Source organism: Rana temporaria, chromosome 2 (assembly GCF_905171775.1).
Source record: "Rana temporaria chromosome 2, aRanTem1.1, whole genome shotgun sequence".
In the NCBI taxonomy this organism is placed as follows: Eukaryota; Metazoa; Chordata; class Amphibia; order Anura; family Ranidae; genus Rana; species Rana temporaria.
Genome location: NC_053490.1, coordinates 466,042,439 through 466,186,617, shown reverse-complemented (window position 1 = coordinate 466,186,617; position 144,179 = coordinate 466,042,439). Strand labels below are relative to the sequence as shown.

Sequence of the window (144,179 nt, the reverse complement as noted above, 5' to 3'; positions counted from 1 at the left end):
GATGCAGTCTTCTTGATATTTTCATGATCTCTTTCGGAGAAAATCAGAGATAGAGAAAAATCTGAAGATTGGAGTGGAGAAAAGAAGAAGACATCTGGTGGCTAATATCAGGCATGAAATGGCTGAATCAGTTATCTGGGTCTCATTATCAAATTGAGTTTGACTGTGTGAAGGTAGATGGATTGATTGGATGACACATTTACTTTGAACTGAGAATATTTAAGTTCAATCATTTGAAAAGTCACTATAGTATGAACATTGAGACTATCAAACAATTGTAGGAAGGTTATCTGTTATTTTAGTGACGGTACGTATACTTGATTTATGTACTATCCACAGGCTTATGAGTCAGGGGACCCATAGCTGCAGCTCTCCCATCGATTTCTTTATTCATGTATGTCTTTATCACACTTTTGACACTGGGATTTTATGTTGGGATTTATGTTATGATGCCTCGTACACACGGTTATCCCGGCAGGAAAACTGCCATGAGAGCTTTTGGCCAGGAATTCCGGCCGTGTGTATGCTCCATCGCAGTTTTCCTGACACTGCAGGGGAAAAAAAGAGAACATGTTTTCTTTTTTCCCACCGGGATTCCCGGCAGACTTTTTCCTGTTGGGAAAACTGGTCATGTGTATGCTTTTCCGAGCGGGGAAAAAACATGCATTCTCAGAATCAAGTATGAGACGGGAGCGCTCATTCTGGTAAAACTAGCATTCGGAATGGAGATAGCATATTTGTCACGCTGTAACGGTCTGAAAAGCATGAAGACTGGAACGCGTGAATCGTCTCTCACCAAACTTTTACCTACACGAGGATCAACTAAAGCGGCCCAAAGGGTTGCGCTGTTTCAATGGAACTTCCCCTTTATAGTCCCGTCACTGGTGTACGTCACTGTGCTTTGGACAGGCGGTATTTGGCCTGAACGTGTGTATGCAAGGCAGGCTTGAGAGGAATCCCATCTGGAAAAACAGTGTTTTTTTTCCTGACGAGAAAAACGGTCGTGTGTACGAGGCATGACTCTGCATACAATGATGTGTTTGGTTAGTGGCCAATTCACCTACCAGCATGCTTTGGAACTGCAAATAAACTTTTAGAAATGTCATGCTGATACCAGATTTCTACAGTGCTAACTGCTTGGCCACCATGCCAAAAATGTCTGTTACATTTAATTATTATTATCTGTAGGTAGCACAGTGGCTAAGTGGTTTGCACTTCCACCTAGAAGCACTAGGGTCATTGGTTTGAATCCAAACCATGTCACTACCTGCTTGGATTTTTCATGTCCTTCTTGTGCCTTTTTCCACAATGTAGCACTTAATGTCTGACCTGACAAATGTACTGTCACATGGAGGCAGGGGTGAGTGGTTTGCCCTGTATAAGCACCCATTCATACCAGTCCTGGAACTTTAACATGAAGTGTGATGGTGCTGGACCGACAGAAGTGAAAGTTGGTTCCAATGGATCTACCATAAAGTGATTTTTCCTCCAAAGAAGCAGATCTGTGGTTGAAAAAAAAATAGGTGGGCCTTGTTCTGGTCCCAGAAAGCTAACTTTCTGATAGCAACAAAGGAAGCATTTGCCAGATGTTACATTTTTTAGTGTACAGTATACTGAGAAGTGCTTGATGCAAAAAACATCTCACTTGAAGGACTCTTTGGACATTTAATGATTAAAAGCATCAAATACAGCCAACCCGTAATAGAGCAAAAAAGCCTCCACCTTCTTCAGGGCTTGAGCAGTTGATGTTAATAAAATCACAACAGAATGCAGTAGCGGACCTGTGTTAAGGCTTAGTGAAACCTGAAAAAATCAAGTCTTCCCTAAAAATGCGTTGATTGTATTTGATGCTTTTAACTATTAAATGTTCCAGAAGAGTAATTTAAGTGAGATGAAATTAACTAATACTTGCTTCACCCAGAAAAAGGTTACAAATAAAATGTAAATCAATCTAAAAAAGCGTTTTATGGTTTGTGTATATATTTTACCACAAAACAAAATAATATATGTATCCCGTGCTTACCACAACTAGCTGCTCTTCCTAAGTGCATAATACAGTGCCTTGAAAAAGCATTTTTAAACAGGGTTAGGTTATAAAAAAAATATCCCAAGCTTTGAACATCTCACAGAGCACTGTTCAATCCATCATCTAAAAATGGAAAGAGTATGGCACAACTGCAATCATACCAAGACATGACCGTCCACCAAAACTGACAGGCCAGACAAGGAGAACATTGTTTAGAGAAGCAGCCAAGAGTCCCATGGCAACTCTGGAGGAGCTGCAGAGATCCACAGCTTGGGTGGGAGAATCTGTCCACAAGACAACTATTAGTCCTGTGGACAGATTAACTCCTCTGCAAACAGTTGGCTATGTTCACTTTAGAATTCCCTCTATTTGAATGGCAGCGATTAAATTTAAACCTCTAAAAGTACGTACTCTTAAAAGGTACCTCTTACTATGGACAATAGGCAAAGTTCCTGTGAAGAAGCTATCTGAGTGACCAGTCTTTAGCCCTAGTTTTTCAGCTGGTTAGCATTGGGGTCCAGTCTATACGGTGGTGCACGTCTACACTCCCAGTAAAGTCTGCATGCAGTAAATAATAAAGTATGCAGAAGTACTGATCACTGGCCCCCCTATTTAAGTACTGCCCTGCGCTTAGGATGAAACTGAAGGTCCAAGAAATAAAATCTGTCCAAATAAAACACCATATAAACAATAAAAGCAGCTGCTTAAATAAAATAGTCCATATATAAAAGCAGAAAAATAAAAACCGCTCGTACAGAGCTGATATAAAATCCTGCAGCAGCGCTGCAAACCACTGGTTTGATGTGTATGCTGTGTATGCTGACTCGATCAAAGAAAACAATAATATGTGCTCCAGTCACCAATCACGATTTCACCACGTGGGGGGATAAAGGGTCCCCTTTGGGGAAAGAACTCACCAGATGGCTACTTTAAAACCGCATATGATATAATGTATCGCTGTCAGATGGTAGATTGGAACAGCATACCCCTTTCCTCGATCACCGCATAGATTTCCACTCTCCAAGTAATAGCAGTTTATGTAAGGGAAGAAAATATCCACATAGCGCAATATAGTTTTGATGATGTTTAATGTAACCCAAAACATACATGCGTATCCCCTTTAAAAAACATGCGTACCAGATCAGTGAAATAGTCAGGCAAAATGTATAACAGGTATGGGTGTTTGTGTCACTCTCACTGTTTCTCGGGACCCCTGAAGACCGCTTGGAAGTCTTTCCTGTGGCTTGCTTCCTGGTTCCCTTCCACGAGTGGAGCGCACAACGTCACTTCCGGTTTAGGATGCTGGATAGCAGCTCTGACGTTTCGTCCGTTCGGACTTCCTCTTAGAGCGTGCCTATCACAGTCATCCACCGGACTTAAGTAGTATTGCTCCGCCCCCCGACCAATGACAGAGCTCCGGCCGGTGTAGACACATCCTCCGTGTGTCATTGGTACAGTCCTCTCCTCCGGGCGCCGTCTTAGCCACGCCCCCGAAGGGGAGGAGCCATGCGGGACATAGCTTTGTACTGCGCTCCAGTTTCACTCACTGTTCTCCCCATAGAGCGAATTTGTGAGTGAAGATAGAGAGGTAGCAGTAAATACTACTACATACAGGGGCTAGCACTGAACAAGGAACTTCAGCGCCTAGCATTTTAATACAGTGAGGAGATATCTGCATCTGTATAAACGCTTATGTCAAATAGTGTGTGACCTGAGAGCAATTAACCCTGGGTGTCACACATAACCTCGGCAGTATTACTGTGAAGTTTTGTACTCATCTATGTGATACACTGTAGACACATAGTAAACATAAATGTTAACATACATTAAGCTGGATTCAATCAATATTCAATCATTAAATATTAAATACATAAAGAAACTTAAATGATATATCCATAAATATATATATGTACATATACATATAAAATAAATTATATATATATACAGTTAAAAATATGGTACATATATATAAAGATATTAATAAAAGATTGTTTAAAAAAAATATATAGACCATGATTTTATGAAATCTTATAAAAGATATAAAAATGCAGCATTATTATATATATTAAAAATATATTAAAAAAAGTAGACCAAATTAGAAATCTAAAAAATAGAAATCTAAAAAAATATATTAATTTTATATAGATAGAAACCTAAAAAAATATATATATATACATATAAAAAAATATATATATATAATAAACTGTAAAATAAATTACGTAGAAACACAACATTGTCACACATATAAAATGGAGGATGTATATGTATATATAAATATACGTACATAAGTATATCCATTAGACATATTGGAATCTAAGTCTAACCTTATGTGAAACTATATATCCATATTGGACCAGCAGACCTTTTAGGGTATATAGCATTATACAAATAGTCCATTCTAATCATTATAATGTGCAACACTGTATATTTAATATGCATGGGATATGTTCATTGGAATTTATATGCGAAAAGATGTGTAGTGGAACTTAAATGAAGGATGTCTATCAGGTGAGCCAAAATGTCTGAGGTAATGGTGAGCTTATTAGAACCCCCTTTGTTATCCTATATATTTTGGCTACCCCTTTGATCGTGCTTAAAAGGACTCTTACTCTTGCATGTCATGACTATATTTGTCTATTTCCATTTACGTGTCACTGATAAAGCAATTAATGTCCAGCTCAACGTTTAATCCTTTGGGCATTAATACATCCGTCAAAAAAATCCAGTTCGTTTCTCTTTTTGAAAGTTCTCGTACTCTATGGGAGCCTCTCCAGTGGGTTTCCACATGTTCGATCCCCCAAAATTCCAAACCGGATGGATCTTGGTTATGTTTTATTTTGAAATGAAGAGACACATTATGATCAGTGTATCCTATTTTGATATTCTTAATGTGTTCTCCGATTCTGATTCTAAGCCGTCTCTTTGTGCGTCCGATATACAGTAGGCCGCATGGGCATCTAAGTGCATATACGACATGAGTAGTATTACAGGTAATGAACTGCTTTATTTTGAATTCCTGGTGATTTGTTGGTGATGTGAAGCTATCCAAACCTCTCTTCAGTACTCTAACTTCTTTGCACGGTTTGCATCTTCTACAGGAAAAGAAGCCATTTTTATCCCAAAAACTTTGGGGTTTAGCCGGTAGGTCCAAGATTTTTTTTCACAATCGTATCACCGTAGGTAGGTGCTTTCCTGTAGATGAATTGTGGATACTGAGGTAATATGGGGCCTAATTTCTTGTCCAACAGCAGAATGTGCCAATGTTCATTAAAAATGGACTCTACTTCTTTATATTGGCTGTGAAATTGTGATATGAACCCCCATTCTGCCGGATTTGATTCCTGGGCTGTATCTATCACTTTCTCTTCTAAACATTTGTTTCTAGGGATTTTTTCTACTTCTTCCACAATTTTTTCCAAAAACTGTGGATTATATCCTTTCGCCTTGAACCTGTCTGTCAGGATTTTAGATTGGCTGAGAAAGTCATTATTTGTAGAACAGTTTCGCTTGACTCTCATAATCTGACCCTTCGGAATGTTTTTAAGCCATTTTGGGTGATGTCCACTTGTAACCGGTAAATAACTATTTCTATCTGTTTGTTTAAAATACACCTTTGTTTCTAATTTGTTGTTTCTTCGAAAAATAGTCACATCCAAGAAATTGATGGTGTCATTGTTCCATTCGGAAGTCAATCTGATGTTATTGTTATTATTATTTAAAACGTTTAAAAACACATTCAATGACTCCTCTGTTCCCTCCCAGATAAAAAACAGATCGTCGATAAAACGTTTATAAAAAATCAGTTCAGCTTTCCTTTCTTTAAAAATTGACTTGTCCTCCCACTCGGCCATGAATAAATTGGCAATACTTGGGGCAAATTTAGCCCCCATCGCCACGCCTCGTTTTTGCGTATAAAACTTATTACCATACCAAAAATAGTTATGTGATAAACAGAAGTTTAAAACATGGCCAATAAAAACTTTTTGATTGTGGGGTATATCATCCCTTTGGCTAAGAGCCCAATTCAGGGCTAGTGAGGCATCGTCGTGCTGGATGATTGAGTATAGTGAGGACACATCTGCTGTGACTAGTAAGACTTGCTGGTTTTCTGTAAAAGTGACATTGTGCAAACAGTTTAAGAGATCCTTTGTGTCCTTTAGATAGGACCTGGTCATTCTAACACTCTTTTGCAGGAACTTGTCGAGGTATTGGCCCATTCTTGCAGTTATTGAGTCTATGCTGTTGACAATCGGACGGGCTGGAGGGTTAATGGGATCCTTATGAATTTTAGGCAGTGTATAGATGGTTGGGATCTTACTGCTTGTTGGTGTTAGGTACATTTTTTCTTTCTGAGAGAGTACACCAAGGGAAGAGCCTATTCGTACCAATATTTCCAATTGGTCCCTGTAGATATGTGTTGGATCTTGGTCCAATAGGCCGTATGTGGCTTTATCCGATAACATTTCTGAGATTTGGCCTTGGTAATATTCCTTCGATAGTATCACTACACCCCCTCCTTTGTCAGCTGGTCTGACTATTATGTCTTTACGTTTTTCCAGTAATTTAATACCATCTTGAATATGATGTGAACCTACATTCTTTTTTACTTTTAGTTGATTTAAATCACGCAAGATCAGTCCTTTAAAAACTTCAACTTGATGGTTGGGGTTATTAGGTGGATTAAACAAGGATTTGTTTTTTAAGCCACTGTTAATTACCCCTTGATGATTGTTAATCGATGCTGTTTGTGTGTTTAAACCAACAAAGTATTTTTTGATGTTTAATTTTCTGATGTATTTGTGTACATCGATATATACATCAAATTTATTTATTGTTTTTTTTTCTTCCACATTTCAGCCCCATATTCAGGATATTCAATTCTTTGTGTGTCAGTTCTGCTTTGCTGAGATTAAAGATACCATCTGTTACTGGTGACGACTTCTTTTCCTGGACCCTCCTTCCAGCCCTGCATCCTCTGGAGCTTGGTTTCTTGTTTGGGGGTACTGTGTTTGTTCCCGGGTCCAGTAATTCTGTGGTTGTTGTTGGGGTCTCCAATCTTGTTCCCTGTATTCCTGTGACGGGTGTTGCTGAGGTCTGCCCCTTGGGTGTGGGTAGCCTCTCCCCCTTCTCGGTGCACCTCCTCCTCTCCCTAAAAAAGGACGTGGTGGGGGTGCAACACTATGTTGTTGCGTATTAGTCGGTTGATAGTAATTGTACGTTGGGGTTGGGTAAGGTGCTGGTTGCTGGTTTTGGCTTGATCCTCTACCTCTACCTCCTCTAGATTTTCCTCTACCCCGTCTAATGGGTGTAGAGAATTGTGCTGGAGAGTCAATTACTATTTCCTCTTCACTTGTATTTTCAAGTCTTCTTTCATTTTGAGGATACGGTGTGTCATTTGTATTGATAACCGTTTCGTCCTCTGATGATTTGATGATTACATTTAATTTATCCGGTAGTGTTGACTGCCATGCATATAGGTTATTTGTATTATAATCACCCGTATCTCTGTGATATTTTTTAATTTTCTTTTTTTGTGTTTCTTTGTCTACTTTCTCTAACCTCTTGTTGGTTCTAATGTTAAAATCAATCCAGGGTTGTGTCTCCTTAATTGGATCCAATTGTGTTTGTAGTTCATTTATTTTATTTTCTAACATAATCATTTTGCGCTTCTTTCGTAGGAGTATCAAATCTTGTAATTTAAATGATACTCCGTTGAAAAAATCGAACCACTCACGGATGGAACTTGGATCATCCAGTCCATCTTGGGGTGTAATTTCCCATCTCAGACTTCTGATGGTGATTTTATCCTTTATGTATTGTTCTAAAGTGCATATGTCCCACCAGGTCCTCACTTGTCGCTCTAATGTGTTGCCTAGTGCCGACATAGCCACCCAAAATGGCTTAAAAACATTCCGAAGGGTCAGATTATGAGAGTCAAGCGAAACTGTTCTACAAATAATGACTTTCTCAGCCAATCTAAAATCCTGACAGACAGGTTCAAGGCGAAAGGATATAATCCACAGTTTTTGGAAAAAATTGTGGAAGAAGTAGAAAAAATCCCTAGAAACAAATGTTTAGAAGAGAAAGTGATAGATACAGCCCAGGAATCAAATCCGGCAGAATGGGGGTTCATATCACAATTTCACAGCCAATATAAAGAAGTAGAGTCCATTTTTAATGAACATTGGCACATTCTGCTGTTGGACAAGAAATTAGGCCCCATATTACCTCAGTATCCACAATTCATCTACAGGAAAGCACCTACCTACGGTGATACGATTGTGAAAAAAATCTTGGACCTACCGGCTAAACCCCAAAGTTTTTGGGATAAAAATGGCTTCTTTTCCTGTAGAAGATGCAAACCGTGCAAAGAAGTTAGAGTACTGAAGAGAGGTTTGGATAGCTTCACATCACCAACAAATCACCAGGAATTCAAAATAAAGCAGTTCATTACCTGTAATACTACTCATGTCGTATATGCACTTAGATGCCCATGCGGCCTACTGTATATCGGACGCACAAAGAGACGGCTTAGAATCAGAATTGGAGAACACATTAAGAATATCAAAATAGGATACACTGATCATAATGTGTCTCTTCATTTCAAAATAAAACATAACCAAGATCCATCCGGTTTGGAATTTTGGGGGATCGAACATGTGGAAACCCACTGGAGAGGCTCCCATAGAGTACGAGAACTTTCAAAAAGAGAAACGAACTGGATTTTTTTGACGGATGTATTAATGCCCAAAGGATTAAACGTTGAGCTGGACATTAATTGCTTTATCAGTGACACGTAAATGGAAATAGACAAATATAGTCATGACATGCAAGAGTAAGAGTCCTTTTAAGCACGATCAAAGGGGTAGCCAAAATATATAGGATAACAAAGGGGGTTCTAATAAGCTCACCATTACCTCAGACATTTTGGCTCACCTGATAGACATCCTTCATTTAAGTTCCACTACACATCTTTTCGCATATAAATTCCAATGAACATATCCCATGCATATTAAATATACAGTGTTGCACATTATAATGATTAGAATGGACTATTTGTATAATGCTATATACCCTAAAAGGTCTGCTGGTCCAATATGGATATATAGTTTCACATAAGGTTAGACTTAGATTCCAATATGTCTAATGGATATACTTATGTACGTATATTTATATATACATATACATCCTCCATTTTATATGTGTGACAATGTTGTGTTTCTACGTAATTTATTTTACAGTTTATTATATATATATATTTTTTTATATGTATATATATATATTTTTTTAGGTTTCTATCTATATAAAATTAATATATTTTTTTAGATTTCTATTTTTTAGATTTCTAATTTGGTCTACTTTTTTTAATATATTTTTAATATATATAATAATGCTGCATTTTTATATCTTTTATAAGATTTCATAAAATCATGGTCTATATATTTTTTTTAAACAATCTTTTATTAATATCTTTATATATATGTACCATATTTTTAACTGTATATATATATATAATTTATTTTATATGTATATGTACATATATATATTTATGGATATATCATTTAAGTTTCTTTATGTATTTAATATTTAATGATTGAATATTGATTGAATCCAGCTTAATGTATGTTAACATTTATGTTTACTATGTGTCTACAGTGTATCACATAGATGAGTACAAAACTTCACAGTAATACTGCCGAGGTTATGTGTGACACCCAGGGTTAATTGCTCTCAGGTCACACACTATTTGACATAAGCGTTTATACAGATGCAGATATCTCCTCACTGTATTAAAATGCTAGGCGCTGAAGTTCCTTGTTCAGTGCTAGCCCCTGTATGTAGTAGTATTTACTGCTACCTCTCTATCTTCACTCACAAATTCGCTCTATGGGGAGAACAGTGAGTGAAACTGGAGCGCAGTACAAAGCTATGTCCCGCATGGCTCCTCCCCTTCGGGGGCGTGGCTAAGACGGCGCCCGGAGGAGAGGACTGTACCAATGACACACGGAGGATGTGTCTACACCGGCCGGAGCTCTGTCATTGGTCGGGGGGCGGAGCAATACTACTTAAGTCCGGTGGATGACTGTGATAGGCACGCTCTAAGAGGAAGTCCGAACGGACGAAACGTCAGAGCTGCTATCCAGCATCCTAAACCGGAAGTGACGTTGTGCGCTCCACTCGTGGAAGGGAACCAGGAAGCAAGCCACAGGAAAGACTTCCAAGCGGTCTTCAGGGGTCCCGAGAAACAGTGAGAGTGACACAAACACCCAGGGCCGCTGATAGGGCAGTACAGCCAGCCCTGGTGTACGGGGCCCGGCCCTATCAGCTGCATAGAGGGGCCCGGCCAGCATTACAGCTCATTGCTGCATTAAATAAAAACAAAAAAATAAAGCTTGGTAAACTTCACCCCCGCTCCTCCTTGTGTTATGGAGCGGGGTTATACCATTTTCCTGGGCAATGTCAGGTCAACAGAGGGGCCCAGGTGCTCACAGAGAAGGGACTATTTCTTCATTTTCGGGAGCGGATGTATATGCAGCAGTTCACTACTCACTGAATTAGTTCCGGCCGGCGGAGTGATACTATGATTCAGGTGCTGAGATGCAAGGAGGCTGACATGAAGGAGAGCCTGGCTGCAGTGGACACAGTGAGTAAAGAATAAAGCATAGAATCCTCACTGTGTCCTTAGAATAGAACTCAGCAGGTTAGCATTACAATAGTCTTCACAGGCAGCACAGTTATGTAAGTAGGGGCTCTATCATGGCTCTGTCTCATGGCTGCTGACTTTGTTATGGCTGTGCTGTGTTACAGTCTGTTATATACAGTACAGCCATAAGTTAACAAAGTCAGCAAACAGCCATGTCACATCCAGCCATGATAGAGCCCCTGCTTACTGTGCTGCCTGTGATGATGATTGTAATGCTACTTCAGTTGGGGGGAGCAGTAAACATGTGCAGTGGAGCTGCATTTTACCCCCATCACTGCAGCAATGATCAGACATAATTTTTTTAGCCCCAGTGATTCGGCCAAAAGTAAAAAAGAGGACCTGTCATGGCTCTGCTATCACGAGGGATGTTATTAATTTCTTGTGAATGCAAAAAAACAAAAACAAATGAAACCTACAATGTAATTTTATTAACAAAATGCTTACGCGCAATTGCGAACGCACATGTTGGCCCCCGCACGCACGTGTAAACAGCAACAAACCTGCCTTTTGTTTTATAACGGGGTTAGGGGTGGGGTCAAAGGTGTGGTCGAAGGGGGCCCCGTCAGGTAGGCTGTACGGGGCCCCATAATTTCTAACAGCGGCCCTGCAAACACCCATACCTGTTATACATTTTGCCTGACTATTTCACTGATCTGGTACGCATGTTTTTTAAAGGGGATACGCATGTATGTTTTGGGTTACATTAAACATCATCAAAACTATATTGCGCTATGTGGATATTTTCTTCCCTTACATAAACTGCTATTACTTGGAGAGTGGAAATCTATGCGGTGATCGAGGAAAGGGGTATGCTGTTCCAATCTACCATCTGACAGCGATACATTATATCATATGCGGTTTTAAAGTAGCCATCTGGTGAGTTCTTTCCCCAAAGGGGACCCTTTATCCCCCCACGTGGTGAAATCGTGATTGGTGACTGGAGCACATATTATTGTTTTCTTTGATCGAGTCAGCATACACAGCATACACATCAAACCAGTGGTTTGCAGCGCTGCTGCAGGATTTTATATCAGCTCTGTACGAGCGGTTTTTATTTTTCTGCTTTTATATATGCAGTAAATAATGCTGCAAGTTAGGCCGGGTTCACATATGTGCGGCCGCAAATGCCAGCATGGGGTCCAGTCTGTTCCTGTTCACCGGTTCAGATACGAATCAGGTCTGAATTTTTGCCTGAATTCGCACCTGAACCAGACCCAAACACGCACAGGACCTTTTTGGAATACAGACCCTGGCTGCCATGTACATGTGTGAACCGGCTCCATTGAGAGCTGGTTACACTTGCATGTAATGCGTATTGGATGCAGGGAAACCGTCATCCAATTCACACATATGTGAACCCAGCCTTAAAAGGATCAGTGTCCTCTCATCGGTCCCAGCGATACAGTAACATGGGTCCTGCTTTTCAGATGTCCGATCCCTTCTAGATCTGCCCGAGGTGACTTCAGTTCTCAGCACATGGCCACAGGCTTGTACCAGGTTGATGTGCACACAGGAGTAGTGATGTGCACACCTTGGTCTCCTCACAGCAAAAAGAAAATACCTCAGTATTTAGCCTGTGAAAATACAGCTGTCTCTCTCTATTTATACCCAGCTTGCATGGAAAATTGCAGTCCAATAGCCCATTAACTATCATAGTAGGCTTGGCTACTGAATCACTGAATCGAATCAGTGAATCAACTCACTACAGAGTTTGAATGAATCAAATCATGAAAGTGAATCTGATTCAATTCATTGTCAAAGATCCTCCCCTTTCAGGATGTGTAGGGAGCTGAAAAAACAGCAGCCTCAGCTCATGATTTGTAAAATTATCTATAACATGATTATGTGAGCCATCAAGACTTCAAGTTTCTGAATAAATCACAGAGCACACAAGGTTCTCTTTTGTATGTCTGTGTGTGAAGCAGGCAGCAGCAGCTAGTCAAGTCAAGTCCAGTCTGTGATGACACTCAGGAAGAGAGCACACAAGTATCAACGTTATGTTTTGTAACATGAGCTGTGTGTGAGTTAGCAGAGCAGTATAACTCCTGATCCATGAGTGACTCGTCTGAGTACAATAGGTTCATGAGCTGTGTGTGAGTTAGAAGAGCAGTATAACTCCTGATCCATGAGTGACTCGTCTGAGTACAATAGGTTCATGAGCTGTGTGTGAGTTAGAAGAGCAGTATAACTCCTGATCCATGAGTGACTCGTCTGAGTACAATAGGTTCATGAGTTGTATGTGAGTTAGCAGAGCAGTATAACTCCTGATCCATGAGTGACTCGTCTGAGTACAATAGGTTCATGAGTTGTATGTGAGTTAGAAGAGCAGTATAACTCCTGATCCATGAGTGACTCGTCTGAGTACAATAGGTTCATGAGTTGTATGTGAGTTAGAAGAGCAGTATAACTCCTGATCCATGAGTGACTCGTCTAAGCACATTAGATTTATGAGCTGTGTGTGAGCCAGGAGAGCAGAATAACTTGTGAATCTATGAGTGACTCATCAGGTCAAATGCATAAGCTGCTGTGAGAATTCTTTGAATGAGGCTCAGTTCACATTGGTGTGATCATGTGGGAAACCCTGCAATTTTTTTTAATTATCAGGTCAGGATCCATTTAAACTTTATTTTTTCATGTTTTTGGTGTGCCAGAATAAACTATAATTTGTATTTTTGGTTAAGTTAATATTTTTGCATAATTCAAGGTATCTTTTTTTTTTTTTGTTTTGCTGTATTGCAGAGTTTATAGAATAGTTATTGCAGCAAAGTTACTTAACATCTAATATGCTTACTGTTCTGACTGAGTGTATCACAGGACTGCAGTTATGATCCTTAATCTTAGCTTTGAACAAATGAGTCGTGAGTCGATTCAGTGATTCGAATCATTTCACTGAACTGATCCAAATGATTTGACTCACTAAAATGAATCACTCTGCCCAAGTCTATATCATAGTAAAGTTTCTTTCTGGAACTTCGCCTCCCATGAGCTCCTTCTGCTTGTCAGCCCCCTCTAGTGGATTGTGGCAAGGTATTGCGTTATACAACTGAGACATTGCTTGCAGTATAGTTTTACCTTACAGAAATGTATTGAATAAGGTGATCATATATGGTTAAAGGGTGTGAGAAAAAGTCTGGTAATAAACATAATATAGACTATATGGGCCCAGACCTCTGTGGTTAGGAATTGCTTTAATGTCTCTGAGCTTTAGCTTTAGCTTTATTTTTAACAATTTCACAACCATTCTTACCATATTTTATTGGGATAAGCCACATTTATGTTGAATTTTTTGAGTGACCCACTTCTTTATGTACTAAACAACAAAGCATGCCTGGAAGGTAATCATCCAGATATAAAATGCATTTTTTTTTGTGTCTGTGGTCCAATTGGAGATTTATCAGAGACAAAGCAAAAAGTGAGAAAAAAAATCTCTGTAAAATAAGGAAAATCCTATCTTAGAGAATAGTCATCTAAACAACAGTGACGGAATACCAAATCGTCAGAGTTGTCACCAGCCGATGGTCCCTACACTGTTTAAGGGCCCAGCAACAGATAAAAATAATATTGTTTGAGCTTGAAAGAAAATTACAATGACACTTTCTAAAATTGTTTACAAAAGATAGAAAAAAATTAATCAACTAAATTAAAAAACACTTTACATTAAAGACTGTATAGAGAAAATACAGTAAAACCTTGGTTTACGAGCATAATTTATTCCAGAAACATGCTTGTAATTCAAAGCACTTGTATATCAAAGCATTTTTTACAGGGTATAAAAGAGAAGAGAGGCACCTCTAAGTGTAGCAATAAGTTGCTAAATGTTGTACCTTCATTAAATGTAACCATATTGCTACACTTAGAGTCTCTTCTTTTTTTATACTCAGTTGTGTCATGACGCTACTCTTATATCAAGACATCGCTTGTATATCAAGGCAAAATGTATTAAAACATCTTGCTAGTCTTGCAAAACGCTCTCAAACCAAGTTACTCTCAAACCAAGGTTTTACTGTACTGTATGAATATTATGTACTCAATAACAACTTAATGTACATAAATCACAGACACCAGGTTCTCATTAAAGTTTTTCTCTTAAAGGCTCATCTTCTTTCAGCTGTCAGTTTTTAAAAAATGTTGGTGTAACCTACATGCAGTATGTGTAATGTACAGCAGTGATGGTCATCTCTATGCACACTACTTCGTTCAATGTTATCCCAATAGAGCGCACACACAACAAACCTGCAAGGGGGATCTCAAGGTTTTGACTGCTTAGGGGCCTCCATAGAGCATTTCTAAACAAGATTTATCATCTGTTTCTGTTTGGTAACATCTCAAATTTTTAGATATTCCCTTACTTTTAATCCCAGTTGCCACTAAATCAGCTAGAGAGGGTAAATCTCTACAGTGTAAGATTCTATCCAATTTAAAAAAAAAATGTATTTTACAAAAAAATCAGCAACAGGGACAGTAGAAACATTTAATGAGACGTGTCCCTTGTGCTGCTGCTGGCTGTCCTAATTGAAACCTGAAGTCCTCTGTTTTCCCCAAACTCTTGATGAGTGTCTGTGACAGGCCCAGAGCTTGTATTAACCTCCGCAGCCCTGGAAGATTGTGACTGCAGGGGTTAATATGAGTGCTGGACTTCTAACAGACACTCAAGAGTTATGAATGGGGGACAGGTGGATAAATGAAAGATCTGCCTCCTGCATTCATACAGCACCTTTTTCCATATGTAAGCAATAGTACTGCTTATCTGAATGGAGGAAGAGGTGGAAAAGGTGGACATGGTCAGCATTGTCTGTGATGGACCCCTTGGCTCTAATAACCCCTGCACAACTGAAAGATTACAGCTGCGGGCATACCTCCCACCTGTCCCTCATTTGGAGGGACTGCCCCTTTTTTGGAACCAAAGCCCTCTGTCCCTCTTTCCTTCTCCGTTGTCCTTAATTTTTGCCTCTATAATAGATGCAATACTTAACTACCATAATTGTTACATTACATAAAACCTTTCACACAGACCCTTTTATTATCACATTATTGTTTTAAAAAGCCAGTACAAGGCTCTCTTGGATAAGCCAGATCCACACAGTCAAGATGACAATCCTGTCAAAGTTCTCTATTTCTTTCGGACCCTGCCTATATACGTCCCATCTTTTTATCTCCATCTTTTACAGGACAGAGTCCTTCAATTCATCTGGGCTCAAAAATGCCCCAGAGTTCCCAGATCGATGCTCTATACCCATAGATTGCAGGGTGGTCTGGGAGCCCTTAATTTGGCTAAATATTATTTGGCAGCCCAGATTTCTCAAGTCTCTATGTTACATGCCGCTTCTGACATTCCATTGTGGGTGCTCTTGAAACTACCTAACTGTTCCCTAATTTCTTTACAAGCATTGCTGTGGCTTCCTCATAAATTACGCCCCCTGGTGCTAAGCCCTCTTATGCTTCATGGCTTGAAGCTGTGGGATTCGATAATCAGGAACAACCTTGTTCCTTTTCTTGGTGGACCTCCAATGGCTTACCTATGCATTATTTTTTAACAATGCACTTGTTTCCATCATAGAAGGGCCCTCTGCGAAACACATGGGATCTCTGGGCACGAACATTTTCATTATTTGCAATTGCGCAACTTGATTCTATCTCTCTGTCACACTGCCTCCTTTCCTTTTCGTAAGACATCTTTTGAGCATACTTGTTTACACTTCCCGGGGCCCCGGTCTTATCTCATTGCTTTATGCCTCCCTTATCCTGGTAGCAGTGACAGATGTTTTCGGAATTGTGGTCAGCATGGGGATGTCTTACATACATGGTGGTCATGCCCACATCTGATCGATTTCTGGTCCAGGGTCTTTGGCCTACTGTAAACCTTATTTCATGTAACAATACATAAAGATGCCCGACTGGCTTTTTACATTGCCCAATAGCAGGTCTTTTCGCACCCCAGTGGAGATTGGCCTCATACCTTTTTAGATCTGCCAAGCGGACTATAGACCAGGCCTGGAAGACTCTGTCTGTTTCTTTTCAGGGAGTGAAAACCAGGATGACTGCCCTGATGGTTGATGAGCAGATGTCCAATTATTTTGAAGGATTCATATGCAAAAAAATGTAAAAGTCTGGGACCCTTGTATAAATTATTCCTGCCCATCCCTGCCCCCGACTAGCTATGGTCGACTGAAAAACCTCCCTTGTGCATGTCCCACGTCCGTGGTACTTGCCCTCTTCTGGGGCCTCTCTCTCTCTTTTCTTTCTTTCTCTTTTTCCTTTCTCTTAGGGGACAGTACAGTATAGCTTGTGATACTTACCTTACCTCTACCATGGTCCTCTTTGGTCCTGGTAACAGTTTACAGTTATGGTAATTATCATACATACATACAGTATGCTGTTTTTTGTATGTGCCTGTTCAATATTGTCCCTGCGTGGGCAAGCCATGGCTTGTCATACCCTTTTGAAACTTAATAAAAATATTGAAACAGAAAAAGCCAGTACAAGGAAAACATGGTAATGATAAACGCCACTTTGGGTTTAGCCAATTATTTCTTGCTTATAAATGAATGGGCCACCTAACCATGGACATGGTGGAGAATGTGTTCTTTGCCTGCACCCTTTGTGCTTAAAGTGGATGTAAACCCAATTTTATCCTTTCTAAACTACTGCTGATCTATAAGGATATAGATGCCTCCTGCATGTATCCTTACCTGTCAAATGTCTCCCCTCTGTCTGTTATAAGATCTGAAAACTGCAGATTCTGTGGGTGGATCTGTTGTCTGGAGCTCGGTGGGTGGAGTCGTGATGTCAGTAGACTGCCCCGCCCTCCTCTACACTCCCCTTGTCAACATGCATTTTCTCTTGGGTACTTCTTACACTAAATTCTTCTATGATCACTAACATCCAGTCAAAATCCAGAAAAGTAACCACATGACTTCAGAAAAGGAGTGGGGGTGGGAATTAAAAAATAATGCCCGTCTCCAAGCTTGTGCATGAGATATGTAAATAACCTGTCACTCGCAGCAAGGGGGCGGAACGGACTAAGGTTTTTCTCTGTTAGTTCGTTTTATCTCACTGAACAATAAAAGAGGATTGCTCAGAGCTGGATTAACTGTGTGGCAAGACTGGGCACAGATGATAGGAAATATTTTACTCTACATTGTGACAGCAAAAAAAAAATCGGGTTTACATCCACTTTAAGGCTGGATTCACACCTATGCATTTTTGGTGATTTTTGTATTTTGCAGATTTGGACTACAGAACGTGTTGCATAGGAAACCATGTTAAATGGACTGTAGTGCAAATCTGCAAAATGCAAAAAGCACTAAAAATTCATAGGTATGAATCCAGCCTAAGGGAGTCCCACTTTACCATCTCAGAAATTTGGGAGGTATGGCTGCAGAGTATGCGGTGTAGAGGGTATCTGATTTCAACTAGGACAGCCAGCATCGGCAAAAGGGACACTAAGTTTTAAGGGCCAGATTCAGGTACATTTGCGGCAGTCTTACGTATCCCATTTACGTTACACCGCAGCAAGTTTTAAGCGCAAGTGCTTGATTCACAAAGCACTTGCCTGTAAACTTGCGGCGGCGTAGCATAAATGCGTCCGGCGCAAGCCCGCCTAATTCAAATTTGGCATGTATCAAATAAATTAGGCGCGTTCCCGCGCCAAACGTACTGCGCATGCTCCGTTTTGAAATTTCCCGCACCGATGTAATCTTTTGAACAGCGACGTGCGTTACGTCCATTCCTATTCACGGACGACTTACGCAAAAAAAATAAAAAATAAAAAATTCGATGCGGGAACGACGGCCAATCCTTTAACATGGGCAGTCTAAATATAAGCCATGAAATAGCAGCCGTAACTTTATGGCGGGAAAAGCCGACTAGCGACGACGTAAGAGAATGCGACGAAAGCACGTACCTTCGTGGATCGCCGTAAACAGCTAATTAGCATACACGACGCGGAAAACGACGCGAACTCCGCGCAGCGGGCACCGAAGTATTACACCTACGATCCGAAGGCGTACGAAGCCGTACGCATGTCGGATCGAAGCCTAAAGCTGTCGTATCTTGGTTTGAGAATTCAAACTAAAGATACGACGCGGAAAATTTGAAAATACGCCGGAGTATCAGTAGATACGCCGGCGTATTTCTACTGTGAATCTGGCCCCAAATGTCCCTTGTGCTGATTTTATTAAAAATTTTAAATGAATCACATACAGTATTGAAAATACAGCACAACAGAAAGCCTTTAAAAATATACTATTTCCTTTGTGCTGCACAACAAACAAAGAGCCAACAATTACTACACAAAGCTTTCCAAACACCATCTTCCTCCACACATTTGATCAGATCACATTCTGTAAATGAAGGTTCTGTTCTGTATACTAACATGACTTTGCCTGCGAACAGCCCTTTTCACCCCAACCCAGGCAAACATGCAATTACCCTTTAGTTCTTTTGCTGCTCATCCATTGTGAGCTTTCCAGGTGATGTGGCTTTCCTGCTGTCAATACATGTTAGTGTGAATTCTGTCTTTGGGTTTAAAGCCTCCTTCTCATTACAAATCAACTGCCACATTAAGTGTACACATCAATAAAGATCAACTAGTTTTCTTTTTAGTCTCTGGTTCCTAATGATTATTTCCATGTGATGTCGATAAAAAGGATGGAATAAAGTCAATTCGCAGTTATCGCGTCATGTTTTAGTGCAAGGATTACACCTGACAAGAATTTTATTTTGTGTTTTTAATGAAAGAATCATTACATTTCTTACTGATTTAGCAGATAAAGAGGGCATTAGGCATTATTTCTTTGCTAGCATGATAAATCAGATAATTAGCACATCTATGTTAATATCGACCTGAAAATGCTCATTACTTATATATCTCTGGGAAAAACAATCTTTATATTGTCTGCAAGTAGCAAGCAAACCATTGAACGGTAATTTGTTCCTGAACGATGTAGTGATCCAATAGTGCCATCTGGTGCTTGTAAATGATATTACTACATACTAAAGGTCCTTCACCTTTTCTGAGAAGTCTACACTAATGTCCTAGCCGCATCTAAGCGCAAGTGTTACTGGAAATGTGGGAAAGTAATAAAAGCTTATAGCTTCCACACTAAATTGCAGCGCACAGATGTGAACCAGCCACATAGGATAGAATGGCATTTTAATTAAAATGCCTTTTCATGCAGTAAAATTCATGCATGTTTTTTTAAGGCTTGATTTACACCTATGCAGGTTGCAGTTTGCATATTCCAGATGAATTTTGCATTTTTCAATACACATTTTTGATCCATTGAAGTCTATGGAACCAAAAACCAGAAAAAAAGTCCCTGGTCCTTTTCATAAAATGCACAGATGTGAACTACATCCATAAGAAACCATGATAAATGAACTGTAGTTTCTTTCTGAAAAACTGAAAAAGCACTAAAAAATGTATAGGTGTGAACCAGGCCTTATGCCGCGTACACACCATCACTTTATGTGATGAAAAAAAATGACGTTTTTAAAAACGTCACTTTAATTGACTGTGTGTGGGGGAAAACGTCGTTTTATGTCTTGTAAAAAACGACCAAAAAAAATTGAAGCATGCTTCAATTTTATGTGTCGTTTTTCAAAAGTGCACTTTTTACTTCACAGAAATTGACCGTGTGTAGCAAAAAACGTCGTTTTCTAAGACGTTTTTTCATCCACGCATGCCCAGAAGCAAGCTTCAATGGTAAAACGTGGTGGAACGTAACCTCACTTTGCAAGATCATTGTGAGAAAAACGATGGTGTGTAGGCAACTTCGTCTTTGAAAATTGAAGTTTCAAAAACGTCGTTTTTTACTTCACAGAAAGTGTCATTTTTTTTCATCACATAAAGTGATGGTGTGTACGCGGCATTAGGGCCCCTTCAGACCCAAGTGTGCACTACAAAACGTGTTCCATAGGAAACCATGTTAAATGGACTGTAGTGCAAATCTGCAGAATGCATAAAGCACTAAAAATGCATAGGTGTGAATCCAGCCTAAAGCGGTAGTAAACCACACTTTTTTTTTTTTAAACCCTGCAAGACAATTGCATAATGTGCTAGGATGCATACTAGCACATTTTGAAATACTGCATGCCGTCCCTTCAGAGCGCATGCAACCGGTGACATCACCGGTTGCATGCAGTGTGAATTTCCCCTAAACTTTGCAGGTTTAGGAGATATTTACTGTACCTACAGATAAGCTTTATTATTTTTTCAATGGGACCTTGTTAAAGTTTAGTTTGGCATTTTTGGCCAATAAATCAGACCACTATCATGCAGGATTCACAGCTATGCATTGTTGTGTGTAGAAGGGTCAGATGCATTGTTTACTCTGTCAATATACATTGGAGGCCTTTAGACCTAATTAACCACTTGCTGACAAGCCACAGTACATATAATGCGGCAGGTCGGTTCTATTGTGCAAAACGATGTACCTGTACGTCGCTTCATGTAATCGATACTGTGGGCGCGCGAGCGCGGGTCCGGCAGACATGATGTTCACTGCCTGACCACAATCATGGTACAGAGAAGCAGAACGGGGATCTGCCTATGTAAACAAGTTGGATCCCCGTTCTGACAGGGAACAGTACTGACATCTGATGTTCTTAGTGATCAGGAACAGTGATCTGTGTTGAGCCCACCCCCCACACAGTTAGAACACACCCAGGGAACACAATAAACCCCTAGATCGCCCCCTAGTGTTGGGCCCTTTCCTGCCAGTGTCATTTATACATTGATCAGTGCATTTTTTTAGCACTGATCACTGTAATAATGTCACTGGTCCCCAAAAAGTGTCACTTGGTGTCGGCTGCAATGTCACAGTCCAGCTAAAAATTACAGATTCCAGCCATTATCAGTAAAAATGCAGTCCTTGTTGTGTGTTAGACAGCCTTAATGGAAAACGCCTTAAAGCGGTATTAAACCCAAGACCAAAAATGTAATATTTTAAAAAAATTACATTTTACAGCTTAACCAATCCTTAGAGGTAGTGGCTGCATTTGTTTACTTCCCCTCTGTTTTCACCTGGTAATCTGGTTAGTAGCACACCTTCTTTATTAGGCCCCGTACACACGAGAGGATCGATCGGCTGAAATTGATCCGCGGATCGGTTTCAGCGGATAGATCCGCTGGTGTGTACGATCCAGCGGATATTTATCCGCGGATATATTTCGGGCCGACCGATTTCCAGCGGATAAAAATTTCTTAGCATGCTAAGAAATCTATCCGCTGGAATCGGCTCCAGCGGATCGATCCGGTGGTCTGTACAGACTCACCGGATCGATCCGTCCGAACCCATCCCTCGCATGCGTCGTAATGATTCGACGCATGCGTGGAATTCCTTATATGACAGCGTCGCTCACGTCGCCGTGTCATCATCGCGGCGACGGCGCGACACGTCATCGCGATGGGAATTCGGCGCGGATTTCGATCCGATGGTATGTACACTCCATCGGATCAAAATCCTCAGAGGATTTATCCGCGGAAACGGTCCGGAGGACCGTATCCGCGGATAAATCCTCTCGTGTGTACCCGGCATTAGAGTGCCCCCACTCTGGATGAACAGCATGTCACAGCACATCCCGGATCTCCAGAACAGGCCCAAAGCTTAATTTAGTAAACACGTCATTATAATTGAAGCAATGTTTCGGAGCCCCACAGGACCCCTTCATCAGGCATGTGACAGAGTGAGATACAAAGATCAAACTGTTTAACAACCCCCCCCCCCCCCACCAATCAGTGAGCAAAGAAGCAGCCCAGCACCACTCCCTGACATCATAATGATGTCATACTCCTGCCATAGTCACATCCCATAAAATGACATAACAGCTATCACCATTTAATGTTATGTCATTTTTTAAATTAGGGGATCCAAGAATAGGTCCAATCTTGGGTGGGCTGGTGACATTATCCTGCTTTGATTAACTTTGGTTTCAGTTGGCTATCGCTACACCACCCCTCAAAACATCTGCTTTTCAGGAACATGTGTTTGCCTTTTTGGAAATAGTGTGTTTGAACCACTTTGGATGAAGGAGCACAAGGGGCACCTTTGGACAGCTGCATTGTCAGTCTGGGGGGAAGTGAGCGTTAGATGTACTAGTAGATTTAAATATACTAACAATTTGAAGCTAATATGTAGGCAGGTACAGTCTACTTTTTCCACTGCAGTTGGGGAAGAAGTCAAGAGGAGCATCGGTATGGTTTCCTAGGTCACTGGGGAAGCTATCCTATTGAAAGTGGCCACCCCATGTGTGTCCTGCAGCCATCTTGGGTTAGGCAGAACCTTTTTAAGGCTCTGTCTGACCCAAGTTTGGCATACATTTGCAAGTTAGTGGACAGACAGACAAGCATTCGTTGTTTTGTTTGTGGGTTTCTGCTGTTTCCAGCTTTATAAGAGGAATTATAGTCTGCAAATATTCACCCCTCCTGCAACAATGCGATATTCCCGAGCTCCCTTACTGGTGCCAAAATCTTTTCTCCGGTTTCATTTGGGTGCAGGGTTTTTGGCCGTCTTGATTGGCCTGCACGGGCTAATGAAAGGCCTGCATGTGCACCCAGGAGTTCATTCATCCCAGCACTAAGATGGAAAATAATGTACAATGAGCTGCATTTATCCATATTGGTTTACGTTCTATTAGGAGATTGTGAACAGGCAACTAAATGTGTTTTATTGCAGAAGAGACATAGCATATATTTTCTGCAATAAAGAGCCTGCCTGCTTGCACTGTTGTTCTTTTTAACTTTATTTTCACTTTAAAAGTAGTAAAAGATTCACTTTGACATTAACTCTATATAAATTAAACTACATGTCTTGTTTGCCTACTCTAGGATTCGCTAAAAGATACCAGCACCAGCATCTACCATTTAGAGCAGCCTTTCTCAACCTCTTTAAATACTTCAGATCTGCGATATAGCCGAAAGACGGCTACAGCGCAGACCTAATTTGCTGGGAGGCGTCCATGGACGTCCTCCGATGCTCGAGCAGCGCGCTCTGTGATCAGCATCTATGAGACTCGGCTGATCACAGATCGGAGTAAGGGGTCGATCCCACCCCTGATCAGCTGTCAGTCAATGACAGCTGATAATGTGATGTAAACAATTTTTTCTCCTCACGCTGATAGCATGAGAAGAAAAAAGCCAATCATCGGCGGCTGTCAGAGGGGCATTGGTCCCGAACAGTTCCACTTACCAGTGCACAACACTGCTGCCTACCAGTGCCCACAATGCCACCTACCAGTGCCCACAATACCACCCATCAGTGCCCACAGTGCCATCTATCAGAGTCCACAGTGCCACCTGTCAGTGTCACCAATCAGTGTCACCTACCAGTGCCCATCTGTGTCAACTACCAGTGCCCATCAGTGTCACCTACCAGTGCCCATCAATGCCACCTATCATTGCCACCCATCAGTGCCATCTTATCAGTGGCCATCAAAGCTGCCTTATCTTTCCCCATCAGTGCCGCCTTATCTGTGCCTATCAGTGTCAACTTATCTGTGCCTATCAGTGCCCATCAGTGTAGCCTATCAGTGTCCACCAGTGCAGCCTATCAGTGCCCACCAGTGCCATCAGCGCATATCAATGAAGGAGAAAAATTACATATTTTCAAAACTTAATAACAAACTATGAAACATGATTTTTTTCCCCAAATGTTCAATTTTTTTTGTTTGTTTAGCAAAAAATAAAAAACCCAGTGGTGATTAAATACCACCAAAAGAAAGCTCTATTTGTGTGAAAAAAATGATAACAATTTAATTTGGGTACATCGTTGTATGACCGCGTGATTGTCATTCAAAATGCGTCAGGGCTGAAAGCTGAAAATTGGTCTGGACAGGAGGGGGGTTTAAGTGCCGAGTAAGGAAGTGGTTAATACAGTGGAACCCTTAAAAACATTTTCAGGTCCTGAGGAACCCCTGCTAAATTATTACATCTCAATACACATTTGCATAGTAGGTAAGTTCTGAATATAGTAATACATAAAATAATAAATAATGTAGTGTATCTGGTATATTTGACACCCAGAACAGTTTTATTTAACACTCCCCTATTCTATAGGAAAATAGTAAACATAATGAAATGGAAGAAAATAATTATTGCCATAAAAGAAACACCAACAGGGAAAATTGTAGTGCCTATTTCATTGGTGGTCAGTGGAAAAGTGCCTTCTTATACTGATGGTCAAAGTAGTGAACCCATACATTGGTGGCCAGTGGGAAAGGACCCCTTATATTAATGGTCAGTGGGAAAAGAATACTACTTACATTGTTAACTAGCGGGAAAACTGCACCTCTTACATGCAGCTAAATAGATAAGTGATGTCAGAGGTTACTGATAGTTAGAAACTCTTCCTTGCTCAAGGAATCCCTAGCAACCTCTGAAGGAACCCCGGGGGTTACACAGAACCTTGGTTGAGGAACCCTGATTTAGAAAATGACCTTATCAGTGGATCCTGTCTGATTTTTTGCAGAAGACAGGGGACTGACTTCATATATACTAAATACTAGCAGCTTTTGCGATATTTTGATCATTTTACATAAAAGGTTTCAGTATGTAAATTTACAATTTTGTCATGGCGAAACAGCAATACTTTACAATGAAACATTTCATATTGAACTACAAAATGAAAACAATGGATGAAATTTTGTTTTTTTAATCATGGCTGTAGGTTACTAACATTATTTTAATAATGTATTCAGTTGCTCTCTGTTATGCAGCATAGTTTTTATTAGTTAGTGAAAAAAAATCCAGGATTATTTAATTAAACAATCTTGGGATTTGTCCAGACCTGTACTAGAGTGAAATGAAAGGCGTACTGAAAGGACAACTTTCTCAAACCAAAACGTACTAAATCATACTGGGCTGGTTTTCACATACCAAACGTTCAAGCTTGGTTCAGCACCTCACCTCTTCATTTATGTGCCTTGCAGGTCTCTGTGTTCATTGCTAAGAGCATTTTAAAAGCGACACAATACACAAGAGAGTTTCTGCAATAAGTAACAAATTACAAAGTTTTTTTTTTTTTTTCGCCCCAACATATGTACTTCCACTATACTGTGCATTACAAGTGATTTCCTCATTAAAGCGGAAGTAAAGCTTCTTAAGAAAAAAAGTATTACCCTGCAAGGTAATATCACCGTTGACAGTGCTTCTATCTTCACCAGGTCTTCCAGATTCACAGGCTCCGGTCATCTGATTTGCTGAGACGCGATGACGGAACTCTGAAGGAACGGCACAGGTATGCCATTCCTTCGGAACGCATGCACTGGTGACGTCACCGGCTGCTGCTCGCTGGATTATCTCCTAAATGGTGAACAATTAGGAGATATTTATTTTACCTACAGGTAAGATTTATTATAAGCTTACCTGTAAGTAAGAATTAGCAAAACAAATTTACTACCACTTTAAAGTGTGGAAGTGGAACATTGTGCCAGGGTGTACGGGAAGGCTTGGCACTGACAAAAGGTGGGGCTCAGTGGTTGTCTAAGCCTAGTCTTCAGGGTCCTCCTAATATAAGCAGGAAATTATTTGAATATAAGGCTACTTTCACACTGGCCGAAATCCATCGCTACGGAGTCCGCCAGCTCCCACCAGCTCAGCGGGAGATCTGTCCGCTGATCTCCACTGAGCCGGCGGATGACAAGCCCCTCTCTGCTCACTGAGCGGGGAGGGACTTGTGCAGCGGCGCTGTCTCCTATGGAGCGATCAGATCTTACCCAATCCGATCTGCCATGGACAGATGGGGATGTATCGCCATATGTCTGATTTTGGCGGATCAGTTTGGGTCAGGTGTCGGCGGACATGTCTCAGCTGACATCCGACACTCCATAGGACTGTATGGAGCGGCCATTCAGGTCCGCCGTCAAAACTGACAGGCGGACCTGAACGGTCCGATCGTGTGAAAGGGGCCTTAGATTGCAGAAAGGGTTCTTTATTGCTATAGCAGTAAAAGTATGGAACTCCCTCACTCAAGACGTGGTAGTAGCTGAGAGTGTCGACAACTTAAAAAAAACTTATTAATGTCTTCCTTAGGAAGCAGTATATACAGGGCTATGGGAATTGTTAGAGAATAAAAATCACACATAAATACGCACACAGGAGTTGAACTGAATAGTGTTGTATCCATTTTCAACAATACAAACTGTGGGCCAGATTCACGCAGATGAGCGGTGGCGTAACGTATCGTAGATACGTTACACCGCCGCAATTTTTCATCGCAAGTGCCTGATTCACCAAGCACTTGCGATGAAAACCTACGCCGGCAGCCTCCGGCGCAAGGCGGGCAAATTCAAATGGGCGTGTGCCATTTAAATTAGGCACGCTCCCGCGCCGGACCTACCGCGCATGCTCCGTTTCCGAACTCCCGCCGTGCTTTGCGCGAAGTGACGTCATTTTTTCGAACGGCGACGCGCGTAGCGTAATTCCGTATTCCCGGACGGCTTACGCAAACGATGTTATCTTTTAAATTTCGACGCAGGAACGACAGCCATACTTTATACAGCAATACGATTGCTGTGTAAAGTTAAGGCACCAAAAAACAACGACTAACTTTGCGACGGGAAACTAGACTAGCGGCGACGTAGCGAACGCGAAAAACCGTTGTGGATCGCCGTAACTCCTAATTTGCATACCCGACGCTGGTTTACGACGCAAACTCCCCCCAGCGGCGGCCGCGGTATTGCATCTTAAGATCCGACAGTGTAAAACAATTACACCTGTCGGATCTTATGGCTATCTATGCGTAACTGATTCTATGAATCAGTCGCATAGATAGAACAACAGATACGACGGCGTATCAGGAGATACGCCGTCGTATCTGCTCTGTGAATCTGGCCCTGTGTAACTATAATAAACACAGGTACCAAAAAGCATCAGCACTCTCGAGTATTGATAGTTTACATACTTTGTTGGACCCTGGTTCAAAACTGAAGAATATGAGGATAATGATGTTCTTTAAAGGTTTAGTTCACCTTTAAACAAAAAAATGAAAAGGTGAATTAACTCACTAAACCCTCCCCACACCCTGCTGCACTTACCGTATTTATCGGCGTATACCGCGCACTATTTTGCCCTGAAAATCAGGCCAAAATCGTGGGTGCGCGATATACGCCGATACCCGCTTTCCCGCCACGAGTTTGAATACTGCGCCCGCATATAGCGAGCGCAGTACACTCGTGAATCTTCGGCCAGTCTCGGCGCCTCTCGTACTGACGTCCTGACGTCCTGAGCGTACAGGACGTCAATGCGAGAGGCGCCCGAGCCTGCCCGAAGATTCACGAGTGTACTGCGCTCGCTATATGCGGGCGCAGTATTCAAAGTCGTGGCGGGAAACGAGCGGGAGGACGCCGCCGAAGATGGACACCGGTCCCGCCGAAGATGGACGCCCGACCCGCCGAAGATGGACGCCCGACCCGCCGAAGATGGACGCCCGACCCGCCGAAGAGGACATCCGAAGCCCCAGAAGGACGCCGGACCCGACGAGGCCGCAGATGGACGCCGCGCAAGACACCAAACTGTAAGTACAAAAAAACAAAAAATCTTTTTTTCCCACAGGATTGGGGGCCACTTTGGGGGTGCGCGGTATACGCCAGAGCGCGTTATACCGCGATAAATACGGTATTTCATTACTTGATTATCTTCTCATGCCAATGCTGGCATGAGCTTTATTTGGAAGAAGTCAGGTGATTGGGGTTCTTTTCACTAGGCCTGAAGCCTGGGGCCTCACCACACGTCTAGAGGCTTAGCCCGAGGGGAGCCTGATCGTTGCCGGAGGTAAAGGAGAACAGTTGTTAGAGAGACGACCACTCCTGTTGCTGGAGGAAACTTTATAAGGGATGGAGTTCTGAAGGAGCACCAGAGCAGATGCTTCACTAGTCGGGGACAGTGAAGTAAGTCAGAAAGCTTCAGTAGAGACTCATCCAGGAATACAGTGGGTAGCTGTGAATAAAGCTTGAAGGAGTACAGCGGGTAGCTGTTTTATGTAGCACACTATCTTCGATCTCTTCTTTGTTCCAGCTGGATTTTCAGTTAGACTGAGGCAGTGATAGCAAACCTTGGCACCCCAGATGTTTTGAAACTATATTTCCCATGATGCTCAACTACACTGCAGAGTGCATGAGCGTCATGGGAAACATAGGGCCAGATTCAGAGACATTTAAGTTGCTCCCCTGCGGCGTAACGTATCTGATTTACGTTACACCGCTGCAGGTTTACAGCGTAAGTGCCTGCTTCACAAAGCTCTTACCTGTAAACTTACGGCGGTGTAACGTAAATGCGCTCGGCAGAAGCCCGCCTAATTCAAATGGGGCGGGCACCATTTAAATTAGGCGCGTTCCAACGCCGAACGTTCTACGCATGCTCCGTGTTTAAATTTCCTGACATGCTTTGCGCAAAATTACGGCGCCCCAAAGTTTTTTTTGAACGGCGATGTGAGTTACGGCGTTTCGTATTCCCGGACGTCTTACACAAAAAAAAATTCAAAATTCGACGCGGGAACGACGGCCATACTTTAACATGGCTGATCTAAAGATAAGCCATGTTAAAGCAGGTGTAACTTTGTGACGGGTAAAAACGACTAGCAACGACGTACGGCATTGCGACGAACGCGCGGATCTTCGTGGATCGCCGTAACTAGTCATTTGCATATTCTACGCCGACCGCAATGGAATCGCCACCTAGCGGCCGGCCTAGAATTGCATCCTAAGATCCGACGGTGTAAGTCAATTACACCTGTCGGATCTTATGGCTATCTATGCGTAACTGATTCTATGAATCAGCCGCATAGTTAGGACGGGCGGATCACAGAGATACGACGGCGTATGAGGAGATACGCCGTCGTATCTCTTCTGTGAATCTGGCCCATAGTTCCAAAACATTTGGAGTACCAAGCTTCACCCTCACTGGTCTGGTGCATGGCTTTCCCTTTAGAAATCCAAGAATGTTCTGCTCAAACAGTGTCAAATGTTTTATAGAAACAACAAATCATGATATAAAATGTGTAAACCAGGTACCAATGTAACTTTCCTTCAAAGTTCTTACACATTTAATATACTGTACTTGTAATTTATGGAACTCGATTGAGCCTACAAGATATGTGTTCTCGTATGAAAAAAAAAAAATAATTCAACAAATATTTAAAAAAATCAGCAGGTTTACTAAAATTGTTCAAGTCAGTTCCAGTTCATAGTTTACCAATATGATATATACACATACACACTATACACTAAAAAAATATATAAATATAGGTAATTTATCTGTGTAAAAGGAATTGCTTTAGTGTCTCTGGAAGGAGAAGATGACATATTTTATGATGCTGCTTTTGTCCAAAGCACTTTCTAATACATAGCCGACAAATCTGCTTCAAAGTCAGCGGCCCTGGGAAAAGAATTCCACAGATGTTTAGAGAATAAAAACACCAAACAAATCAAGAAACACAAAATAACACACAATAATCTCTTACGTAATATGTGTTACAGCACAGTCTACATGAATTGACAATAGCAAGACACAGCAATGAAACGTTTTTATTAAACATATAGAAGTATGAATTGCATGAATTCACAGGATCACAGAGAGTGAACATCCTAGACAGAGATAGTTGTTTTACTTGGAGCCAAAGTACCCATTATTTACACAACTCTTATGCCGCGTACACATGCTCGGAATTTCCGACAACAAATGTACGATGGGAGCTTTTGGTTGGTGTCATGGATCTTGAGATATTAAAGTGTTTCTACTTGACATCTGTTACACAGGAGAGGGACATTACAAGCTGTTGGCTTATTCAATGCAAGGACACCTGCTTTTAAGATGCTAAGTAAGCTGAATTGTGAAAGACATTTTCATTGTCCATTATGTGATAAGCCTGTTTAAAGCCTTTTTGATTATCAGGTGTAAATATCTTCTGTTAGTAGAGACAGACCGTCTGTCTAAAGATGTGGAATGACATACCATGTTCTATTGTGTGATGCCAATACTGTGTTGTAACTGATTAAGTCAAAAGGGTCTCTGCCCTGTCTTAAGGCTAACTCACTCTCCAGACGGTCCCATTGTTCTGTGGCTGGCTATTGTGTACATTGATTGCCCCCTGGGGCTTCTGTCTCAATACACATAATAGTCTTTCTATCCAAGCTATTGGACCAATCCCTGTTGACTATTTCAAGTCCTCATTTGCATGATTAAGGAGGACCTGAGTGAGGACTGCATATACTTTACAATTGACCAATAGGAAAGCGGTTGTTAGGGGTGGGATGTTCCAAATTCTGTATAAAAGTGTGCTGTGTACTTGAAAATAAAGAGTCCTGCTTGAACATACATACAGCCTGCCTGGTGTGTGTTCTTAATGGGTCCGAATGGCACATAGCTGTAATTCGGATCCCGGAACCTTGGATGACTGGACCATCAGACGTTGCAATCTGCAAGCTGATCCAATAAAAGCAGAGGAGTGTCGGGAGAGCAGAACCGGGCGAGCAAAGGATCTCGTCACAGTTGGAAATTCCGACCGTGTATAGGCCCCATCAGACATTTTCTGTCACAATTTTCGACAACAAAAATTTGAGAGCTGGTTCTCAAATTTTCCGACAACAAAATCTTCTCTCGTAAATTCCGATCGTGTGTGGACAATTCCGACTCACAAAATTCCACGAAAGTTCTGAATCAACTACGAGACGGAATCGCTCGGTCTGGTAAAACTAGCGTTCATAATGGAGATGGCACATTAGTCACGCTGTAACGGACTGAAAAGCACAAGGCTGACAAGCGCGAATTATCTCTCACCAAACTTCTACTAACACGACTGTTATTGAACTTCCCATTAATAGTGCCGTCGTATGTGTTGTACGTGACCGTGTTCTTTGCGATCGGAATTCCCGACAACATTTGTGCGACCATGTGTATGCAAGACAAGTTTGAGCCAACATCCTTCGGAAAAAAATTCACGGTTTTATTGTTGAAATGTCCGATCGTCTGTACATGGGATTAGATTTAAAAAGTGGAGTTTTGCTATGTTGTAGGGAAAAATCTACACTTAATTGTGCGTAAGCAGTGACTAACCGCAGAAGACCTGGCAGATATTCCAATTCTCAACATGGCAATGCTACTTTGTGTAAGAATGTGCTTAGGCGCTTGCCGCACTGGCGCAACTGCGTGTGTGTAAACCGGAAGATTTTCACCCTTAATGGCCAGGTCATTTTTTGCGATACGGCACTGAGTCAGTTTAACTGACAATTGCACAGCCGTGCTATGCTGAACCCAAACAAAATGTATATCCTTTTTTTTCCCCACAAATAGAGCTCTCTTTTGGTGGTATTTGATCATCTCTGTGGTTTTAATTTTTTGCACAATAAACAAAAAAAGACAGTCAATTTTGAAAAAAAAAACAATATCTTTTACTTTTTGCTATAATAAATATCCCATATTTAAAAAAACAAAAACAAATTTCTTCATTAGTTTAGGCCGATATGTATTCTTCTACATACCTTTGGGAGAAAAACAAGATCGTAATAAGCGTATAATGATTGGTTTGGGCAAAAGTTATAGCGTCTACAAAATATGGGATAGATTTATAATATTTTTATTATTTATATGCGCATTAGTGCCTGATATAGCTCTTTAACCACTTAACGACCGCCGCATGTATATATACGTCCACAGAATGGCACGTACAGGCAGATGGGCGTATATATACGTCCCTGCCTTTCCGCAGGTCGGGGGTCCGATCGGGACCCCCCCGGTACATGCGGCGGTCGGAAATCGTGTGGGAGCGATCCGGGATGAGGGCGCGGCTATTTGTTTCTAGCCGCCCCCTCGCGATCGCTCCCCGGAGCTGAAGAACGGGGAGAGCCGTATGTAAACATGGCTTCCCCGTGCTTCACTGTGGCGGCTGCATCGATCATGTCATCCCTTTTATAGGGAGACACAATCGATGACATCACACCTACAGCCACACCCCCCTACAGTTGTAAACACACACTAGGTGAAACATAACTCCTTCAGCGCCCCCTGTGGTTAACTCCCAAACTGCAACTGTCATTTTCACAATAAACAATGCAATTTAAATGCATTTTTTGCTGTGAAAATGACAATGGTCCCAAAAATGTGTCAAAATTGTCCGAAGAGTCCGCCATAATGTCGAAGTGACGAAAAAAATCGCTGATCGCCGCCATTAGTAGTAAAAAAAATAAAAATAATAAAAATGCAATAAAACTATCCCCTATTTTGTAAACGCTATAAATTTTGCTCAAACCAACCGATAAACGCTTATTGCGATTTTTTTTTACCAAAAATATGTAGAAGAATACGTATCGGCCTAAACTGAGGAAAAAAAATGTTTTTTTATAATTTTTTGGGGGATATTTATTATAGAAAAAAGTAAAAAATATTGCATTTTTTTTCAAAACTGTCGCTCTATTTTTGTTTATAGCGCAAAAAATAAAAACCGCAGAGGTGATGAAATACCACCAAAAGAAAGCTCTATTTGTGGGGAAAAAAGGACGCCAATTTTGTTTGGGAGCCACGTCGCACGGCCGCGGAATTGTCTGTTATAGCGACGCAGTGCCGAATCGCAAAACCTGGCCTGGGCATTTAGCTGCATTTTGGTCCGGGGCTTAAGTGGTTAAAGAGCCGACATACATCTACGGCGATTTGTGGGAACGAGCCGACCTGCCTCAGTGTAATGATGGTGGCTGGTCGGCAAGTGGTTCATTTTCTTTTTTAGGCATTATTCCTTCTATTTTCACCTGGTGAAAGCCAGTAGGTCCGTTTTTAAAAATAATAAGTTCTCTTCCAAATTTACAGGAATGAGCCAAACAATTTAACCCTGAAAATTGGTGAAAAACCTCTATTGGGGGATTTTTTAGGCAACCAGAAAAAGGAATATTTTAGAAATGTATTTATTATACAACTCTATGAATTTTCTATGAATTTTTGTATAATACATTAATTTCTAAAATATTCCTTTTTCTGGTTGGCTAAAAAATCCCCCAATAGAATTTTTTTTTTTTTTATTTAAATAGTTTTTTTTTAACAATTTTCACATTTAAGGGATGATGGCAACTACAAGCCCAATAACATGAGTTGTTTTGATTCTTCAACCATTTAACACTTGCAGGTGTACTTACAAACATCATCTGTTATTATTTATTCATGTAAAACCTTTTTCCTAAAAGGAAAAAAAAACAAAACTGTTTATTGTAAGGGATTATAGCATGTGAGCTGGAGTTTGAATTCAATGTGTTAGTGTATTTAAATCTGCTAACACGTTTAACACTACCCCCCCCCCCTTTCAGACTGACAAGGCTGCTGTCTGCTGTGCCTCCTGTTCTCATTCATCCAGAGTGTGGGCACTCTAATACAGGTGGTGTGTTGCTGGCCAGATCAGTAGGTGAAAAGAGAGGGAAAGGAGCCTTAAAAAGAAAACGAAGGCAGCAACCACATCTAATGATTGGTACGCTGCAAGATATTATATTTTTGGGTTTAATACCGCTTTAACCTCCTATAGCGAAGATTTTCCTCTGGAAAAGTTTTTAATTATTATTGCTACAGGTCCTTATGAACTTTGGATTAAAGTCTACCTTCTCTTTTTAAAAAGATCTCCTTCAATGAGCTATGTGGAGGGATGAGCTCTGAGGGTTGTTTTCCATCCGTGTTTCTGCTCTGTGTGCTTCCTCCATAGTCAATAAGTAGGTTCACCAAATCGGCATTGCCATTTCTTGAGGCAGCATGTAGTGGGGTGTCCAGGTCTTTACCAATATTTGCACTTGCTCCTAGTGGATAAAACAAATTAGATTTGAAATAATTGAAATGTCAGAAGAAAAGAGAGAAGTTTGTAGTCATGATCAGAATGATTCCATACCCAGCTCGAGAAGTCTTTTAGCAGTGTCCACTTTTTGATTCTCACAGGCCACATAGAGCAGAGAGCCCAGGTGCTTTATGTAATGCTGTATACTAACTCCAGAGTTCGCCAGAGACTCCATACATTCTGTATGGCCTGAAACACAACAGAGGGGGACATTTCAGTGAATACCCGCATTATACACCATGATATCGAAGCTCCCATTTACTGATCTTAAAAGGAATGCTTATGTAGATTGCCCCATGCCTAACACCATTTAATAGCAACCAAAGTTGTGTTCCATGACTGGAAGAAAATCCTCTGCCAATCAAGAGAAAGGGTGTTAAGCCTCGTACACACAACCGAGGAACTCGACGGGCGAAACACATTGTTTTCCTCGTCGAGTTCCTTGTTAGGCTGTCGAGAAACTTGACAAGGCAAGTTTCTCCATTCCCGTCGAGGAAATAGAGAACTTGCTCTCTTTTTGGCTCGTCGAGTTTCTCGACAGTTTCCTCTACGAAAATGTACACACGACCGGTTTCCTCGGCAAAAAAATATCTCCCAGTTTCTTGCTGGTTTTTGCCGAGAAACACGGTCGTGTGTACGAGGCTTTAGTTGCTGAGATCCAGCATGTAGTGAAAAGTGTGTTTCCCTTGTCTACGGTGGTGCTATCAAAGAATCTGTGCTGTGGGAAGGGAAGTAGAGGACCAGCTGGAGGATAGAAGTTAGGGCAATGTTTCAGTGTAGAATCTTCTCCCCTGAACAAGTAGACATGTGCATTCCTTTTAGTCCGAATACATTTTCATCCGAATTTATGGGATTTTCATGCTCGTTTTAACAAACGATAACGAATGTGCAGAGTCCGAAATCCGAAAGATCCAACATAAAAAATGCTTTATTTTCGTTTTGTTGCGACAACAGTTCGATATACATAGAAGATTCGACATGACGGTGACAATAGTGCTCTGTGTCTATCGAATCTGCAGTTGAATGTGCCTATCCTTTACTCTATTAGTCGAAGATTATTCGACATAGAGAGAAAAGAGTCGACATAGAGAGAAAAGAGTCGACATAGAGAGAAAAGAGTCGACATAGAGAGAAGAGAGTCGACATAGAGAGAAAAGAGTCGACATAGAGAGAAAAGAGTCGACATAGAGAGAAGAGAGTCGACATAGAGAGAAAAGAGTCGACATAGAGAGAAGAGAGTCGACATAGAGAGAAGAGAGTCGACATAGAGAGAAGAGAGTCGACATAGAGAGAAGAGAGTCGACATAGAGAGAAGAGAGTCGACATAGAGAGAAGGGAGTCGACATAGAGAGAAGAGAGTCGACATAGAGAGAAGAGAGTCGACATAGAGAGAAGAGAGTCGACATAGAGAGAAGAGAGTCGACATAGAGAGAAGGGAGTCGACATAGAGAGAAGGGAGTCGACATAGAGAGAAGAGAGTCGACATAGAGAGAAGAGAGTCGACATAGAGAGAAGAGAGTCGACATAGAGAGAAGAGAGTCGACATAGAGAGAAGGGAGTCGACATAGAGAGAAGAGAGTCGACATAGAGAGAAGAGAGTCGACATAGAGAGAAGAGAGTCGACATAGAGAGAAAAGATTTGACATAGAAAGAAAAGATTCGACATTATAGAGATATTAAGATTATAAAAACATACAATCGCGGCGAGCAGACATTTATGGTCAAATGCTCCGCCCATAGGCTATAGAAAAATTCTAATGTTGGCTGACTAGTAATAATAATTAATAAATATAATTATTACTAGTCAGACAACATTAGAATTCTACTATAGCTTGTGGGCGGAGCATTCGACCAGAAATGTACGATTGCGGCGTCGTACAGTTTAGCTGCTTCGTCAAATCTTCTTAGAACATTCAACAGACACCATAAGCCTTCGATGACAGATTCGACCTTAATTAATTTGGATTTTCGGACGAATGCATTTTTTAACGAAACAAAATAAATAAAAATGAATTTGGGAAGTAAAATAAATTTTATTTTTCGGACGAAAATGAAATTCCGAAACAAAATATTTCAGTGTGCACATGTCTATGAACAAGTCCTTTGGCATACAGCCTATAAGCGGACCCTGGCACCTCAACCACGGTGGCCAGGCTCTGCCCTAAAGTGCCAGTGCAGGTGTTGCTTGGCATTCGATCACTGGGTCACCACACTGGTTGCTGAGTTCCCTGTGTTTCCTAGTGACTTCCTAAACATGTCGCAAGTGATCCGCTGTGACCCCAGCATGTTTGCAGTATCCCTAGTTTTCCTGACTCCAGCGATCCTCTGTGACTCTTTATATTCCAATCAGTACCTGTGTGATTCCCTGTGTGCTCCAGCCAGCAACTCATTACGAGTATCTGTGTGATTCTCTGAGCACCCCTGATTGTATCTAGTTTCCCTTCACTTGTGTGTCTCCTGTACTCTCCAAACTTTCCCTCTGTAGTCAAAATCCCAGTGCTTCAGGAGACTTCTAGTGATCCCATCACCCCAATGCTGCATGACTATGGTATTAACTACGGCTTATGTTATTAACCATTAGTGTTGCTCACGAATATTCGTATTGCGAATATTCGGCTCGAATATGGCATATTCGAGTATTCGCGATATATTTCGAATTTCGCGGTGAATATTCGCAATTCCGAATATTCGCATTTTTTCAATTTTATTTTTAAAACAGATCACATCCTATCGACGTCTAAAAGCATTGCTGGTATGATTAGAGACCCTGGGCCGAGTAGCTAAGCTGAGGCGATCCTTTTATGTTGCCGAATATAAAAAAAAAAAAATTGCGAATTTTCGCTAATGCGAATGCGAAAATGATTGCGAATTTTCGATAACTGTGGTAGGAGAACTCTGATTGTCTCTGATGCAAAAGGGGGGGGGCTTTGTGTATGTTTCTGTTATGAATAATTGTATGTTTGATATAATTTTTTTTTGTAAGAAGGAAAAAATTGCGCATACCTTAAAAAAAGGGGAGAATACAGCAGCAACTCAAAAATGTTATACAACATAAATTAATACAAGACAGAAAATGGAGTCGCTCTACAAGAATAAAAAATATGTCTAGTGACAAGACATGTGGGCAAATTATAAAATAAGCAAGCGCAAATAACTTGTGAAATACACAGTGAAACAAATATATAAAGAAATATAGTCCCAATAATAGAAAAATAATCTTTCATAAAAATGTCTTTGATATGTGAAGTGAAAAAAAGTCCAAAGCATGCAGCATGAACGTGTTCAATCTTCAAGGTGTTTGATTGACAAACGGCTGTGACAGATGGATAGAGTAAAGAATCACCACCAATGCAAAACACTTTTTATTTTCTATTGTAAAATATCACGAATATTCTGAGCCAATCAGAGTGCTCCTTCCGCATTTGCCAAATATTCGCAATTATTTTGTATTGTAAAATATCAAGAATATTCTGAGCCAATCAGAGTGCTCCTTCCGCATTTGCCGAATATTCGCAATTATTTTGTATTGTAAAATATCAAGAATATTCTGAGCCAATCAGAGTGCTCCTAGCGCTGTTGTCGAAATTTTGCCATCAATATCGCATTCGCATTTTGCGAAATTTCGATAAAATATCACGAATATTCTGAGCCAATCAGAGTGCTCCTACCGCAGTTATCGAAAATTCGCAATTATTTTCGCATTCGCAATAGCGAAAATTCGCAATCATTTCATTTCGATAAAATATCACGAATATTCGAATTTAGCGAATATATCTCGAATATTCGACTATATATTCGAGATATATCGCGAAATCGAATATGGCGTATTCTGCTCAACACTATTAACCATGACACCATCCTATCCCCTAATAACCACACAAGACTTGAATGGGGTAAATTGGCCAAAGCGGCCATTTTATTAACCAAATATATATATATATATATATATATATATATATATATATATATATATAACACGCAATTAATTAAACATAATAACACATTAACCTTTTATTTATAAACTTCCACTTCCAGTATTTTCACCACTCTGGGGCACAAGGTCCAATCGGCATAACCCATCACTGTACCTGCTAGTCACTTCTAGGCCTCCAGCCGCTAAAAACCTCAGACTCAGAGACAACTAGCAGGTACCCATCTACCAACTGGGAGTCGTACCTCAGACCGGTCCATTACCATGCCTTCTAGGTGCCCATCTGACCTAGAAAGGAGCAATGCACCCCGCCAACACAGCACTCTGGTGAAGATCAGGTGGCTCCTTAGACAATGCACTTCAGCTCTTCAAAAGGCTCTCGCCTTCATTGAACAAGCAAGAATGCGGATCCCATTCCCTTCAGTGTCACCAGGTATCCAGTCTCCACAGTATCTGTTACCTCCTCGTAGCTACACAAGGCTCTTTTTCTCCCTGTGGCCTACACCACCACTTTGCCCCAGCTGCCATTACCAAGTCCAAAGTGTGAGACAGTGATTATGTCCAAACTGTGCAGCCTTAGGCCCTGTACACATGATCAGTCCAAACTGATGAAAACAGACTGAAGTTCAGTTTCATCAGTCCAAACCTACCGTGTGTATGGCCCATCAGACTTTTGTCCTTCAGACCAAAGTTTTAAAACTTGCTTTGAAATCGGACTGATGGACTGATGACCGATCGGTCAAAACCGATGGTTAGTATGCAAAAGCATCGGTTCAAAACCTGCACATGCTCAGAATCAAGTTGACGCATGCTTGGAAGCATTGAACTTCGTTTTTTTTTAGCACGATCGGATTTTGAACTGTGGGTGTGTAGGCACATGAGACCATCAGACCATCAGTCCATCAGACCATCAGACTTCAGCCTTCAGTCCGTTTTCATCAGTTTGGACTGATCGTGTGTACAAGGCCTAAGTGGTACCAGGAAGTCACAGACCACCAGGTGGTACCAGAAAGTCACAGACCACCCCCTACCATGCACAGGGCAACAAAGCATGTGAGCTTTTCAATTTCACCCTGATGGGGATGCTACAAACTCTTAAACAAGGGCACTAAGACAGATTGCACCAACATATGGGGGTCCTGGTGTGAGCCTACAATACCATGCACTAGACCACTGGTTCTCTTTATGATGTTTGAGTGCTATGGTCGGCCATTGGTGGATCTCCTATCGATCTTTCCAGGAGGTCAGAGTTAAATGGTACTTGCTTCCACTCTTGCTTGAGCCTCCGGCCTCTCTTGATCTAGAAGCCCCAGTACAGTGACTATGGATAATCCAACCAATCCTGCGAGTTCCACGGTCTGTCCAGGTTCAACTAATCTTAAAACTGCTCCCACCCTACTTCTAACACCTATATTAACTAACCAACAGAAGAAAGATTCATATACGTACTTATTTCTAGGACACTCCGTTCCTGTCACTCTATCTCCCCTGGCCACAGGGGAGAGGAGGGAAAGTTCTGACAACTGCTGGACTACCTGAGAGGTGACGTCACAGATAGGCTTAATATGGGTCATTAGTTGTTGGCACTCCCTTCTCTCCCTTGATGCCACATGTGACCAGACCAGAGCGCCCTGAGAATAGGTAAGTATATGCATCTTTCTTCTACAGGTTAATACATGTGTTAGAAAGGGGGTGGGGGCAGTTTAAGGATTATTTAGTGATATCATAGATTTCCACTTTAACACAAAAACTTTAGGCAAAGGACAAACTCCTATATACAACTCCAATTAGCAGACCACAAAGGATTAAATTGCCTACAACAACTGGTTATACCTACAAGTGGTTTTAATTTTTTACCACTACATTTCCTTTATACTGGCTTGTCAAGATACCAAATTCAGAGGTTGGACCATTGGAGGGTTCATATGGCATAACACTTTTGGTAGTTAAGAGGGACAACTGGGGAGGAAAACAGTACTGACAGATTTGGTTCTAAAAGATGAACAGTCCCTCCAAATTAGGGAGGAACAGTGGAACCTTGGATTACGAGCAAAATCCGTTCCAGGAGAATACTCGTAATCCAAAGCACTTGCATATCAAAGCGAGTTTCCTAATAGAAGTAAATGGAAACGAAAATAATTTGTTCCGCATTGGGCTAGATTCAGCAAGCATTTACGGTGGCGTATCTCCAGATACGCCGCCGTATTTTCAAGTCGGCGTATCGTTACGCCGATTCTCCAAGGCAGATACGTCTAAAAAATAGCTTTTCTCAGCCGACGTAACTTGAATGCGGCGGCGTATAATTGTGTGCAATATTACGTTGGCCGCTAGGGGCGCTTCCGTTGCTTTCGGCGTAGAGTATGCAAATTACCTAGTTACGTCGATTCACAAACGTACATGCGCCCGGCGGTAGTTTTTTACGTCGTTTGCGTAAGGCGTTTTCGGCGTAACGTTGCTCCTGCTATTAGGTGGCGCAGCCAATGTTAAGTATGGACGTCGTTCTCGCTTCGAAATTTGAATTTTTTACGTCGTTTGCGTAAGTCGTTCGCGAAAATAGGGCTGGACGTAATTTACGTTCACGTCGAAACCAATACGTCGTTGCGGCGTACTTGGGAGCATTGCACACTGGGATATGTACACGGACCGCGCATTCGCCGTTCGTAAAACACGTCAATCACGTCAGGTCATCACACATTAGCATAAAACACGCCCCCCCTTCCACATTTGAATTAAGCGGGCTTACGCCGGCCCCATTTACGCTACGCCGCCGCAACTTACGGAGCAAGTGCTTTGTGAATACTGCACTTGCTCCTGTAAGTTGCGGCGGCGTAGCATATATACGATAGGCTGCGCCGCCGTAACGTCAAGCGCAGCTACCTGAATCTAGCCCCTTGTCTTCTATGGCATGCAATACTGCATGTGACCAGAGGTGGGGGGGTGCCGGAGAGCTTAGGAAACACTCGGAAAGGCCCGGGGACAACACTCGCAAACCGAGTCAGGATTTTTTTTAAAACAGTGCTCGTATTGCGAAACGCTCGTTAACCGCGTTACTCACAATCCGAGGATTCATTGTATGCTTGTGGCAACATAAAGTATAATAAGGTGAGTATATTTAAAAAATTGCAGCTTTTCTCTCACTAATCTCCATTTGCTACACTTCTCCTTTTAAGCTCTGAATATAGCTCATGTCACAAAGATGTTTAATATGAGAGCTGCATGATAACAAAAGAAGTTCATTTTCTGAGAAACAGGAGTCAACTCTTTCCATTTACTTGGCAGCTTCAAATAAAATCACTGACGTGGACAGAGCTCCTTTTAAAGTAATAAGGTCTGTGCAGCACAGACCTGGTAAGTTGTCTTTAATAACACACTATTCAAACTTATATTGGCTGTATCAGCAATTAGTTGCCCTTTATGTCATCTCTTTATCGCTCTTGGAGACTTATGTCTCTGCTAATGGAGCTGTACTGGCAGAGGAACACAGCAGTTCAATGGGAAAATGGGTAGTAATGCAACTCTGGCTAGTTCTTCATGCAATGTTACAACCTGTGAAATGTACACAGCATCAGGGTCAGGAGATGTAATGAAAGAATTAATTGCCAAGGTTGCAATAATAAAGTACACTGTGATGCAATACAGCTGGGAATGCTGACATCATCACTGCACTGTCCTGCAGATGCCAGGCTAGTGCAACACTACATTCTCTGTAAGTAGACTACATATTTATAAATGATTTAACCACTTGCTTACTGGGCACATAAACCCCCTTCGTGCCCAGGCGAAATTTCAGCTTCCGGCACTGCGTCGTTTTAACTGACAATTGCGCGGTCGTGCGACGTGGCTCCCAAACAAAATTGGCGTCCTTTTTTCCCCACAAATAGAGCTTTATTTTGGTGGTATTTGATCACCTCTGCGGTTTTTATTTTTTGCGCTATAAACAAAAAAAGAGCGACAATTTAAAAAAATATATATATATTTTTTACTTGTTGCTATAATAAATATCCAATTTTTTTTAAAAAAAAAACATTTTTTTTTCTCAGTTAAGGCCGATACGTATTTTTCGACGTATTTTTGTAAAAAAAAAAAAAAATCACAATAAGCGACTGGTTTGCGCAAAAGTTATAGTGCCTACAAAATGGGGGATAGATTTATGTTTGTTTTTTTTTACTTGTAATGGCGGCAATTTGCGATTTTTTTTGTCAGGGCTGCGATATTGCGGCGGACGCATCGGACACTTTTGACACAATTTTGGGACCATTCACATTTATACAGCGATCAGTGCTATAAAAATGCACTAATTACTGTATAAATGTGACTGGCAGTGAAGGGGTTAACACTAGGGGGTGAGGAAGGGGTTAAATGTATTCCCTCATTGTGTTCTTACTGTGTGGGGGGAGGGGACTGACTGGGGGAGGTGACCGATGCTGTGTCCCTATGTAAAGGGACACAGATAGGTCTCCTCTCTCCCTCACAGCACGTGGAGCTCTGTGTTTACACACAGAGCTCCACGTCCTGCTGTGTTACGACGATCGAGAGTGTCTGGCGGACATCGCGGCCGCAAGGCACTCGCATCGGCTCCCGAGCGATGCGCAGGGCACGTTGTTTCCCCGCTGCGCGCCCCCAGCGGCGCGCACAGGGAACAACAACAGCAGGACGTCCAGGGACGTCCACCCGGCACTTGAGAGCCACGCTGTGGATGTCTTTCGACCATAGCGCGGATCTCAAGTGGTTAAAGTGGCACATTTATAATTTTTTTACACCTTAATTACACATGTGTTAAGCGATCTCCTAAAATAAATCCTTGTTGAACTTTTTTTATGTGATCTCAGACCAACTCATTATTCCCTACCTGTAATTATGTCTCTTTAATGCTGGGCTCCAGTGACTGTCATCATATTTGCGAGACCAACCCAATGGATTGTGGAATTAGTAGTCTTTCTGACCAGTGATTCCATTGCCTAACCATACACTGGGACTACACATCTCAGGGATCCTTGCTACCAGTCAAGGAGACTTCTGGAAAAGCTTATAAAGGAGACCGGAGCCCCGCGCTCTCTCTTCCTGGGCCTTGCGCAATGCACACCTCTCCGTGATGGGATAGAGAGGCTGCGGCCTACCATGCAGTGTCCAAGTAATTCCATACCGGCCTTTGAAGGCCCAACTCTGCTTGCTGTTCGTCAGACATCTACACAGCACCAACTTAGCTGCTCAACATCACTTTCATCCACATTCCGCATCATCGCTGGCGGTTCCATAAGCGTCTTTTCCTGGATGGCTGTCTGCAAGGCATCTAGTTTGGTTCAGTAGTTGGTGAGAGGACAATTACCCAGCTTCTACAATCTTTCTTTGGTTACTTTATTTGAACACTGTATATAGACACCTTTACTATGGGAACACTTTACTGCCAATCCTATTTGAACACTGTACATAGACACCTTTACGTACAACCATTTCAAGGAGTACCATTAGCCTGTTTAAGCCAGTCAGTCTGTTAATTTATCACTGTGCCTTATTGGATATTATCTAACTGTCAGTAACTGATATTTTCCAACTGTCGGTAAAGACTATCAGGCCTGCACATTGGACATTGCTGTTGTTACCTTTTACACAGTCCTTATTCTGTCTGATCTCTCATTAGGATTCAAAGGTTGAATAGGCCGGCCCAGGTCTTCCCTTTAAAGTGTAATCAACTGCATTCAACGTTTAACCCTTTATTGTCCTACGGTCATGTTTCAGGTGGTATCCCATTGTACATACCTGTGTATTATATCCTCCCATTGTTAAACTGTTCTTAAGCTGTCTTTTGGGGGAATTCCTCAACCGAGTCTGGGCTGTTATCCAGAACTCGAGTGATCTATTGCCCTTCCCTTTTGTAAATTATTATTACTTTGCTTATTCCAGTAAAAGCTGAGAAAATACAGATATATTGACTTGTGTGACGTGTCATTTAAAGGTGCTTGCTAAAGATGTCTGAACCCAGAGTGTCAGGTGGGTTGGAAGGTTCACAGGGTCATGGTGGGGCAGATGAGCAGGTAAACCCAAGCTGTCCTCAAGGGGGCCGTGCTACAAACTTAAAGCGGAGGTGCAGCCGCGATTTTTTTTTTCAAAATCAGCAGTTACAAACACTGTAGCTGCTGACTTTTAATAAGGACACGTACCTGTCCTAGGCGCCCACGATGTCGATACGATGTATCCCTTCTCTGGGTTACACACAGTTCCTAGAAGACAGCGCGCCCCATTTCCCAGAAGACAACGCAAAGAGGACAACCAGCCGCGGACTGGGTAGAGGCAGATTAAGAAGATCTACCTAGCAACCACAATTTTTGGTAAGTAAAACATTCTTTTTTTTGCATTTTTATGTAATTTTTATTTTTAGGGTGGACCTCCACTTTCAGCCAAAACATTTTATTATGATGTATGTTTGGTACCGGTAGTGCATTAAAAGGTTAGAGCCTCTGTCATGGTGTATCTGTGTCATTTTTGGTGAGATGTTCCCTCATGGTCTGCAGCTACAGAAAAAAAAATACCAATTGTGGACAAAGAAATTAGAAGAGTGAAGAAATAAATATTTCTGACCACGTTTTTATTGTTGTCAAAGCCTTGGGGCTCATTACAGGGTTCAAAGGGTTAAAGAAGGTGGTGAGCTGGCAATACAATGCCTCTCCACAGCTTGTCAAATCCTCTCGGAAGAGCAATCTGAACGCAAAATGCTCTTAAAGGATCAAAGCACTGTAAATCAGCCCTTACTCCCTCCCATAGACTCTCCCCATTTCTTGTATGAGTGCAACAGGGACAGGAAGAAAGGGAGGATTTTCCCAGAGAAGTCACAGTCACAGTGAGGACATTTACCTACTCCTTATTCTATCAACAATGAAAAAGTTACTGGAGTTACTGGCTGGCTTTTAGCATGTTTACATGCTAACTGATACATATTTTTATGATTGTATTTCATACACATACATATAGATTGTTCTTGGTGGATAAACTCAAACTCTTAGACCCCATACACACTATTCGATTTTCTGCAGATTTCTGTCTTCAGATTTACCAAAGCCATATAATATGAGGTCAAACGTTAAAGCGGAGGTTCACCCATGGAGAACACATTTTCCCCATAGCTGGATGCGGCGGCGTAGCGTATCTCTGATACGCTGCGCGGGTGCAGATCTATGTGGATCTGCCCCAACATGTTTGTTATTTTTTTTTTTCAACAGGAACATTTACTAACCCTTTAAAGCGGGAGTTCACCCATTTGTGTTTTTTTTTCTCTTTTCCCCATAGCTGGATGCTCGTTTTGTCTAGGGGAATCGGCTATTTGTTTTAAAATATGATCCGTACTTACCCGTTTACGAGATGTATCTTCTCCGTCGCTTCCGGGTATGGGCTGCGGGAATGGGCGTTCCTTCTTGATTGACAGTCTTCCGAGAGGCTTCCGACGGTCACATCCATCGCGTCACGATTTTCCAAAAGAAGCCGAGCGTCGGTGCGCAGGCGCAGTATAGAGCCGCACCGACGTTCGGCTTCTTTCGGCTACTAGTGACCCGATGGATGCGACCGTCGGAAGCCTCTCGGAAGACTGTCAATCAAGAAGGAATGCCCGCTCCCGAAGACTCATACCCGGAAGCGACGGAGAAGATGCATCTCGAAAACGGGTAAGTACGGATCATATTTTAAAACAAATAGCCGATTCCCCTAGACAAAACGAGCATCCAGCTATGGGGAAAAGAGAAAAAAAAAACACAAATGGGTGAACTCCCGCTTTAAAGGGTTAGTAAAGGTTCCTGTTGAAAAAAAAAAATAACAAACATGTTGGGGCAGATCCACATAGATCTTCACCCGCGCAGCGTATCAGAGATACGCTACGCCGCCATACCTTACCTGCCGTTCTTTCAAATCCTCAAAGATTTTGCACCGTAAGTTACGGCGGCGTAGTGTATTTCTGGCGTCGGAATTCAAATCGGCGATTAGGGGGCGTGTTTCATTTAAATGAAGCGCGTCCCCACGCCGAATGAACTGCGCATGCTCCGTTTCGAAATTTCCCTCCGTGCATTTTTTTAACTTAGACATGACTTACGTCCATCCCGATTCACGGACGACCTACGCAAAAAAATGTTTTTTCAAATTTCGACGCGGGAACAACGGCCATACTTAACATGGCAAGTCTATCTATACGCCGCAAAATACCAGCTTTAACCGGAAAAAGCAGACTAGAAACGACGTAAGAGAATGCGACGGCCGCGCGTACGTTCGTGGATCGTCGGAAAAAGCTAATTTGCATACCCGACGCGGAAAACGACGCAGACTCCACCCAGCGGACGCCGAAGTATTGCATCTACGATCCGAAGGCGTACGAAGCCGTACGCCTGTCGGATCAAACCCAGATGCCGTCGTATCTTGGTTTGAGGATTCAAACTAAAGATACGACGCGGGAAATTTGTGGATCTGCCCCGTTATATTTACCTCCACTGTGCAGTGGCCCCAAACCTCGTCTTCTGGGGTCCCTCGGCGGCTGTCTCGGCTCCTCCCCGCAAGAGCTAACTCCCATTCTGGGAAGTTCTCTCCCAAGGGGGTTAGCTTGCGGGCGCGCTCCCGTGATACAGTCGGTGGCCTTAGCCGCCAACTGTATCACTCAGCCCCACCACCCCGGCTCGCCGCATCATTGATTTGATTGACAGCAGCGGGAGCCAATGGCTGCGCTGCTATCAATCATCCAATGAATGAGCCGAGAAGAGTCGAGAAGCCCAGCCGAGAAGCCAGCGCATTCACGAAGCGGAACTTTCGATGGCTCAGGTAAGTAAACGGGGGGACTTGTAAGCATTGGATGTTTTTTCACCTAGGATGCATTAAGGTGAAAAAACACAAAGCTTTACAACCCCTTTAAGAGTTTCAATATGTATGCAGCCTGACTGCATACATATTGAAACTCTTAAAGGGGTTGTAAAGCTTCGCGTTTTTTCACCTTAATGCATCCTAGGTGAAAAAACGTAGTGCAAGGCCCTTGCACTACATGGTTTTGGTAAATCTGAAGACAAAAATCTGCAGAAAATCTAATAGTGTGTATGGGGCTTTAATCTTGCAACACTTGACCTGTAAGCAAAGATCTCCAGGTAGAATGGCATGTCTCTATCCTTTCCCTAGTCTTCAGGAACCTCTCCCTGCTGCAAATTACTGTCTCTGTCAGACGGTTAACCTGTCCCCTACACACATGCGAAATTTGCACCAAGCCAGGCCTTAAATAGGCTTTGCCTGACCCAAGATGGCTGCTAGAGTCAGCAATATTCAATTGGATAGCTTTCCCGTGACCCTGGAAACCATAGAGGGACAATGTTCCTCTTGCAATGCTGCTGCGGTTGAGTGCCACCTGCACTGGAGAAAGTAGACTGCACCTGTCTACATATACAAGTGTTCCATAGACACACCTAAAATAGTAGCAATCAGAATTAGAAAAATTGAGCACAATAAAGTATTGAAATGTACATAAAAGCATAATGGATGGGGACAGGTAATATTGGTTTATTATCTCGCTGACTGTCCCACTACATAATATTAGCCTTTTCAAAAAGATTACACTTTAACTGCTTAACGACCAGCGCATTTATTTATACGTCGGCAAAATGGAACGGACAGGCAGAACGACGTGCCCGCACGTCGCTGCTTTTCTGCGGGTCGGGGGTCCGATCGTGACCCCCCCGGTACATGCGGCGGTCGGTAAGCCTCAGGGAGCGATCCGGGATGAGGGCGCGGCTATTCGTTTCTAGCCGCCCCCTCGCGATCGCTCCCCGGAGCTGAAGAACGGGGAGAGCCGCGTGTAAACACGTCTTCCCCGTGCTTCACTGTGGCGGCTGCATCGATCGTGTGATCCCTTTTATAGGGAGACACGATCGATGACGTCAGACCTACAGCCACACCCCCTACAGTTGTAAACACACACTAGGTGAAACATAACTCCTCCAGCGCCCCCTGTGGTTAACTCCCAAACTGCAACTGTCATTTTCACAATAAACAATGCAATTTAAATGCATTTTTTGCTGTGAAAATTACAATGGTCCCAAAAATGTGTCAAAATTGTCCGAAGTGTCCGCCATAATGTCGCAGTCATGAAAAAAAAACGCTGATCACCGCCATTAGTAGTAAAAAATATATATATATATATAAAAATGCAATAAAACTATCCCCTATACGCTATTAATTTTGCGCAAACCAATCGATAAACGCTTATTGCGATTTTTTTACCAAAAATAGGTAGAAGAATACGTATCGGGCTAAACTGAGGGAAAAAAAATTGTATATATGTTTTTGGGGGATATTTATTATAGCAAAAAGTAAAAAATATAGAATTTTTTTCAAAATTGTCGCTCTATTTTTGTTTATAGCACAAAAAATAAAAACCGCAGAGGTGATCAAATACCACCAAAAGAAAGCTCTATTTGTGGGAAAAAAAGGACGTCAATTTTGTTTGGGAGCCACATCGCACGACCGCGCAATTGTCTGTTAAAGTGACGCAGTGCCGAATCGCAAAACCTGACCTGGGCATTTAGCTGCCTAAAGGTCCGGGGCTTAAGTGGTTAATGCGAAGAGGGAATTCTCAAGAAAAAAACTCAGTAATAAACACAATCTTGACAGCTATTAAAGGAAGGATGATACTGTAAATGGTTACCTCTTTTACATGCCTCGTGTATTGGAGATGCTACATCACATACTGCGTGTGGGCTGGCTCCATGCTGCAGAAGTAGGTTCACACAGGCTGTGCTGCCACTCACACAAGCATTGAATATTGGAGTTTTCCAGTCAATATTGGGAATGTTGACCTTAGAGAAATGCAAGCAGAGCCATTGATAAATTAGGAGTTCGTCAATTGGTTTAGTTAAGATTGCTGCTGTTCCTACTAGAAGTCAACAGAAAGTTTTTTACAAGAATTTGTATACAAACAGATAAACTTTGGCATAGGAATGGGGGCTGTAGAGGATACAGACCTAGCCAGGCTTCCCAACCACTTGCAATATCTTCCAATACTACAGTATTTAGCAATCCAGTAGTAAGAACTCAGTTGAAGAACACACTGCACTATGGGACACTTTCTAGTAGCATAAATATATTTTTAACCACTTGGCGCCCAGAGGACGTCGTATGACGTCCTGGGCTTTGTGGTACTTTGTGGGGCTATATCTGAATGATGCCTGAAGCTACAGGCATCATTCAGATATCGGCATTTTCACCCGGCGATTCCCTACACCATAGGAATGATCATAGCGGCTGTTCCTACGGGCGCAAAAGGGGACTTCCCCCCTCCCGCCGCCCTCCGGTGCTTCTACCGACTCTACCGACCTCACCGACTCACCTGTGCGATCGGTAAGTCGGTGATAGGAACCGCCGGCCCACGCATGTAGATCACAGAGATTTCCGGCGGACCAGATGGTCGCCGAAGTCTCTATGATCGTCGGAGGCCGGGCACGATGTTATGACGTCACGTCCGGCCTCTGCATTCAAAAAAACTGCGCCGTTTCGGCTGTGAAGCGGTGATAGTTGTTTTTTTTTGCCTTCCCAGCCTAGAGGTGAGATGTGGGGTCTTATTGACCCCATATCTCACTGTAAGGAGGTCCTGTCATGCATATTCCTATTACAAGGGATGTTTACATTCCTTGTAATAGGAATAAAGTGATCAAAAATAAAGGGCACTATCATTGTGTTTTATATTTGATTGCCTACATTTATACTGTACCATTTGGCAGCTCTCAAACTGATGTATACACTTAACCACTTCAGCCCCGGAAGATTTGGCTGCTCAATGACCAGGCCATTTTTTGCAATACGACACTGCATCGCTTTAACTGACAATTGTGCGGTCGTGCGACGCTGTACCCAAACAAAATTTCTTTTGGTGGTATTTGATCACCTCTGCGGTTTTTAGTTTTTGCGCTATAAATAAAAAAAGAGTGACAGTTTTGAAAAAAAACACAATGGGGGTTATTTACGATAGGCAAATCCACTTTGCACTACAAGTGCAAACTACAAGTGCAACGTGTACTTGAAATTGCACTGAAAGTGCACTTGGAAGTGAAGTCGCTTTAAATCTGAGGGCAGATCTGAAATGAGGGGAAGCTCATCCAAACATGTGCAAGCTAAAATGCTGTTTTATATTTTCCTTGCATGTCCCCCTCAGATCTACAGTACAGCGACTGCACTTTCAAGTGCACTTTGCACTTGTAGTTTGCACTTGTAGTGCAAAGTAGATTTGCCTTTTGTAAATAACCCCCATTATCTTTTACTTTTTGCTATAATAAATATTCCAATTTTTTTTTTTTTAAAACAACACATTTTTTTCTCAGTTTAGGCCGATGTGTATTCTTCTACATATTTTTGGTTAAAAAAAAAACGCAATAAGCATATATTGATTGGTTTGCGCAAAAGTTATAGCGTCTACAAAATAGGGATTTATGGCATTTTTATTATTTATTTATTTTTTGTTACTAGTAATGCCAGTGATCAGCGATTTTTATGAGGACTGCGATATTTTCGGTGGACAAATTGGACACTTTTGACACATTTTTGGGACCAGTGACAATTATACAGCGATTAGTGCTATAAAAATGCACTGATTACTGTATAAATGTCACTGGTAGGAAAGGGGTTAACATTAGTGAGCGATCAAGGGGTAAACTGTGTTCTCTAGGTGTGTTCTAACTGTGGGGGGGATGGGACTGACTAGGGGAGGAGAGAGATTGGTGTCCATACTTAGTATACACACACACACAATCTTTCTGCTCTCCCCAAAGAGAACCAGGATCTCTGTGTTTACACACACAGATCCCGGTTCTCGCTCTGTCACGAGTGATAGCGGGTGCGCGGCGGTCATCGTGCCCGCCAGGCACTCGCATCGGCTACGGCATCATGGTGCGCCACCTAGTGGTCAAAAGGCGAACCGATGTACAGTTACATCAGTTTGCCCAGGGGAGCCAACCTGCCGCAGTACAACTGCGGCGGCTGGTTGGAAAGGGGTTAATGCATTAATAAGTGAATAGAGGGAGGTAGCAAGGAACTTTGCCCAGCAGAGGTATGAGTAAAAAGGATTGTAGGGAGAAGGTCAAGGGCCCATTCACACCTGAGCATTTTTAGCTTGTAAAATCTGAAAAGTTCCAAAACGCCCACCAAGCAAAATTCCATTCATTTAAAGGGCTCCTGTTCACATCTGAGTGTTCTGTTGCCTGAGGCTGCATTCACACCTGAACATATTGTTTTCAGGCGGAAAGTCGTGCGTTTTTACCACGATTTTGATGCAATTTTTACAGCATTTTTTTGCTGCGTTTTTTCCTCGATTTTGTACAGGTTAAAAGGTGACCAATGTACAAAGCAGAAACACGCCTGTAATCTGCCCAATAAGAAGCTCATATACGTTTTTCTTCAGGCGACAGAACACTCAGATGTGGCTCTCAGGGGCCATTTAAATGAATGTGATTTTGCTTGTTGGGAGTTTTTGAACTTTTGTGATAAGCGATTTACGAGCATTTTATGAGCTAAAGGCTGCATTCACAAATGGCCAAAAAAAAAACGCCAGAAAAATGCCCAACAAGCAAAATCCCATTAATTTATGGCTCTGTTCACACCTAAGTATTTTTGGGCGTTTTTCTGCTCTAAGTCTCAGCTCTAAAAACGCCCAACAAGATAAATCCCATTAATTTCAATGGCCCCTGTTCTGAGCATTTTGTAGCCTTAAGCAAAACGCCCGAAGCTTAAAAAAGTACATGAGCTTCTTTTTTGGGCAGATATTTTTTTGCTTTTTTCAGACCTTGTTATATGCATTTACACTCTAATAGAATGTAAGAATGTTATTACCTGAGCTCCATGTTTCAGTAGAAAGGTGACACATCCAGAATGACCTCCAAGGCAAGCTTCATGTAGAGGAGTAACGTGATCGGCTGTAGCCAGGTTTACGCTATGTCCCTACAAGAGAATGATAGGAAAACCGAAATAACAGAAGGCGAAATAACATTGCCTGTACTAGCAGTCTAGGGTAGAACTTGAGGCATGCATGGGAACATTTTTTATTGTACAATTTTACTGAGTTGGGCTAAAATAAAATTTAAAATAAAATAAAAAGTCCACAAGTGACATATACTGATGTTCCTGGTGATTATTACCACCATCCACCACCTTGAGTTATGATTCTGTGTAAAATATGGACACTTACCTCTCCAGCGGCCCGCAATGTTGGCAGCCGAGGTCGAGCAATCGCTCATCCCTCGGCTGCACCCGCCGCAATTCCTCAGTGAGGGAATCGGGAAGTGAAGCGTTGTGGCTTCACTGCCCAGTTCCCTACTGCACATGCGCGAGTAGCACGGCGCGCCGTCACTGGTCCCCGCTCTTTCCTGGGAACAGTGTGTTTCCCAGAAGACAGCAGGGGGTGCGGGTAGGGGCGGGGCTGCCACACGAGAGTATTCCCGGAAGTGGGTGCAAATACCTGTCTTAGGTGCAAAATGTGACACCGGAAGGGGGAGGGTTCCGAAAAGCAGAAGTTCCATTTTTGGGTGGAACTCCACTTTAAGTATACCTTCCTAACCCTTGACCCTAAGCCTAGCCCCCCCTTAATCCTTTACACCAAAGGACTAGTTTAACAAATATATAAACAATAAACTAAAATCAAATTATGATTCCCTTTACTTACCTCTGTAATTAGTTTTGTTAAGGTACCAAAACGCCCGTGTATTGCTGCTTCATGTAACAGTGACCAGTCCGAGACAAAGTCTGTAAAGTGAGCAATCAGGAGTCAGATTTGATACACATACTGCAGTTTACATACTTAAAACCCTGCCATAATTCTCTCAGTGTGTACCTAATATGATTTATGACACAAATAAAGTGATGATGGTAATCACTATTCGCATTCAAAGCATTAAAGGCAGAGATGAGATTAGATTATTTAAGGAAAGGAAATAATTTCCATTTGTTATCACTACATCAAATTAACCCAACTGATCATCTCATGGAAATACTGGAAATCACTAAATGGAAGTAATTACTAAATGTTAAGTATGACTAGAAATCAACAATTGTAACCAGGGCGGTTTTTAAGGTAGGGCAAACGGGGAAGCTGCCCTGGGCCCTGTCATTGTTGTGGGGCCCAAAGCAGCTGCCTCATACCTGCCAACTACCCTAGTTTAAATTACCTTGTCCCTTGATGTTTTAGTCCCGTGATGTGTCCTGATATTTCAGTGTGAAGTTCTGGTACTACTGCTGCCCAGCTCTGCTCTATTGTTGTGTACAGATGACTCACCTGCAGACCCTGTGTTTACATGTAAATACTGGCATTGATATGTAAATAGTGGCGGCATTCATTAGTAAATAGGGGTGGTATTTATATGTATATCATGCCTCCCTGAGGTCATATTCACCATCACCTATTCTGAATGCTGCCCACTGAGGAAATAAAGGGGCATGCTTGAAAGTCCTGCCTACAACTGTGGCCATTAAGCCTACCGTCAGCATGTTCTGCAATGGTAAGCAAATTACTTCTATTACATTAGTGGCCAGTGTAAAAAATCAGAAAACGAAACTGCATGGAGGGGGGAGGGCCCAAGAATTACTTTTTTGCCCAGGGTCCAATCAATATTAAAGACGGCCCTGATTGTAACGTTGAATGTTTACAAAAGATAGAAAAATGTACAGCTATAGGCCTGTTGCTTGCTTGACATAAGGACAAACCTGCATTTAGAAAAGAGTGAAAGTACCATAGTGCCGATATATATGTGATGCCACTGCTCTGCCTCTCCGCCTAATCCAATCAAAGAACGCTTTGTATTCATTGAGGAAATGCAAAGTGTTCCCTAAATGGTGTCTGTTCTGAGTGAAGAAGCCTTTTTGTATTTGGACGTAAAGACTCCCTGTGTTCACTATGCAGCAGGGCAGTTGTTTGCCATGGTACCCAGAAGTTAGTGAAGATCACTATAGTAGAGGTGCCTGCTACAGTGATTTCCACATTCCACATGGATCTTACAGGTATGGCACATTACATTGGTCTAAGCTGGCTCAGTGTATCTATGCAAAATCATCCAAACCTAAACTTCAACCTTATGCCGCGTACACACGATCGGACATTCCGACAACAAAACCTTGGATTTTTTTTCGACGGATGTTGGCTCAAACTTGTGTTGCATACACACGGTCACACAAATGTTGTCGGAAATTCCGAACGTCAAGAATGCAGTGATGTAAATTACGTACGACGAGCCGAGAAAAATTAAGTTCAATAGCCAATGCGGCTCTTCTGCTTGATTCCGAGCATGCGTGGAATTTTGTGCGTCAGAATTGTGTACACACGCTCAGAATTTCTGACGACAAGTTCTGTTGTTAGAAAATTTGAGAACCAGCTCTCAAATTCCGACAACAAGCTCCCATCGAACATTTGTTGTCGGAAATTCCAACCGTGTGTACGCGGCTTTAGGCTGCTCTCCCAGAACTGTTGGCCAAAGTTCAGGTAAGAACTGTGTGTACAAGGTAGAAAAACCCAAAAGAAGAACCTATAAAGTTCAGATTTTATTTTATTCAGACTAATTTATCATAAAAAGCCACCGTGTTATAGGGGATCAAAGGGCCCCACATTATCAGGTCTTGGTACTGGACTGAATTTGAGGGATCCTGAGGGGTAAATAGTATCATTGCTCCAAATGCTAGTTAAGGCTTAATCGGCATCTGAAATAATCATACTAATTACCCCTCAGGGTCTCCTCAGTTCTATCAGTCCAGTGCTAAACCTTAATGAAGTGGGGCCCTTTGAACCCCTGAAACATGGTGGCTTTTTATTATATCCTTAGGCAGCTCTCCCCAGAGTGGTGGCTCTTTGCTCGAGCTGGGTGAGGAAGATAGAAAAGTGGAGAAAGCAGAAAAAGTCCAGATTTTATTTTATTCAGACTCTTATATCATTAAAGCCAATACGTTTCAGGAGTTCTAAAGTTCTCACTTCATCAGGGTTTGGTACTGGACTAGAACGGGAGGAGCTTTGAAAGTTAAAGCGTGTGCAATGCATAGTTAAACATATATGAGTTTGACACTCACTTGCTATCCGCTTCTAGTCCGATTGCCTTGTTTTCCGTCGTAAATAAGGACGTTTAAAAAAACATCCAGGCGTTTTCCATTTTGCTTGTGGGCATTGTGAAGCCCACAAGCAAAGACTTCCTGGATGCGATGATCCGACGCTCCCATGATGCACCGCGTAATCTCGGCGAGCAGGGCGAGCTGCGCCGTCAACAATAACACATCACCATGACAACGGGGGCCGTCACAGATACACGACCAGCGCCCAGCTCCCATGACACACTTGGCCGTCGGGGGAAAAAGAAGGGACACGCCGACTCCCGCGGGGAAACTATACCCGGAAGAGAGTTAAAATCAACAGAATCACGGTAATCCTTGAACTACGGAAAAAACAAAACATTGCTTATACATGTACTAAGGCTGCAGTTACTAGTGATATAAAGTTCATATTGAGGGTGAACCTCCGCTTTAAGTAGTATGATCACACCAGAACTCTCAGGATCCCTCCAATTCTATAAGTCCAGAACACACTTTAGAATTCCAGGGCCAGATTCACAGAGGAAATACGCCGGAGTATCTACTGATACTCTGGCGTATTTTCAAATTTGCCGCGTTGTATCTTTATTTGTAATTCACAAAAAAGATACGACGGCTTTTGGCTAAGATCCGACAGGCTTACGGCTTCGTACGCCTTCGGATCTTAGGATGCAATACTTCGGCCACCGCTGGGTGGAGTTTGCGTCGTTTTCCAGCGTCGGGTATGCAAATTAGCTTTTACAGGGATCCACGAAGGTTTTTGCGCGTTCGTTACGTCGTCGCTAGTCGTTTTTTCCCGTCACAAAGTTAGGCCTGCTTTTTCATGGCTTAACTTTAGACGAGCCATGTTAAAGTATGGCCGTCGTTCCCGCATCGAATTTATTTTTTTGCGTAAGACGTCCGGGAATACGAAAGTACGTTACGCACGTCGCCATTCAAAACATTACGTCGGGTGACGTCATTTCGCGCAATGCACGTCGGGAAATTTTCACATGGAGCATGCGCAGAACGTTTGGCGCGGTAACGCGCCTAATTTAAATGGTACACGCCCCATTTGAATTAGGCGGGCTTGCGCCGGACGGCTTTACGTTACACCGCCGTAAGTTTACACGCAAGTGCTTGGTGAATCAGGCACTTGCGCTGAAAACTTGCGGCGGTGTAAAGTAAAGACGATACGTTACGCCGCCGCAGTTCTTTATGAATCTGGCCCCCAGTCTTTTCCGTTTCTTAAACTAAGCTGTGAAGATGCATTGATATATCACTATCATTGTGTGATGCTTCTGAAATAAATACGTTTGAGCAATGGCCATCTAACATCTATGGGTACCTCTAAACCAAAACATAGATTGTATTTTAAGAAAATGCTAATTATTAAACATCCCTCATATATTTTCACATGAATTATACTTTTATTTATGCTTGCTCCTTCATATTGTCATAACTTAGTATAGAAATGTATAGATTCTTCCTCTAATCACTTTCTGTAGCAGGAAATGTGAGAAGAATCTATGCTGAAAAAAATCAATTAGCCACATAATCTATTGTTTGCAATCAGGTTTAGAAAACTGGTAAACCCTGTACACACGATCGGATATCTGATGGAATCTAATCCGATGGATTTTTTCGTCGGATATCCGATGAAGCTGATTTTCATCCGACCGTGTCCAACGCGGTGACGTAAATCACTACGACGTGCTGAGAAAAATGAAGGGCAATGCTTCCGAGCATGCGTCGACTTGATTCTGAGCATGCGTGGATTTTTCTCCGATGGAGTTCCACACAGACGATCAGTTTTTTATAGGAAAATTTTAAAACATGTTCTATTTTTTTTCACCGATGGAAACCAATGGGGCCCACACACGATCGGTTTGTCTGATGAAAACGGTCCATCGGTCCGTTTTCATCAGACAAACCGATCATGTGTACAGGGCTGTAGACTTGCAGTGAAGCCAAAGGAACTATCTAACTACAAGAGTCATGTGTATTTATAGTTGGTGTGCTTTGTGCATTCCTTTCCGATCTGTGCAGTAATCCAGTGTGAAACTTTCCCTCTGTGCAGGAGCCTCCTGTAATAAAGACTGCTGCTCTCTCTTCTTGACAGGTCCTGTATCTGCTCCCTTGTGTACTTTTCTGTATGCAGCCTGTGCTTGGTGGGGTCTTCTAGGCCCCCTCACATTGCTTTCTACACAGTCTATGTACAGAACAATAATGATATCACTGCTACTTGTACATGGTAGTACCTGAGATTGCAAAGACATTTGGTGCCCATGAAGTGCGTTTATATCCTATGTGGCTATTGAGAAATATATTTGTAATTAAAGTTTTTGTGCCATAAATGTAGGTTATGAAAATGAATGCTAGAAACCGGTTGGTTGCCATGCATAGCTGCTCCAGATTTTGGCTTCTTCAGTTTTAGTAAACTCCCCTCTATGATTATGTTGTATATTCACTTTTAGCCTATGGAAAAAGCAGCACCTAAAGCAGTAAGCTAATGACACTGATGTGTGTTTCAATTAGGTATTTGCACACTAGAGGGCGCCAAACTACATTTGAGTTTCATGCAGATAAAATAGAACACAGCACAGTGTAAAGGCAACTGTATAGTTATGTAAAAAAAAAAACTTTATTTGAATTTCAATATTGAAAAATACTGTATAAGGAATAATAAAAATGGGACTTCACTTGGAAAACATCTTGACCATAATAGATAATGCCAGACTACCTGCGGACAGTGAGGCCTCGTACACACGATTGTTTTCCTCGACAAAATCCATCAAGAAAATTGGTGGCAGAGATTTCTTGCCGAGGAAAACGGTTGTGTGTATGTTTTTCGTCGAGAAAACTGTATTGGATCTCAACGAGAAAAAAAGAGAACATGTTCTCTTTTTCCTCGTCGGGAGTCTCAATTTCCTTGTCGTGTTTCTCGTCGGTAATGGAGATAGCACATTTGTCACGCTGTAACAGACTGAAAAGCGCAAATCTTCTCTCACCAAACTTTTACATAAAGCGGGAGTTCACCCGAAAAACAATTTTTAACATTAGATTGAGGCTCATTTTGTCAAGGGGAATCGGGTGTTTTTTTTTTTAAATCTAAGCAGTACTAACCGTTTTAGAGATAGATCTTCTCCGCCGCTTCCGGGTATGGTCTTTGGGACTGGGTGTTCATATTTGATTGACAGGCTTCCGACGGTCGCATACATCGCGTCACGAGTAGCCGAAAGAAGCCGAACGTCGGTGCGGCTCTATACGGCGCCTGCGCATCGACGTTCGGCTACTTTCGGAAAATCGTGACGCGATGTATGCGACCGTCGGAAGCCTGTCGGAAGACTGTCAATCAAATAGGAACGCCCAGTCCCGCAGCCCATACCCGGAAGCGGCGGAGAAGATCGCTCTCTAAGCCCTGGTTCACACTGGGCTGCGGGAGTGAAGCCGTGCGATTTCAGCTGAACTCGCCGGCAGTCCCGATTTCGGCCGCGATTATAGAGACATCTGTGCAGGTTTCTGCACAGATGTCAATGTAAATCGCGGCCAGAAATCGCAAAAAGTAGTACAGGAACTACTTTTTGAAATCGGTGTAGCGCCGCAGATGCGGCGTCGCACCGATTAGGACAGTGTCATTGCCGGCAAATGCCGCCGATTTGAGATGCGATTTCACATGTGAAATCGCATCTCAAATCGAAGGAAATCGTACCCAGTGTGAACCTGGGCTAAAACGGTAAGTACTGCTTTGATTTAAAAAAAAACACCCAATTCCCCTTCACAAAACGAGCATCAATCTAATGTTAAAAATGTAGTTTTTGGGTGAACCTCCACTTTAACACGCAGTAACATGAGATTAGCAAAAGCAGCCCCAAGGGTGGCGCCAGTGGAATCAAACTTCCCCTTTATAGTGCCGTTGTATGTGTTTTACGTCACCGCGTTTGAGAACAACGAAATTTTGTGTACGCAAGGAAAGCTTGACAAGATTCTCGACAAGCCTGACAAGGAACTCGTCGAGGAAAACGATGTTTCTTTTACGACGAGATTCTCGGTCGTGTGTACGAGGCCTGACAGAAGAATGTGTGTCTGCACAAAGGGGTAACACTTCACAGGTTAAATGCAACAGCTGCAAATTGGAAAGACTTGTGCTACTCATCTGCTCCTTCCTGCCCCCTCCACTACCCACAGAACTCATACTTTTATTGTTCCATAATGCAATGCATTTTGTGATTAAAGGAGGGGCAGACGAATGACAGGATCTCCATTGTCTTCTCTCAAGCCCCATACACACTATCAGTTTTCCTGCTGGTTTTCTCTTCAGGTTTACCAAAACCATGTAGTACAAGGACCTGCCTAATCGCATTCAAATTGAAACGCTTAAGGTTTGACCTCATATTAGATGGTTTTGGTAAACCTGAAGAGAAAACCATCAGGAAAACTGATAGTGTGTATGGGGCTTGAGAAACGATTGCATTGTTGGACATTAATAATATGACTTATGTGAATGGCAGATGGGGCAAAAGGAGGTGGATGAGGGATGCAAGGCCTTCATACTTGCTACAGCTGTTAATTATTTGCAACCCCAAAAGATCGCTGCTGTGGGCAGTATAGGGTGGCATAAGGGAAGGTTTTATCCATGAAACAGCAGCCTGCAGGGCATGGGATACACATTAATACAGGCAACCAATGGGGTGGATTCAGGTAGGGGCGCGCACTACTATGGAGGCGCAGCGTACCGTTTTTACACTACGCCTCCGTAAATTACCTGCGCTACGCTTCATTCATGAAGCAGTAGCTCCGTAATTTGCGTGTGCGCTCCGGAAAAACTGCCCGGCGTAAGCGCGCGTAATTTAAATGATCCCGTAGGGGGCGCGGATCATTTAAATTAGGCACGTTCCCGCGCCGAACGTAGTGCGCATGCTCCGTCGGGAAACTTTCCCGACATGCATTGCGGTAAATGACGTCGCAAGGACGTCATTTGCTTCAACGTGAACGTAAATGGCGTCCAGCGCCATTCACGATTCACTTACGCAAACAACGGAATTTATAAAAATCGCGACGCGGGAACGACGGGTATACTTAGCATTGGCTGCCCCTGCTAATAGCAGGAGCAGCCTTACACAGAACCTGACGAACGCAAACGACGTAAAATGCGAACGCAGGCCGCGCGTACGGTTGTGAATCGGCGTGAGTATGCAATTTGCATACTCTATGCTGACTACTACGGGAACGCCACCTAGCGGCCATCGTAAGAATGCAGACTACGATACGACGGCATAAGAGCCTTATGCCAGTCATATCTTAGGCTGCAGTAGGCGTATCGACCTTTCTGAATTAGGAGCAGTCGATACGCCGGCGCAACTAAGCAATTGAGCTGGGTATCTATGGATACGCAGACGCAATTGCTTACTGAATCTACCCCAGTGTGTTTAGTGCTGAACTCCCCCCCCCCCCCCCCCCCCCCCCCAACCACCACACAAAAAAAAAACACCATCACCAAAAAAAAAAAAATAACAAACTTCAGCTTTAGGCATAAATGAAGCAACAAGCACACTGCATGCCTTATAAGACCAGCGGGTATTTTCTGTAATTGCTGAAAATTTAATTTTCTCTTAAAAAGTGAAAACAAATGCAGTCACCACATCTAATGACTGGTAGGCTGCAGTATATTACATTTTTGGTTTTGGGTTTAGATATGTAGTCACTTTAATAGAACTAAACTAGCAGTAGAGAGCTAAGAAATCCTGAAACCCAAGGTACAGAGGTACTCCTATACATGAGAGCTCCCATAGATCGATATTTTCCCTTAACACCTCATGCACACAGATAGTTTGAGGTATAAAATACCTTTTTCATATCCAGGGAGCTGCAAGTAATGTGTACAGTCAACCGTAATTTAGAATGGTCAAACGTGGCCATACTCAGGCATGCATTGATATTGTGCATTGCATAAGCAAGCACACATGTGCATGATGTATTCCTGAAGGTTAACATTTTGGTTTGGGGAATATGCTATATTCACATAAGAATATTAACGCCATTGCATAAAAACATTCACAGGCTTAATGAAAAATGTATAATAGGGTATGGTCAGCTTAAAGCGGATGTAAACCCACATTTTTTTTATTTATTTTTTTGATGTCACAATGTAGAGTATAAGATTTCCTATCATCTGTGCCCAGTCTTGCCACACAGAGTTAATCCAGCTCTGAGCAATCCTCTTTTATTGTTCAGTGAAAATTAACAGACTTCCAGATAAAAACCTGTCTAAATAAAAAGTCCTTTTCTCCCTCCTTGCTTTGAGTGACAGGTTATTTACATATCTAGCTTGGACATATTTATCATATGTTATGTTTATCATAATATGAGGTGATCCACAGGTCATTGTATATTACCAGGATGTGTTATGTGGGGGGAGGGGTGGATTTCTCACTTGTTATACTGTGGATCACCTCGTATTATGATAAACATAACATAACATATGATAAACATGTCCAAGCTAGATATGTAAATAACCTGTCACTCAAAGCAAGGAGAGAGAAAAGGACTTTTTATTTAGACAGGTTTTTATCTGGAAGTCTGTTAATTTTCCAAAATTAAGTCTGAGTGATTGTAAATAGGCAAATGGGTGTGTGTTCTGTCCCCCTTGCATGTATATTACTGGTTGTACTGTATTGAACAGCATCAGGTTAGTATTGTTCAGTAGTATGCTGCCATATAGTGGAGGATTTGGGCTATTACAGCTTGTTTAACCACTTGCTTACTGGGCACATAAACCCCCTTCGTTCCCAGGCGAAATTTCAGCTTCCGGCACTGCTTTGCTTTAACTGACATTTGCGCGGTCGTGCGACGTGGCTCCATAAAATTGACGTCCTTTTTTCCCCACAAATAGAGCTTTATTTTGGTGGTATTTGATCACCTCTGCGGTTTTTATTTTTTGCGCTATAAACAAAAAAAGAGCGACAATTTAAAAAATATATATATATTTTTTACTTGTTGCTATAATAAATATCCCAATTTTTTTTTTTTTTAATATTTTTTTTCTCAGTTAAGGCCGATACGTATTTTTCGCAATAAGCGACTGGTTTGCGCAAAAGTTATAGCGCCTACAAAATAGGGGACAGAATTATGATTTTTTTTTATTATTTTTTTTTTACTAGTAATGGCGGCGATCTGCGATTTTTATTGGGACTGCGATATTGCGACGGACGTATCGGACACTTTTGACACAAATGTGGGACCATTTACATTTATACAGCAATCAGTGCTATAAAAATGCACTAATTACTGTATAAATGTGACTGGCAGTGAAGGGGTTAACACTAGGGGGTGAGGAAGGGGTTAAATGTGTATCCTGGGTGTGTTCTAACTGTGTGGGGGGAGGGGGGTGACTGGGGGAGGGTGACCGATGCTGTGTCCCTATGTACAAGGGACACAGATTGGTCTCCTCTCCTCTGACAGCACGTGGAGCTCTGTGTTTACACACAGAGCTCCACGTCCCTGCTGTGTTCCCGACGATCGCATGTACCCGGCGGACATCGCGGCCGCCAGATACACGCAACGGCTTCCCAGCGATGCGCCGGGACAGTGTTTACCCGCTGCGCGCGCGGGTAATGCACTTTAAATGACGTCCAAAGACGTCCAGTTGGCACCTGAGAGCCGCGCTGTTGACGTCTTTTGTCAATAGCGCGGGTCTCAAGTGGTTAAAATGTGATTTTGGTATTTCCTGCTCTCTTCCCCTGCTATTTAGTGCTAGTTGGTTTAGTCCTAGCTAGACCCTCCACATTTCTTTAATGGCCCCTCAGTCAGTGTTAGTACTTCATAAATACAGGACTTGGAAATTCAGTGTCTTCTTACACTTCAGAAGAATAGAAAAACTGATATTATGTGACGTAAAATTGTGTAGGGTTCAACTTCTGTGTCTTATTAAAGAGTTAAGCTGCCTGTGGATGGTGCCAAGCTAGCAGGTGAACATACTGTCCAGACAGATTGGGTCTAAGAAGGCAAGACAATGCATAAAATGGCATTTAACCACTTGAGCCCCGGGCCATTGTCAAATGACGGCTTCACGGTGGCTCTGAAAATCCAACAGGACGTCATATGAAGTCCTGGATTCCTCCGGCCACTGGGGGGCGCGCGAGCACGCAGGTCCCCGAGATGCCGATGCGCGTGCCTGGCGGTCGCGATGTCCGCCAGGTACCCGCGATCGGTAATGACAGAGCAGGGACGTGGAGCTCTGTGTGTAAACACAGAGCTCCACGTCCTGTCAGGGGAGAGAGGAGACCGATCTGTGTCCCTTGTACATAGGGACACAGCATCGGTCACCTCCCCCAGTCACCCCCCTCCCCCCACAGTTAGAACACAATACAGGTACACATTTAACCCCTTCCTCACCCCCTAGTGTTAACCCCTTCAATGCCAGTTACATTTATACAGTCATTAGTGCATATTTATAGCACTGATCGCTGTATAAATGTGAATGGCGCCAAAAATGTGTCAAAAGTGTCCGATGTGTCCGCCATAATGTCGCAGTCCCAATAAAAAATCGCAGATCGCCGCCATTACTAGTAAAAAAAAAAAAAATAATAATTCTGTCCCATATTTTGTAAGCGCTTATTGCGATTTTTTTTTTTTACCAAAAATATGTAGAAGAATACGTATTGACCTAAACTGAGATTTATTTATTTTTTTTAATTGGGCTATTTATTATAGCAACAAGTAAAAAATATTGAATTATTTTTCAAAATTGTTGCTTTTTTTGTTTATAGCGCAAAAAATAAAAAACGCAGAGGTGATCAAATACCACCAAAAGAAAGCTCTATTTGTGGGGAAAAAAGGGCGTCAATTTTGTTTGGGAGCCACGTCGCATGACCGCTCAATTGTCAGTTGAAGCAACGCAGTGCCGGAAGCTGAAATTTCACCTAGGCAGGAGGGGGGTATATGTGCCCAGTAAGCAAGTGGTTAAAACAGAATAGTGAGATTTATACAAGTGTATTTACATCAAAGGAACAGCCGTCTGTAGGAGAGCTATCTGAACAGGGACCCTCTGCAGTAATATTTGTCACTTGTACTCAAGATCTGGCTTAGGTTAACATTTATCTTTTAACGTTACCAGACAAGGTCTATAGAAAAGATTTGGGGATTGTACCACACTTTGGTGTGTTGTCAGGTCCCAGTTGTCCCTCTTTTCTCTGCTATTCCTTACTTTTTTTCTGCAGGCTGTTTTCTGTTTATAATTTCAAGACATTTCCCTGAGTGAGACTTCCTTTGTAATGCACGTAGCAGAATGTCTTCCTCTATTTTTTTGACATTGGCATCAGATCAGAAAATTTAAATTTAACTAATCGAGATTACTAGCATGTCCCTTTATCATGGGAAAATGTGGGTTTAAAAGTATACTTAAAGCGAAACTTCACTCAAAAGTGGAACTTCCGCTTTAAGTACTCCTCCCCCCTGACATGCCACATTTGGCATGTCATTTTTTTGGAAGTGTGTACCCTCTTTTTAGTGGGACTTCCTGTCCCACTTCCTCCTTCCTTTTTTCGGCCACCTAGGTGTCTTCTCCTCTAGCCCTAGGCGGCCCCTCCCTGCCAGCGATCTTCTGAGACACAACTCCAGTCCCAGAAAATCAGCTGGCCAATAGGAGCGTGCAGTGCAACTCGTCCATGTGCAGTGTGCGCTTGGCCGTGAAGCCATAAGCTATCACGGCTGGGTGCCCACATTTACGATGATGGCGCCAAGGAGAGGAGGGGGAAATGACCTTTGCCCACCAGTGCCACCTATCAATGCCCACCAGTGCTGCCAATCAGTGCTTATATCATCAGTGCTACCAATCAGTGCTGCCTATCAGTGTCACTTACCAGTGACATTAGTGCCCATCAGTGCCACCCATCAGTGCCACCTCATCAGTGCCCATCGGTGCCACCTATCAGTGCCCATCAGTGTAGCATATTAGTGCCCATCAGTGCAGCCTCATCAGCGCACATCAATGAAGGAGAAAAATTACCTGTTTACAAAATTTTATAACAAATTATAAAACTGCTTTTGTTTTTCCAAATGTTTGGTCTTTTTTCATCAAAAAATAAAAAGCCCAGTGGTGATTAAATAATACAAAAAAAAAGCTCTATTTGTGTGGGAAACAAATGATAAAAATGTAATTTGGGTACAGTGTTGCATGACTGGGCAATTGTCATTCAAAATGTGACAGCGCTAAAAGCTGAAATTTGGCCTGGGCAGGAAGGAGGTTTAAGTGCCCAGTAGGCAAGTGGTTAAACATAAAACTTTTTGCTTTTACTTACAATTACTGTTTTCCCACTTCCTGGTTGGCAGAGGCACTGGTGATGTAACCCTGGCCTTACAGCTGCATCCTGGGAAGTTCATGTTACATGTTCCAGGAGACAGATTCAGAGTTCCAGGAAGTAAAGGGAGATTGACTCATCTGCCCTTAGTAAAAATGTCCACCGTGGGAATAATTGGGAGGAGAATAAATAAATAAAGTATGCAAAGAATAGAGGGCCAGATTCACATAGAACGTATCGTACACCGCCGCATGTTTTTATCTCAAGTGCCCGATTCACAAAGCACTTGCGATGAAAACTACGCTGGCAGCCTCTGGCGCAAGCCTGGCCAATTCAAATGGGCGTGTGCCATTTAAATTAGGCGCGCTCCCGCGCCGGAACCTACTGCGCATGCTCAGTTTCGCAATTCCCGTCGTGCTTTGCGCGCCGTGACGTCATTTTTTCGAACGGCGACGCGCGTAGCGTACTTCCGTATTCCCGGACGTGTTACGCAAACGACGTTAAATTTTAAATTTCGACGCGGGAACGACGGCCATACTTTAAACAGCAATACGATTGCTGAGTAAAGTTAGGGCAGGTCAAACGACGACTAACTTTGCGATGGGAAACAAGACTAGCAGCGACGTAGCGGACGCGAAAATCCATCGGGAATCGCCGTAACTCCTAATTTGCATACCCGACGCTGGTTTACGACGCAAACTCCCCCCAGCGGCGGCCGCGGTACTGCATCCTAAGATCTGACAGTGTAAAACAATTACACCTGTCGGATCTTATGGATATCTATGCGTAACTGATTCTATGAATCAGTCGCATAGATAGAAACAGAGATACGCCGTCGTATCTCTTTGGTGAATCTGGCCCAAAATGCCTGCAATTATTTATAAGCATCAGTTTGTAGATTGGCATTACTAAACATTGTAAAAGGTGTCTTTTTTGTAAATGTTATGATAAGGGGGAAGTTCCTCTATAAAGCTCACATGTGCAATTACTTCACTACATTTCTTGTATACTGGGTATTCAAAAGATAGAGAAGATGGATACAAGATTATAACAAATTTGGTAGTTATAAAGTGCATTCTGTTATAGAACAGTATATAGTGAGGTCTGTACATCAAATCAGAAAAGCTGGGCCTACGGACAAGAAAACTGACAAAGGGACTTGTTTCAAAAGAAGGACAGTTTCTTTAAATGAAGGACAGTTGGGTGGGAGCTGATTTTTCAAAAATGTTCACATACTGCACTAAAGACAAGCTTTATAGAGATGATTATCTTTGGGTGGCTGATACCAAATCAGACAGTATGAGGAGCAGCATAGCAGTTAATATTTATTTTTGCACAAAGGTACATTTGTTAGGTAAAGAAGATGTTCCAGAATCAGGGAACTGAGCTGAAGCTATGATTGGGAGTGGAAAATTTTGTTGCACACAGTTGACTGTTTGTTCAGCAATTATTGTGCAGTTCTCAGTAGTTATCCCCGTCCCAAGCTGAATTGGCACAGCACAAGTTGTTAGAAATTCAGCTGCAGCAAGCGTTCTGAAATCTTTCAAGGTATGAAACCTCTACCCACTACTGTGTTATTAATCCTAGCTACAATCTCTTGTTTATAGAAAGACACAATTTAGGATAGAAATTTGGCAGTTTTAAAGAAATAACTAAAAGCTTTTTTTTTTTCATTTTCGATAGAGTTAGGCCCCTTTCACACTGTGGTGGGAGGTGCAGTGGCGGTATAGCGCAGCTAAAAATGGCGACGCTATACGGTCGGATTTGCCGTGGGATTCGGCCGCTAGCGGTACAGTATTAACCCCCGCTAGCGGCCGATAAAGGGTTAATACCGCCCGCAATGCGCCTCTGCAGAGGTGCATTGCGGGCGGTATTGCCGCGGTTTCCCATTGTTTTAAATGGTAAGGAGCGGTGAAGGAGCGGTATACACGACGCTCCTCTCACCGCTCCATAGATGCTGCTGGCAGGAGATTTTTTTCTCTCCCGCCAGCGCATCGCCTCAGTGTGTATGCAGTGCATGAGTTATTCAGGCGGTATAGCAGCGCTTTTTTTAGCGCTGTACCACCTGAAAAACTCCGCAGTGTGAAAGGGGTCTAAGGGAGGGTTATAACCCCTGTTAGTATTTGGGATTTTCTTTCACTTTCACTCACAATGATAATGATAATGGAAAACAGGTGTAGCGGCTTGCTGTTTTTGAGCCAGCGCTGTTGTAAATTTAGAGGGAGGTCTGAGAGTTAGTTTACTCAGACATTTGTAATTTTTTAGCAAATCTGGCTTCTGTTCCAGCCATGGCTGTGCTGTGAGTGACCACTATTGTTCGCCTGGGGTGTAGTTGTTACTCCAGGCCAAGGGTGACAGCAGCTAGGTCAAGGTGATTTGAGTATTCTCCCTCGGCAGCCAATCAGTGGGGTTGATCGTCCCGTTGTGCTTTTCCGAGTAGGCCCAGTAGGCAGATTGGGTCTACGCATGGGAAGGTGATCCTGTGCTGTCCGTCCTGAGGGAGGAAGCCGCTTGATGAAGGACCTATCTTGGAGAGGACCGAGCACGTGGCTGGTGTCTCAAGAGAGGCCTTGAACTTCATCGAAGGATGCACCGTTTACTGAAAGGCTTGATGGTGATCGCCTGTCAGTCTCAAGTTCTAGAAGAAGTTACTCTAGAGAGATCCAGGTGCTGAATCCTATACTGTGAGGATTCTGGACCGAAAAGTGTCTCCATCTATGGGAAGGTCTGTGGCAGAGACTGTACCATTTTCTGTGTGTCACCCTGGTTGCTAGGCTAGTGAGAGAAACCTATCCGGGTGCGCAATACCCACTCTGGCTAGAGTGGCGATGAAAGCTGTGTCACTGGAAGCAGGAGTGTTTCCGAATTGCAACTACGCACCTGAACCTATCTACCTGTTACCCTTCCACCTCTTCATTCACTTCTTTCATCTTCCTGTCAAGTTCAGCAAATAAATCTTAGAAAAAGAAGTGCAAAGTGTGGACACTGAACTTTCTCAGCTCTCATCTAATACCCTGCACGGCGAGGAGATAGAGGTAACATGCCGTCCGAAAATATCCAGCAGCTCCTTCGGGGGTAGTGCTACACGGGATAAATAGAGAGGGTGATTCTCTCATACGGAGACATGGACAGCAATAAAAACCCTCTCAAACCAGAGGCTGAACAGTACTGTGGGGTTGGTTTACTAAAACTGGAGAGTGCAAAATGTGGTGCAGCTGTGCATTGTAGCCAATCAGATTAAAAATTTAGCTTGTTCAATTAAACTTTTAAATAAAAACTGGAAGCTGATTGGTTTGTATGCAGAGCTGCACCAGAATTTGCACTCTTTAGGTTTAGTAAATTAACCCCTGTTTTGCAGTATGCACACACACTTTATTATGTTACACCCTGTAGCTAATGTGCTAGATGTAAATAGGTTTTTTAGTGTAGGAAAATTGGTTTGACTGAGAGCCAGACCTAGGTTGAATCTGGGTCTGGGTTCAGTGACTCAGGGAGGCTGAATGACTTAGCAGCAGCATCTCTGGTGCCTCCCCCTGTTTATGGAACCTTGGAGAAGCTTCCAGATGTAGAGGGTGGAGTCTAGGAGGAGCTTTTTGGTATATTTATGAGGTTCTGGGCCAATCCCCAGCAATAAGGGTCTGGAAGGGGGTAGGCACCTCATAAATAGGCCAAAATGGGAGTCAGGTGAAAGATGGAGATGGAGTGCTGAGGAGTAGGGATGAGCTTCGAGTTCGAGTCAAACTCATGTTCGACTTGAACATTGCCTGTTCGCCGAACAGCAAACAATTTGGGGTGTTTGTGGAAAATTCGAAAAGCAGAGGAACACCCTGTAAAAGTCTATAAAAGAAATCTAAAGTGCTAATTTTAGAGGCTGGGGTCCTGCCCCAGGGGACATGTATCAATGCAAAATTTTTTTTTTTTCGGGAGCAGTGATTTTAATAATGCTTAAAGTGGAACAATAAAAGCGAAATATTCCTTTAAATTTCGTACCTGGGGGGTGTCTATAGCATGCCTGTAAAGCAGCGCCTGTTTCCCGTGCTCAGAACTGTCACTGCACAAACTGTCATTTCTGAAGGGAAAAAAAGTCTTGCGGCTATAATGAATTGTCTGCTCCTGGCAATACAGAAAAAAGACATTGAAAGTCATTGATAAAAAAAAAAATGCGTGGGGGTCCCCCAAATTTAATTACAAGGCCCTTCAAGTCTGGTATGGATATTAAGGGGAACTCCACCACAAATTAAAAAAAAATTACGTGGGTTTCCCCTTATTATCCATACCACACCTGAAGGGCCTGGTAATGGAATTTGGGGGGACCCCCACGCATTTTTTTTTATCAATGACTTTTCTCTGTATTGCCGGTAGCCGACAATTCATTATAGCCGCGAGTGGTTTTAAATGACTTTTTCTCCTTCAGAAATTACATTTTGTGCTGTGACAGTTCTAAGCACGGGAAACAAGTGCTACTTCACAGGCATACTATACACCCCTTAGGTATGACATTTAAAGGAATATTTCATTTTTATTGTTTCACTTTAAGCATTATTAAAATCACTGCTCCCGAAAAAACTGTAGTTCTTAAAACTTTTTTTTTGCATTGATACATGTCCCCAAACACTTTTTAGGATAATAACTTGGATATTAGCCTTTAAAACAAGCACTTTCCATTTCAAACATTGGAGTCCCATAGACTTTAATGGGGTTCTAAAGTTCACACAAACTTTTGGTCTGTGCGCAGGTTCTGGTGCGAACCGAACGGGGGGGGGGGGTTTCGGCTCATCCCTACTGAGGAGTCTGTCGGTGGTCCTTGAGCGTGCCACCTAGTCTGGGGAGGTACCCTCTACAACACATGAAGGAATCCTATCCTGGAGGCAAGGGAGCTAGTGAGAGGACAGCAGGAGCAGGTCAGCACATCCAGGCGATCTCCTGAGAAGTCAGGCGGGTAGGCTGGTGAGTGTTCAGTCTGAGAGGACTGTGGAAAGAGTGTCAGCCTGGGAGGACTGTGGAGAAGTTAGCCTAGAGGGCTAGTGAAAGGGGCAGCTGCAGCCGGGCATGTTTATTACCCTCAATGAAACAGAAAAAACATAGGCCCAGATTCACGTAGAGCGGCGCAAATTAAGTTACTCCAAACGTATATCATTTAAGTTAGGGCGCCTTAATTTTGTGACGTAAGTGCCGTATCCACAGCGCTTTTGCGCCCAAATTTGCGCCAGCGCGACGTAAATACAGAGGAGTAAGGCGGGGTTATTGCAAGTGGGAAGGAAGTGGGCGTGCTCCATTGAAATGAGCCGTGACCCCATGCAAATGAAGGGCCGGCCGTACTGCACATGCGTGCACGAATCTGCACCTCACTGGGCATGTGCAGAACTCGGCTCGGCGCAATCAGTGAGATAGGAAAAAGGCCAAGCATATTTAGTTTGAGAATCGCCCTGTGCTTAAATAGCCCCAGACAAACACACTTCCCTTGCAAAAGTACATCCCTGTGTTTCCCTTCCTAAAGCAAGTGTCTTTTGCTCTGTTGTTTGTGGCTGTTTGTTGGTGAGTGTAGTGTTATATTAAAGATTTATTGTAGTTGGAGGTTGTAGTAGATGTGTGTATTTTCGGAGTGTTTTTTGTGTCTGTTTCTTCTGTGTTTTTTGGTTGAATTTGTATTAGCTGTCTGCTTGTGTTTTTGTTTTTTTGCTGTCTGATTTTTTTGTGTGTCTGTTCTGTGTCTTTTTGGCTGTCTGTTCAGTGTCTTTTTGTCGGTTTGTTGTGTGTTTCTGTGTTTGTTCTGTTTGAATTTTGTGTCTGTTGCTGAGTGCTGTTTGTTGAGATGGCACCGAAGAGAAGAAAATTAAACTTCTCGGTGCGAGAGAAGCACTTTCTGGCCAGGGTGATCACCCAATATGGGAGATTTTTGCATGGCCCTGACAGCCGGGACGTCCCCCCGGCCAGGAAGAGGGCAATAATCCAAGAGATTACGGATCGGATCAATGCGGAGGGGGGGGAGAGACAAGGACCCCCAGTGGGATTAAGAAGAAGATCAACGATCTTAGGAGCCTGGTCCGGGAGAAGATGGCCAAGCAAGCAGCCCATGCCAGGGGCACTGGAGGAGGTCCACCCTGCACCGTAAGGTGGACTGAGGAGGAACTTGAGGTGGCCCGGTGCTTCCACAGCCAGCAAGTGGTGGGCCTGCCTGGCTTTCAATCTGATGATCCTGTCAGGACAGGTAAGTTTTTTTTTTTATTTCCATCTGGTGAGTAGCATGTGTGGGTGGGGGAAGGGAATATGTGCCAAGTGTGTGGATCCTCCAACCTGTGTATGTTTTGTGTCCTCCACAGATGGCCAGGAGATTGCTGGGCCATCAGGCCAGGCTGCACCACCCCCACGACAACAGGCTGCTGAGGAGCCCCAAGAAAGTCCGGAGTCCCCAGGGCAGGGGAGTGGCCACAACTCCCCTCATGAGGAGGTTCAGGGGAGGAGGATGAGGGGGGGAGGTTGAGGATGATACGAGGGACATTGCCCGAGAAGTGATGCTGTGTTGGGATGAGGATTCCCTTGTGGCTGACAGCAGTCAGGCCACCATCAGGGGTAGTCCCTCCCACTCCTCCCCCAACAGGGCTGCCCCCCCAGGGGGATCCCCTGCTCCCAGGCCACAAGCCTCAGCTGGAGGCAGTCAGGCCACTATCAGGGGTAGCCCCTCTCACTCCTCCCCCAACAGGGCTCCCACCCCAGGGGCCTCCCCTCCTCCCAGGCCACAAGCCTCAACTGCAGGCAGGACGGCCACCCAGAAGACCAGGGGGTGGCCGAGTTCCTGCCTGCAAATCTGCAGAGGGACCAGGCCCTTCAGACCCGCCATCTGGGTCAGGTCACCCGGACTTTGGGCCAGATAGAGGAGAGCCTGGCCTCCATCAATGATTCAGTGAGTGACGTCAGCACTAATTCTTTGGCTTTTATTAATTGTTTTTCTGAGCTGCAGGCCGCCACAACAGGCGTGGCCCTTGAGGTGACTGCCCTGACCCAGGCTGTCCAGGACAACACACAGGCTCTCCAGGCCAATACAGCAGCCCTCACTCTGGGCCTGACCAGGATCGCCGTGGCCTTGGAGGGCAGGCCAGCAGGTGGGCAGCCACCCGGGAGGATCCTCCTTCCCCTGCCCCCCCATGAGGATCCTCCTTCCCCTGCCCCCCTCCCCCATGAGGATCCTCCTTCCCCTGCCTCCCCCCCCCATAAGGCTCCCCTGAGGGGCCGTGCCCGTGGCCGGCCCAGGCGTAGCTCACGCTGCCGCCATTGATTTTTTGGGTGTACTTTTTTTTTTGTTTGATTTTTTTAAAGTAATTTTTTGGTGATTTTTTTTTTGTGTGTGAATGATGTATGAATGTGGGGGTGACATTCCTGGTGGAAAAGGGTGTCACCCTCAGTTTTGGTGGATTAGGGATCCCCAGGACCAGGGAGAAGTGATCCCAGGTCCATGTGAATGGTGTGTGAATGCACAGTGACATAATTGGAGCCGTGGCGTTACTGCTCCCTAATACCATGTGGTTTTCTTGGGTCCAATCCAATTAGATGTGCATGTGATGTGTCTGTGCTAGGGACCACAGTGGGTGTGCATTCATGCATTCTCATTGTGCCATGTTTAATGTGTGTGTTTACTGTGCAAAGATGCCTTCTGCGAGGCGTCTCCTGGCTGCTGTGCCCTCAGCAGACCGGGTAGAGTTGGTTGGGGGGGGGGGACTGTCTGGTTCGGGGGTCAGGTCATCACGTATGTCAATCTCCAGGCCCCTTCTCACTGCAAAGTTGTGCAGCATGCAACATGCCCCGATGATCAGGCACACAAAGTTTGGGGAATACAACAGGTTACCCCTAGACTTATCCAGGCATCGGAAACGGGACTTCAGGAAGCAAAATGTGCGTTCCACCACTCCACGGGTACGTATGTGTGCAGCATTGTAGTTTTCCTCTCCTGGGGTTTGGGGGTTCCGGTATGGAGTCATAAGATGGGGTCCCAGTGCATATGCAGAGTCACCTGGAAGGGAAAAGACAGGAGAATGTTAGTCATGCATGTGCTCCTCGTGATGTCTGCATCATGGGGGGGGGGCAGTCATACCTGACACCCATGTCACTCACCAACCAGCCAGCTGTCCCCATACACGTTCTTTTCCAATTCTCTGGAGATGTTGCTGTGACGGTATATGTAGCTGTCATGGCTGGATCCTGGGTGTTTGGCACAGACGTGCCATATGAGGCAGTGGGCATCCACTATCACCTGTACATTGATTGAATGCCAATGCTTCCTATTGCGGTACATGTGCTCTGTCTCACGGGGGGGCTGTAGTGCCACATGTGTACAATCAATGGCCCCGATGGTGCGTGGGAATCCTGCAATTTTATAAAAATCTGTAATTGTGTTCATTCGCTGGACCTCCTGGGAGGGTTTGATGATTTGATTGGCCATGCATCTCAGGATTGCAGGGACAACCTGGTGCACACATCTGCTAATGGAGGATTGTGACATCCCAGCCACCACTCCACTTGTGCGCTGAAAAGAGCCAGTGGCCAGGAAATGCAGTGTTGCCAGTACCTTGATCAGTGGCTGCACTGCATGTGAGCGTTGTGTTGGGCTGGTGAGATCATCCAGCAGGATTGTCGTTATTTCCAGGATGGCTTCACGGCTGAATCTGAAGGTGCGATACACCTCTGCTTCCCCCATGCCAAAGACATCTAGGCGTCTGCGGTAGATCCTCTCCTGTGCCCTCCTCCTCCTCCTCCGTTCCCTCCTCCTTCTTTGCACCTCTAAAGTCACTAGTATAGTTATGAGCATGGATGCCCCTGGCATGTTGGCAGACAGATTGTAGTCCGGCAAGTGTGTGTGCTCAGCTCTTCCTTAATGGTATTGCTTTAGCTGACCTTTACACGGCTGGAGCAAAGTTAGGGCTGCTTTTATAAAGTGTAAAATTACTCCGGGAAACTAACAGATGCGCACAGGGCGTAGCCTACGCCGCACACACTTAATTTTGTGGATCGCCTTATCTCCCTCATTTGCATCTTTGCCTATCAAAACAGCGGTGTGTCTAGCGTATTTTGCGTGCGAAGAAGCGCCGGTGTAATTCTTTTAGGTAGGACGGAAAAAAATGGATTTCAGGCGTATCTCGTTTTGAGGATACGGCGCAAAGATACGCGCGGCGCATTTTTCAATTACGCCGCGCATCTCGAGTTAAGTCGGCGCATCTGCTTTGTGAATCTGGGCCATTGTCACAGACTGTTCTCTGACTCTGAGTGACAAATTTGGTGTGCCAGGGTGGGGGGGCCCAGTTCATCTGTGGCCCTTAAGGGGGTGAGCTACAATTATTATACAGAATTTATATAGCACTAACAGCTTACGCAGCGCTTTACAATATAAAGGGGACAGTACAATTACAATACAGAAGGAATAGGAGGGGCCTGATCATGGAGCTTTCAATCTAAAGGGAGGGGGAGATGGTACAAAAGGTAATAGTTGTAGGGGATGATCTGATGGAGGTGACTCAGGTACAGTTCTTAGGTGGAGGGTGGGGTAGATATTCCTGGATTGTCAACCCTGCATTTTTTAAGCACTGATGAAGGGGCTATTTTGGACCCTGAATATAGCCTTATGGTGTGGTGCTTAAATCACTGTATCAGAGTTTTTCCTACACAACCCAAGGTTATGGTGGTAACCTCTCAGTTTGCTCAAGCGGATTACCTACCAATTGGATGTTCCACAGGGATCACACTAACATAACAGTGACAGAAATTTGAACACAAGACAATCACCTACTTCTAGTTCTAGGTTCCATCTGCTCTATGGTCATCCTCATCCTTACTACCTAATAAAAATGATTGTTTGTGCCATGGAAAATACAAGTTATCACAAAAGGGCACCATCATCCAATACTCATTAACTCAAAAGGAAAAAAAAAATCATGAAAAAACCTCAAGACATGGACTATCTCGGCATCCAAAGAACACAGGATTCACACAATTTTTTTATTATTATTATTCAAACATGTTTTATTACAAATATTAAAAATATAAAACAAAGAGAAAGACACAAACTTCACAGTGACAACTTTGTAATTTAAGGCTTAAAGCGGATCTCCACTCTAAAGTGGAGTCCCGCTGATCGGCACCCTCCCCCCCTCCGGTGTCACATTTGACACCTTTCAGGGGGGAGGGGGGTGCAGATACCTGTCTACAGACAGGTATCTGCACCCACTTCCGGCCCTACGATACGGGCAAAAGACGGGTTTTTTCCTCATTTCCCGTCCGTCCCCCGTTGTATGCTGGGAACACTCGGCTCCCAGCACACAGCGGGAGCCAATCGGCGGGCGCAGCGCGACTCGCGCATGCGCCGTAGGGAACCGGGCAGTGAAGCCGGAGCGCTTCACTTCCTGGTTCCCTCAGCGTAGATGGAGGGGGGAGCAGCAGGGTGACGAGCGATCGGCTCGTCATCTGCTGCGATCACCGCTGGACTCCAGGACAGGTAAGTGTCCTTATATTAAAAGTCAGCAGCTGCAGTATTTGTAGCTGCTGGCTTTTAATATGTTTTTTTAGTGGCACATCCGCTTTAAGTCAAGCCGCACTCATTTTACAAAGCTTGTAATTAACATCCAAAACCAGAATGCAGATTCCAGATGATGACAGGAGGGAAAGAGACTTTTTTTGTTTCCTCAAGAGGAATGTGAGCCAATATTTGTCTAAGTTGAAACATAAATCAGCATTAACTAATAAATTGAAAACAAAAGTACCATAAATACAATTAGAAAACATAAGTTTTGTTCCATGGTGGTGGTCATGTAATAGCTTATTCGCAAATGCTTGGGCAAAAGCCTATGCAAGGACACCAGGAAAGAATGCCTATACCTCCACTTACGCAGGCATGGGAGGCATAAGAGAGAACCCTTTATAACTCCATGTGGTATGCTATAAAGTAAGGTAAAGATGGTAGTAGTACAGCACAGAGAAATATAAGAAAACAGGCAAACAAACTTAAAAAAGAAAAGAGGACAGACAGAAAAAAAGGGGGGGGGGTTGGAGAGGATGGGCAAGGATGAGGGAAGGAGAAAGATTCAAAAGGAAAAAGGTTGGGGGATGGTGCAGGAAAAAAAGGAAAAAGGAGAGAGAAGGATGGGAGGGGAGGAAAATGGCAAAAAGGAGAGGCGGAGGGGGGAAAAGAGAACAGGGGAAGGCAAAAAATGTTCACAGGAAAAAGTGCTGACCTTAACAGCCCATATTCTATAATACAGGTTCCCCCAAGGGAAAAAGATCAAAATGCAACTCAAATTGTATAGAACCCACTCTTAAGCCTCGTACACACGATTGGACCTCCATTTGACTTTTCGTGGATTTTTGTTCGAAGGGCATGGTCAACTTCTGCTATTGTTATCTGATGTTTAGCATTGGTTTGGAGCATGCGTGTTTGTACTTTGGATTTTAGTCCAATGGATTTGAGTACACGCGATCGGATAATCCGGCATAACAAATTTATTGTCAGACAGTTGGTGAGCATGAACAGCCAACATCTGTTGTCGTTAATTCCGCCAACAATTGTCTGATGGAGCATACACACGGTCGGATTATCCGACACAACATGTCCATCAGACAAATATTGTCATAAAATCCGATTGTGTGTTTGGGTCTTTAGAAGTTACAGGGATACATGTCAGTAGAGGCAGTAAAAAGGTAAGTGCCATATCTACATTGGAACTCCAAAACAAGCAGTCACATAGGCTTCATACAAAAAGATCCTAAATAGAGGGAATCTGAAAGCAAAGTAGGAAATATAGGCAAAAAGTATAGCATGTACTGTATGCCTTAATGTATTTTTACAAAAAGTGTAAATGAACATGATTATAAAAGTAAGATGTGGCGCTCACCTGTAGAGCTGTTAAAACAGATTCCCATTGTTAGTCCATACATAGATAGTCCATGTTTTGAGTTTTTTTCCTCTTTTTTTCCCCTTTGCTACCTAATAAGTCACTCTATGCATACATTATTTTTCCAATGGATTAATCAGCGGGAGCATAAACAAATCATCAATAGCAGCATCCATAAAGGTTTATTAACTGATCACTTTGGTATCTACAGGATGAGCAGGGAAACACACAATAGTCAGACTTGTAATTCATTTAATCACTGTGCTGGTAGTGGGGGACATGATTGTCTCTTTTGTCGGAGAATGTCCACTATATTTGTCTTTAGTCCCTTTCACATGGGTGATGCGATCAGGTCAACCTGTCAGGCCTCATACACACGACCGAGTTTCTCTGCAAAAACCAGCAAGAAACATTTTTCGACGAGGAAACTGTGAGGCCTTGTACTCACGACCGGATCTGTGCGCTGGAAACTGTCTGCCCGACAGTTTCCGGCGTACAAGGCTGATTTGTGTTTTGTTCCGCTGGCGTGTACACACCAGCGGACCAAATTCCCGTCGTACCGGAACGCGTGCACGTAAACTACGTACGACGTCACTATAAAGGGGAAGACCAAAGTTAATGGCGCCGCCCTCTGTTCCTCTTTTGCTAGTTACGTGTTTGCTCGTGTTAGTGAAGGTTTGGTTAGAGCTGATTCGCGCTTCTCGGTCTCCAGGCTTTGACAGCGTGTATTCACGGGTTCAGTGCGTGTGCTTGCGGTAACGTAGTTGTCATTCGGCTATAGGCAAGCAGGTTGTTTCTGCTTTAGCAGTTGCATCCTGTGCGCTCGTATCTGTTTGTCACGCGTTTGTCGCAGGTTGTGCTGGATTTGCGAGTGCTTTCTGTTTCAGTGTGTTCTTGACTGACCAGCCGGCCGGTTTGAAGCCATGATGGAGCAGCAGCGTCAATTTTCGCGAGTTGGTGCTGTTTATGGGATGGCTGCTGGATATGTTCATTTGTCCAGTACTTTGGCCAGAAACAGGGGGCGGAGGCGTTTCTGGACCAAGAATTGGTTGCGCCAGCGTGACCAGTTCTCACATATGCCTCTGCTTAGGGAACTCCAGGAGAATAATCCTAATGACTTTAGGAATTTTCTCCGCATGACGGACCCCGTATTCAACCGTCTGCTGGATCTTCTGTCCCCCTATATCACGAGGCAGGACACTGTGATGCGCCAAGCCATCACGGCCGAGCAGAGGCTTATTGCCACGTTGCGGTACCTGGCGACTGGGAGGAGCCTGCAGGACCTCAAGTTCTCGACAGGCATCTCTCCGCAGGCGCTTGGGGTCATCATACCGGACACGTGTGCTGCCATCATCAAAGTTATGCATGAGGAGTATATTAAGGTAAGTTTCCTGGCTCTAATAATGTGGCCAACTAACTTTCTTTTTATTTTCCCAGATATGCTGTGTGTTTAACTAACGTTACCTTTTCTCCCTATGCATGTTGATATCAGCTTTACATGTTTTATTCTTGGCCTACCTGCATATTTGTCCCTTACCCAATATTAACCTGTCCAGCATGCTATCCTAGGGACAAACCCACCTTGCCATTTTTTCTAACAGGACTTTTTGGTTTTTGTGCCCCCCCCCCCCCCCTTCAAACTTTTATTGTCCCCATCAGAGGGCTGTGGAGTCTCTTAATGAAGTGGCCCTATATATTTCATTTCCCAAATTCTCCATGCACATTTTTCTAATGCAATTTTAATACTGTGAACTGTCACAAGGATGCTTGTAGGATGTATTTGTTACAAAGTACTAAATCTCTAATTTTGTTTGTCCCCACAGCTACCCTCCACACCACAGGAATGGCAGTCTGTGGCTTCCCAATTTGCCCAGCGGTGTGATTTTCCAAACTGCGGTGGAGCAATAGATGGGAAACACGTCCGCATTGTGCCCCCACCCCGCTCGGGGTCGTACTATTATAATTACAAGGGTTATCATAGTATTGTGTTGATGGCGGTGGTGTCGGCACAGTATGAGTTTCTATATGTGGACGTGGGGAAGAACGGCCGGATGTCTGATGGGGGAGTGTTCGCACGGACTGATTTCTATGATCGTCTCCAAGCTGGTGGTCTGGCATTGCCACCAGATGAAGATAATGTGGAAGGACTTCCGTTTGTGTTCCTAGCGGACGAGGCTTTTGGGCTTGGTCCTCACCTCATGCGGCCTTTTCCCCAGAGGACCCTCACCTCAGAGAGGAGTGTGTTTAATTTTCGGTTGGCCAGGGCTCGGAGGGTAGTCGAGAATGCCTTTGGGATACTCACCAACCGGTTCCGCCTGTTCAGGACATCGATACATCTGGCGGAATATAAATTGGACACCGTTGTATTTGCCTGCTGCATTTTGCACAACTTTTTACGCAGGCACTCCCAGACGTACCTACCCGACATCGGTTCTGAGGCAAGACTACCCTCAGATCCCCTTCCCGGGCTGGACACTGGTCGCGCTGGCTTGGCCCCCCAATCAGCTCGTGAGGTACGCGACAAATATGTTGAGTACTTCATGGGTCGGGGGGCCATTGCTATGCCAGATCATATTTCTTTCTAATTCGGCCCCCAAAGAAAGGAATATTCTAAAAAATAATAAATAATTAGACCATTGGACTTTATACAGTTGTTTGTCATTAATGCTTTTTCTCTTTTTCTGTCTTCCTGGTTCTCTAACTAACTTCTTCAATTGTAATGCATAATTGATTTCTCCACTTTTAGTAACTAACCACATTTTGCACATTATTCACTCATCTACAAACAGGGTATTGAGTCTAGAAATAAGAAGCAACTCCATTTGTAAATGTTGAGGTCAATTTTTTTTAATTTTTGCTTGTTCATGACCCCAAAAATAATTTTATATTTTTTTCATTACTCCCTGCTTTTGTACTTAGGAGTCTTCAAAATTTTTTTAAAATTTTCTTTTTTTTTTCAGGTAATTCAACCAAAAATATTATGCAGATTATACATTTATTAACAAGTTCACTTTTTTTTTCATCAAATATAGTTAGATTTATTGTTTACATATATATATATATATAGATTATATTTGGTGGGGTGTTTACCGCCTTAATTTTTTTTTTGGCCATATTTTTTAGGCACAAAAAACAATAATTTTTTAACCATTTTTTTTTTTTTTGGTGTGTTTTTCTAAAAGAAAATTTTTAGGTGAGAATTTGAAGTCAAATCTCTACTTCACTAAATTCAGTGATTAGAGAGATTTATAATTCTATATATATATTTAAAAAATTTTTTGGCGTTGTTTATTCTTTATGGTCTAAACTTTATAGTATCCCAAAATGTTCAACATGGTCAAAAAGTAACAAAATCCAATTCAAAAAATATAAAAACTCACAACAGCAGTCAGTCATGGTGTGCTTTCACACTGGAACACGCCAAAATTGGAAGATACACACATTCAGTGCAAACTCGCCAAATGTCATTGGTTCAACAGACAAATGGCCACATGTGCTATCTGACATCATGGGTGATCAATGTCTGTGTTTTGTGGGAGCAAACCCTTCCTCTCAACTACTTGAGGATGGAGGAGGGGGTTGGACCCACAAAGCACAGACATTAGATATTCTGTGATGGCAGATAGCACATGTTGGCACACTGTGTGTGTATATTCAAATTTTGGCGTATTCATTATTCAAACTGTAAAAATGTTTGTGGGGGCGGGGGATGGGCGGGGGGTGTTTCAGTCTTTGACACGGCCCATCATGTCAATAATGTTCTTAAAATTAGATTCGATCACCATCATTCTTTGCCGCATATTGTCCATTTCCGTGCTGCATTCCAAAAGGACATTTGTTACATTCTGTTCCATGAGAAACATCCTTTCACGCATATTGTGCATTTCAGTGCTGCACTCCATTACCTGCTGAATAATTATAGCAGCACTTGCACGTGAAAATATTGGCACACCATCCTCCTCCCCTAAAACAACAAAAAAAAATGGCATTTACAATATTATTTTTCAATGAGGCCTATCTACATATGTTTTTTGGAATCAAGCTAGGGTGACACTGACCTGATGGGCTTCTCCTTTCCACCTCTTCGACATCTTCTATCACTCCTCCTTCTTCCACCACCTCCCCATCATCTTCTATCACTCCTCCTTCTTCCACCACTTCCCCATCATCTTGGACTCCTCCTTCATCCATCAATCCACCTTCTTTCAATTCGCCAAATTGTTCTTCCGCCACTTGCCCTTCATCTGCTATGACTTCTAAGTCCAAAATTACTTCTTCCTCCTCTCTTCCTTCCTCCTCTCCTTCCACATCCTCCTCTCCTTCCACATCCTCCTCTCCTTCCACATCCTCTTCTCCTTCCACATTCTCCTCTCCTTCCACATCCTCTTCTCCTTCCACATCCTCCTCCTCCTCCACATGTTGAGATGGCAGATTTTGGCCTTGTCTGGCCCTCTCTGCCTCCTCCAAATGCTGGCGACTTCTTTCCCCTGAAATAAACCAAAAAAAATGTAGACTCATCAGCACACAGATATTGGAGAGCATAAATCGCACACATTGCTTAGAAGATGCTTTCATTTAGTTACTTTTATCTTTCACCAAACCTACATTTTGCAATTACTTCTATATGGCAAGCTCTGATCCTGCCCCTTTTTAGCAAAGTGACACACATGGATGTCCCCCCTAAACTGTATTTCTGGGAGACCCTACCAAAACCCATTTTTGATTTGGGGAGACACAGGTGCTCTGCATTGCAGATGTGAAAACATCTGCTTTATTACCACTGTTTTTAGAATGAATCCTGTTTGCCTTTCCCATTCTCATACTTTATTTTTCTAGAACTAGCTTTTACACAATGTTTACAAACAAAGTTTTTGGCCAGTGAGCCATGTCCAGGTGTGTTGTTCCTGTAATAACCGAGCCTTTCTGATAAACTATGTGATGTTACGTTGTTTACTAAGAACACTGTTTGTAAATATGTAGTTATTTATGTTCTAAAAAATAAATAACAACATGTCTTTAAAATTACAAGCTGGCCAAGGAGGCAGATGGTGAAATATACATGGCAACACATTATTGCAGACAATCACCACCCCCCCCCCCCCCAACCCCAATATATATTTACTTACTTTTACGCAGAATTTTAAGTATTTTCTTCATCTGATGTGGCTCCCTCAATTTTAAGTCTGACCATCGTTTCCTCAGCTGTTCCTTGGACCTGGTGATCCCAAACATCCTCTGCATTCTCCTCGCCACCTTGTCCATAATATGTGCCTTTCGGCGGTTAGGGGTCTTGTATGGCCCTAATTCCCCATCATAGTCCTTCTTTCGCATGATGTAAACTAACTCCACCATTTCCTGGAACCGCATATTAGTGGCTTTATATCTTCTTTTCCTTGATCGGGACGTCCCTGCCTCTGTCCCTTCACTTGTGGCATGAGAGCATCGTGCCCGCTCGTGTGACATCGCCATCTTTCCTTTCCCACAGAGATTATGGGCGTGGAAAAGATGAATTCTTACGCCATGGGCGGAGAAGAGGGCGGCGTTTAATACATACGCGGAGTGTAGAGAATGCAAACAACGTGTTTACGTCCGTTACGCGGAGAATCTTCGAGCGCATCCAGAACATACACAGTTAACGCCATATTTCCTAAACTCATTGATTAGGGGCCTCGCAAAGGTGACGAGGGCGGGGTTTCATAAATACGCGGAGTGTTTAAAAGGTTTACGCCGTGATTACGCATCTTACGCGGTAATTAGGCGAGCGTGAGAAACGAGGAGCGAGAGACAGGAAGGTAAGGAAATTAAAAATGTGATCAGCAGAGGCCTTGAAAATGTAGACACATGGGATGGGGGTTTGGGCTGTTGGTTGCACCCTTTTTAAGCTATTCTGTCTATGGGGTACCACAATGTTATTTTGGTATCCAAATGCTTTTGGACACCTCACAAAATAGAGATGTGAACAATGCTGTACCTCATTGACAAGTTTTTGAATGGTGTATTCAGATCAGGCAAAGTATTGTTCAAGTGTTGGTTGTACAGAGGTCATTAGGAAGTGTCTTTTATGTCATCCATTGTCAGGGGCATGAGATTTACACAGGAAAGAGTGCCTAGATGAATACTGTCATTTGTAAGCATTGTTTATTTTTCAATATTAAAAATATTTACTGCAATGTTAACAATGGCTCTGCATCTAGCAAATCAATGTTTGGTACAACCAATGCGGCCGAGCTGACAATCATTGTTTAAACAAGAGAGACTGTGTTTGTAATTAGATATAGGTAATAAATTTAAAGACACATATTATATCAAGGTCAACGCTGATCCTTTTGAATATTTATTTTTCTTTGGTTTATGTTTTTTGAATCTAGACTCAAAAAAAAATATCATATTTCAAAAAGTAAAATGGACCAACTACAAACCAAGGAAGCTATAGAGGCCTTACTACAAAAATATCAGGACACGCCCATCCTGTGGAATTCAAAACACGCATTATATTGTAATAAAGATGTACGAGCGGCAGCACTAGAAGAGCTAGCAAACTATATGCAAACATGGGTGCCAGGATGCACTGCCAACATGGTGAAGGATAAACTTGCCAACCTCAGAAGCACATACAGGAGAGCATACAAAGCTAATAAAATCAAAAAATCGGGAGCAGCAGCAAGACAAGCAAAGGAACCCAAACTGTGGTATTATAAACAGATGGCTTTTTTGCGGGACGAAATGGAAGGCAGGAAAACGATGTCCAGTCTTTCTTCCAACCTTTCCTCCATGCTACCTTCCAGCGGACCTTCCCCAGATGACCACAGCCCTGCAGAGTCGGAGGAAGAGGGCCTGGCTGACAGAGATGCAGATCTGCCACCCTTCGATGAGGAGGTATAGTAGTTTCCTCTATATTTATGGCGTAAATAATTCTTGGTGGATTAATGATTAGATATTGTAAAAATAAAACCAAGCTGGAAAAAAGCAAACAAAAAGGTGTACAGACAAATAGGTGTCAGGGATGACAACTGCAGGGGTCAGAAGTAGAGTGTATTCAAGTAATAATGAACAGAAAATACTGAACGAAAAACATGAAAATGAGTGTGGTTTTATTTAGCGAAATTGTAAAAAAATTCTTTTTTTTTCCACACAGGAAGAAGAGATCAGCCAGGAGGTGGCAGATCCTCAGGTGTCTGTCAGCCAGGAGGAGGCCGGGGTCAGTGGCAGCCAGGAGGAGGCCGGGGTCAGTGGCAGCCAGGAGGAGGCCGGGGTCAGTGGCAGCCAGGAGGAGGCCGGGGTCAGTGGCAGCCAGGAGGAGGCTGGGCCCAGTGGCCTGCAGCAGGTCCACCCGGCCAGGAGAACCACCACCAGCCAGTCTTCTCCCCCCCAGGTGAGGCCATCAGGCCGAAGGAGGCAGTTGAGGCCTGTGGAGGAGGCAAGCCTCCGCATGATCCAGGAGGCAAGCGCCATCATGAGGGCCCCCCTCAACCCCACAGAGGCCTTCAGTGCCTCATTGGCCCATGATTTAAATGAAGGGGAGGAGGACCAGAGAAGACTGGCAAAGGCCCTGATGAACCAGGTCCTTTGGTGGATGCAGAGGGGCCTGCTGACCCCAGACACTGGGCTATGTGACCCGGCCCGGCTTGCGGAACACCATCCTCCTGCTGCCACATCAACCCCACCTGCAAGACCCCGTGTTCGATCCGCTGGAAGGCTGCCTGGAGGGAAGGCTGGAAAGAGGAGGAAACGTTGATTTTCTGCCTTCCATTTCCTTCCACATAAAGGACATCGTGTTTGTACTACCACAGTTTGGGTTCCTTTGTTTGTGTGCTGCTGCTTCATATTTTTGTGTTTGGCTACTGAGGCTTGGAAGTTTATCCTTCACCATGTTGGAAATGCAAGTTTGCATATAGTTTGCTATCTATTCTAGTGCTGCCGTTCTTTTTATTTTTTTGTGATGACATTTGCCTGAATAAAAGGCCTTTTGCTTTCATTTGAAAACATGTCTATTGTTTGATATACTGTGGGGATTATTAGGCAGCAAACCTTTAATAAATATACAATGGGTAATTTACAAAGGACACACTCCTTGGGGGGGGGGGGGACATTTGGTGTGCCAACATGGTTTAATATTCTCTAATGAAACACCAAAAAAAAAAAAAAATTTTCAAAAAACATGTAAAAAAAAAATAGTTTAAATGGTGACATAACTAGAAACAAAAAAAAAAATTAAAACAAAATGAACATTCCTTTACAAAAATGACTACTCTAAATTATGGAGGACCACCAACCAAAACACACGTCTGGCATAGAAAACATTATTAAAGGATTACATCACAAGCAAGAAATGTGACATTTCAGTATGGGACAACTCTATTGAAATTGCATCAGCAAGAGAACGGGGTTATTCTAGCAAGAGAAGAATTAATAAAACGAGGCTTTAAAATGTGGTTTAGTGCGCCTTTTTAAGACATTGTTCTCTTGCTAGAATAAAAGGTTTCTAATGACGAATGTGCCATATCCCAAAGAAACGCGAGTTTTACCTGAACGAGCGCTCCCGTCTCCTCATTTGGACTGAGCATGCGCGGGGTTTTTGTACGCTGCTTTTGTGTACAGACGACCGAACATGTCTGACGGACACGATTCCAGCAGACTGTTTTAAAGCAAGACCAGGAAACAGTTGTTCGTTGGAAAACGGTCTGGCCGACGATTGTTTGCTGGAATTCTGTACGTTACTGCCTACACACGAACGAACATGTCCGCTGAAACTGGTCCGCGGACCAGTTTCAGCAGACATGTTTGGTCGTGAGTACGAGGCCTCAAGGATCCCGTCGAGACAAAAGGAGAGCATGTCTTCTTTTTCCTCTACGGGAATGGAGAAACTTGCCTTGTCGAGTTCCTCGACAGCCTGACAAGGAACTCGACGAGGAAAACGATGTGTTTCGCCCGTCGAGTTCCTCGTGTGTACGAGGCTTCAGTTTTTCAGATGTCCCTGATGGGAAGGTCCATGCATTTCTATGGACAGAGGGGTGTGACGGATTTGTCATCTGCCTGCTCTGCTCCAGTCAGCAGGGCGTCTGTGAGCTGGAATTGGAATGGAATCAACCTCATCTGAAAGGGGCCTTATGGTTGAATGTGGGGGGTGTATGGTGATTAGGGGGCGCTAATGAAGAAAGGGCTAAAGGGCAATTACTCTATTAAAAAGTAATGATAAATAATAAATATAATACTGTGAAAGCAATATAGGTGAGTAATACATAAACCATGCAATAATGCAGTGTTTTAACCTGCAATAAAGTACATGTGCTTCATACTGACAACCCAGTATTGAATTGACAAAAGGTGCAAAAACAAGTCCAGTGTGTAACAATAATCAATCAGCTGTGAACAATTGCAAGTCCGTGCATTTAGTTGAATTTCTTGATGTTTAACACCATCACCACTGCAACTATGAGGAGCTAGCGACACCCAGTGGAAAATGGAGTTAAGTGCCTACTTACCAGACCACCATGACCTCTTTTTTAAGGAAGGTCAGGTGGGGCCAGTGTTGCAAATCATCAGTAGCTTTACTATCAGCCAGTAAAAAATGGGCATATTTCTCCTGCCAGTAAATGCCAGTGACAGGAAAAGGTTGCCAGTAAAAAATATGGCTGTGACGATCAGAGCTGGTTGAGACCATCTGAGTGCCTGCTACAGTGTGTTCAGGTGGTGCCGGTGGGGGGGGGGGGGGGGCTTTAGCGGAGACAATGCCTGAGCATATCGTGTGATGTTATGGTGCAAAGGAGCTAAGCGGAGCGCAGGAGCCTCGTATGCGGGAATGGGAGCATGGCTAGTCCAGCTGTTTGGACTGAAGGGACCACCTGGCGTGGAGAGAGACTGTCACTGACACTGTACTGAGGAGTAGGATGTGTTGTGTCGGTGAGGTGTCAACATGATAATCAGAGTCAATTTCATGTGTGTGACTGCCCATTTTATTTTTTTTAGAGTCCTGTCTCAGCTATTTACTTACTATAGCCGATATAAAATAATTGCCTTAAAGGGGTTGCAAAGCCTTGTGTTGTTACATCCTTTGCATTAAGGTGAAAAAACACCTTGCACACTCCGCCGCCCCCGTTTTTACTTACCTGAGCCCCAAACTTCAGTGGGCACGATACTGCGTCGTAATCCCCACGGCTTCTCGGCTCCTCATTAGATAGATTGATAGCAGCGCAGCCATTGGCACCCGGTGCTGTCAATCAAATTTTGGATGTTGTGTCAGTAAATATCAATCTGGTAGGTTGACAGCACTGGGTGGGGCTTTAGTACAGTTTGTTGCTCAAGGTCTGTACTGATACCTAGAGGGTCAAGCCAAGGGGTGGACTCCACCAAGATATTTATCAGGAAAGAAATGAAGATAAATGGACCTTAGTGTAATTCCGTGATTTAATAAAAAATTTAATAAAAACACAGGCCGAGTGGCCGCTTACTTTTAAAACTGCCCAAGCCTTGGCACTGAGGTAACAAGCTTGATTAGAGCCAGATATGCTGTGGAGCATTCGCCGCAATGTGTCTCACTCGCATGAATGAGGCGTGTGTTCCACCGCCACAGAGTGCCGAAACCGGAAGTGGCTGGACAGGGTAACGTGACCAGGAGCGCCTTGACGTACGTTTCGTTGTGATGCCTGATTACCAAGGTTGTTACTTACAACACTTCAGAGGAGCTGCTTTATTTAATATCGCAGATTCTTTACCATAGCACAGAGTCCTTTGTCATCATTTACCTTATGGTTGAATAACTTGTTGGAGCCTGCCTGCAGCTAAGGGATCACCTGTCTGTCTGCAGCCGTTTGATGTTAAAATCATAAGCTGTTTTTTTTTTTTCTTTTTTTTTTTTAAAGTCTTCACAAACACATCTTCAGATTAGATTTCAAATTCCTTTAAATTCAATGGTTTCTGATTAATCCCCATTGTTGTTAATGCAGTCTGCAACACAGAGACCATGCGGTTTGCAAAAAAAAAAGAAATAGCCAATGGGGGTGTTATACTTTGTCCCCGGGAGCACATATACCATTCATTCCCTATTACAAAGTGCAGCTACACCCAAGTATGAAAAAAAATTTGAATTATTATTTTGAATGGATAACACTAATAGAGGCCTATGTTTAGATATGATGACGTGTTAATAAAATCACGATAAAGCAGTGACCATCATATAGGGTTAAAAGGTTTGGATCCCCCCTTCATTCTCCAATCTCAATACTGGGGTATTGAATGAATGTTTAGATGAGCCACAGAATAACAGGCCATGTGTTGTTTGCGAACCCCTTCCTCTTGATGGGGTCCAGGTCCAAACATATGGGCTAGTATGGCCACTCTAAAGCTAAGTATACACCTGTGATGGATGAAAAGACTGTTGGATATGGTCTGAGGCCTCGTACACACGGCCGAGGAACTCGACGTGCCAAACACATCGAGTTCCTCGGCCAGTTCAGCACTGAAGCCGACGAGGAGCTCGGCGGGACGAGAGCTCCCATAGAACAACGAGGAAATAGAGAACATGTTCTCTATTTCCTCGTCGAGCTCCTCGTCGGCTTCCTCGGCCGAAAGTGTACACACGACCAGTTTCCTCGGCAGAATTCAGCCAGAAACTCGGTCGGAAGCTGAATTCTGCCGAGGAAACTGGTCGTGTGTACGGGGCCTGACTGGCCAACAATCACCTTTACATCAACATCCACACATAGGGCCAGATTCACAGTGGACTTACGACGGCGTATCTCCACGTACGCCGTCGTAAGTCCGAATGTGAGCCGTCGTATCTATGTGCCTGATTCTTAGAATCAGTTACGCATAGATTTGGCCAAGATACGAGCGGTAGCAGTGGAATGAGGCAGCAGACAGAAATTACACTTTGTGCTCTGGATTGAGACAAGTACACAGTATAGAAGGATGTGCTTTGTTCATATTTAATTTCTGAGGTTTTCATCCACTTTAAGGATTAGATTTTGGGGTACCTTTATGTTGAGGCAATGTATGGGTTAGATTAAGGGCCATTCAGACCCATGCATTGTGGTAATATGGAGTGCATTTCTTTAAAGCGGAGTTCCACCCAAAAATTGAACTTCCGCTTTTCAGGAACCCTCCCCCCTCCGGTGTCACATTTGGCACCTTTCAGGGGGGAGGGAGCTGCAGATACCTGTCTAATACAGGTATTTGCACCCACTTCTGGGGAGAGACTCCCACGGGAGTCACTCCACTCCCCCCGTTGCCTTCTGGGAAACACACTGGTCCCATGAGAGAGCGGGGACCACTGGGAAAGCGTTTAGCTACTCGCGCATGCGCTGTAGGGAACCGGGCAGTGAGGTCGCAACGCCACGGATGGTGGCGGGGGCAGCAGAGAGATGAGTGATTGCTTGTCTTCTGCTGCCGACATCGCGGGCGCACTGGACAGGTAAGTGTCCGTTTATTAAAAGTCAGCAGCTGCAGTATTTGTAGCTGCTGGTTTTTATTTATTTTTTTTTCGTGGGACCTCCGCTTTAACATGTGGTAACCCACAACCCATGGTAGAGTGTGTTGTGGTGTCATTCACTTAGAAAGGGGTTGTAGTGCATAATTACAATATACTACAATATTACAAGCATTTACATAATTTGCTGCAAACCTCCCAATCACTCCAAACATAATACAATGCACATGCATATCACAATGATCAAATCCCTTAGGGCCCTTTCACACTGGTGTGTTTTTCTCGTGTTTTTGCCGCGTTTTTAATTCATTTCAATGGAGAGGGGCATGGGGAGCGTTTTAATAGCGCTATTTTTACCGCGAAAACGCGGCAAAAACGCACCAGTGTGAAAGGGCCCTTATTAGAACATATGTCATGTGTAGTGGGGAGACTTTACCTATTGACTATTATTTTTAGAAAAATATTTGGCTCAAATATTTGCAAGACAGAATAGGACTATGAATAGACAAGTTTTCTTAGAAAGGTATGGAATTTAATCTGTTACGAGAGTCAACAATTTGAAGATTTGACAGATGAATACCAGAGTGACAGTTATATGAACATCAGAGAATGACAGTGGATATTCTCTAACAAGAAAACCCATCCAAAGATATAGAAATGACTTTGCTAAATATCACAGCAAAGATGACTAGGTTACCAGGGGAAAATAGTATCAAAAATTACACACATATTAAATACTCTTCTAAGTTCCACCAATAAAAAAAAGACAGTGGTTATTTACTAAAAGCAAATCCACTTTGCTTCAAGTGCAAACTTCAAGTGCAAATTGCACTTGGAATTGCACTCGCTGTAGATCCGAGGGGGACATGCAAGAAAAATACAAAACAGCATTTTAGCTTGCACGTGACAAAATCAGCAGAGCTTCCCCTCATTTCAGATCTACCCCTCAGATTCACAGCAACTGCACTTCCACGTGCACTTTCAGTGCAATTTCAAGTGCACGATACACTTGTTGGCCCGGATTCAGAAAGAATAGCATATCTTTCTGCGGGCGTAGCGCATCTCATATGCGCTACGCCGCCGTAACCTAGTCAGGCGAGTAGTGTATTCACAAAGATCTTGCGCCTTAAGTTACGGCTGCGTAGCGTATATGGGCCGGCGTAAGCCCGCCTAATTCAAAATAGGCTTGTCGGGGGCGTGTTTTAATAATCATGACCCCACGTTTTTGACGTTCCTAACGAACGGCGCATGCGCCGTCCGTGAAAGTATCCCAGTGCGCATGCTCCAAATTACGCCGCAAATTGTCAATGCTATCGACGTGAACGTAACTTACGCAAAGCCCTATTCATGAACGACTTACGCAAATGACGTAAACAACGCAAAATGTTTATTTTTTAATATTACATACTAGTGGCGGCTGGTGAGGGCCTTTTTTTGGGGGAGCAAACAACCCCCCTGGGTTGCCGGTGGAGTGGCACTACCGCTCCCTGCGTGGCACTAACACAGCCCACCACCACCTGCTGTCCTTACCTTGGATGTGGGCGGTGAGAGCGTGGCAGGCTCGGGGAAAGCTGCTCCGCTGACCGGTGTCCTCTCCTGGAGAAGCTTCCGCAGTGTCTCCTCTCTCCTCCTCCCTGCACTAGGCATCCAATAGAATCGCCTGATGTTTTGGCCAATGGTTCTAATCAGGTTCTTAAAAAAAAATATCTGGCCAATCTAATTCGTATGCCCGGTGACCCGAAAGGGGCGGACACATGAATAGGGGGCTGCAGCAGCGGCCGTGGATAAATTTATGCTATACGTGAATCTATCCACTGCATATAGGAGGTGGAAAGGATGGGGGTGGGCGGCATCCGAGCACCCCTAATGGACGCCCCTAATACATACCGTATTTTGCAGGGACCGCACTGGTTAGTGAGTTGGCATATTTAAACCATTTACAAATTGACAGGGGTTCGAATTCTTCTCCACTGTATTCATCCCACTGCATATCGCATGAGATAAAATACTGCATGGTTTCATGAGAGAAATACCGCTATTCAATTAAAGCGGAGTTCCACCTAAAAATGGAAATTCCGCTTAATCCACTCCTTCCCCCCATACATGCCACATTTGGCATGTAATTTTTTGGGGGGGGGAGTGAGGGGGGTCAGGAGGAGTGGAACTTCCTGTCCCACTTCCTCCTTCCGCAGAGGGGCTGGTAAGGCGAATAGCTTAATCGCCTTATTGCAGCCCCTCCCTGTAGGCGAGCGCCTGTCCAATCGGACGGCGCCTCGCCGCTCGCGCATGCGCAGTGCCGCTCGCACATGCGCAGCGGGTGCCCGACCGTGAAGTCGAAAGCTGTCACTGATGGGTGCCCACACTAGGAATGAAGACGGAGCCCCGGCGGGCGGGTCGCTGGAACCGTGGAGCAGGTAAGTGTCTGTTTATTAAAAGCCAGCAGCTACACGTTTTGTAGCTGCTGACTTTTAATAAACTTAAAAAAAGGCTGGAACACCCCTTTAAATACCGCATGTAGGGTTTTAGCAGTGTTTTTTTGTGAATTGCAAAAACATTTTGGAAGAACACTATGAGCTCTTTTACGGCAAAATTTAAAATGGAAAATACCGCTTTGTGAATGGAGCCCAATAACATTTGTGCTAATGCAACCAATAATGTGAATTGGCTAGGTTCATTGCAACAGGAAGTGATGAAAAAATCACCTCAACAGGGACACAGAAAACATATCTTACATATGTAAGATATACTGTATATAGAATATATAGAATGTAGACAAACGACACACCCTTGCATGCCTCCAGTTACATGAAGCATGAATAATTAACCTGCAAACAATGATCGGTTAAAGGAGAAGTACAGCCAAAGCCTGTATCACAGGAGTGCAGTTTGTTCTGCACTCCTGTGACCCGTTTTCAGCAGACAGCGGCTGATGTCACAGAGCTGGTCCAGGTTCGGACAAGATCATGAAGTTGGGATCCACCCACATGCCGCTGAGAACAGGCCACCCCTGCCCCCTCCACAGCCCAGTGCAACAGTGAGCATGGGGGGGGGGGGGCAGAGCAGAGAGCTGGTGACTGACAGTCAGCAGCTATCTGCTCAGGGAGCTCTGAGAACCAAGATATAGACAATGTTAGATCGCTCAGTTCTCAGTGTTAGAACCGGCAGGGGACAGATGCAGCATCTACCTAGGTAAGTATGAATCTGAAAAAAAAACTAAACCCATACTTTTCTTTTAAACTATCATGTGCTTTTTTTTCTCACCACTAATTTACCTTTATACAAATTTTTTCACATGAAAAACATAATAATATAAAACCTGGATTAAATATTTAGGGCCAGATCCACAAAGAGCCGCCGTAACTTAAATATTCTGATTTAAGTTACACTGCCGCAAAATTTCTACCTAAGTGCCCGATCCACAAAGCACTTACCTAGAAATTTTCGGGTGTGGAACTTAAATTCCGCTGGCGCAAGGCGTTCCTATTCAAATGGGGTCGAGTCCCATTTAAATTAGGCGCGCTCCCGCGCCGGACGTACTGCGCATGCTCGTGACGTCATTTTCCCGATGTGCATAGCGCGAAATTGCGTTACGTCGAGCTTCGTGAATCGCGCCGGGTCAAAAAAATTGCGTCGGGAAAAAAAAAAGATACGGCGGGAATTATTTATTTATTTATTTTTTAAATAACAGCGTCGCGGGTAAGAAGGGTCTACTTTTACAAGGTGTAAACAGTTTACACTTTGTAAAAGCAGCCCTAATTTTACACATGCAACTTAATACTTACAAAAAAAAAACGAAGCTGAAAAGCTTTGTGGATCTCCATAAGTGCTAATTTGCATACCCGAAGCGGCATTTCGACGCAAAATGCCCCCAGCGGCGGATGCGGTACTGCATCCTAAGATCCAGCAGTGTAAGTCCCTTACACATGTCGGATCTTCTGTCTATCTCTTGGAAACTGATTCTGTGGATCAGTTCCAAAGATAGAAACAGGGATACGCAGGCGGAACAGCAGATCCGCCTGCGTATCTCTTTTGAGGATCTGGCCCAAAGTGCCGTGTAAGGTTTTTGACATTATATTTGTATGCTCTATAGGGGTCTATGCATCGTACCAAAGAGAGGGACAAGTGAGGAGGAAAGACAGACAGGATTTGATTGGAAAAGTGGAACAATCGTTTGGAGGGACAGCTGGGAGCCATAAAAATGCAACAAAAACCTGACAGAGTTTCTAATATGCCACACTTTTTTCTAAAGGAAAACAGTTTTGGTTGCAGGTGGGCTCTTAATAAATTACAATAATTTCCTGTAACCCGCAGGTGCTCTACATTGTTTTGACTGTTTACCCTATACGTTCTTGGTTTTGCCTGGAAGCTCTGATAATGGTGATGATAACGATGTTAGGTAAGGAAAGATTAAAAACTGAAAAACAATGCCCCAGGCCTGGAGATATCTGAAATGCAGCAGAGAGTCAATCCACATCAATAGCCCTTCTTCTGGTGTTCATATGTGGGGTTGATTTACTAAAACTGAAGAGTGCAAAATCAGGTGCAGCTCTGCATAGAAACCAATCAGCTTCCGTTTTTTTTTCTTGTCCAAGCTTAAAGGAGTTGTAAAGGACAATTTTTTTTGCTCAAATGACTGTTTACAGCAGGGGTCCTCAAACTTTTTAAACAGGGGGCCGGTTCACTGTCCCTCAGACCGTTAGAGGGCCGGACTATAAAAAAAAACGATGAACAATTTCCTAAGCCCCCCCCCCCTCACCATTGCAAGCCCGTCACGATCATTGCAACCCTCCCCCTTCATCATTATACGCCCCTCATTGCAAGCCCCCCTTTACAATCATTAATTGCAAACCGATCATGATCATTGCAAGCCCCCCCCACCTCACCATCATCATTACTTCATCATCACATCATCATCATCATCCCCTCATTGCAAGCCCCCCCTCGCCATTATCATTGTAAGCCCCTCATTACAAGCCCCCCCTCACAATCATTAATTGCAAGCCGATCAAGATCATTGCAAGCCCCCCCTATCATTACATCATCATCATCATCAGCCCCTCATTGCAAGCCCCCCTCACCATCTTCAGCCCCTCATTGCAATCCCCCCTCACCATTGCAAGCCCCTCATTGCAAGCCCCCCCCCCCACCTTCATCATTACATCATCACCCCCTTATTGCAAGCCCCCCCACCATCATCATCATCATAACATCATCATTTTATCATCATCAGCCCCCCCCCACCATCATCATCATCATCATTATTATTACATCATCATCAGCCCCCCCCCCCCACCATCATCATCATCATTACATCAATATCAGCCCCCCTCACCATCGTAAGCCCCCTCACAGCACTTTCTCCTTACTGTGCCACTGCTCACTCAACTACTGTGACGGTCCCGCTGTGTCACGCTGTGCTCACAATGTTGGTAACAGTTCTGGCGCGCTGTGATAAATGTCCCGCCCTCCTCCTCCTAGACCAGCTTGTCTGATAGACAGAACACTGGCTCTATCACACAAGCTAGTGTAGGAGGAGGGCGGGACATTTATCACAGCGCGCCTGAACTGTTAACACTGTCATCTCCGTGACACAGCGGGATCGCTGTGTTACAACCTGCAGTGTAACCGGCGTTGCCTGTCAGGGTCGGGTGGGCCGGTTACAAGTCCTCCGCGGGCCGCATGTGACTATGTGACTATGTTATCCCACGTATTTACTGATGGTAAGCTGGTATCCTTCACAGAACTACAAGCTAAATTCAACCTACCCGCCACTATGCTATACCCATACTTTCAGCACCAGCATGCCATTGCTGCGCAGGGGGATGTGGGAGAGTGTATGCTGGCACCCACTCCTGTATTCCATGTACTGCAGTCCACCACTGAGACCAAGGGGAATATTTCCCAATGCTACCAAATGCTGCTCTCTGGACACTTGCGTGCTTACACCTGTAAGGCGGTGTCTTTGTGGGAGAGAGACCCTGGCCACATTACGGGAGACCAGTGGGAAGAGGCCTTCCAGTCCATAACCACTTGTTCTCTGAATGTGGCGCAAAAAGTTTCCCAACTGTATAGAATACTAAGAGTACACAACACACCGGCAAAACTACACAGGATGGGCAGACTGGTGGACCCTATGTGCTACCATTGTCAGCAGCATGATAGGGATCTCATCCATCTTCTGTGGCGCTGCCCAACGTTACATTGATACTGGAGTGAGGTGGTGGGGACACGCAACATGGTGTTTCAAACTTAGGTTCCTGGAGGACATGATCCCTGAGGAATTGATCAGGGTGGCATTCTCTAGAGCGCTGTTTCAGGCTAGGAAAATGATTTTAATGGGCTGGAAGTCCGCCTCACCGCCCACTTGCTCCTCCTGGATAACCCACATGGGGAACACCCTTATAATGGAAAAATATATCTACCACACAGGGAATGCTTGGGCAGGTTTGAATATATATGGTCATGATGGTTGGATACACCTGGCCTTAGCCCTAAAGAGCTTGTGATGTCTAGAATTCTGCGATGTCCATAGGGGGGGAATGTGTACCGTATTTCTACCATGACTGATATGCTTAGTGCTGGTGGGGGGATGGAGTGGTGTCTTGCAGATGCTTGGAGTATGTGGTTTTGTAGTACGTGTGGGACTTCTGTATTAGTGTATACGATGTTTGTTGAAAAGCTCATTTCTGTACTTGTACATTGGAAGTTTTTGAATAATTAAAAATAAAATAAAAATTATAGGTAACATCTAGTATACTAAATCAGCCTCAGGATACTACAACAGTCTCCCTGGTAATATTCCTGATAGTCCACACAGCAATATTGGGTGTTCCTACCCACCTTTGTGTGCTCTAGCTCCTCCATTGCACTAACATAAAATGAAGAAAAAAACACACACACACACATAAGCCCCTATTCACACTAATAGCTGGATTCAAATAGACCGCTGCATCTTTGCGGCGGCATAGCGTATCGTATTTACACGACGCCGCCGTAAGTTAGCTAGGCAAGTACTGTATTCACAAAGTACTTGCCTGCTAAGTTACAGGGGGGGTAGCGTAAATACGGCCGGCGTAAGCGCGCATAATTCAAATTAGGCTGAGGGGGCATGTTTTATGTTAATGGCGGGTGACCTGACGTGATTGACGTTTTTTATGAACGGCGCATGCGCCGTCCGTGTACATATCCCAGTGTGCATTGCGGCAAAGTACGCTGCAAGGACGTATTGGTTTCGACATGGACGTAAATTACGTCCAGCCCTATTCACGGACGACTTACGCAAACGACGTCAAATTTTCAAATTTCGACGCAGGAGCGACGGCCATACTTAACATTACTAGTCCGGCTATTTGATGGAATAACTTTACGCCTGAAAATGCCTTACGTAAACGGCGTATCTTTACTGCGTCGGGCGCGCGTATGTTCGTGAATAGGCGTATCTAGTGATTTACATATTCTACGCCGAGCGCAATGGAAGCGCCACCTAGCGGCCAGCCTAAATATTGTACCCTAAGATACGACGGCGCAAGCCGTTGTATCTTAGATAGTTTTAAGTGTATCTCAGTTTGAGAATACACTTAAACTTAGGTCGGCGCAGATTCCGAGTTAGGTCGGCGTATCTACTGATACGCCGGCCTAACTGTATCCATATAAGCATGCGTGTAACCAGGCTATTTAGAGGCTTTTTTTGCACATGTGTGCTCTCTTTTTTGTGTGTGTGTGTGTTTATAATGAGTTTAGTACAATAGCTTTATTGCATGTTTTAAACCCTTAAAACCTAAAAAAAAAAAAAACATAAACACACATGGGCACTCCTATTACAGTGGGCCAAAAACATGCGATTCTGCCATCAAAGAAGCTGATGTACTTTTTTGGATTTCACACAACAGGTGACAAGTAACACAACACTCAGGTATGAATGGACCCATTAGGAATAAAAAGCGTTGACAAAACAATCAATGTGAATTGGGGCATAAGGAGAGTCAAGACTCCTCACATGGCCAGGTGTGCAGACACTAGAACTTGATGCAGAGATCTCACAATAAAGTGCCTTAAGCCAGCCATAGACGATTTGAATCCTGCTGAACCGGCCGAGCTTTGAACCATGTATGGGCAGGCTGAATGAATCGATCAACTTAGGTACAATCAGCTTGCCGGATTTTACTGGCGATTATTGCAAGCTGCAGTATGGGAGGGATTCCCCTGTCAACCCTGTCTGTGTTGATGGGGGAACCAAATTTCTTTCCTGCATCCCGTGGCTGCAGGGAAGAAATAAGCCCCGTCAACTGCTTGCCTTATGCCGCGTACACACCATCACTTTATGTGATGAAAAAAAATGACATTTTTAAAAACGTCAATTTAAATGACCGTGTGTGGGGGAAAACGTTGTTTTATGTCTTGTGAAAAACGACAAAAAAAAAATTGAAGCATGCTTCAATTTTATGTGTCGTTTTTCAAAACGTTGTTTTTTGTTTCACAGAAATTGACCGTGTGTAGCAAAAAAACAACGTTTAAAACAACATTTTTAAACCCGCGCATGCCCAGAAGCTAGTTATGAAGCGAGCTTCAATGGAAAAAAGTGGTGAACGTAACCGTGCTTTGCTAGAGCATTGTGAAAAAATGATGGTGTGTAGGCAACGTAGTTTTTTGAAAATTGAAGTTTCAAAAACGTCGTTTTTTACTTTACAGAAAATGTGTTTTTTTTTCATCACATAAAGTAATGGTGTGTACGCGGCATTAGAGTTATGAGAAACCGCGAGCATTCAGCATTTCCCAAAAATGGAAATCTAAGTTTTGGGCGGATTTGATCATTTATAATATATATATTTTTTTATTTATTTAAAATAATTTTCAAAATATAAAACCGCACGATGCAAACGTATCATTAGAGAATATTATACCGTATGTCAAACCCTTAGGCTGAATCACAATGTTTTGTGTGTAAAACAACGTGCATAGCAACGCATATGTGTAGGTGTGGCTGGGCCTATATAGTTTCCTGGCAATGAATAGAGGTGTAGCAGCCACAAAGGAAAGAATGGGATTTCTACTTGACATGCACATTCATACAGCAAAATGCTGCATGAAAATGGAGAAGTGTGAATAGTCGCTTACCTGTAATGCCGCGTACACCCGATCATTTTTCGTCATGAAAAAAAACAAAGTTTTTCGGCATGTAGAAAAAACTAAGTTTTTCCAACTTCATCATTAAAACGACGTTGCCCACACACCATCGTTTTTTAAAAATGCTCTAGCAAAGCGCGGTGATGTACAACACGTATGACGGCACTATAAAGGGGAAGTTCCATGCGGATGACGCCACCCTTTGGGCTGCTTTAGCTGATTCTGTGTTATTAAAAGACGATTCTCGCTTTTCTGTCTGTTACAGCGTGATGAATGTGCTTACTTCATTATAAATGGTAGTTTTACCAGAACGAGCGCTCCTGTCTCATAACTTGCTTCTGAGCATACGCGGGTTTTTAACGTTATTTTAGCCCACACACGATCATTTTTTACAACCCAAAAAAACAACATCGTTTAAAACGTCGTTGAAAAATGCAGCATGCTCGAAAAAATTTTTTGCCGTTTTTCAGAAGCCGAAAAAGGATGTGAAGCCCACACACGATCATTTTAAATGACATTTTTTTAAAACAACGTTTTTTTCAATGCCGAAAAATGATCGTGTGTACGCGGCATAATAGTAGCTTTTCTACTAAACGCTGCATCCACAATACAGACACAGGTGAGGCGTTACATTTTATTGCTCCTTTTTTTCACCTTTTACTGATCTTTCTACTACATCCTCTCTTATCATTACCCATGTGCCTACCTAGAACAGATTAAATATTTTTCCTTTTTTCTGCGATCTGGAAGCATCATCATTATGCTGGTTAATAAATACAATTTCCGAGTCCATAGTCCTGAGCTCTGATGAGAATGAGCATTCTGTAGTGTCACTGATGACCGGGAGGATTCCTGCTGGAAGAGCCACTGCGGAAGTTGTTGAATGTTTGCTGTCCCAGAGGTGTTTTGGCCTGAGAGTACAGTACAAAGTGTGCACTGAGAATTTGGCTCTCGCTTTTTTTAATGAAAGCTGTGGGTTTCAGTTCTGCATTCTTCTTTCTAGTCTTGCACTTAAAGCGGTATTAAACGCAATAAGAAATGTCATTTGTATATTGCAGTTTACCAGTTTTTAGATGTGCTGGCTGCATTCGTTTTCATTTTTAGGCTTTGTACTTTTATTTTAACCTAACAATCTGTGCAGTACATCTGTTATTTATTTTAACTAACAGAGCAAACTGCCCACCAAAACTTGCAGTAAGAGGGTTGGGACAAACCATTTACCACTGACAGGGGTTCTTCTTACATTGATCAGCATTTATTCATTTATGTAAAATCTTTATCTAAAAAGGAAAAACACATTTGCTGTAACTGCTTGAAAAGTGTTAGCTGGAGTTTGACTTTAATTTGTTAGTCAAGTTCATCTGTTAGAGCAGTGGTCTCCAAACTGTGGCCCGCGGGCTGGATGTGGCCCTTTGGTCACTAATCCTCCAACGCAGTGGCGGCTGGTGCTCAATTTTTTTTTTGGGGGGGGGGGCGCAAACAAAAAAAAAATTGCAGCCTCACTGTGCCCATCAAATGCAGCCACTGTGCCATCAATTGTCACCACTGTGCCATGCCATCAAACGCAGCCACTGTGCCATCAATTGTCACCACTGTGCCATGCCATCAAACGCAGCCACTGTGCCATTCCATCAAACGCAGCCACTGTGGCATCAATTGTCAACACTGTGCCATGCCATCAAACGCAGCCACTGTGCCATCAATTGTCACCACTGTGCCATGCCCTCAAACGCAGCCACTGTGCCATCAATTATCACCACTGTGCCATGCCATCAAATGCAGTCACTATGCCATCAATTCGCACCACTGTGCCATGCCATCAAACGCAGCCACTTTGCCATGCCATCAAACGCAGCCACTGTGCCATCAATTGTCACCACTGTGCCCTTTAATTGATGCCATTGAGCCCTTTGTCGCCACGGTGCCCTTTGTCACCACTGTACCCATTGATGCCACTGTGCCCTTTGTCGCCTCTGTGCCCATTGTCGCCTCTGTGCCCTGTAAAATACACTTACCATTCTGCTTCCACATCCCTCGATGTCCTCTCCCGCCCTCAATGATGCTTCAGCCAATCAGGTTACCGATAACCAGAATCGGTGAACCCGATTGGCTGAGACAGCCGTCAGTCTTATCCAAGGGACGCGGCCCCCGTACGTTCCGAGGATAAGACATCCAGGGGCTGTACTCGGAAAGCCGCTGGCTCTGATAGGCACTTCCGCACAGCCAAACAGCTGCCGTTATTCAGGTAACCGGCGCCCTATGTCCGGCTATCTGAATAGACCAGCGACAGCTGGCCACAATAACATACATTCATGCAATGCATGAATGTATGCTATTTGCGAAAGCCAGAGGGGGGCGGCGCTGCAGAGCGACATTCTTAATGTCTTAAAGGGCCCGTTTTTTTTAATTAATACAGGAGGGGGGGGCAGCGCCCAGGTGCCCCCTATGGACGGGCCGCCACTGCTCCAACGGATATGAGGCATTATTCCTCCCACAAGGTTGAGGCTCCATTCCTTCCACTGATACCAGTAATGGGGCATTATTCCTCCCACTGACACCAATGATAGGGCACTAGTTCTTCCATTGACACCAATGATTAGGTGCTGCTCCTCCCACCAGTACCAATGATAGGGCATTATCCCTCCTCCTACTAACTATGCATGCTTTGTAATTTTTTTTACTCCTACTGACCACCAAGCCTGAGAAATTGTTTACTCCCATTGACGCTGAGGTATTTTCTACTAGCACCCGCCATAGTCTGCCTCCCTGAAGTCTGAATGACAGTAAACTGGCCCTTTGCATAGAAACTTTGCAGACCCCGGTGCTAAAGCATAACACCTCTCTCTCCCCAGATTAACAATGCTGATGTCCAAAGGTTGCTCCTCTATTCAGGGTAGAGATACCCTAAGGCAGGAAATGTGCTACTGGCCAGATCACCAAGTAAAAATAAATGAAAAAAGCCTAAAAAAGAAAAAGAATGCAGCCACCACAGTTATGGAATCGTAAGCTGCAATATATAACATTTTGGGTTTTGGGTTTATTACTGATTTAAAGAGGCAATAAACCCTTGGTAATTTTTTTTAAATACACCTGCAAGAGAAAGGCATAATGATCTAGTATGCACAGCATACTAGCTCATTATGTGGCACTTACCTGAGATCGAAGCCCCCGAAGTCCGCCTCGGTCCCGTCCACCACCGCCGCCATGTCCCCTGGGCCTTCTTTCTGTTTTCACCACTGCGGCGCTGCGATTGGCTGGAGCGGCGATGACGTCACTCCCGCGAATGCATGCGGGACCAGCAGATCCCCACGCATGCGCGAAAAACACGGCATTAACCCCGCTAATGCCATTCACAAAAACGGCACGCTCAGTGCACCTGCGCCGCTGTCTACGGCGTGCATGCGTCGTAGACAGCGGTGCCCGTTTTTGTGAAAATATCTGCTTAACTGTGTAGGTTAAGGAGATATTTCTTGCACCTACAGGTAAGCCTTAAACTAGACTTACCTGTAGGTGCAAGTTGTAACAGTGGGTTTACAACCACTTTAAGGCACATCTTCAAGCCACAAGTAAAGTCATGTCAATGAATCGTTTATGCTCTTCAGGAAATTATACAAATGTGCCTACATCAGAAAGTCCACTTTAATCCCAAACTCCAGTCAAAACATTTCTTGTAAAATTTGGATAGTGTAAGGAAGGGTGAGAACTTCTGCTAGGTTTTAAATATTATTTACTTTGGCTTTGACTGTAGCCAACACCCACACTTGGGACATTTGTACACAATGTAGAATTTGTGTGCTGACTGGTTGGTATGTGAGCGGGAAACGCGTTTAAAAAATCTAACTATTGATTGTTGAGACACAATGGAGGTATGCAGCTGCTTTGGTGCTGTGCTGGGCTTCTGGCATGTCTCTGTACTTTTAGGGCCCATTCACACTTCGACAGCGATCCGACAGAACGCCACACACTTCCGTCTTTTACATGCAAATGATATTCTCTGCTAAACCCACTCAAACAGAATCCTATAATCATACCAGGTCAACATCATGTTACTACACTTCTGGTTTGTCATCACCATGAACTGGTGCAACACCAAGGCCGTCAGTTTACAGAAGGTGCCATCAGGTCAGCTGGATTGTGGATTGTTGGTATGAAAAGGTGTGCCTCCTCCTTGCTCTTCAGGTGTGTCAAGTGCCACAAGTTAGGAGGAAAACATCAACAGCAACAAATGGCAAGTCTCCCAGCTGATTGCCTAAGTACAGATCCACCCTTCACCTACAGTGAGGAAAATAAGTATTTGAACACCCTGCTATTTTGCAAGTTCTCCCACTTGGAAATCATGGAGGGGTCTGACATTTTCATCGTAGGTGCATGTCCACTGTGAGAGACATAATCCAAAAAAAAAATTCCAGAAATCACAATTTATGATTTTTTAACTATTTATTTGTATGATACAGCTGCAAATAAGTATTTGAACACCTGTCTATCAGCTAGAATTCTGACCCTCAAAGACCTGTTAGTCTGCCTTTAAAATGTCCACCTCCACTCCATTTATTATCCTAAATTAGATGCACCTGTTTGAGGTCATTAGCTGCATAAAGACACCTGTCCACCCCATACAATCAGTAAGAATCCAACTACTAACATGGCCAAGACCAAAGAGCTGTCCAAAGACACTAGAGACAAAATTGTACACCTCCACAAGGCTGGAAAGGGCTACGGGGAAATTGCCAAGCAGCTTGGTGAAAAAAGGTCCACTGTTGGAGCAATCATTAGAAAATGGAAGAAGCTAAACATGACTGTCAATCTCCCTCGGACTGGGGCTCCATGCAAAATCTCACCTCGTGGGGTCTCAATGATCCTAAGAAAGGTAAGAAATCAGCCCAGGACTACACGGGAGGAGCTGGTCAATGTCCTGAAAAGAGCTGGGACCACCGTTTCCAAGGTTACTGTTGGTAATACACTAAGACGTCATGGTTTGAAATCATGCATGGCACGGAAGGTTACCCTGCTTAAACCAGCACATGTCAAGGCCTGTCTTAAGTTTGCCAATGACCATTTGGATGATCCAGAGGAGTCATGGGAGAAAGTCATGTGGTCAGATGAGACCAAAATAGAACTTTTTGGTCATAATTCCACTAACCGTGTTTGGAGGAAGAAGAATGATGAGTACCATCCCAAGAACACCATCCCTACTGTGAAGCATGGGGGTGGTAGCATCATGCTTTGGGGGTGTTTTTCTGCACATGGGACAGGGCGACTGCACTGTATTAAAGAGAGGATGACCGGGGCCATGTATTGCGAGATTTTGGGCAACAACCTCCTTCCCTCAGTTAGAGCTTTGAAGATGGGTCGAGGCTGGGTCTTCCAACATGACAATAACCCGAAGCACACAGCCAGGATAACCAAGGAGTGGCTCTGTAAGGAGCATATCAAGGTTCTGGCGTGGCCTAGCCAGTCTCCAGACCTAAACCCAATAGAGAATCTTTGGAGGGAGCTCAAACTCTGTGTTTCTCAGCGACAGCCCAGAAACCTGACTGATCTAGAGAAGATCTGTGTGGAGGAGTGGGCCAAAATCCCTCCTCCAGTGTGTGCAAACCTGGTGAAAAACTACAAGAAACGTTTGACCTCTGTAATTGCAAATAAAGGCTACTGTACCAAATATTAACATTGATTTTCTCAGGTGTTCAAATACTTATTTGCAGCTGTATCATACAAATAAATAGTTAAAAAAATCATACATTGTGATTTCTGGATTTTTTTTTTTGGATTATGTCTCTCACAGTGGACATGCACCTACGATAACAATTTCAGACCCCTCCATGATTTCCAAGTGGGAGAACTTGCAAAATAGCAGGGTGTTCAAATACTTATTTTCCTCACTGTATGTTGGAGTAGATGTTTTCAGTCCATGGTCCGTCATTACTTGGAGAACTTGTGATGGAGCTGCCAATAGTAAAAGGTGGGCTGTATTGTTTACTTGTCTCAGCATCCGAGTAATACATATAGAAGTGATCGAGTCTATTGATTCTTCTTCCTTCATCTGTGCCCTACGAAGATTCTTTTCTGTCAGAGGACCAGTCGAGCAGCTGAGATCTGACTGTGGTACCAACTTTATTGGAGCATGTAAAAAGCTGCTGCTGGACAATTTCCTGGCCAACAATGGATGTACTTGGTTGTTTAATCCTTCACATTCTTCACACATGGGATGATCCTGGGAACGAATGATTGGAGTAGCACAAAGAATTCTTGACTCCATGTTGCAGACTCACAAGTCTTTACCGCTTACCCATGAGACTTTGTCTACCTTTCTTGCTGAAGTGTCTGCCTTAGTAATGAAAGACCTTTAGTGCCGGTATCTTTAGATCCTGGTTCTCCAGTGATCCTTACTTCAGCTTTGCTTCTTACTCAAAAGATTGGGACTGCTGTAATATCTTCAAGTGAGATCGACCCAAAGGATAGCTACAAGTGTCAATGGAAGCATGTGCAACATCTAGCAAATGTGTTTTTGCATCGCAAGGTCATAACAAATGGCAAACATCTAAGCCTAATCTCAAGGTTGTAGATCTAATCCTTCCAAAACACAAGGAAGTTTGTCGGAATGAATGGCCTATGGGTCTTATTACTAAAGTTATGCTCAGTGATAATAACAAAGTCCAGAAGGAAGAGGTCAAGGTAACCAAGAGAGGATTGACACAAACCTTTACTCAACCAATTACAAAGTTAGTACTCATTTTTCCAGGTGAGTGACTTATGCAAGGACTAGCCATGCTATTGGCACGCCGGGGAGTACATTGCTACTAACTACATGTTCTACTTGGAACTTTCGCATTCTCTGAAGACGTCACATGTCGGACTGCTAAATCTTCCGGCATCCAGTTGAACGTATGTTTATGTTTACTTGTTGCATGTTTCTTGTTACAGGTTTCAGGACATTCATCAGTATTGGACCTTATTGGATATATATATATATAGCCAGATTCAGAGAGATCGGCGTATCTTTTGGCCGGCGTAACGCTTCCCATTTGCACTACGCCGACGTAACATAGTGAGGCAAGGCCAGTATTCACAAGGCACTTGCGCCGTAAGTTACGTTGGCGTAGCGAAAATGGGCCGGCGTAACCCTGCCTAATTCAAAGTAGGCAGGTAGTGGGCGTGCTACATTTAAATTAACCGTGACCCCATGTAAATGAAGGGCCGTTTGTACTGCGCATGCTCAGAATCACGTCGCAAATACTCCCTACGATACGACGGCTCAATGCGTACGACGTGAACCTAACATACGCCCAGCCCCATTCACGTACGACTTACGTAAACAACGTAAAATCCAACGGCACTTCTGATGTCCATACCTTTGCATGGGCTGCGCCATCTTTTTGGTGGTTTATCTTTATGCCGGAAAAACGCCTTACGTAAACGGCGTAGCTTACTGCGATGGGCGTACGTACGTTTGTGAATTGGCGTATCTTGCTCATTTACATATTCGACGCGTAAATCAATGTAAACGCCCCTAGCGGCCAGCGTAAATATGCACCCAAGATACGACGGCGTAGGAGACTTACGTCAGTCCTATCTTGGCAACAGTGAGGCGTATCTTATTTTAAGAATGAGCGCAAAGATACGACGGCGCACATTCGGACTTACGACGGCGTATCTACTGATACGTCGGCGTAAGTCTCTCTGAATCTGGCCCATATAGTTTAAGTTATGGAATCTAAAGATTTCAGATGGGGAGTGTTGTGTTACACAATGTGATTTATTATAATTTCTCTTTGTGTGTATAACTAAGTTTATCATTGCTCTGTGTCTTTAACCTCCCTGGCGGTATGATTCTTTCAGAAAAAACATGCTGAAAGCGGTACCATTATTTGGCGTTTTATACAGTAGGCCTGTAATTTTTAGGAATAACTCACTTAAATCTGACCAAACAAGAATCTAATAGGAATTTGGCGCCGATCTCCGCTCCCGTGCGTCGTAACGTCGCAGGGAACGGAGATCGGTGGCACAGGAGGACGCTGTGTGAATCGAGCGAGGTCCCGCTCGCTCACACAGCGCGGTGACATCGCTGGATCCAGGAGAAGGTAAGCCAGCGGGCGCTGCAGGCTCTGCACAGCTACCCCGAGCGTGACTCGGGGTTACCGATTTTGGTCGAAAAAATCAACCCCGAGTCATGCTCGGGGTTACCGCCAGGAGGGTTAAGCTGTCTTCCTCTGTCTAAGCTGAGCTCTTTCTCCCACCGTACCTTTGTATATCTCCTTCCTTCTCTCTGATATCATTCCTCAGTATACCACCATGCTGTAAACATATTTCCATGTGGCTAACATCATCAAAGTTTTTCTACCTATGAATATCCTTCATTAAACGGAACATTCAAAGGGCTTCATCGTCTGTCTCCTCAACAGTGAGTTTATTTATCAAGTTAAACTGTCTGAATTGATGCAAGGGATACATAGATCACCAGGTCCTAAATGAAGCTGGAGATAAGCTTATGGCCTAGTAGTTGAGTCAGAACAATACTCAGGTAGGCCGTGGCCATTAAACAATGCTCAATTGGTACTAAGGGGCCCAAAGTGTGCCAAGAAAACACCCCCCATGCCATTACACCACCACCACCAACATGAACTGTTTATACAAGGCAGGATGGATCCATGTTTTCACATTGTTTACACCAAATTCTGACCCAATTTAAAGCCTACATTTAGTTATTTTCGTTTTTTTAACAGCACAAGGGACATTCCATGTACATTCCATATATAGTGTCCCTCGTGTGGCTGAATGCTCTCATAGTGGAAATCCAAAGTTCTGCCACCCTGAAGTTAGTATATTTTTATAAGCTACAGCTTAAAGCAGCCCATACATGGAGCAAATGGTTGCAGGGATGCCCTCCACACCGGGAGAAGACAGTTATTTTTGCTAGCGGCTATGCTAGCTGCTAGTGATAATCGCATGCAATATCCGGCAGGCTAGTTGTACCCAAGTTGATCGATCAACTTGGTACATTCAGCCTGCCCATACATGGTTCAAATCTCAGCCAGTTCCTGCTGAAGATTTGAACCTTCTATGGCTGGCCTAAGTCATAATTTTTAAAGTTGAACTCTGGGATAAGCAAATATTATCTAAATACAGGAGGCTTGTGTTCTTACTTAGTGAGCTTTGTGTATTTCTTCCAGATTTGTGCTGTAATCAAGCATGGAACTTTGTCTCTGTGCAGGAGCTTCCTGTAAGACCAGTCACTGCTGCTCTCTCTTCTTGTGCATAGTGACTGGTCTTGTATCTGCCCATCCTACTGCTGGGTCCCTCCCACAGCTCTGCTCTCTGCACTGGTTATGTACATCACAGTGATGATATCACTGCTACTTTTCCAAGGTAATAAATGGGTTTGCGAAGGCATTTGGTACACAAGGTAGATTTTAAATGCTTGTGGATACTGTATTGAGGAATGTATTTGAATAAAAAGTTTTTGGGGCAGATCCACAAAAGAATTACGCCGGCGTATCTATTGATACGCCGCGTAATTTTAAATTTCCAGCGTCGTATCTTTGTTTTGTATCCACAAAACAACATACGACGGCATCTCGGGTCGATCCGACAGGCGTACGTCTTAGTACGCCGTCGGATCTAAGCTGTAATTTTTCGGCGGCCGCTAGGTGGTGTTTCCGTCGAAATCCGCGTCGAGTATGCAAATTAGCTAGTTACGGTGATCCACGAACGTACGTCCGTCCGGCGCATTTTTTTACGTTGTTTGCATTCGGGTTTTTACGGCGTATAGTTAAAGCTGCTGTTATGAGGCGTACTCAATGTTAAGTATGGCCGTCCTTCCCGCGTAGAAATTTGAAATGTTTACATCGTTTGCGTAAGTCGTTCGCGAATTGGGATTTGCGTAGAATGACGCCACCGTCGGAAGCATTGGCTTGTTCCAGGTTAATGGGATACCCCCACGGACAGCGCATGCGCAGTTAAAAAAAAAACGTTGTTTACGTCGGGTCACAACGTATTTACATAAAACACGACCCCATCACAGCCATTTGAATTCCGCGTCATTACGCCGCCAAAGATACACTACGCCGCCGTAACTTACGGCGCAGATTCTTTGTGGATTAAAAAAAAAAATAAGTTACGGCGGCGTAGTGTATCTTAGATACGCTACGCCCGGGGCATAAATGCGCCGCTGTACGAGGATCTGTCCCTTTGTGTCTGGAGTTAAGCTTTAGTAAAAATCATTTTATGTCTCTTTGGAACCCTCCGTGCATTCAGCAACCATAAAAGATTTCACAAAAAAATAAATCTGTAGGATGTTTCCTAATACAGTCGTATGCAAAAATTTAGGAACCCCAATTTCCATGATAATCATTTATAAATATTTGGGTGTTTGGATCCGCAATTTCATTTTGATGTATCAAATAACTAAAGGTCACAGTAATATTTCAGTAGTGAAACAATGTTTATTGGATTAACAGAAAATGCGCAATATGCATCAAAACAAAATTAGACGGGTGCATAAATTTGGGCACCCCTATCATTTTGTTGATTTGAATACCTGTTACTACTTAGCACTGATTAATTGGAACACACAATTGGTTTGGCAAGCTCATTAAGCCTTGAACTTCATAGACAGGTGCATCCAATCATGAAAAAGGGTATTTAACCACTTAAGGACCGCCTCCTGCACATATACGTCGGCAGAATGGCACAGCTGGGCACAAGCAGCTCCGGGACCGCGGGTCCCGCGGACCCGATCGCCGCTCGAGTGCGGTGATCGGTCCCCGGAGCTGAAGAACGGGGAGAGCCGTGTGTAAACACGGCTTCCCCGTGCTTCACTGTGGCGGCGTATCGATCACGTCATCCCCTTTATAGGGGAGACACGATCGATGACGTCACACCTACAGCCACACCCCCCTACAGTTGTAAACACTCACAAAGTGAAGCCTAACTCCTACAGCGCCCCCTGTGGTTAACTCCCAAACTGCAACTGTCATTTTCACAATAAAGAATGCAATTTAAATGCATTTTTTGCTGTGAAAATGACAATGGTCCCAAAAATGTGTCAAAATTGTCCGAAGTGTCCGCCATAATGTCGCAGTCACGAAAAAAATTGCTGATCGCCGCCATTAGTAGTAAAAAAAATAAAAAAAATAAAAATGCAATAAAACTATCCCCTATTTTGTAAACGCTATAAATTTTGCGCAAACCAACCGATAAACGATTATTGCGATTTTTTTTACCAAAAATAGGTAGAAGAATACGTATCTGCCTAAACTGAGGGGGAAAAAAAATTATATATGTTTTTGGGGGATATTTATTATAGCAAAAAGTAAAAAATATTGCATTTTTTTCAAAATTGTCGCTCTATTTTTGTTTATAGCGCAAAAACTAAAAACCGCAGATGTGATCAAATACCACCAAAAGAAAGCTCTATTTGTGGGGAAAAAAGGACGCCAATTTTGTTTGGGAGCCACGTCGCACGACCGCGCAATTGTCTGTTAAAGCGACGCAGTCCCGAACTGTAAAAACACCTTGGGTCTTTAGCCAGCATATTGGTCCGGGGCTTAAGTGGTTAAAGTGGCCAATTGCAAGTTGTTGTTCTCTTTGACTCTCCTCTGAAGAGTGGCAACATGGGGGCCTCAAAACAACTCTCAAATGACCTGAAAACAAATGTTATTCTACATTTAGGTTTAGGGGAAGGCTACAAAAAGTTATCGCAGAGATATAAGGGGTCAGTGTCCATACAGGAACATAGTGAGGAAATGGAAGACCACAGGCACAGTTCTTGTTAAGGCCAGAAGTGGCAGGCCACATAAAATATTGGAGAGGCAAAGGCGAAGGATGGTGAGAACAGTCAAAAACAGTCCACAGACCACCTCCAAAGACCTACAACATCCACTTGCCGCAGATGGTGTCACTGTGCATCCTTCAACAATTTCACGCACTTTGCACAGGGAGAAGCTCTATGGGAGAGTGATGCGAAAGAAGCCTTTTCTGCACACACGCCACAAACGGAGTCGCTTGAGGTATGCAAACGCACATTTGGACAAGCCAGCTTCATTTTGGAATAAGGTGCTGTGGACTGATGAAACAAAGATTGATTTATTTGATCATAACAAGGGGCCTTATGCATGGCGGCAAAAGAACACAGCATTCCAAGAAAAACACTTGCTACTCACAGCAAAATTTGGTGGAGGCTCCATCATGCTGTGGGGCTGTGTGGCCAGTGTCGGTACTGGGGATCTGGTTAAAGTTGAGGGTCGCGTGGATTCCACTCAATATCACCAGATTCTTGAGAATAATATTAAGAAATCGGTCACAAAGTTGAAGTTATGCCGGGGGCTGGATATTTCAACAAGGCAACGACCCAAAACACGGCTCAAAATCTACTCGGGCATTTATGCAGAGGAACAAGTACAATGTTCTGGAATGGCCATTCCAGTCCCCAGACCTGAATATCATTGAACATCTGTGGGATGATTTGAAGTAGGCTGTCAATGCTCGGCAACCAAACCTAACTGAACTGGAGATGTTTTGTAAGAAAGAATGGTCCAAAATACATTCATCCAGAATCCAGACCAGGGCTCAAGTCCTGCGGGAACGCGTGGGAACGGAGTTCCTGCACTTTTTTCACAGCAGGAACTCAGTTCCCTTTGCAGGACTAGAGCAGCCGAGCCGCCCGAGCCAATCCTTAACTAAGCGGCGATGCCCAACTCGAGTCACTGTCAGGGGCAGGCGAACCTTAGTAATCCGTTATGTTACTGGCCGCTTGCTGTATAAGGATTCATCGGGTTGTGTACGGGTATTCCGTCACTTCCTCGATGCCGCAATGTCTCCTGGGAGCTTTTGTCATTGTTCCCAGGAGACATTGCGGAGGTCTGCCACGAGTTATCACGGGATTTAGAAAGAACTTGCTTCTTTCTAAATCCTGCGATAACTCACGGCAGACCTCCGCAATGTCTCCTGGGAACAATGACAAAATCTCCCAGGAGACATTGCCGCATCGAGGAAGTGACGGAATACCCGCACACTACCCGATGAATCCATATACAGGAAGCGGCCAGTAACAAAGAAATACTAAGGTACATTGAATCGAAAAAAAAACATGCGGTTTAGTAATTATGCATATGAGCGTATCATTTTTTTTTTTTTTGGTGGGGGAGTGGATCTTGGGTGGGAGTTCCCACACTTTTTTCCCCAGGACTTGACCCCTGATCAGACACTAATTACAGGCTATAGGAAGCGTCTAGAGGCTCTAATGTCTGCTCTACTAAATATTGATGTGATTTTTCTGTTGGGGTGCCCAAATTTATGCACCTGTTTGATTTCTTTTTGATGCATATTGCGCATTTTCTGTTAATCCAATAAACCTTATTTTACTACTGAAATATTACTGTGTCCTTCAGTTATTTGATAGATCAAAATGAAATTGCTGATCCAAACACCCAAATATTTATAAATGATAATCATGGAAAGTGTCAGGGGTTCCTAAACTTTTGCATACGACTGTAGTGAATAGTGTTTTTTCAAGTTTATATTTCTGAGAATGGTTGCTTACACGACAGTCTAAGAGAAAAATTTGCAACTGTAGCTTCTACCACAACTTTTCATACATTGCAGTGTAGTTAATGAGAACAAGTAGTTCTAGTTCACTAGAAGATATGTATAACACAGAACTGAGTAGTGCTTATCAGCCGCTCCAGTGTAAGTCTGTTTTCCTTGATTCTGCTGACTGTACCAGCTGTCACATGAGTTTATAGTTTACCTATACATAATGATTAGCAGCGCGTAAAATAAATAGTGCATCTGTTAAAACAGCAAACACTGATTTTTTTCAGGAAAAAAAAAAGTTGTATGTCACTTAAATACAGGGATGGGAACTTTTAACTATTTCACTGCCATTTTTTTACTGGGAAAAAGGAAGTTCCAGTTAAGTCTAGAGCTTATAGTGACCAATCATAATTCTTTATTCATTTCTTCCAGGTAATATGGTCAGATTCTGACCTCTTTGGTGTGTTACCACAATGTTCGATAGTCAGAGGATGCCAGTCTGGCTTAAAGGTCCTTTTACCTGTGGTGGCTGTAAGTAGGATTTTCCCGGTGTCCTGTTTATGGTGGGAAATAAACTGTAACTGTAAAATGACCGACACCAATCAGTTCACAACCCCACTAAAAGTCAAGGACCCTGAGGTAAAATGTCAGCCCACCTGACCACTGGGTGTCCTTTACAGCCCCCCAGAGAGTGTGTGTGAGTGTGCGTGGGGGTGTGTTACCGTTGGTTCACTACAGTGCACTTACCATTGTTTCCTATGAACTAGTTCACATCTGTTCGTTTTGAGCCGATGCATTTTTTGGAAAGGGTCAGGGACTTTTTGTTCCAGCAGCAGATTGCGTATTACATGTAATAGACTTCAATGAACCCGCACAAAAAATGCAAGTGTTGCATTAGGAATGCTACTTTGATGCAACTTTACACTCTCTGGAACTCAAGTCGCATCAAAGTCACATCAAAGTAGTGCAGGGTCTAAAGTCGCATGTTAGGGTTAAGAGCTAGGTTTAAATGTTAAGGTTAACAGCTAGGGTTAGGGTTAAGGGCTAGGGTTTAGGGTTACATGTTAGTGTTAGGATTAAGGGCTAGGGTTAGGGTTAAATGTTAGGGTTAGGCCTTTCACAAAAAGTTATACAAAACAGGGGATAGATTTATGCCATTGTTATTTTCTTTACTCATAATGGCAGCAATCTGCGATTTTTAGCGGGACTGCGACATTTTGGCAGACAGATCGGACACTTTTGACACTTTTTTGGGAGCATTGAAATTTATACAGCGATCAGTGCTATAAAAATGCACTTGTTACTGTATAAATGTCACTGGCAGGGAAGGGGTTAACACTAGGGGGCGATCAAGGGGTTAAGTGTGTTCGCTGGGAGGCATTTCTTACGGTGGGGGGTTGGGCCTGACTGGAGGAGGAGAGAGGTCACTGTTCCTGATCACTAGGAACAACAGATCCCTCTCTCCTCCCCTGTCAGAACGGTGATCTGTCTGTTTACATGGACAGATCCCCATTTTGGCTCTCTTTCACGTGATCTCGAGGCGAACATCGCGGCCAAGCGCATCAGGTTTCCCCGATATACAGCGGGCATTGGCTTTTAAAGGAGCTGACGTACACCAACGGCGATTTGTGGAAACGAGCCAACCTGCCGCTGTATAAGGACGGGTTTCGTCCAAAAAAAAATCATAAGAGCATGACTACGCATGCTAGGAAACAAAAGAATACATTACAAAACAATTCAACGCATTACATCACATACAAGTTGTATTCTGTTGTACAAGAATTCTGTTGTACGAGAATTTTTGTAGGTTTAGGAACCTCATCACTTTCAATATGAGACTGGCATGCCACAAAAACAAATATTTATTCATTCATTAATTTGATTGTGTGTACCAGGCTTTAGGGAAGGATTAGGACTGTCAGGGTTTTATGGTTGTCTGTGACTTTCAAAGTAGAGATTTCCCCTTTATTTAATATATCTATGACACTCATGCCCCGTACACACGATCGGAATTTCCGATGGCCTAAAATCCGATGGACTTTTCCATCAGAAAAAAATAAAACATGTTCTATTTCTAAACTCAGACGAAAAAAGTCCAATGGGGCCCACACACACAGGGTCGGAATATCCGATGAAAAAATTCGGTCTGACTTTTTTCATCGGAAATTCCGATCGTGTGTACAGGGCATAAGATAAGAAATAGGAGGGGTGGGGTCACTTGGAAAGGCAGGAATAAATATTTCACAGAGATCTAACCCTATTCCGATAACTGAAAAAAAAAAACAACATGTTTTTTGTTGCCGTCTCTGTCCCTATTAGAGAGATTTTCTAAAATTTCCTGTCCCTCTGACCCCATCATCAGGATAGAAAGTGACATTCAACAATGACGTTTTTATCCTTTTTCCTAAACTATCCAAACAAAATGAAAGAAATGGGGGCTTTAGCTTGAGTTATTCTTTTATACGGATTAGAACAAAGGATCTGGTGGTACAGATTTAAAAAACAGATACATTAACTAGGAAAAACAAAACAGGTACTATCCTTAAAGTGGATGTAAACCCACTCTCATCCTTTCTAAACTACTGCCATATAGCTAGATTCACGTACCTGTGCCTAACGTTAGGCAGGCGTAGCGTATCTCATATACGCTACGCCGCCGTAAGTTAGAGAGGCAAGTGCTGTATTTACAAAGCACTTGCGTCCTACGTTACGGCGGCGTAGTGTAAATCGGCCGGTGTAAGCGTGCCTAATTCAAATTGTGAAGAGGTGGGCATGTTTTATGCTAATGTATCGTGACCTGACGCGATTGACGTTTTGAACGAACGGCGCATGCGCCGTCCGTGGATGTATCCGAGTGCGCATGCATCGGATAGAATGCCTAAGATACGTCGAACACTGCCTACGACGTGAACGTAACTTACGCACAGCCCTATTCGCGTACGACTTACGCAAACGACGTAAAAAGATACGCTTGTTCCGACGTCCATACTTTGCATGGGCTGCGCCACCTAGAGACCAGCTTTATCTTTACGCCGGCATATATCTTCCGTAAACGGCGTAACTAATTGCGACGGGCGTACGTACGTTCGTGAATCGGCGTATCTTGCTCATTTGCATATTAGACGAGGAAAACAACGGAAGCGCCACGTAGCGGCCAGCGTAAATATGCACCCTAAGATACGACAGCGTAGGAGACTTACGCTGATCGTATCTTAGCCTAATTTAAGCGTACCTGGTTTCCAGAATACGCTTAAATTTACGACGGCGCAGATTCAGAGGTACATATTCATGCTATGAAACCAAACAGATGCAAATTTTTTTTTACACTAGCCATAAAAATAGGATTGTGCAGCTTAGCAATAATTTGGATGACAGAATTGTATTTCTCAAAACTAATGTGTGGCGCACTCAATAAAAGCAAAGGAATGATTGTTGTCAAATTTGACCAAACTAACTTTTTTCTTTGTATGAAGCAGTCCTTGGGATTGATTAACTAAAGGAGTAGTGAGGGTTCACTTTGCAAAGAACACCCAGTAATGTGCGAGGAAATGAAAAAAAAAAGAAATTATTTTGTTGATTGCACATGATTGGATGATTGAAGTCAACATAGCTTTCCCTAAATCACTAAGTTATTAATTTTGCTAAATGAACAGCTTATAGAATATTCTGTTAGTAAATCAACAATCTTGTGTTTAAATCATTTGAAACATTTGAAACAACTAAATTTCTGACTGATCACTCATCTGATCAATCAATTAATCAGTCATGATTGATCGGTAAACATAAAGCCTCGTACACACGATGAGATTATCGGACGAGTGATCGTCCATTTTTTTTGTTGCATGCTGATCACACTTCGAATCTGATGAGTTTACTAAAGTGACGAAAATTCTCCTACGACAGAATAAAAATTCGTAAGTGATGTCATGTGTTGTAATGCATTTGTATTACATTTTCAAATGACAGCTGTACTGATTAAACGAAAATCGTACGATCTGGCATCGTACAAATTTTTTTCCCATGCATGTCCGATAGAATAATATCGGATGAGCTGTCATGATCGGCTCTCGAAAGCTCTGTACTAACGATCCGATTCGCTTCGAAAGCAGCATTTTTCGTACGATTTTCGGATCGTGTGTACGGTCATTAGTGTGGACATACATTTAAAAAGCCTAAAAAATGCAAGAAAAGTTGAGGCTCATTTACGACAATTATTTAGGCACACGTTAATAACAGGATGATAATGAGCTTTTCAGAGTAAAATGTTGGGGAACCCTTGCAACCACATGCCATGCAGAAGGGTACAAGCCTTGTATGCAAATAGTCCAGGAATGATTGCACAATTCTGGAGAAGCGCAATTCAAGTACGCACTGGCAGATCTCTTAAGCCCCGTACACATGGGCAAAATGTCGGGAGACCTTTACCAGTTAAAAAAAAAAACGCCCAACGTTCTGCCTGTGTGTATGTTGGTCTGCCCGAAAAACATCCGGCTTCTGGAAAACCAGCATCCGAACGACTCCCGATCAGCACTTTTTCTTACTCTTTTCTTCTCTTTTTTACAGCAAGCCTTTTCTTGTGGGCGTTTTGTAAGGGTATGTACACATAAATATGAGCATATGTCTAGGTACCCAAGACTTTACCAACAAAAATAAAATATACTTACCACTCATCAAAGGATTTGAAACGTAGGTGACCGGTGATGTAAACTGCCCTCCACTGTCCTGCGGGGCATCGCTACTTCCGTTTGTTCTTCCAGCATCCATTGCAACCTGAGAAGAAGATCTGTGTGACACCTTGAAAGTGTGGGTTCCTCTGAGAACGTGAATGCCTAGCTACATATGTGACGTATGAAGCCAGTGGGGAAACCTGCAGTCTTGCTGGATGCTTCAGGTCGCCAAATCCTACCTGTGTAACCCGATAACATGCGTTCAGGAATATGAAGAGCATCAGTCAGTCCCAAACGTAACAGAGAAATTCAGCCTTTCCCCAACATAAAAGCTGCATTGATGTCACATCCTTTCAAAAGCTACGATCGGTCAGCTGTAGGATATAACTGGCATGCACTTTGTTTCATTCAAATACAGAAATATGTCTGCCAAAAAAAAAAAAAAAAGTGTGTGAGAGAGAGAGGGAGGGAGGACGGAACACAGTAATCCAGTTAGGCAACTTCTATTAGAAAAAAAAAGCAGCCTGAGGTATTTAGACAGATGAGAAAAAACTGCTCAACAATAAAAGAGCGCAATTATCTCCTTTAAGGTAACACCCATACATATAGAATTACGTACAGAATGATTGAAGGTTAAAATATGGATTTGTGACTTGTTGTTTTGTATACATATACTGTAAGCCTAAAGCCACAATCGGTCTTCCATCGGACAAATCCGTGGAAATTCCGACAACAATTGTCCGAAGGAGCATACAGACGGTCGGATTATCCGACAAAACACGTCCATCGGACAATTGTTGTCGGAATATCCGATCGAGTGTACGGGCCACGTACACACGGTCGGTCCATCCGATGGGAACGGTCCGAACGACCATTGTCATCGGTTAACCGATGAAGCTGACTGATGGTCTGATGTGCCTACACACCATTAGTTAAAAAAACGATCGAGTCCAACGCGGTGACGTAAAACACAACGACGTGCAGAGAAAAATGAAGTTCAATGCTTCCAAGCATGCGTCGACTTGATTCTGAGCATGCGTGGGTTTTTAACCAATGCTTTTGCATACTAACCATCAGTTTTGATCTATCGGTTAGGCGTCCATCGGTTCAATTTTAAAGCAAGTTCTAACATTTTTGACCGAAGGATAACTGACCGATGGGGCCCACACACGGTCGGTTTGGACCGGTGAAAAGGTCCTTCAGTCCGTTTTCATCGGTTTGGACCGACCGTGTGTACGGGGCTTAATACACACGATCAGTTTTCCAGACGGGAAAACTGTGAGGAGAGCTTTTGGCCGGGAATCCCGGCTGTGTGTATGCTCCTCGCAGTTTTTCCGATGGGAAAACTGCCTAAAATCCGCCGGACAAAAAAAGAGAACCACCGCCTGGAAATCCGGCGGACTTTTGTTGGGCGTTTTTTGGCAGTTTTCCTATGGGAAAAACTGCGATGGAGCATACACACGGCCAGGATTCCCGGCCAAAGGTCTATCACAGTTTTCCTGTCGGGAAAAACGGCCGTGTGTAGGGGAAAGACTGAACGGCGGTAAAAAGTCTGTCGGGAAACCTGATCGTTTGTACGAGGCTTTAATACTGGTGATTTCAGCAAGATTTTTCTTGTGCAAAACAGAATTTTTTTGTTGCTTCACACTTACAAACACTATTATAATATTTCACCTTCTTGTTCCCTTTTATTTCCTCCATATCAACACACTCCAGTCAGGGCCAGAGTGGTCCACAGATTGTGTAACTTTATAAAAAATAGACAAATGCCAGCCACAAATCAATTGCAAAGCATGGCTCTTCAAAACCTTGATTGTGACTGGGGTCGCAGATAGTACCACCGGAGGGCAATTACAGGAACGATTCCCTGTGTGGCTCTCCCTGCAGCAGCTGAAACCCGGTCTCTCCCCCTCTACCACACCCTGCCTTTCAGCTGCTGCAGGGAGAGCCACACAGAGTATTGTTCCTGTAATTGCCCCCCGTCACACCGATCTCCCTATCCTGCCCACATCTGATTCCCCCTGCTTTGTACCAACATCACCCCCCCCCCCTTCAGCAATATTGAAAACTTCCCTCTTCTGTGGGTACACAGGAGAAGGTTCAGTATGGAGAATGGCAAAAGGAGCCAGTAAGTATGTGAGCTGCCAGCCCCTTCCTTTAGTGAATGAACACAGTGAGTGGGGTCGTGTTCATTCATAACTGAAGCATAATAAACTTTGTCTACTGTTCATTCATCTACAGTGTAGCTAAGGGTTACATGAATGAAATTTGCATGACTCCCCCATCAACACAGACAGTGCTGACAGGGGAATCCCTCCTGCTGAGACATTGTATTTTCCCGGCGAGGAAACCATCCCCGCCAGGAGAAGACAGTGATTATTGCTAGAGGCTATAGCAGCCACTACCGATAATTGCAAGAAAAATCCAGCAGGCTGGTTGTACCCAAGTTTATCGATCTCAACTTGGTACATTCAGCCTGCCCATACATGGTTCAAATCAAACCATCATTGGTTGGCCCAAGGCTGCAGAGAAGGGAATTGAAGAACCTGTCCCTCTCAAATTAGGACCTGCAGCTGTGTTGACCTAAGTGAATGAGCCTCGAGATCTCATTTAGTCAAAACAAAAGGATTCGCCTCGGGACTTTAAATGAAGTGGGTAACGTTTCCGCCAGTAAAGATAACAGTAATTGTATAGTATATAATTTATTCAAGTAAAATATTTACATGCGTAAAGTAAAATTGTTACATACATAGATACCACCATCAATTGCCAATTGAAACGATACATAAACAATAAATATTAGTACACAAGTATAATAGTGTAGTGAGATCTCATTTACACAGAACTATAATTATTGAAGGGGTTGTAAAGGTTTGTGTTTTTTAACCTTAATGCATCCTATACATTAAGGTAAAAAAACACCTTGCACTCTCGGGCCCCCCAGCCCCCCCCCCCATTTTACTTACCTGAGCCACGAAACTCCGTGGGCGCGATCCCGCAATGGTTTCCCCCAGCTTGAGGCGGCTCATCATTGGAGATTGATAGCAGCGCAGCCATTGGCTCCCGCTGCTGTCAATCAAATCAATGATGCGGCGTGCCGGGGGTGGGGCTGAGTAATACAGTCGGCGGCTATGGCCACCGACTGTATCACGGTAGCGCGCCTGCAAGCTAACCCCCTTGGGAGAGCGATACCCAGAACGGGGGTTTAACTGTTGCAGGAAGGAGCCAAGACAGCTGCCTAGGGACCCCAGAACAGGAGGATTGGGGGCACTATGTGCAAAACTAACTGCACAGTGGAGGTAAGTATGGTATATTTGTTATTTAAAATAATAAAAAAAAAACCTTTACAACGCCTTTAACTCTATACAGTTTTATCTATTTAGCAGAACGTTATGTAAGTTATGTTTTGTTTGTGTCCGCTAATGATTAGTCTTTTTAATCTTTTTAGTGAAAATATTGTTTTGATATTTTCGGGGAGAATGGGGTGGGAAGGTCCTGTTAGGTAGGCTGTACAGGGCTCTGTGTTTTCTAACTGTGGTTGAATCTAGGTTACATTGGGCATTAATCAATGAAAGCTGAGGGTGAAGCTACTAGGTGCTATGCCTAAGTTCCGTAGAGTCTGAGAGCGAAGGGTCCCAAATCTCCTACCAACTGAACTGTCACCTCAAATTCTAAAGAACACAGTGGTGGCCTGCCATAAGGGGCGCCACACCACTAATCCATGCGTCCAGCCCCTAATCTACATGCAGGGCACCAAACGCATAGATTTCAATGTTTTTTTTTTTTTGGGTTAGAAGCATGTGATTAGAGCCAGATGCTCTAATTGGGTTAAAAAAAGGATGGGTTTAGGGTGCAGAGAACTGCACCCTGAGCCCACCCAGTTGTGTGATAATAACGAATTAATATTCGTTATTGTCTTCCTGATTCTCCTCCCTGCCAATCCAGAAGCATGTCCTGTCCCGATTGGCAGAGAGGAGAAGTGATCGTGTTGGCCGCCAAGGAGGAGGAGGAGAAGACACAGGTGAAGCCTCTATGATGCCATAGAGGAGAAGACGCATGGTGAAGCTGAGGAGGAGGAAGCGCTGCACGCAACCTAGATGGGATAAGTGCAGGGCTGGTGGGCTGAAAATCGAGTGATGGAAGGGGGGGGGGGGGGGTTGGGACCGACCTACCAACAGGGGGGTGGTGGCAGGCGGTTTGCCGCCAAATTCCCCTCCCCAAAAAATTGGAGCACCAGCCACCACTGAAAGAACACATTCCACTCTTGCTATTATTACCAGCCAGGCTTCCTCCCTCTCATTGAACCCTACTCCATCTTTCTTTTCTTTCAACTCTTTTTTTCCCCTCCATTCCCCTTCTTTTGATCCTACTCCCTATCCTATCCTATCCTATCCTATCCTGTTTCTTCTTCTCTTTCTTCTACATTAAGGCTTCATTTCCATGGACGTTTTTACAGCCACTTTTCTGAGCGTTTTTTGCAGCTTAAAAACAGCTCTCCATGTTAGTCTATGGCCTCATGCCCACCATGACGTTTTTGAGCTGTAGATGGCTGAGCCATTTTTAAGCTGCAAATAAAACCCAGGACCAGTGCGTTCTGAAGCTCCAGAGTTAGAGCTGTAAAAACGCCAGACATTAAAAAAACGCTCAAAAACGAGCAAAAACGCTACCGCAGCGTTTTTGAGCTCCAGCTCAAAAAAATATATATATTTTTTTTTTTTAAACATGGACAGGCGTTTTTAAGCTGTAAAAAAGGCTAAAACAAGTGGCTGTAAAAAAAGTCCATGGAAATTAAGCCTTATTGTGCATTTTCAGCACTACCTTTAGTGAACATCATGTGCTACTCATTATCTCATCTATGTCAACACAGAATTTATATGTAATCTATAAAGTTTGATTTACAACCTCTGTACTCTTGAAAGTCTTTTAATATTTAAATCAGTATTAAACCCAAAAGCAAAAATTCTTATATAGGATAGCTTTATTAGTTTTCTTTTTTAGGCTTTCTTACTTTTTTTATTTTCATCTGGTTATCCAGCCAGTAAGTCTGTTGTTTTTCAAAAGAAAGGGTTTCTTGTATCTACAGGGACAAATCATTTACCCCTTATAAAGTGTTCAATGTAGTTCAGATTCAATTTGTATTAAGAAGGATATCTTTCATCATATGACAACAGCAGCTAGAACAATAATAGCTTGCAATTGGAGAAAAAAAAAAGCCCAAACATAGCAGACTGGATATGTGAAGTGAACGAAAGACAGATAAGAGAAGAAGGATATATAAATAGTAGTAGTATAAAAATTGGATGAATTTCGGCTCTCAAATAGAATGAATGAATAGAATAAATGAATATCTATAAATGGAATATCAGGAAGAATATAAGGGGTTATTGTAAAAGGAATATAAAAATTAGTATATGGAAAGGGAGAGAATAGAGAGGCCATGGGTTTCCTTCTTTTTTTTTTTTTTTGTGTGTGGCGGATGGTGGATGAATGTGAGATAGGATGAATGAGAAGGTAAGATAGTAGAATATATGGAGATATTTATGACAAAGAATTTTTTATAAATATGTTTTATAGGTATTGATTAGATTCTGTACATTGAAAAACGACTATGAATAGATATATATTGTGACAGAATTGTGTATAAATGTAAATGTTTTTGTAATTAAGAAAATAACTAATAAAAATAAATTGAAAACAGATTCAATTTGTTAGCATATGAAAGTGATTGTAAATGCAAATTAATGCAATGCCAGTGCTTTTGGTTCCTTCTCTGGCAAGTGCCCCTATATGAAGCTGCTTACTATGGGAGCACTTGTGCAGGTCACTCCTGAGCCTTGCTGTCTGCGTCTACTACAGTCACAGACATGGTCGTTCAGCCTCTCCCCTTCTTCCTCGTCACAGGTTTTGACTGACAGCGGTGGGAGCCAATGGCTCCCATTGCCTCAGCAATGCCTGTGGGACCAGGCCTACATTGTGTGCTGAAAGGAAGGAAAGTGTTTGGTATAATAACCCAAACAGGAAGAAATTGAGCTGCAAGTTTGAAAATTACTTGCTAGACTTGCCAGGCTTTACAAGTTTGTTGCACAATTGCAGCAAGTCCGCATTGCACTCCAGATCAACTTTCTTTGCAAACATTCTGCAACTTCTGGTTTAATTATATTGTGCAATAGTCATCCCACCACAGGGGTCACTGTGGCTGAATTTTCATGCTGTAGACTTGAAGAGCTCTTGCTGTAGACTCGCCACTGCAACTTTGCTCTTGCTAGAGATTTGCCACGCAAATTTGCTACAAATTGGAAAAGTGACAACTAGAACTTGTGCTTCAAGTGCTCTGCAAGTTTACAATTTGCCAGTTGCAGCAAGTTAACAGACTTACAAATCAACATTCAAATTTGTGGCAAGTTATCCTTGCTATCTGGGAACATATATATTTTTCAAGGGGCCACAAAAGAGATGTAAACAGTAATACAATTACCTGTAATGATATATATATATTAAAAACCATGGACTATCTAAAAAAATCTTTCTATATAAGTAGGCCTAGGGACCTCATTATTCTCAACTGCTCCCCTACCCCCCAAATCGTATGATATATCATTACAGGGTATTTAATTACTGTGTCTATCTCTGACTTACCATTTTTTTCTTGTGACTCGATTGAACACAATTTCATCTTTCTGGATCCATTCTTCCCATGATGTTGCGAGTGTTGGCCATTGTTTTTATGAATAACCAATTTATTTGCAACAGGAATGGAATACACTTGCTGTAATATGATGAGGCAGTGTGCTTATATTATGAGCATTTGTCTTGACTTGTATGGGTCTGATATACTTTTTGTTATAATTTCAGCGCTTAAAGTTTACGCTTGTCTTCCTGATGAAGTGGGCTGCTGACTAGTGAAACACGTTGAAGAATTAACAAGCAACCCATCAACCTACCTCTAACAGGGATGATGGGAAGAGGACTATGTAATGTTTTCATGAGACAACATATGGATTTGTAATAGGTTATTGTACATTTTTAAACAAATAACACAATTGTTTTAAGATTTGTACAAATACAATTTAATGTTTTATTCCATTAATCTTTTGTGGTACCAGTAAAGTCCTGACAATTTGGGTAACTAGAATGTAATTAAACATGACGTTTCCTTTCAATCTGCAGTGCTTTAATGTTATGTAAAATGTAAAGCAATATTGCAGCTTTGAGGTGTTCCGTACACAGAATGTGTACATAATGCCCCCCAGATATGTAATTTTCTGCTTGTGTGATTGGCTTACTAATTTCCCCAGAAGTCTGCACTAAGATACTAATCATATTTTGAGCATTCTCGCATGCTTTGCAACAAAAACATCATTTTTGGTGAGATACTTCCAAACGGGAAAACATTTCTAAATGGGCTCAGACCCTGCAACTTTCCTCATTAGAACACTACAAGTGCAGCAGCTGATCGATAATGAAAAAGTCTTTCCCTCTTACAATCACTTTGCACACAGACACAAACAGCTACTTCATAAGAATAACAAAAGGCAAGAATCTGCAACAAAGTTGTCAAAATCCCGGCATAGATCACTCAGAGAGGATTTTTTCGCCCGGAAAGAAAAATTGGAAGACCAAGGCCAACGCATATGCTTGGAAACAAAAGAATACATTACATAACAATAAAAAACATCACATCACTTTCAAAGCATCCTGTGGTACGAGAATTTTCAAAACTTTAGTACCCTCTTCATTTTCAATATGAGATTAGGATGCAAAAATAAAGCAGACAATAATTTGTTTGATAATCTCATTGTATGTATGAACTACGAAGCTTAATAGCAGGAGGAAGATGGATCTTAGGGTCGCTATAGGCAGACATTTAGCATTACTTGTGATAATTAGAACACCTGTGCTCTCCCTCGGGCTTAGGGGCTCCAGCTTATCACAGGTGCTCATTATCCCACAGAGGATTTTCTAGCAAACTGTAAAATCTATAAGCAAGCAGGGCTCAATTCATCGTCTTATACCGGTAAGGATCAAATTACCACCTAAGCGCTTTTCTCTTTCTTTTTTCCTAAGACAGATATAAAGCAAATATCCCAATTGCTATCAGTCTTGGGAAAAGTATGTCCATCTATGGGCAGAACAATCACTGAAAACAATTGTGGTAACAAATCTACCCATCATTTTAGACCCACTGTATTTTTTTCCCCAATCAGCTTAATAAGAGATGCAGAACGTAAAATGGATATAGCGTAGTAAAGGTTATAAAATCGCTGTACAAGCATTTAGAACTCTGAATCATTCATTATGGATGTCTTAAACCCTTACCCCAGATGATGTCCTTGGGACGAAACGCGTTGGGAGGACCCCACTGTTGCTACTACTATGCACAAAGTGTTCTTGCTACATTAAATTTTCAACATTCAACACAGAGTTACGCTATGTGGATGTTTTTTTCTTCATAATCTCTGGTACACACCCTTCCATACACATCCGGATTTTTTTATGGACCATCATGTCCTGTGAGACCATCGGGTAACCAGCTATCTTCGTCTGTGATATACTCCATTCCTCTTCCGTTTGGTCACTCTTGCTACAGCCATTGGAGACACATACAGGATTGCCCAGGTTCCATCGTGGTTTTATCACACAAAGCTCTGTTTGACCCATCTGAATGTAGGTTCTCCTGGGTTCAAACTCTCTGGGAAGCCCCTTACCTATCGGTGGTGGTTTCTCTTCACGTTAATTCATTTCAACGCTCCTTCAACTCTAGCACCGATTAATAGTATGCCTTTAAAACAGAGGAGAGTGATGTGTCATTATGGAAAACACAGGCAGTTCTCATTTCTGAAAATGTCAAGCATCAAACACATAAACGTGCCACAAGCTTCTTTTTCTTGTAGTGTCAGCATATGTCTCTTTGCTGACAAGGGGAACAACAGACTATCAAATGAATGCTTCCAAACTAAATTGATAGGCCTTTTTTCACAATGTGGCTCCCACAGGAGAGTCAGGGTGCCCACTAACACACAGCTCCTTTCTCTATCTGCAATGTAGAGAGCGTCTTGACTCTCCTGTAGCCCAAGGGAGGGGGAAAGCACGACACTCCACACCAGGGAGAAAGCCTTGCATTACTGTGTGTAGTTACAGACAGAAGAACAGGAAATGAGGATTTCTCAGAAGAAATAAGGACATTTAAAAGCAAAATGGAAGGATGAGGTAAGTGAAGGAGAACTGCACTAAGGTAAAGGAAGCTATTTAGGGAAAAAAATTGGACCTTTACAACCCTTTTAAGTGTGTACATACCAAATAAGTAACAAAATGTCAAAGCTGATCTCCAGGTTTCATTTAACTTTGAAAAGTTCCTTCAAACCTTTGTGTTTGTTTCAGAAACGGGACAGGAAGGTTTTGTCCCGCTACAAGAACACAGTGTTTACTGTATGTACAGTGACTTGAAAAAGTATTCATACCCAGGCCCGGATTTACTCCCTTCGCCGCCCCAAGGCTGGGTCCTTCAATGCCGCCCCCCGCCTGCGCAGTACAGGGGGGACATTATCCGCCGGGGACTTTTTCAACAACACACAAAGAAGGAGGGGGGGGGTTTGCTGCCGAATATGACATTGAGAGGCGGGGGTGCTGCTGCCGAAAATTGCATTGAGAAGCGGGGGGGTTACATTGAGCATTGGGGGGGTCTAACAAAATGACATTGAGAACCGGGAGGGGGGGGGGGTGTTGCTGCTGCCGAAAATTACATTGAGAGCCATCTCACCTCCTCTTCCCTCTGTTTTCTCTCCTCTCACTATCCGTAACATGACAGGGGGGAACTCCGGAAATGAAAGTGAAAGTGTCCTCTCCTCTCAGCCGCCCCGAGGCCTGGCCTTGTTGGCCTTGTCTGGAATCCGGCCCTGTTCATACCCCTTGAAATTTTCCACATTTTGTCATGTTACAACCAAAAACATAAATGTATTTTATTGGGATTTTATGTGATAGATCAACACAAAGTGGCACATAATTGTGAAGTGTAAGGAAAATGATAAATGGTTTTCAATCAAAAAAATATCTGATACCCCTAACTAAAATCTAGTGGAATCAATTGCCTTCAGAAGTCACCTAATTAGTAAATAGAGTCCAGCTATGTGTAATTTAATGTCAGTAAAATATATAAAATAAATAAATCTGTTCTGTAATCCAATAAAATACATTTACGTTTTTGGTTGTAACATGACAAAATGTGGAAAATTTCAAGGGGTATAAATACTTTTTCAAGGCACCGTAGCTGAGACTACATACTGTTTACACAGCACTCCCAGCCGCTGCAACTGTAATGCCGCGTACACAGCATCACTTTATGTGATGAAAAAAAACGACGTTTTTAAAAACGTCACTTTAAATGACCGTGTGTGGGGGAAAACGTAGTTTTATGTCTTCTGAAAAACGACAAAAAAAATTTGAAGCATGCTTCAATTTTATGTGTCGTTTTTCAAAACGTCGTTTTTTTACTTCACAGAAATTGACCGTGTGTAGCAAAAAACGTTGTTTAAAATGACGTTTTTACACCCGCGCATGCCCAGAAGCTAGTTATGAAGCGAGCTTCAATGGAAAAACGTGGTGAACGTAACCTCGCTTTGCTAGAACATTGTGAGAAAAACGATGGTGTGTAGGCAACTTCGTCTTTGAAAATTGAAGTTTCAAAAACGTCGTTTTTTACTTCACAGAAAATGTAGTTTTTTTTCATCACATAAAGTGATAGTGTGTATGCGGCATAAGACCCGGTTCACACTGGGGTGACACGACAGGCGGCTCAGCCGCCTGACGAGTCACGTTTTATTGAATGCAATGGAACCGTTCTAATAGGAGCGACGCAAGTCGCTCCGACTTAGAAAAAGGTTCCTGTACGACTTCGGGGGCGGCTCGGGGCGACCTGCATTGACTTCTATACAGAAGTCGTTTTGCAAATCGCCTCTGAAGTCGTCCTCAGGACGCCTTGCGGAGTCGCCCCCGAAGTCGTGCCGCTGCAGTGTGAACCGACTCTTAGTTAAGTAATACTTTGTTTGGACCATCTTTGTCCAAACAATGTATTTTTTAACAGGTATAAACTTTATTAGATTTCTTTGCAGCATGGACAGAGATGATGCAGCTTAACATGTGCTAATAACAAGTTTGTTGCTGTCCCGGACAGGAGGGTGAGAGTTACTGCCTCCACAGTCCCTTGGTTTCTTTTGGTGGGTTTTTCTAGGTCCAACCCACTGGTCCTGTGTAATATAGAAAGAGATAGGATCGACAGAGCCTGGGACCAGGGAATTGGGAAGATCCAAGGAGGAGCCACAGACCTAGGCCTGACAGAAAGCTGAGAATGTGTCCATAAGGGAGAGAGATGGAGAATAACTCCTGAGAGGAGCAGAAGAATGTTGCCCACTACTTATCTGAATTTAAAATCAACAGAACTTGGGGTTCACCTTGAAGACACCAGTACTGGAGTATGCCAAGGACATTGCATGTACATGTGCTCTATCTTTGCAGGCATGCCGGGGCAGCTCAAGCCTGTAGTTAGGATTAGGGAACTTAGTAAACAATTATGTTTTTGAATGTTGCCTTTTCACTTTTCTAAGTAAAGTTTTGAAATCCTTTGCCTACCTTACTGTTACTGAAAGGGGAGCAATGCAAGTAGCCAGCACACATAGTCTACAGAGTGGGTATGGCCAGGAGAGGAACAGACAGGAACTTTAAAGTGGAGTTCCACCCAAAAATGGAACTTCCGCTTAATCCACTTCTCACCCCCTTACATGCCACATTTGGCATGTAATTTTTTTTTGGGGGGGGGGGGGGGAATGGGGGCTTCAGTAGGAGTGGGACTTCCTGTCCCACTTCCTCCTTCTGCCCAGGGACCGCTTAGGCGATACGTCATATCACCTACGTCAGCCCCTCCCTGTAAGCGAACGCCTGGGACACGTGACAGGTCCCAGGCGATCGCCTGACCACTCAAAGAGCGCAGCGCCGCTGGCGCATGCGCAGTGAGTGCCCTTGTGAAGCTGAAAGCTGTCACGGCCGGGTGCACATAGTTACAATGAAGGCGCCGGTGGAGAAGGGGGTGGGAGGAGAGAAGCTCCGGGCGGCGCATCGCTGGACCGTGGAAGAGGTAAGTGTATGTTTATTAAAACCCAGCAGCTACACTTTTTGTAGCTGCTGATTTTTAATAAACATAAAAAACAGCTGAAACTCCCCTTTAAGAGGGGACCAAAGAAGGCACATTGTAAATACAGCTCATTTAATTGGGGCATTACTCACACCCCACGAGTCAATTCGTGTGACCAAATTTTAACAAATTTCTTACGTCAGTTACATATTTCATGGAGGGAAACCTGGAGATCAGCTTTAGGGGCCTTAGGGCTAAATTTAAAGTGTAAGTGTTGTAACTTTTTATAAAGACACAATTTCCAGATCCCATGAATAGTACATACCATTGCTGCTCCTACTTTCCTTTACATTTGCAGCCATGGATGTTCTCTCCACAGAAACTGCTGGTCCCTAATCCCTGTCCAAGGGTTGTGATCTACAAGTAGGCACCTCTAGTGGCTTCTCTGGCTTATTTGAACTACATTGTGTGCGCAGAGTGCTCTCTCATTTTCCTTATCCAACTGCAGTGGCCAAGCTGTGTGCACAGTATGAACAGACTGAGCTCAGCTGCGACAACTAAAGAGGAAGAGAGCGAACTGCACATTTGCACAGTTTGAACTGCCTGTAATGGCTGCTTGAGAGCACATGCTTGTAACGTCCAGCTCCTCTTGCAAATGGTTTTCATAGGTGTAGCGCAGATCCGGCACCAATCTGGCTGTTTAATCCCAGGTACCATTCCTTTATAAGCACATAGCAGCCAGGCACACAGTATTTCCTACACACTCAAGTCAGAAAACAGGCTGTGCATCTTTTTTTAATTTTTTTTATATGAATTTGGATAGGGTGAGGGTGAGCATAGGTAGTGGTGTATTTAGGTTTCGTGCTGCCCTAGGCCTGACTAAACTCATGCGCCCCTAATTTAAATATGACCCATCCCCTTCCTGTCGAGGCCACACCCCTTCCTGTTTACGACCCATCCTATCAGAAAATAATTTTTTAAATAGCATATATATATATATTTATTTATTTTGTTATTTTTTTGTTGAATAAACAGGCTGTGCATCTTTTTTTTTTTTTTTTTGGTATGAATTTGGATAGGGTGAGGGGGAGCATAGGTAGTGGTGTATTTAGGTTTCGTACTGCCCTAGGCCTGACTAAACTTGATGGCACAATCTAAATTGTAAGGTATAAATTACTGACCCCTTGGTATGATGTCCTTTCTGGTACCAGGAGAATGAATTTAGCCCTTGCAGTAACGAGACTGACACGGTATTAGGTTAAATCATTCTGTTGTAATATGGCGCGAACAGTTCCTTTTATAAACTTACAAAACATATAGAGATTCAAAAGGAAGTACATAAGTACATGTCTTAACATCATTGGTTAATACACTGTTACTGGGCGGACCCCCCCTTTCGGGTGATGCTGCTAAAATATCATTGGTTAAAAGTTACCGTTATTTATTGCTTAAGTTAAAACTCGTGATTAAGGCTGGTATATATGTCAACCGCCACAAACTGGTTATAGAAACCACAAGACTTAGGTCACAAGACATTCAAACTGACTACTACTATATATGGTCATCACAAGAATTACTCATGTCATTCTGATATACAGACAGCATTTATGCAATCTATGGACAACTTATGTTAACCCTTAACATCCCCACAAAACTCATGCGCCCCTAATTTAAATATGACCCATCCCCTTCCTGTCGAGGCCACACCCCTTCCTGTTTACGACCCACCCTATCAGAAAATACATTTTTTAATAGCATATATATATATATATATATTTATTTATTTTTGTTATTTTTTTCTTGATTGCAGTTTAATTAAACTAAAAAACAATCAAGAATATATATATATATATATATATATATATATATATATATATATATATATATATATATATATATATACTATAAACATATGCATATTATAAAACATTTAATGATTTAATAACTACAAGAATTAACATGGCTAAATTCAGGTTTGAAATAATACTGAGTTTTGACATGGATAATATATTATGCAATGTACATTGTACAGTATGTTGTAGAGAAGAAATATTTATACTACTGATCTTAGATAAAAATTATATATTATCTGGGACTTTGTTTTAGTTAAACTAGGACCTGCTCGCTTATATGTGCTATCACAATATGTCACTGGATTAGTAAGATTACTCCTAGCTTGTAAGATATTTGGACTTGTGTTTGTTGCCACTGATTGTAATCGTAGGATTATTTCACTTATTTGTATAATGACTAGGAATTCCCTAGTAATTATACATATAAGTAAAATAATCAGCCCCCCGGCCCAGTCCACCCCATAAGACTGGCGCTACACTAAAGTGTAGCGTAAGCCGGCGGGGACTCTTTTTGTGTGGGAGATGGGAGGAGGCTGTTTTTTTTTGTGTGGGGGGTGGCTTTTTTGCTGCCCCCCCCCTCCAAAGTGCCGCCCTAGGCCTGGGCCTTGTTGGCCTAGGCCAAGATACAGCGTTGAGCATAGGGATACTCCAATAAACTTCAGACTGGTAATAGTGGACACTAAAGTTGAACAGTTCCAGAATAAAAGCAGAATCCACTGCGATCAACTTCTGCATAAAGGCAAATGTCCTCCACTGACTCACTCCTTCTGAAGTTGCACATATTACTGGCTGCATTCACTGTAGTGCACATGTCACTGGCTGCATTTTCTGTAGCTGGCTGCATTTACTGTAGTGCATGTCACTGACTTCATCTGCTATATGCATATGTCATTAACTGTATTCATTGTGCACAAACGTCGGCCATTTCTCTTAGCCGTGACTGCGTGTCTCAGGCAGGAATCCAGCACAGAGCCCCCGATGTAGCGCAAACCCGGGACTGATCTGGCTGTTTAATCCCGGGTTCCATTCCCTTATAGGCACATAGCAGCCAGGCCCACAGTATTTCCCACACGCTGGAGTCAGAGAACAGGCTGTGCCTGTTTTGTTTTTGTTTTGTTTTTCCTTTTTGGGTATGAACTTGGAAAGGGTGAGGGTGAGCCTGGGGGATACTCCAATAAACTTCAAACTGGTAATAGAGGACACTAAAGCTGAACTAGTACTTCAGGATGACATCCAATCTCCCCATAGAGAACAGCAGGGCTCTGACAGGTCCGTCCCTGCACAGTGAGCAGAGATGGACCTGTCATTTGCCTGCTCAGCGAGGATCAACGGAGTGTTCCCCGGCTGAGCAAGTGAAGTCTGTCCAACAGATCCAACCCGTGTGAAAGGGACTTAAAACAGTTCTTTCTTTATAAACACAACACAATACTACTTCTAGGAAGCAAAATATAATTTATTGTATAACAAACATCTATTGTCTGCGGAGAACTGAACATTTCTTAGATCACTTTGGTGGTTATTTACTAAAGGCAAATCCACTTTGCACTACAAGTGCAAAGTGCATTCGTAAATTGCACTGAAAGTGCACTTGGAAGTGCAGTCACTGGGGTGGATTCAGGTACGACTTGCGCCCTCTTACGGAGGCGCAGCGCACAGTTTTAACGCTGCGCCTCCGTAAATTACCTGCGCTACGCTTCATTCATGAAGCAGTAGCTTCGTAATTTGCGTGGGCGCTCCCTAAAACTGCCCGGCATAAGGGCGCGTAATTTAAATGATCCTGTAGGGGGCGTGGATCATTGAAATTAGGCGCGTTCCCGCGCCGAACGTAGTGCGCATGCTCCGTCGGGAAACTTTCCCGACGTGCATTGCGGCAAATGACGTCGCAAGGACGTCATTTGCTTCAACGTGAACGTAAATGGCGTCCAGCGCCATTCACGATTCACTTACGCAAACGACGTAATTTTCAAACATCGCGACGCGGGAATGACTGGTATACTTAGCATTGGCTGCCCCAGCTAATAGCAGGAGCAGCCTTACGCGGAACCCGACGAACGTAAACGACGTAAAATGCGTACGCAGGGCACGCGTAGGGTTGTGAATCGGCGTGAGTATGCAATTTGCATACTCTACGCTGACCACTACGGGAACGCCACCTAGCGGCCATCGTAAGAATGCAGCCTACGATACGACGGCATAAGAGCCATATCTTAGGCTGCAGTCGGCGTAACGAGCTTTCTGAATACAGAAAAGTCGTTATGCCGGCGCAACTAAGCAATTGCGCTGCGTAACTATGGTTACGCAGACGCAATTGCTTACTGAATCCACCCCACTGTAAATCCGAGGGGGACATGCAAGGAGGATAAAAAACAGCATTTTAGCTTGCACATGATTGGATGATAAAATCAGCAGAGCTTCTCCTCATTTCAGATCTACCCCTCAGATTTACAATGAATGCACTTCCAAGTGCAATTTTAAGTGCACTTTGCACTTGTAGTTTGCACTTGTAGTGCAAAGTGGATTTGCCTTTCATAAATAACCCCCATGGTGTACATTCTGTAGCAAAGTCACAAACATAAACGCCAGTAATGCTATTCTAATCATTTCTGGAACAGAAGTTACTTCAGGTCACAAAGATGGCTGGCAGACAGGATTTTCCTATATCCAGTCATGTCACCAAAATAAGCAATCATTTTCATTGCACCACCTGCAAATACTCAAATTAATCCTTTAAGTCTAACCAGAGGTGACTGGAGCTGTGCAATCGTACGGTACATTCATGCTCAGTATATTTGCTGCCATCCTGTGAAGAACTTTAGTATTACAACTTCACGCTTAACAAATCACGCTAGAAACTTGGATCATGAATATGTGTTAGGAGCCACTGCTCAGTCCAGCTAGTTTTTAAAGCTGTAAGCGCTAAGACCATCATACTAACAGAACTTAAAACAATAACCCTTATGGGCTGTACAGACGACCGAACATGTCTGCTGAAACTGGTCCGCGGACCAGTTTCAGCAGACATGTTCGGTCGTGTGTAGGCCCGAGCGTGCAGGATTCCAGCAAACATTTGCCCGCCGGGCCTTTTCCCAGCGGGCAAATATTTCTGGACTTGTTTTAAAACATTCCGCTGGAATCCTGCCCGCTCGGACATGTTCGGTCGTCTGTACAGACCTACCGTACATGTCCGAGCACCCGCCATCCCTCGCATGCGTCGAATGACTTAGACGCATGCGTGGAAGCATTTAACTGGGAAGGCCGCCCACGTCGCCGCGTCATCGTCGCGGCGACGCCACGGACACGCCCCCGCGTATTGTTTACACGCGGATTTCTGTACGATGGTTAGTACAGCCATCGTACAGAAATCCCCGGGCAGACATGTACGGTGAAAACGGTCCGGCGGACCGGTTTCATCGTACATGTTTCCCCGTGTGTACGCGGCCTTAGAAGTCTACCTAAAATTGATTCATATTTTGTTCATGCAACCAAAGCAAACATTGTAGATTCAGAAACGTACGTCCCGCCGGCGCATTTTTTTACGTCGTTTACGTTAGGCTTTTTCCGGCTTAAAGTTACCCCTGCTATATGAGGCGTAGCTAATGTTAAGTATGGACGTCGTTCCCGCGCCGAGTTTTGAAAATTTTACGTCGTTTGCGTAAGTCGTTCGCGAATAGGGCTTTGCGTAAGTTACGTTCACGTCAAAACCAATGAGGCGGAGCTGCGGTGGCTCAACGCGATTGGCACTGCTCTGACAAGCCATTCACCTCTGCAGCTAGGGGTTCGGATCCCGGTCTCAGCTACATGTGAATTGAGTTTGGTGGTCTCAGCCCGGCTCCCGATGGGTGTGCTATGCGAGGTAAGCCTGCGCTTAGTACGCCCACCCCCCTCCCACAAAAACCACCACACTTACACGCACTCGAAATTGGGTTAACATGCACGCACTTTGACCACGCGGTCTCTAAAAAGAGAGGCGAAGGACTAACAGGGCTGGTTGAGCGGGCTAGATCCTCTCACTCCCTTATAGGGAGTCCCTCTGCCCCGTTGGGCTTCAAAGCGGAGCAGGTAGGGCGGGCTGTGTGGGAGGACCCCCTCACACACCCACCATTGCCACCCAGGGCATGGAGAAAGGTGGCAGATTGCCTCTGGGGGAGGCCTGCCTACTCCCAACTCCTGCAGTCCGGCTCCTCTCTCAAGTACAAGTAAAAAAAAAACAAAAAAACAATGAGGCTTTGCGGCAAAATTTCGAGCATGCACACTGGGATTCTTTCACAAACGGCGCATGCGCTGTTCACAAAAACGTAAAATACGCGGGGTCAAGTGAAATTTAAATAAAACATGCCCACAACATCCCCATTTGAATTAGGCAGGCTTACGCCGGCCCACATACGTTACGCCACCGTAACTTAGGGCGCAAGTTCTATCTGAATACGGAACTTGCACCCAAATTTACGGCGGCAAAACGTATCTGATATACGTTACGCCGGCACAAAGATAGAGCATTCTATCTGAATCCAGCCCATAGTCTTCACCATGCAACTATTTTTTTTATGCTGGCTATAAAATCTAACCACTGAATGGGGAGAAGACAGCAGTGGAGGTCAAGCCTTAAGCCTCGTACACACGCGCGGTTTTCTCGGCAAGAAACAGCAAGAAAACTGCTGGCAGAGCTTTCTTGCTGAGTAAACCAAGCGTGAGTATGAGGCTTTCGGGTTTCTTGTCAAGAAAACTGCCCAGAATCTCGACGAGAAAAAATAGAGAACCTGCTCTCTATTTTCTCGTCGTGTGTATACTTACCTCTCCATGGAAACCCGCGCATGCTCGAAATGACTTTGACGCATGCGATGTAGCTTCCAAGGTAAAGGTAGGGTGAAGCAAGATGGCAGCAACGGTATCGAATGTGACGAGCGCATGCTCGTCATAGTCGATGATGTCACTGCATTCTTGGCATTCAACAGCAGTTCTTTTGAATGGTGTGTGTGTGTGTACACTCGGCATATCAGGAATCTTGTCAGGAAAAACAGAGGTTTTTTCCTGACGAGAATCTGGGCCGTGTGTACAGGGCTTAAAAGTGGACTGAAACAGTTTGGCATTAATGCAAGCTGTGTTTGCCTTATCTGTGTTTGCCTTATCTTGTAGTGAGATAGGAATGCACTTCCGGTACATGTGCTTTCCTGTATTAGGGTTGGTGGTAACTTTGGATCAAATATCTACGCTAGGCATGTGCAATTTTTTAAGTTACGAATACGTTTTCCGTCAATTTTCGTTATTTTAGTTGATTCGTTAACATACGAATGAACGAATGGTTTAGCGCAATTGATAACGAATAACGATATTTTCAAAATAACGAATATGAAAAACAACGAAGATACGAAAGATGAAAGAAACGAAAACATAGAAACAACGAAAATACCGAACCCAAAAAATAAAAATAATTACGAAAAACAAAATGAACGAAAATGCAAACTTACTAATATTCGAAGACCTAAAAGAAAACGAAATGCCGAACAAAGACTAAAAAACGAAAATCAAAACTAACGAAAAATAAATTACGAATCTTCGGAAAACTGAAATGAAAACAACGAAAATACAAAATAATGTAAATTAGCTTTCGTTAGTACTGAAATATTTCTGGACATTGACCAATAGCCACTGAGCGCTGTCCCTTTCCTCTGAAGAGGTTTGTTCCTTCCCCCAATGAGCTTCTTTCTCATTACCTCCTGGCTCCTTGTGTCTTTTTCTGTGTTAGACTGCAGTGCATCTAATTTCTAGATTTGTATTTGTAATATCTGACATATTTTAGTTTTCTTCTACGTCAGACTTCTTTCTAGACAGGGTGTGTGTGCTAAGACAGTCAAGTCAATCACAGTAAAATCCGAATTACAAAATTACGACGAGTAGTGTGTCGAATAAACGTAAAATGTATTCTAACAGAATTACGAATGCAATAAAATCTACAAAAGTACGTTTTTACAATCAAAGGAAATTAGACATGAAAATACGAATGATCATAAAGCAACGAAAATATATTTCTTTACGAAAATACGAATGCGGCATGATGGAAAATATAATGTAAATACGAATAACAAAACAACGAAAATTAAACTAACGTAAAAACGAAGGAACGAATAAAATCATTTTAAAAATACGAACGCGGCAGAATACAAAATATAACGAAAATACGAATCTCGATTCAACGGAAAAAAAAAAAACTAACAGAAAAAAACGGAAACGGAAAAAAGAGTGTTACGAAAATACTAAAGAGTACGAATACGATAACTAACGTCTTACGAAATTACGACTCGTTACGAATCACGATAAACGTCCTATCTTAGGTTGCAATATTTCTGCTGGCCGATAGGTGGCGCTTCCATTGCGGTCGGCGTAGAATATGCAAATCAGTAGATACGCCTATTCACGAACGTACGCCCGGCCGCCACAGTACATTTACGCCGCTTACGTAAGAGATAGGCCGCCTAAAGTTATTCCATCAAATAGATGGAATAGTAATGTTAAGTATGGCCGCCGTTCCCGCGTCGAAATTCGAAAATTTTACGTTGTTTGCGTAAGTCGTCCGTGAATAGGGATTTACGTCGTTTATGTCCACGTCGAAATCAATTGGCCCGTGTGGCGGACGTAGCCGCAATGCACACTGGGAAATGTAGGAGCACGGCGCATGCGCAATTAAAAAAAACGTCAAAAACGTCAGGTCAAGCCCCATTAACATAAAACACGCCCCCTTAGCTAAATTTGAATTGGGCGCCATCACGCCCGCCCGCTTTAGGCTACGCCGCCGTAACTTAGCAGGCAAGTACATGGTGAATCATGTACTTGCCTCTCTAACTTACGGCGGCGTAGCTTAAATGCCTTAAGCTACGCCGCCTTAAAGTTTCGGCCATGTATGTGAATCTAGCTAAATATCTGTGGTTCGTTCTCCAAGATGCTTGGAACCTCCTACCTGCCAAGTCATACACAAACTGTGTGCCAGTGTACCTGTAAGAATTTATGCTGTTTTGAAGGATGGTCACGCCAAATATTGATTTAATTTGGATTTCTCTTTTGTTCATTTTATTTGAATTTTATTAATTGCTGATAATAAAAACCTATTAACACTTCTATTTCTGAAAGCATTCTTAATTAACAGCATTTTTTCACACCTGCATAAAACTTTTGCACAGTAGTGTAGGTACAGCTGCACAGATCTGCCAAGGCACCTATCCAAAGTGTAGGCCTTAAAACGAATCTAAAAGAGCAACCTTGATTGCAGACATAAGGGGGTGTTGGTACCATTTTTTTTACTTTGGTCACTAGGTGGTGCACTCCCATAGATAAATAAATGGTTACATAAGAGGAGAGTTGAGAGGCCAGGACTGAGACTCAATAGCTTGCCTCCATTTGACTAGGTGGGGCCTTTTCTGTTGAAATGTATTGCTTCTTGCAATTGGCCTCCCCAGCTGGGGAATACCTGGAGAGGTCCTGATGCCCTGGATAGAGGAAAGTTTGGGACAAAACATAAATGGTCCCACCTGGGAAAGTGAAGTCTATCACATATAATTGGTCAAACTTGTCTGCCCTGAAATTTTATGCCCTAAAGCTTTGAAAACCTATTGGACTTTCCTCTTCTTGCTACCAATGGCCTTTCTTTGAATTGATACCTGACTCAGCTGGTAAGAATGCAGGGTGAAGTGTTGGGCATAGTAATGTATGCTATTCAGCTCCCTCTTGGGGGACTCACACTAATGTAAAATTAGGCAAGACGAGGTCTGTTGGTGGTACCTGGGAAGGAAACTGTGTGCACGTGTTCTAATGACACTTCTTATATATACAGTATCTCACAAAAGTGTGTACACCCCTCACATTTTTGCAAACATTTTATTATATTTTTTCATGTGACAACACCGAAGAAATGACACTTTGCTACAATGTAAAGTAGTGAGTGTACAGCTTATATAACAGGGTAAATTTACTGTCACCTCAAAATAACTCAACACACAGCCATTAATGTCTAATTAATTAATTAATGAACTTGCATTCCAGGAAGTGCACGGATGTTTTTCAGATGAAATTCAAGACAAAAAGGTACGGCAGCTTAGGCAAATTACCATTTCAACATTTTTAAACACTTGCCGCCCGCCAATGACATATTGACGTCGGCAAAGTGGTTGTAAAATCCTGACTGGACGTCATATGACGTCCTCAGGATTCTGAGCCGCTGCGCGCCCCCGGGGGCGCGCATCGTGGCGATCGTTGTTGCAGGGTGTCAGTCTGACACCCCGCAACACCGTTCTCGGTAAAGAGTCTCTCACGGAGACTCTTTACCACGTGATCAGCCGTGTCCAACCACGGCTGATCACGATGTAAACAGGAAGAGCCGTTGATGGCTCTTCCTCACTCGCGTCTGTTTATCAGCGCAGCCCCCCCTCGGATCGCCACACTGGACCACCAGGGAAGGGCAAAAAAAAGAAAGTCTGAAAAAAAAAAAGTCTGGAAAAAAAAAGATGCCAATCAGTGCCCACAAATGGGCACTGACTGGCAACATGGGGAAATCAGTGCCGCCCCACAGTGTCCATCAGTGCCACCCCACAGTGTCCATCAGTGCCACCCCACAGTGTCCATCAGTGCCACCCCACAGTGCCCATCCATGCAGAGTGCCCACCTATCAGTGCCCATCTGTGCCACCCATAAGTATCCATCAGTGCCACCCATAAGTGCCGCCCATGAGTGCCCATCTGTGCCGCCTATGAGTGCCCAGTGCCGCCCATGAGTGCCCATCAGTGCCGCCCATGAGTGCTCATCAGTGCCGCCTATGTGTGCCCATCAGTGCCGCCTATGTGTGCCCATCAGTGCCGCCTATGTGTGCCCATCAGTGCCGCATACCAGCGCCGCCAATCAGTGCCACCTCATCTGTGCCCGTCAGTACTACCTCATCGATGTCCATCAGTGCCATCTCATCAGTGCCTGTAATTGAAAGAGAAAACTTACTTATTTACAAAAAAAATTAACAGAAAAAAATAAAAACGTAATTTTCTTTCAAAATTTTCAGTCTTTTTTTAGTTGTTGCGCCAAAAAAAAAAATCGCAGAGGTGATCAAATACCACCAAAAGAAAGCTCTATTTGTGGGGGAAAAAGGACGCCAATTTTGTTTGGGTACAGTGTAGCATGACCGCGCAATTGCCATTCAAAGTGCGACAGTGCTGAAAGCTGAAAATTGGCTTGGGCGGGAAGTGCCCTGTATGGAAGTGGTTAAATTAGACACTAGAGGCCAAAACATGGCAGGGCACTGAGGGCAATCTAACTCATTGACTGACACTATTTTCATGACAAATACAATACATTTCAGGCTCCAATGCCTTTTATTAGTCTCTTCTCAGTTCACAATAAAAAGTCAGTATTACAAATATAATATTTTTTTATTATTAAACATTTTCATTCACAGATGATCTGCAGAAAACAAAATATGCATTTACAAGTTTTAGTTCAAAGATGATTTTGTGCTTAAATACCCCATGTGTGCTCACAATGTATAACAGTGCATTTGACTTTTTCAATGAATTTTTGTTTTTACGAGAGTGGGAACTGTTCAACCCCTGTCATTGTACCAGCCATCTTGTTCTCACGCCATGCTTCATATGTACCAGGGTACCTTATATTCTACTGACTTACCAGTTATACCTTATGGACTTAATTCTTGTTCTGTTTGTATTTCTAAGCATATGGACTTATGTTTGCTTTTGGTCAGTTGTATTGTCCTTATATTCTTCTTTAACCACTTCAGCCCCCGAGGACTTGGCTGCCAAATGACCGGGCCACTTTTTGAGATTCGGCACTGTGTCGCTTTAACTGACAATTGCGTGGTCATGCGACATGGCTCCCAAACAAAATTGACGTCCTTTTTTTTTTTTAAAAAGCAATATTTTTTACTTTTTGCTATAATAAATATCCCCCAAAAATATATATATAAAAAAAAAATATTCCCTCAGTTTAGGCCGATACGTATTTTTCTACATATTTTTGGTACAAAAATCGCAATAAGCGTTTATTAATTGGTTTGCACAAAAGTTATAGCGTCTACAAAATAGGGGATAGTTTTATGGCATTTTTATTAAAGCGGAGGTTCACCCCTAAATTACACTTTTCCCCCTTAGATTAATGCTCGTTTTGTCTAGGGGAATCCGCTAGTTGTGTTAAAATATGAGCCGTTTACGCGATGCATCTTCTCCGCCACTTCCGGGTATGGGCTGCGGGAGTGGGCGTTCCTTCTTGATTGACAGTCTTCCGAGAGGCTTCCGACGGTCGCATCCAACGCGTCACGATTTTCCGAAAGAAGCCGAACGTCGGTGCGCAGGCGCAGTATAGAGCCGCACCGACGTTCGGCTTCTTTCGGCTACTAGTGACGCAATGGATGCGACCGTCGGAAGCCTCTCGGAAGACTGTCAATTAAGAAGGAACGCCCGCTCCCGAAGACCCATACCCGGAAGCGACGGAGAAGATGCATCTTGAAAACGGGTAAGTACAGCTCATATTTTAACACAACTAGCCGATTCCCCTAGACAAAACGAGCAGGAATCTAAGGGGATTTTTTAAATTTTTTTTCTTATGGGTGAACTCCCGCTTTAACTAGTAATGGCGGCGATCAACGATTTTTATCGCGACTGCAACATTATGGCGGACACATTGGATACTTTTGACGCTATTTTGGGACCAATGTCATTGTGTTTCCAGCGCGATATGATTACGCTGGAAACCGGCGATACGGGGCTGTGCTTCTCGTGCTCGCCGCTCCCACGAGATGCCGCGCATCCATAGGAATCCATTGGGGGGCGGCGAGCGGGAGGAGCGACACTGCTCGGCGCTCGACGTTTCTTTTCCATTGCGGCATATTCATCCCCACTTTGTGTGTATCTCATTACCACACACATACACCTGTGGCACTCCTGAAAACACCTGTGAGCTGTGGTTTGGAGCCATTAAAGGCATGGGAGACGGAGGATCCTTTCAGCTGACCTGCAGGATAACCTCATCTTATAAGCATGTTTGACCTCCCTGAGAAGGGTGGTCACAGGCTTTTCGCTAGCGTGGGACCGGCTCTCCATCTGCATTCAACGCCATTCAACCTCAGTGCTGGGGAAAGGCACTATTCAAGTAAGAGGCCACTTGGCGTTGCTTGTTCTTAATTCATTTTAAACAAATGGTATTATTCTATGGCGATCTTCTTCTTTTTTTGATTACTTCATGTGGTGTGGAGTGTGGCGGTATCAAGACCGCAAAAATCTAGCCTGGAATCTTTGATTTATCTTACGCCTTACTTGACCTCTTTTTAACTAAGGTGGTCAACATCTTGCGGTAAGGTGCCATCCATGAGCACTTTTGTGGTGATTTACCCTTTTCTGGTGGAGGTGGGGACCCCCCCCCCGGTACATGCGGCGGTCGGTAAGCCTCGGGGGGCGATCCGGGACGACGGCGCGGCTATTCGTTTATAGCCGCCCTGTCGCGATCGCTCCCCGGAGCTGAAGAACGGGGAGAGCCGTATGTAAACACGGCTTCCCCGTGCTTCACTATGGCGGCGCATCGATCAAGTGATCCCTTTTATTAGGGAGACTCGATCGATGATGTCAGTCCTACAGCCACACCCCCCTACAGTTGTAAACACACACAAAGTGAACCCTAAATGTTACAGCACCCCCTGTGTTTAACTCCCAAACTGCAACTGTCATTTTCACAATAAAGAATGCAATTTAAATGCATTTTTTGCTGTGAAAATGACAATGGTCCCAAAAATGTGTCAAAATTGTCCGAAGTGTCCGCCATAATGTCGCAGTCATGAAAAAAATCGCTGATCGCCGCCATTAGTAGTAAAAAAAATAAAAAAAATAAAAATGCAATAAAACTATCCCCTATTTTGTAAACGCTATAAATTTTGCGCAACCCAACCGATAAACGATTATTGCGATTTTTTTTACCAAAAATAGGTAGAAGAATACGTATCGGCCTAAACTGAGGAAAAAAAAATTGTATATGTGTTTTTGGGGGATATTTATTATAGCAAAAAGTAAAAAATATTTAATTTTTTTCAAAATTGTCGCTCTATTTTTGTTTATAGCGCAAAAAATAAAAACCGCAGAGGTGATCAAATACCACCAAAAGAAAGCTCTATTTGTGGGGAAAAAAGGGCGCCAATTTTGTTTGGGAGCCACGTCGCACGACCGCGCAATTGTCTGTTAAAGCGACGCAGTCCCGAACTGTAAAAACCCCTTGGGTCTTTAGGCAGCATATTGGTCCGGGGCTTAAGTGGTTAATCAAGTGGAATTATCTTCCAAGCATTTGTTATCCATTCACTTCAATTTATGGACTTTTTTCTGCACAGTATCTATTCTAGTTATCTCCCAATTGGGATTTTGCACTATAATGGACAATAATATATTGTTGTGGCATTTTTAATATGTACATTTGTATTTACTTACAGTATCACCTAAACGAATCACTGTTATTGATATTATTATCTATTTGTTTACACTTAGATGTTTTATCTGTTAGCGCCCCCTGTCTTTCACTCATAGCTCGGCGCTCGCTCACGGCGACGGGGATCACGAGTGTCAATCTCGCCGCTAACAGAGGCAAAATTGACACAATATCGGCAGCAGGTACTGTATATACATGACGCGGTCGGCAAGTGGTTAATACAAATTTAAAAAAAAGGAGTGGGACTTTAAAGCAAGAAATACTCACAAAAAATATATAAAAATTCTAAAGACTTTTATATTTGTACATTAAAACACTCTCAGAGTAGTACTAAATGTGAT

At 43.2% G+C, this 144,179-nt stretch overlaps 1 protein-coding gene across 1 annotated transcript; it reads right to left on the bottom strand.

Annotated features, from left to right (window-relative positions):
• Window positions 1–29,858: 29,858 nt before the first annotated feature.
• Window positions 29,859–117,848, bottom strand: LOC120927772 (ankyrin repeat and SOCS box protein 9-like). Its single transcript, XM_040338674.1, has 7 exons — window positions 117,409–117,848; window positions 53,116–53,195; window positions 52,287–52,394; window positions 49,114–49,264; window positions 34,580–34,714; window positions 34,299–34,490; window positions 29,859–30,102 (listed from the first exon to the last, which is right to left on the bottom strand). Exons 1-7 carry the CDS (start codon window positions 117,506–117,508, stop codon window positions 29,978–29,980), a joined length of 891 nt encoding a protein of 296 aa, XP_040194608.1. The 5' UTR covers window positions 117,509–117,848; the 3' UTR covers window positions 29,859–29,977.
• Window positions 117,849–144,179: the final 26,331 nt, after the last annotated feature.

Excerpts from the sequence above, each read along its gene's own strand:
- LOC120927772 (XM_040338674.1), bottom strand. The coding sequence starts at position 117,508 with ATGGATGCTGGAAGAACAAACGGAAGTAGCGATGCCCCGCAGGACAGT. Across the intron at positions 52,395-53,115 it reads TAACAAAACTAATTACAGAG|GGACATAGCGTAAACCTGGC; the intron begins GTAAGTAAAGGG and ends ATTCTCTTGTAG. Across the intron at positions 49,265-52,286 it reads TACTGAAACATGGAGCTCAG|GTCAACATTCCCAATATTGA; the intron begins GTAATAACATTC and ends CATTTCTCTAAG.